This window comes from Notolepis coatsorum (genome assembly GCF_963971535.1).
Source record: "Notolepis coatsorum genome assembly, chromosome: 13".
NCBI classification, from domain to species: domain Eukaryota; kingdom Metazoa; phylum Chordata; class Actinopteri; order Aulopiformes; family Paralepididae; genus Notolepis; species Notolepis coatsorum.
In genome coordinates this window covers 66,354,997-66,499,175 of record NC_140177.1, presented here as the reverse complement: position 1 = coordinate 66,499,175, position 144,179 = coordinate 66,354,997, and the positions used below count along the sequence as shown (strand labels likewise).

Below are 144,179 nucleotides of genomic sequence, written 5' to 3'. Positions count from 1 at the left end.
CTTCTCAGCTCTGGTCCAGCTGAAGACAGAGCAGAGGAACAGATTGGACATTGAGCATGACCTCAGAGTTGCTTTGAGACTCTTGTCAGGACCAAACAACATCCCCAGTTATCCCATTAGTTCCCCCAAACTTACTGTCGGTCTGTTATGTTAAGCTAAGAAGTCTTCAGCTGGCTGGACCAGAGCTGAGAAGCCACTTTCACAAAGATAGGTAGTGCCAAAAAAAAAGAAAAAAAAGAAAAAAAAGAAAATTATAATATATATATTTTTTTAATGACTAATCGACGCAACAATTCCTTGTCAGCGATTTTTTTATAATCGACATCGTCGATTATGTCGACTAATCGTTGCAGCCCTATAGTAAACCAAGAGGTAGAGCATGTGATAGAGTGGTAGCATCTGCCCGAGGAGAGGGGGACAAAGAGGCCTGCGGCTGGATGACTTGATTGAAAACTTTATTAACAGATTGCAGAATGGGTACAATACAGTACAGCTCAATACTAACAGTAACAACTGCTAAGAGGATGAAGACCAGACAAAGACTTTCGTCTTGTTTACATAAGGGTCCTCCATTTTCAATTCATCAAGGCATTTATGACATACAAGACATATACGGTACTGTGTATGAAAAAGATATCATAAAGAAATATACATCCGAAGGGGAAGAAACTGTACATTGGCGGGGGTTGGGGTATGAAAGGTGCTATACAAATAAAGTTATTATTATTAACTGATGGCAGCTAAGGTTAAGTCAAGTCAAGTCAAGTCAGTTTTATTTGTATAGCACATTTACAAATGACTGCAAACCAAAGTGCTTCACATGATAAAAACACATACAAATCAATAAAATACACTAAAATCACAGAAAAAAGGTATAGTACAGTACATATAGGAAAGCAATGGCAAAGTGCAATATAAAAAGAGACAGGAAAATTGGATAAAAAGTCCAGAGTGACAGCGGACATCATATGTAAATGATAGGCTAGCTCTGGTCAAAGGCCAGGGAAAAGAGGTGTGTTTTGAGCAATGATTTAAAAACCTCCAGGCTCTGGGCAGATCTTATGTGGGAGATCTTATTAATAATTTGAATAAACTTGTCAACACGGCTTTTCTTCAGGCTTCTTCCGGTGATCACAGCGCAACCACCTCACCCCTGCCCACTTTGACAACCTAGGATGGCTTAGAGTAGACGACAGAGTACAGCAACTTGCAATGGGCCTGGTCTACAAGATACACTACGCGACCAAGGTACCCATGTACATGTCAAAATACTTCCCAAAGGTCAGTGAATACCACGATCACAACACCAGAGGGAGCTCCACAAATCATGTTAAACCCAGATTCGGCTCAAACAAGGGACTAAACACGTTTCGCAATTATGCCACATCAATGTGGAACGCCCTACCCAAAGCTGTAAAGGAATGTGAATCACTACCCACTTTCAAAAACACTCTGAAAGAACACCTACGGGAGACTGCAATTCAAAACTGGCCCCTACAAATGTCCTAACCCAGTTGTACAGTAAATGACCAAGTATGGCTTTGTCAGTATTCCAATGTACAGTGTACAGTCTGCAATCTGTTAATAAACTTTTCAATCAATTCAATCAATCAATCAATCAATCAATCAATCAATCAATCAATCAGGTGCACCAGGCAGCCAAAGCCGTAAGTAAAGCCGTTTTAAGCAGTGTTGACAAGTTTAAAATTATTTAAAATGTTTATTAGCAACGCCAAGCTTTCAAACCCTAGCGTCTGTCTGTCCGAAACCCTCATGCAACTGTGAGTACCTTTGAAATTTCTGTGCGACACTTGTACGAGGAGCATTTTGTTGCCGAACAGCGCGACAGACTTAATTGTGAGATTTTTACATCATCGTAGAAGAAGGGACTGTTGATTCACAGAGAGCATAGCTCGTCCAACGATGTTGGAGTAATTTACAGTCCCGAAAGGGGCTATGGTTGGAAGAAAATACCATAGGCCAGAAAACAAATGCCTGCCAATTGGGTGCGACTCAATGAACAATTCAATTGTACTTTGTTGCCTTTGTTATTACAGTACACTACCTTGGTCACAGCTATGGCCCGAAGTTGCAATATTTTCAGTCGATCGCTTGAAAAGTGCAATGTTTATAGCACTGTCTAACGTTATATGGCTTTTCCTCAAACGGAGCTACGTAATCTGTGACGTGCTGCATCTGGCCATAGGGGTCGTTGCAGCCTGGCACCATAGATCTCTTCTAGAGCTGGCAGACTAACCCTGATTGTCTTGCGTGCGAGACGCACAATTCTGTTCAGAGATTTCTTCTCCTGATCTGTAATGTTACCAAACCATACAGTACAGGAGGAAGTAAGAACACTCTCAATCACACAGCGATAGAAGTTATGTAGAATCCCCCTGTTATTAGTGAACTCTTTCACAGTTTCCTAAAAAAGTGCTGGTATTGGAGTGCCAGCTCAGGTCATTTGAAATAGTGACACCAAGAAATGTAAAGCTGCTCACCATCTCCACCTCTGAGCCATTTATGGTAATGAAGTAATGAATGTAGTGCAATACCAAGCCAGGCTCTTCTTCCCAGAGGTCGCTGTTTGACGGAATTACAGATTCTACCTTTAACAATATATTGTAACGAACCCACTGTTTAAGTGTTCCGTTATGTAACGTTTCTAGTTTCCAAACGTTATTGACGACTCTCGAGGCAGATGCTATTTCTCAGTCTTTGCTTATTCAACAGTTCTCAGTTACAACCAGCAGTGCACAAGTGACTCATCCCTATAGCTTCCCATGCCTCAAGAGAGCGTACACTGGGTGCCACACCATCTTATACCTTTCCCCAGGTCAGCCCCTGCCCCCTCACCTCTGTTAACCCACGGCTCGCGTCGCCGCCAGCCCCGGGATGGAGGAGTGCAGAGTGACAGCTCGGCTGACCAACCGACCAAAATCCCAGGGTCGCTACAATATATATATATATATACTGTATATTAAGGCTGTCAAAGTTAACGGGATATTAACGCATTAACGCACAATTATTTTAACACCACTATTTTTTTAACGCACGATTAACGCTTAAATATTATTAATAAAAAAATATTACTTTTTTTTTTCACTCTGTTTTAAATTTGATGCAAATTTGCAATGCATGAGGGTCATCCTTTTGTGTTAAATGGCTGCATAAGCAAGCATTTGTTGACTCTCATGTTGATAAGAGTATTAAAACTTGAATAAGATCCATAGGTATATTTAGAACAGATAGAAAATATGCGATTAATTTGCATTTAATTGTGAGTTAACTATGGACAATCATGCGATTAATCAGATTAAATATTTTAATCGATTGACAGCCTTATATATATATATATATATATATATATGTGCATGTGTGTTTCTCGTCAGTTGAATCCTCCTATTTATTGCTAATAATCCCAATGATATTATTACCAAATTGATGCATGTTTCATGAAAATAAGGTCAATTTGAGTAAGCACCAAAAATGTATGTATATTTATGTACACTATATATTTTTTTAATATTCTATATCACTTTTTAAAATATTCAAGTTCAAGTTTCAAGTTTCTTTATTAGTTGTCATACAAAAGTACAGAATCATTTTATATAAAATGCTTCTTTCTGTTTTTCTCCAGAAATTGTGCTAGATAAAAATAGATATGTATAAAATAAGTATAATAAGTATAAAATAGAAGTCAAGTACGTAGACAAAAGTGTTCAATATATACATATATACAATAAACAATGCAGAGTAGAAAAGTAACTGAGTTACAATACAATACAGTATAATGCAGAAATGGGATGAGGTACAATTTAGGTACAATTTACAGTAAGGTGTAATGAGGTATGAGTTGTAGTGCAAATTCTTTACCAATAAATATAAAGTGTGTTAAGTGTCTAAAGTGGGTAAAGTGGGTTCTGCAGTGAGTTGTTTGTTTAAAGTGAGTGTGTGCGTGTGGATGTGTGTGCTGTGAGTGTATTTGATGGTTGTTGCATAGTGTTATTGTCATTTAGCATCCTGATGGCCTGAGGATAGAAGCTTCTTCTGAGTCTCTCTGTGCTTGCCATGAGACTCCGGTATCGCTTGCCTGACCGCAGCAGTTCAAAGAGGCAGTTGTTTGGGTGGCTGGAGTCTTTGATTATTCTCTTAGCCTTACCCATGCACCGCTTGTTGTAAATGTCTTGGAGAGTGGAAAGCCCACCTCCAATTGTGCGTTCGGCTGAACAGGCCACTCTCTGTAGTCTGCTACGGTCTTGTGCGGTGCTATTCCCAAACCAGGAGGTGATATTGCCAGTCAGGATGCTCTCTATTGTGCATGAGTAGAAGTTCTTAAGGATCTTCTGACTCACTTGGAACTTCCTTAGGCGCCTAAGGAAGTAGAAGTGTTGCTGTGCCTTCTTGATAACACTGTCAATGTGTGTGGTCCATGTCAAGTCCTCGGATATGTGGACTCCGAGGTACTTAAAACTGTTCACTCTCTCAACCGGTGCCCCGTCGATGCTGAGGGGGCTGTAGTCCCTGACCCCCGACCTCCTAAAGTCCACAATCATCTCTTTTGTTTTGCTGACGTTCAGGGAGAGGCAGTTCTCCTGACACCACTGCGACAGATTCTTTACCTCTTCCAGGTAGGCCCTCTCATCGTTGGCAGAGATCAGGCCCACCACTACTGTGTCGTCAGCAAATTTGATGATTGTGTTGTTGTTCCACTGTGCCACACAGTCGTGTGTGTACAGCGAGTAGAGGAGGGGACTCAGAACACAGCCCTGGGGGGCCCCTATGTTGAGCGTGATGGATGAGGAGGTGCAGTTTCCTGCTCTCACCACCTGGGGTCTACCCATCAGGAAGTCCAAGACCCACTGGCAGAGGTCATAGTTCAAGCCCAGGTCCCTGAGCTTGGCTATGAGTTTGGAGGGGACTGTGGTATTGAAGAGAGTATGGTATTCAAACCCCAAATTTCCCTAAGGGGATCGATAAAGGAATATCTTATCTTATATTCTATTGGTGGTTATTGGTGTCACTGTTATCACTGACTGGGGTTCGTTATCTACCTTCTATCTATTTCTATCTATTTCATCACTGATTCATTGGCTGCTGGGACATGTTATGAAATGGCCCTTTGTCCTGCGGTTACTGGTCTCTTTGTCTCCTGTATAGGAACTTGTCAAATGTCCTTCTCTCTCTCTCTCTCCCTTCTCTTACTCCCTTGTTCATCACACTCTCTCTCTCTGGAAATATGGATTTATTATTTACCATCCAGCCATGTTATCATAATCTTTTGTTTTTCTGTATCATTTTTTAATAATGATAAAAAGCAAATATTAGGTCAGTTGTCTCACAAAACACAAAACTAAAATTACAGTTATGAGTTTGATACTGTATCATCACACCCTTCATTACCATGTTGTCCGGTATGATGGACATCGATTGGATTGTCTAGTAGTAGTAGTAGTAGTAGTAGTAGTAGTAGTAGTAGTAGTAGTAGTAGTAGTAGTAGTAGTAGTAGTAGTAGTAGTAGTAGTAGTAGTTTATTTGTGTGAATGAATGAATGAAAACTTTATTTAACAGATTGCAGAATGGGTACAATACAGTACGGCTCAATACATACAATTGTTAAGGGGATGCAGACCTGAGAAAGACGTTTGTCTTGTTTCCATCAGGGTCACGTATAAAGTACAGGTACATACAGTGAGATGCTTGGTTTATACACATACAGCTCATTATAGTAATATTCCACAATTATTACATTTGGTAGTAATAATGGCACACATAAATTCCCAACAACATGCGCATTTGTTGATACATGCTGGACTAGTCTTGAGACAGATGTATGTGTATCTATTCTCCGCTGCCATGTTAGGCGCGCTAATGTGATTTTCTATACCTGAGCAGATATTCTGATATATATGTTATTATTTTTTACATCACTCAGCCCTACATGCAGCCCGCCCGGGCTTACAAGGTGAGGGACCCCCCACACAAGATGTTGGATAATACTACTGCCACAGAACCTTCCAACGGAGTCAGTCTCACAAAGAAACAGGTAGCTCGCTCTCTCTCTCTCGCTCTCTCGCTCTCTCTCTCTCTCTCTCTCTCTCTCTCTCTCTCTCTCTCTCTCTCTCTCTCTCTCTCTCTCTCTCTCTCTCTCTCTCTCTCTCTCTCGCTCTCTCTCGCTCTCTCTCTCTCTCTCGCTCTCGCTCTCTCTCTCTCTCTCTCTCTCTCTCTCTCTCTCTCTCTCTCTCTCTCTCTCTCTCTCTCTCTCTCTCTCTCTCTCTCTCTCTCTCTCTCTCTCTCTCTCTCTCTCTCTCTCTCTCTCTCTCTCTCTCTCTCTCTCTCGCTCTATCCCTTCTGACCTCTAGAAGGAACGGCTTACAATAGTGAATGTCTCTAACTGACTTGAAACACAGATACTATATAGCTATAATATGGTATACTATATGCCAGCAACAGCAACCCCTTCCCCTATCCCCACTCAACTCCAACACACACATCAGACCAAAGCAAAAACTGTCGACAAAGTGCAATACCAAACATGGCTCTTTTTCCCAGAGGTCGCTGTTTGACAGAATTACATTCATTCATTTTCAACCAGCATGGATACAGGATATGGTCAGTATCCACCCCCAATTCCTCCCACCAGTTCCCTCCCATCTTTTCCAAGTGTAGGAACCCCATCACATCTCTGGTCCATTGGACATGTGTGGAGAGGCCTCAGATTATACTTTTAAACTATATATATTATTATAATGTGCATGTGTGTTTTTCGTCAGTTGAATCCTCCTATTTATTGCTAATTGACACAGGAGAAGGCGTTGGAGAAGGCTAAAAACTGCAAACTCAGAATCTTGGACCAAACCATCGCTCAACATGGTCCAGGTGAATGAATTCATATCAGTACTTTTACAACACACAGACCATCATTCAACCATTAAAGAGAACATGTCAACATTATGGGAAATGCACTTACCATCTTCTCCAGAGCCAGTCAAGAAGATAGATACCAATTTCCTCTCTGTGCGTTCAGGAGAAAGCTATCCAGCTGCAAGATAGCCTAGCTTAGCACAAATGCATCGAAGCAGATATGACCTAGCTTAAAAACTCCGGAGAGGTGTTTTTGGCCAACAGCTAGGCTAGCTGGTCCGTATCCACTTCCATTCATTTGTGCTAAGCTAGGCTACCTTGCAGCCGGATAGCTTTCTACTGAACACAAAGAGGAAATTGGTATCTATCTTCTTGTCTGGCTCTGGAGAAGACGGTAAAGCACATTTCCTACAATGTTGCCGTGTTCCATTAACCGTTTCCATTTTGTAATTTGTAATCAGATCACGGTTAATCCCTAATTATCCTGATAATGATACATTTGTTACAGATGAGGGATTTACAGAGAGGGGCCAGCAGCTCGGTGCCCGTTTATAAACCCTCTACCAGTAAGGTGAGGTGCTTTCACATTCTTGTTTTCCCAAGTACAAGTTAATTTAACTAAAGTCTCCTGAATTGATGGAGGGGTGGAAAGGAAGGAACTACATTTTCACTTCTATTTAAAGGGAACGTTCCATTGTAACTTTACCCCACATGTGCCGGATGAAAACAAAAGCACAGATTAGATTAGATTAGATTCAAATGTATTGTCATTATACAGCACAAGTACAGTACAACTAAAATACGTTTGGCATCCAACCAGAGTGCAAATGTAACAGTAAAGTACAATAGTAATATACAATGTACAGGTGATTAAACTGGGTATAAAATATATAAATGAGTACTACTAGGTGTAGTGCTAATCAAATGTATGTACAGAGTTGTAATATTATTATGTACAGTGATACAGATAATAAAGACAGTATGGTAGTAGTCATAATGGCCAGCAGTGTAACTAGTAAGAGTAGGTAAGGCATATTGTTTTACGCACCCCAGTAAGGGGACACAACACAAGGCCACAGACAGGGTAGGTGAATGAATGAATGAATGAATGAATGAATGAATGAATGCATGAATGAATGAATGAATGAATGAATGAATGAATGAATGAATGAATGAATGAATGAATGAATGAATGAATGAATGAATGAATGAAAACTTTATTTAACAGATTGCAGAATGGGTACAATACAGTACGGCTCAATACACACAATTGTTAAGGGGATACAGACCAGAGAAAGACGTTTGTCTTGTTTACATCAGGGTGCAGTGACACAACCACAGAAACAATTTGCTAAATAATAGTATTTATTTCACAAAATCAAAACACAGCAACACAGAGAGCAAGGAGGACTTCCTAGTGGCACAAAAGGAAATGAAAACCCACCCTCCCCTTTACAGGTGCTGAACGCCCAAAAGTACAGGTGGTGGTGCTCACTCTAAAGCTGGTGTCTTTAACATCAGGTCACCTACGTGATGCAAAATGTAGACCCAGGGTATCTTCCTGTCCTCAATGTCCCTGTGTGCGAAACAAAAGATTAATACACAAGAAAAGTAGTCACCATAGGCTGGGTGAACAAGGGAACAAATATCAGTTTCACAATAAAGATACAACACTAAAGATATTTCCTAAACTAACAAGAACCAGAGCTTTTACCAGCTCTACCAAATGTACCATGAACCGCTAAAGATATTTCCTATACTAACAAGAACCAGAGCTTTTACCAGCTCTACCAAATGTACAAGAACCAGAGCTTTTACCAGCTCTACCAAATGTACCATGAACCGCTAAAGATATTTCCTATACGAACCAGAACTTTTACCAGCTCTACCAAATGTACCATGAACCGCTAAAGATATTTCCTATACTAACAAGAACCAGAGCTTTTACCAGCTCTACCAAATGATATTTCCTATACTAACAGCGCAAAGTACCAGAGCCTTCACCAGCTCTACCTAAACGTACCCTAAAGAGCCACAGCTCTATATACCTCTAAAGAGCCACGGCTCTATATACCTCTAAAGAGCCACTGCTCTATATACCTCTAAAGAGCCACTGCTCTATACCAATACGACACAAAGAGAATTATCACCAAAGACACAGAGAGACACCCACCACCACAATGAGCCAAAAGAGCTAACTAACACTGCCCACAATGGGGTATATATATATATATATATATATATATATATATATATATATATATATATATATATATATATATATATATATATATATATATATATATATATATATATATATATATATATATATATATATATATGAGGTATATACATAGTATATGGTTGGGGTTAACTGATGCTCAGTCTAGAAGATATTCACATAAAAACATCTTTCTCAACCAATTTAAATTACACTGAGTCACAACCTTTAGGCTGAGGAACAAGAAATTAAAAGCCTCTCCCCTTAGTTTTGATTTACAAATAATACTAATAATACAATTTAAATAAAATAATAATAACAAAATAAATAGAAATGGTCTAAGAGATGAGGCTGATGTGATAAACCAATGTCAGCCTTTTCCCAAAGCTAGATGCTGTGAAAACAAGGAAGACACTGAATCACGCTCTACCAAGGGAGACAAATTGAGCACTGTGTAGGCCTCAAGGGGACTGCCCTAAAATTATTCCAATTGTTGTGAAGGGCCAGATTAAACTGAATATATATATGTATCGTTTGATATACTTTGTATATTATTTATATATATACACGGAATATCCCTTTACCTGCGTACAGACCAGAGTAATATTCGCTCTCCTATTGGACAGCGCCCCCAGGCGCCAACGCGCAAGCCCCCAACGGCAAGTTCAAAGACAACTGCAGGCATGTCAGAACATGCCCAGAGTCAGCGTAGTAATACGAGACAAGGACTGAGGTTGGGACTAGATATTCACTTAAGTATAAATACGGCGCAGGTGTAAACAGCAGTACCTTACCTAAACCTTACCTAAACCTTACCCACCTTCACCACGAGTTAACGTGCAGTGAAGTGAGCAACCTTGCGTCTAAATAGAGCATTGAGAACCGCGTGAGAATAGAATGTTAAAGTGTCAGAGTTTAATGAAGTAACGTTGAGTTCGACTTAATCTAATGTGAAGTCAATAGTCGATAATTTATTGTATATTGTGCGGCCACAGTTCTTCCGTGTGTAGCATTACCCATCGGTTCGTCGTGTCTTTAGCTAGTGCACTTATCCAGGCTGTGTGGCCTAAATACGTCGCCCACACCGAGGAGTCCTAGGCGAGAACCGTTGGACATGTACACAGGAGAATCGGCGCCGGCGATTGCAGAACCATTCCTGGTTGGATTATATTGATTTGGGACGTGACTACCGGAGAAGAGCACCGTTGATTTCCACTATCGTTTGGGATTTAACCTCGTGAGGATTACCACTCGGGCCTGCCTCGTGGACGGGGCTGGCTAGCTGTCGTCAATGCTGTCGAGCATCTTGGATTACAACTATTGCTTTTGTCTGCTGATCAAGGGAGTACAAGCACCGACTCCTGTACCTGGAGTCTCTTTATTCCCCGTTGACTCAGACGGAGTACCCGAACATTCCTCTACCCTCCAGGCCTTACACCCCGGAGGGAACCCATTGTCTCCAGTTGGTACCGGTGTTGCCCTATATAATTGCTACTATACAACAGGTGGCGTCAGCTTAGACCCATCGTAGGATTCCTGCTATTCTTAGTGACTTATGCTCTTGACTGACTTTACGTATATTCTTCGCCATACAAGCGCGACCCTAATTCTCATTCTGTAACCGAACGTTGCCTAATAATAATAAATTACCCTCCAATAGTATTTCTGTGTCAATGCCGTGTTCTTGTGGGTGTTCACCATCTATATTTGATGTACTGTTTGGCCAGTAATTAAAGTACATAACTAGCAGTGGTTTAATCTATCACAATCTTTAATACAGTCAGGGTTTGTAACCCCTCAGTTACAATTGGTCCTTCGAGCCGGAGGGTATCAGTGTAATATTTAATATAATATTAATATTAACCATGGCCAGCGGTGAACACTCCCCAAGCGGCTCCCCTAAGCTAGAACGCCCGCAGCGCAAACGTCAGCCACCTCCATATCTGGAGGAATTCGCTTTCGTTCTACCCCCTAGCTTATCTAAACAGACGTTAAATACGGATAAAGCGGATAGTCAAAGCATGTCCAATCCTATCGACTTGGCGACCCTGCCAGTAGAGACCCCAGTGGGTTCAAACGAAACTGACTCAGCTCACGGGGGGGACCAGGTGGGACATGACATGACTATACCTCCAGACAGCGTCACCGGGATAGACCCCGGAGCGCTCCAGGATAAAGAAAGCGCTCCAGGGATAGAACCCGACACACAACCAAGAGAAGAGAACCGCGCCCAGGAGATAGACCTCGGAGCGCGCCAGGAGAACAGATCTCCAACAAGCCCTGTCAGCACCCGATCACCTCCGTCAGTGTCATCCCCCAGCGAGGCGGACCAGATACTGGCGCAAGCCTTGATCGCCACACTGACAGCCTCCACCGAACGCGACCGGCTTCAAGCAAAGACGCTTAGTGAGCGCGAACACTCCGCCACGGAAAGAGAGCGCCTCCACGCGCAACTCCAAGCGCAAGCCCTTAGTGAGCGCGAACACTCTGCCGTGGAACGAGAGCGCCTCCGGGCGCAACAATTAAGTGAGCGCGAACACTCTGCCAAGGAAAGAGAGCGCCTCCACGCGCAACTCCAAGCGCAAGCCCTTAGTGAGCGCGAACACTCTGCCGTGGAACGAGAGCGCCTCCGGGCGCAACAATTAAGTGAGCGCGAACACTCTGCCATGGAACGAGAGCGCCTCCAGGCTCAACAGATGAGCGAGCGCGAACAACGAGAGCGCCTCCAGGCGCAACAAGTAAGCGAGCGCGAACACTCTGCAGCGGAACGAGAGCGCCTCCAGGCGCAACAATTAAGCGAGCGCGAACACTCTGCAGCGGAACGAGAGCGCCTTCACGCGCAACTCCAAGCGCAAGCCCTTAGTGAGCGTGAACACTCTGCAACTGAACGAGAGCGCTTCCAGGCGCAGCAAAGGAGTGAGGACGACCGCATAAGACTGGAGGAGAGGCGCCTTCAGACGGAAGAGAACATCGAACGAGACCGCGCCAATGCACAGCGCGACGCCGCCAATGCCCAGCGCAAAGCAGAGCGCGACCGGCTGCAGGCGCAGATGATAGAACAATTGATTGCCAGGGCGACACCCCCTCTCTCCGCACGGAGCTCCCGGAGATCATCACGACAAGGGTCTAGGGCACCTTCCCCTACCCGACAAAGCGACCCGGGACCCGGCCAACAGGAGGAACCTGTCTACGTCTCCGACCCCCCTCCCCGACCGGTCCATACGAGACCCAGCCAACGGGAAGAGCCGGCCTACGTCGCAGAGAGACTGACTAGAAGACTCCAGGACCTAGAAGAGGAAGAGGAAGAGGAGGAATGTCAAGCCCACCAGCAGCAACGTACTCTGGACCAGGAGGCCCAGTACAGCCCCGACTTCAGCCCCGAGTCACTGCACTACAAACCCCCGACCCAACTCACGGGTGAGTTTGACGTACAGACAGCACCGAGGAACAGCACCTGGGGACCCGGCCTCTGGTACCCACCAAGTACTAACCCACGACCACACGTACGGGGAGACTCGCCCAGGAGGCCTCTTCCCCTACGCTCACCAATGTGCCAGCCATCCATGGCATCGTACCTTGGCACACCGACGTTCCCAGACTTTACGCGTGAGGACAGAGCACAGTACACGGAATTACGCATGTGTTTGGAGACTCTGATGTCCGACGTCCCCAACGAGTCGTACAAATATGCCATCCTCCTCAAGCATCTCAAGGTGCCCAGAGCGCATAACATAGCGCTGGCATATTCCAACTCAAGCACCCCATACTCCGCGGCTCTAGTGGCCCTCGACCAGCGTTATGGACGCATATGGGATTACGTGATCCAAGAAATACGGGATATCGACCGCCTCCCCCCAGCCAAAGACAATAGAGCACTGGATGACCTCTCTATCAAGGTACAATCCCTAGTAGGGATGCTGGGGTCCCAAAAGGAGAAGGGGAGATATGAACTGTATGCAAATTCTAATGTGGAGCGAATACTGGAGAAGCTCCCTCCAGCCCGCCAAGAGCGTTTTCGGCGGCAGAGAGACCACCGTGATCCCGACGGCCCCGAGCCATCCCTCCTAGACCTGGCCGCTTTCCTCGCAAGGGAAGTTAGCAGCCTACGACTGGACACATTCGTGTGGAGTGGATCTAGCCCAAGAGATGGACCTCGGAGGTCCAATGATAACCGCTGGTCAGTGACCGTTATGCACCAGGCCGAGTCAGTGCCGCAGCACAAGAACCACAGCACCCCCCCGACCAAGGGGAAGTGGAAGATTGTATGCCAGTACTGTGAAAAGGAACATTGGCTGTCTCAATGTGACACTTTCAAGAAGCTGACCGCTGACGAGGTGAGTCAGTGGATCAAAGCCAACCGCCGCTGCTTCCGCTGCGCGCGCAGCCATATGGCAGCTGAGTGCCGTTTAAAGAAGAAATGCAGCAAGTGCGACGGCGCCCACTTGGAGGTCCTACACGACAGTAACAAGAAGAAACCCGTACCCCCAAGCAGCTCGAGAGTGAACGTCATGTACATAGACCCTGCGAAGAGCGGGAGTTCCCGAGTGCTCTTGAAGGTGGTCCGAGTGATATTAAGCTACGAGGACAAGGTCATGGACACTTACGCCGTCCTAGACGATGGGTCAGAAAAGACTCTCCTCCTCGCATCCGCCGCAGCCCGGCTGGGTCTGCGGGGGAGCGAAGAAACAATGACAATCCGTACCATTAGAAGAGACCTGAAGACCATAAAGGGTGAAAATGTCTCCTTCACGATAGCAGCGGTCGGGCAGCCCGAGAAGCAGTATAGCATTACTAACGCCTTCACCAGCCACGACATAGGCCTGTCACAGTACACCTACCCCATCCCAAAGCTGATGGAAAAATACGTGCACCTACGTCAACTACCTATACCGCTCATCGACGACGCCACCCCGACCCTGCTCATAGGATCCGACCACGCACACCTCATCGTCCCAACGGACCGGGTCCACATCGGGCCCAGAGGCTGTCCAGCAGCGGTCGAGACCCGCCTGGGTTGGACACTACAAGGCCCCCTCTCCGGGTCTTCCAACCGACCGACAGCCACTCGCTGCCTCCACTCAAGGATAAACGAAGAAGACACCACCCTCTTACAGCACGTCGAGAGGCTATGGACATTAGACGCGATGCCCTTTAAGAATGAAAAGAAACTCGTTCGCTAAAAGGAAGACACTTATGCCATAACCCTCCTCGAGCAGAGGACAAAGAGAGTCGAGGTCAATGGAGTGATGAGATACGCAACTCCACTCTTGAGGCGAGAGGGTATGCCCACCCTCCACGCCTCAAAAGAAGCGACAGAGCGATATCTACTGAACACCGAGCGGCGTCTAGCCAAAGACCCCACTCAAGCCACTGTGTACCGCGCTGAGATCGACAAGCTGATCACAGCGGGACACATAAAGAAAATTGACATTCAAGAGGCCGACCAGACGATCGAATCATGGTACGTGCCCCACCACAAGGTCCACCACAACGGCAAGGATCGCATTGTATTCAACTGCAGCTACCAGATCGGACTACAGAATCTGAATAAAGAACTCTTTCCCGGCCCAACACTCGGCCCCTCTCTCCTCGGCGTACTACTACGTTTCCGCCAAGACAAGGTGGCCATCAGCGGTGACATCAAAGGGATGTTCCTGCAGGTGCGACTAGTGGAGGAGGACAAGCCCTTGCTGCGGTTCCTATGGAGAGAGAGGATCAAAGATGAGCAACCATCCATCTACCAATGGGAGGTCCTCCCCTTCGGAACCACATGCAGCCCATGCTGTGCTACGTTCGCACTGCAAAAACATGTGACAGAAGACCCTGAAGCTGACGAGGAGGTCAGACAAAGTGTAGAGAGGAGTTTCTACGTGGACAACTGTCTGCAAAGCGTCTCGACGCCAGAAGAAGCCGAAGCCCTCCTACTCAAGCTCCGCGCCTCACTGATCAAAGGCGGCTTTGATCTCCGGCAGTGGGCCAGCAGTGACCCTCAAGTACTTCGCAGCCTCTCCCCAGAGACAAAGGCAGCAAGCAGCGAGACCTGGATGGCGACCATCCCAGGTGAAGCACAGGAAATGACATTGGGCCTAGTCTGGCGCTTCAAAACAGACTCGCTCCATTACAAATACACACCCCTGACCACGGAGCGTGGTCACGAAACAGAACCCAGCAGATGTCATCACACGGGGGATGTCCCTAGATGACCTCACACGTCACAATATCTACAGTGACGGTCCTGAGTTCCTCAAGCTCCCGGAAGAAGAGTGGCCTAACCCCACCCCTCGGGAGGCTAGTCAAGAGGAGGCAGAGATCAAGAAATCTACGTTCTGTGGGTTGACGCACACCCCAGTCCCCACTGACCCTAACATAGACGACTGCCTCACCTTTGAGAGTGCGCAGCTAAAGACATTCCTGTGGCACCACCCTGAGGTTCCCCCACTACCGACATTAACGCAGCTAACTACGAAGAGGCAGAACTCCTTCTGCTACAGCGAGCCCAAAGAGACTCGTTCCCCGACGAGCTAGACTGCCTGCAGGGAACAAAGCCAGTCCCGTCAGACAGCAGACTGCTCCACTTGGCCCCCGAGCGCGACACCCATGGCCTCATCAGGGTGGGTGGTCGTCTGAGACGGGCCCCGGACTTAACGGATGACGTCAAGTTTCCTATAGTCCTCAACAGCCGACACAAGGTCACTGAGCTCATCATAAAGAAATACGACGAGGATGTGCACCACGCTGGGGCAGAGAGAGTCTTCGCTGAGATCCGACGTCGCTATTGGATACTGAACGGAAGAGAAGCAGTACGTCGCTTCCAGCGGACTCGACCAGACTGTCGCCAGTGGCGAGCACAGCCCAGTATACCCAGGATGGCCGACCTGCCTCACCGCCACACCCGACCCGTGGCGAGGCTGATAGAATTGCCGAGGCTCCCTGACTCCCCTGATGACGATCATGACCCACTGACTTTGTAGATTGCCCTACTCCCCACAACAGACATTGAGCAGTTGACTGGACTATTAATCTGTCTTCCTTTTAACTAATTAGGTGCGGACTAATTAGGAGGCGGCTGTTGTGAAGGGCCAGATTAAACTGAATATATATATGTATCGTTTGATATACTTTGTATATTATTTATATATATACACGGAATATCCCTTTACCTGCGTACAGACCAGAGTAATATTCGCTCTCCTATTGGACAGCGCCCCCAGGCGCCAACGCGCAAGCCCCCAACGGCAAGTTCAAAGACAACTGCAGGCATGTCAGAACATGCCCAGAGTCAGCGTAGTAATACGAGACAAGGACTGAGGTTGGGACTAGATATTCACTTAAGTATAAATACGGCGCAGGTGTAAACAGCAGTACCTTACCTAAACCTTACCTAAACCTTACCCACCTTCACCACGAGTTAACGTGCAGTGAAGTGAGCAACCTTGCGTCTAAATAGAGCATTGAGAACCGCGTGCGAATAGAATGTTAAAGTGTCAGAGTTTAATGAAGTAACGTTGAGTTCGACTTAATCTAATGTGAAGTCAATAGTCGATCATTTATTGTATATTGTGCGGCCACAGTTCTTCCGTGTGTAGCATTACCCATCGGTTCGTCGTGTCTTTAGCTAGTGCACTTATCCAGGCTGTGTGGCCTAAATGCGTCGCCCACACCGAGGAGTCCTAGGCGAGAACCGTTGGACATGTACACAGGAGAATCGGCGCCGGCGATTGCAGAACCATTCCTGGTTGGATTATATTGATTTGGGACGTGACTACCGGAGAAGAGCACCGTTGATTTCCACTATCGTTTGGGATTTAACCTCGTGAGGATTACCACTCGGGCCTGCCTCGGGCCTGCCCCGTTGACTCAGACGGAGTACCCGAACATTCCTCTACCCTCCAGGCCTTACACCCCGGAGGGAACCCATTGTCTCCAGTTGGTACCGGTGTTGCCCTATATAATTGCTACTATACAACAGGTGGCGTCAGCTTAGACCCATCGTAGGATTCCTGCTATTCTTTTGTATTTTATTTTTTTATTATTTTTTAAACAAACATATAAACAAACATGACAACACACGATAAGATATACAAGCATTAATTGTCAGGGCACATCCAATGAGATCACATTTTAGTTAGTTGTCTTATATAAGATATACCCCTAATACCTGTTATCTAAAAAAACCTACACACATATGCTCAGCTCGAACCCCCCCCTCCCGGACCCCACCTTGAGAAGTACCTCCACTATCCCTCGCACCTAACCAGACACTACCATTATAAGCTAGCTTTTATTCTCTCCACCACTTCTAACCACATTGACATTTTGGATTCATTGAGACCCAGAATTCTTGCTGTAGATATTTCATGGTAAATTACATCGAGATATGTAAGAAACCAAACTTTACGGCAAATTTTTTCCGGTTGAAACCAGCGTGATGCGATCAGCTTTTTGGCTACTGTGATACCCGATAAAACCAATCTCTTTAGCTGTGGATTCACTGCAAACTCAAAAACATCATTCAATAATAATACCGAGGGGTGTACAGGTATATTCCAAGATACGAGTTTTGATATTTGTTGGGTCACATCTTTCCAGAATGCCTTAACTGGTGAGCAGTCCCAATACATGTGCATAAATGTCCCTTCGTCCCCATTTGCACATTGGGTGCATTTGGAATCTTGTTTAAGCCCCATTCGGCACAGTCTTATAGGAGTCAAGTATGTCCTGTGAATATAGTTAAGATTGATTTGTTGATGATCCGGGTTCCTTGATGTAAGTCGGACATTTGCCCAGGCTCCTTGCCAATCAAAGTCATTTTCCAGGTCTGGTATATCCCTCCTCCAGACAGAGTCAAGTTGGAGGGTTTCATACGAGGACGTTAGTAATTGATGATAAAATTCTGAAACAAAACCTCTCGATGTCTCTCTTGCGTAGAAGAATTTGTGGTATCTGTGGTGTTCAATTGGTCTGTCTAATGGAACACCGTGAGACTTCAAACATAGCTCTAACTGTTTGTGAAAAAGCCATGTGGACTTGGTGAGATTACATTTTTTGCGTATTTCTTTATCACTACAAAAACCCTGTTTGTTAAAAACATCCCCTAATGAGTGTATGCCTTGCTCTTCCCATATAGGGAATCTTATAGGTCGTTTTCCAATTAAGAGTGCATTGTTATTGAATAAGGGAGTATGATTGTGCCATTTTTGTGGGTTAGGATTTTTTTTTTGTGATTCACGCCATATCCGGATCGCATGAGTGAGTAATTATGGGGCCACATTTTCGTTCACAGTGCTTGATTGGTAGTTTAGTGTATGCTATGTCCTTCAGTCTATGTGGGGCTACTATGTTTTCTTCTATTTTTCTCCAGGATGCTAATGCTTGGGAGTCAAACCATGTTGTCAATGGACTTAATGTGTACGCCTTAAAATATAGGAAAAAATCTGGAAATGCCATGCCACCATCTGCTTTATTTCTCTGTGCGGTGGATCTTTTTATACGTGGTGGTTTGTTATTCCAAATAAATTTGTATGTGGAGGAGTGTAATCTTTTCCAGTAACCCTCTGGAGGGGGTAACGGTAGCATTGAACTGAAGAAGTTGATTTTAGGTAGTACATCCATCTTAACTATTGATATCCGTGCTTGTACTGTGTTTTTAAGTTTTGCCCATCTATCAAGGTCGTCTTTGATTTTGTTTTGGATTTTTGTGTAGTTGTGCTTCACCGTTTGTCTTATGGTAGGGAATATTTCCACTCCCAAGCATCTGAAATGTTTTACCATCGGTATCTGTCCTGGGAGGGTTGTATCTTTTTTTGCAGGGGTGTTAAGTGGAAGGAAAGCCGACTTCGGCCAATTTATCTTAAATCCCGATAAATCACCAAAGTCCTCAATCAACTTGAGCAGATGAGGCAATGTGGTGTTGGGGTTTTGCATGAACAATATTACATCGTCCGCATATAAACAAATTTTTTGTTGTGTGCCCTTGATTACGATTGGTTCTATGGATTGGGATTGTCTTATATATTGTGCTAAAGGCTCTAATGATAGATTGAACAGTCCGGGACTAAGAGGACAACCCTGTCTGGCAGAGCGTGATACCGGAAATATTTGGGAGATGATTGTGCCTGTTGTAATCATGGCCGATGGGTCTTTGTATAATACTTTAATCATATCGATGAGGATTCCTGCTATTCTTAGTGACTTATGCTCTTGACTGACTTTACGTATATTCTTCGCCATACAAGCGCGACCCTAATTCTCATTCTGTAACCGAACGTTGCCTAATAATAATAAATTACCCTCCAATAGTATTTCTGTGTCAATGCCGTGTTCTTGTGGGTGTTCACCATCTATATTTGATGTACTGTTTGGCCAGTAATTAAAGTACATAACTAGCAGTGGTTTAATCTATCACAATCTTTAATACAGTCAGGGTTTGTAACCCCTCAGTTACACCAATCATATTTTAAAAATAGGAGTTTCTCAGTCGAACTAGGATAATCCACATCATCTCTGGCCCCCCTCACCTGTGGTGTCCCCCAGGGTTCCATAGTGGGCCCTATCCTATTCTTACTTTACATGTTGCCATTGGGCTCTATTTTCGAAAAGCATATAATATCCCCTTTCACTGTTTTGCAGATGACATCCAAATGTATCTCCCATTAAAGTCTGTCTCCAAGGAATCACTACTGCCCTTATTAGACTGCCTCTCCGACATTAACACCTCGATGCAGCTTAATTTTCTAAACCTAAACCAAAACAAAACAGAGGTGATTATGTTTGGATGCCCAAACACCCTCGTTGACTGTGCTGATGCCCTTGGCTGCTTAGGTTCCCATAACCATCCTGTTGTGAACAATCTTTTTTTTTTTTTTTTAAACTTAAATTTTTATTAACAGTTTTAGACAAACAGCACTTACAAAAAAAAAAGAAACTAACATCACAATAAAAACAAAAAGAAAAAACAGTGCACATAAATATTTACATGGGTATCATGGTTAGTTGTCTGGTTCCCCTACAGTTGTTTTCCAGGTACTTAATACAAAGGCTGATTGTGTATCTCCCTTAAACAGGCATAAACAAGTAATTCCTACTCAAAGATGATAAATACTGACTAAGGCATGTATGTGTGATCTGGGTCCAGAGACCCTCCTTGAGCTTCTTTCTTCCCTTATCCTTCGTCCTTTTTTTTTATTTTTATTTTTTATTAACTTTCACTTTGCCTTTTGATTCACCCATACACAAACCACATCATCCCTGAATATTAATATCACACCGTTAAACAGACATAAATAATAAAGTATAAAAACATACAGCAATTGTAATACCCCAAAAAAATTGAAAATACTAACTAAAGCATAGGTGTGTGACATGGGTTCAGAGACCCTCCTTGAACTTCTTTCCTCCTTTACCCTTCGCCCTCTTGTGTTGCATTTGGTTCTTCCTCTGTGATGTCGTTTTTGTTCCCTTTATAATCCTCCCACTTTCCCCATCTTTCCCCAAATTTCTCTTCCTGTAACCTCAGCATGTGTGTTATCCTCTCCATATCCTGTATTTCTTCCACTATTCCTACCCATTGTGCTATTGTCGGTGGGTCTTCCTTGTACCACAGTCTCGTTATTGCTTTTCTGGCCGCTATCAACATTATCTTTATTAAATATTTGTCCCCCCCCTTGTATTCCCTCGTGTGTCAGGTCTCCTAAGTAAAGCACCAGTCCTGTTTGTGGTAACCCGTATCCTAATATTCTGATCATTGCTTCCCCTATCTCCTCCCAATACCCCTTCAGCTTCTGACATCCCCAGAATATGTGCGTGTGATTTGCCCCCTCCTTCCCACACATCCTCCAGCATGCTCTTTGTGTTGGTGCATATTTTCCCTTCAGCTCTGGGGTTATAAAGAATCTGATTATGTTTTTCCATCCAAATTCTTTCCATATCCTCGATCCTGTTGTTGAATGTTGCACCTCGCATATGTTCCCCCATTCCTTCCCTGTTATTCCTATCTCTAGTTCTCTCTCCCATTTCTCCCTTATATAATCGGTCGTGTGTCCCTTGCTGGTCATTATAGCCCGGTACAGTGCTGATATTACCCTTCCTTTCCCTCCTTCGTATGCCCTTACTATCAACCTAATTATTCCATCTGTTCTTCTTCCTTGTCCCCTCTTATTTCTCTATTATAGTAATCTCTAATCTGTAGATATCTGAAGTGGTCCTTGTTTTCTAGTCCAAATTTCTCCTTTAATTTTTGTAGTGTTTGCATTTCCCCCTTCTCTATCATTTTGCATATCGCTGTTGCCCCCCCCCCTCTCCCACCTTCTGAATCCATGGTCTAACCTCCCTGGTTTGAATCTCTTGTCATGTGCTACCCATCTCAGGACCCCTGACTGCTTCTCCAATTTGTGTGTTTTTACTACTCTGTTCCATATGTTCAAGGTGCATTTGGTGATTGGATCTAATAGTCCCTCTTTCTCTTTAAATAGTTCCCTATCTCCCACCAGAGCTTGTACCTTGTATCCCTCCCCTTCTTTTTCAATGTCTTTCCATCTTGCCTCGTATCTGTCGTTACACCAGCACGTCACTGCTCTCAGTTGTGCTGCATAGTAATAATCTTGTAGGCTGGGTACTGCCATCCCTCCCTCTTCCTTTGGTAGTTGTAGTGTTTTATATCTGACCCGTGGTCTTCTCCCCGCCCATATGAACCTCGATATCAGTCTGTCCCACTCCCTGAATTGATTCTGTGGTATTTGTATCGGTAGTGACTGGAATAGGTACAGTAACCTTGATAGTATGTTCATTTTAATGACCTCTATTCTTGAATTGAAGTCCAAGGGCATTACTGTCCATCTCTCTAAGTCTCTCTTGATGTTCTGATTTATCTGTGTATAGTTCGCCTCAAACAGTTTCTCCACCCCTCTCGTGATGTTCAACCCTAAGTATTTAATCTTGTCCATGTCCCATCTTATCCCGTACTGTTCTCTAATTTCCGTCGTTGGGGTATAGTTCCATGCTAAGGTCTGTGTCTTTGTCACGTTTAGTTTGTATCCTGAGTAGTGGCCATATTCCTTCAGTAGATCCATCAGTGCCGGGAAGCTCTTGTCTGGTTGCCTCATGTATACTATCACGTCGTCTGCAAATAGGCCTAGAAGAGCGTCGGTGAGAGACAACATCCCTGTCTGGTAGCCCTCTCTAATCTGATTCTATCCGTCAAGCTGCCATTCACCTTAACCCTCGCTGTCGGTTCTTGATATAGCGCCTTGATCATCTTCATCGCCCTCCCGTTCAGTCCGAACCTCATCAATGTTTTATATAAAAATGTCCAGCTCACACTGTCGAATGCTTTTTCTGCATCTAGGCTAATCAGTACCGCGCTACCCCCTTGTTTTTGTATCTCCTCTACTATGTGTAATGTCTTTCTCACGTTGTCCTGTGTCTGTCTCCCTTTAATAAATCCAGTTTGATCTTCATCTATAATGTCTGGCATAAACGTCTCAAATCTCTTTGATATTATCGATGTATACATCTTGTAATCCACGTTAAGTATGGACACAGGTCTGAAACTACTACATAATTCCCTATCCTTCCCTTCCTTCGGTATCGTGGTGATTATGGCTTCCTTCCACGAGGGGGGCATTTTACCCTCTTCCATCGTGTGTCTGAACGCCGCCCCTAACATGGGTGCTAATTCAGTTCTAAATGTCTTGTAGAATTCCGATGGGAATCCGTCGCTCCCCGGAGACTTGTTGTTTTTAGCTCTACTAATTGCCTCTTCCAGTTCTTGTTCCGTAATTATTTTATTTAATTCTTCATTCTGTTCTTTCCCTATCGATGGTAACTCTAGCTTCTCCAGATATGTTTCTATTTCCTCTTCTCCCGCTGCTTTTGGCTGTGTGTATAATTTCTCATAGTATTCTCTAAATGTCCTCTCTATTTCAGCTGGGTCCCTCAATATTTCATTAGTCTTTGTATCCCTTATTGTGTGTATCGTGTTCAACTTCTGTTGCGTCCTAATTCTCCTAGCCAACAGTCTGGTCGCTTTTGGTCCCCCTTCATAGTACGTTTGTTTCATGAACCTCGCTTTCTTTTCTATTTCCGTCAATAATTCCCTATTTATCCTGGCCTTTACTTCTTTGATTTCTCTGAGCGTTTCCTGTTCTTTTGATATCTGGTGTCTCCCCTCTAGCTTCTTCAGCTTCCCTATCAGATTGTGATATGTCTCCGTTCTGGCCTTCTTCAGCATTGCTGTTTTTTCCATCAATTTCCCCCTTATCACCACCTTCAGTGTGTCCCATAGAATGTTCGGGTCTACCGCCCCGTTGTCATTTTCTTCCTTATATCTGGCTATCTCCTCCTTGATCTGACTCACCACCCCCTTGTTATTTAATATTCCTACATTTAGTCTCCAAATCGTGTTCCTCCGTCTCCCTTCTAGATCTACTGTCAGATATATGGCACTGTGATCCGATATGTCCGCCACTCCTATACTGCTCTCCCGTGCCCTGTAACTGTCCCCCGTCGTCATCAAAAAGTAGTCTATTCTCGCATATGTCACATGTGGGTGTGAGTAATGTGTGTATTCCCTGTCCATGGCGTGCATCCCCCTCCAAATGTCTGTAATTCCCATTTCCGTCATCTGAATATTCATATATCTACTGATGGGTGCTCGTCCTTTTCTAGTACTCGTGGTGTCTAGGTCGTGATTCAGTACTACGTTAAAATCTCCCGTGCATATCAATATCCCTTCTAGTTCCATCACTATCATATCAAAAATGGTCTCATATAAATCCCTCTCACTCTCTGGGGGTGCATAAACATTCACTAACGTAACCATTTGGCCCTCCATTTTCCCCTTCACCAGAACAAACCTTCCCTCCTTGTCTCTTACTTCCTTGATCAATTCAAATTTGACTGTGTTTTTGATTAACGTGATTACTCCTCTCCTCGGGTTTTGTTTAAAGGAACTATAGTATGCATTTTCATATCCAAATCTCTTCAGTTTCTCATGATCCTGTGCTACCAAATGTGTCTCCTGCAGAAAAATCACTTCCATCTCACTTTTTTTACATTTCAACATCACTTTGTTCCTCTTTATCGCATTATTCATTCCATTAACGTTTAACGACATCATTTTTATACCTTTAACCATTGTCATCTTTCTTCTTCTTTCGTCTGTCAGTCCCCCCCATGTCACACTCATTCCCCCCTCCGGTTGGAGCCTCCGCTCTCTTCACCGAATACATATAATGATTAACATAAATAAAAAACATAAACTTTACATAAAGTGCTCCCAAGGCGTTCGGGGGGTCCCTGTGTCCCCCCCTGTCCCCTGCTGGTGGGTGAGGGGTAATTGCTCTCCTAGCGAGAGGCCCCCTCCTGACGGCTTGGGGGTTTGAAACCCTTACCCCCAATCGCTCGTCATATTTGTCCAGCTTTCTTACTGTTTTTTTTTTTGCTGTCGAGCTCCTGGTCAAAAGCGCTCTGTCCTTCCTTCTGACCAAAGACCCTCTTTTCCTGGTCCCTCTCAATGTGACTCATATGTTTCAATGTCCCTCCTTCCTCCCATACCCGTGTGCGGTGTCTCCTGTGTACCCCTTTTTACTTTCTTTTCCTCCCCTCTATTTTCTATGTGATGTCCATTTATCCCCTTAATCCCTCCCAACTGTGTTACTCACAGCGTGTGTCTATGTATTTGTTTCAGTATGTTCTGTGTCTCGCCTATCAAACCTAGTTATATTTCCATTTATTTCCTCCATCAGCTTGTGTATTATGTGTCCATGTATACGTTATGTTCATTTCTATATCCTGCCTCTACCTGGGAATGTGTGTTTATGCATATGTTATTTCAGTTTCTATATTTTGTCTCTATTTGAATAGTTTTTTCAATCTCTTGTGCGTGTACTCATCCGTTCGCCTCCTCCCGCCTCCTCTCCCCTCCTTCTCCGTCTCTGGCCTCCTCATCCGTCTCCGTCCTCGTTCTGTCACGTTTCACCTCGGCCTTCTCCTCTCTCCTCCCTCCTCTCCCTGGTTTCGGTCTCCTGCTCTGGTCCATCTGCGTGCCCCCTCCAATCTCTGCTGCAGGCTCCGCGTCTGGTCCTCCTGTCTCCTTCCTTCTCCGTCCTCCGTCATCTGCATCCCCCGTCGTCTCATCTCCTGCGCCGCTTCTCGTGCCGTCGCATACGTCACTGCCCCTTCCTCCCAGTGAATCCTTAGCGAGGTCATGGGTGACTGGAATCTCATTCCGTTTTCTTTCAGAGTTTTCTTCAGTCCCGCGTAGGACCTGCGTGTTATTGCTACCGCTGTCGAGTAATCGTGATCAAATGATAGTCTTTTCCCTTCGATTTCAATCTTCTTGGTCCACGCGGTTCTGAGTATCAATTCCTTAATCTCAAATCTCAGAAAGTTAATAATCACCGCTCTCGGAGGTCTGTCCGGTTTCGGTCTCGGAGCCAACGCCCTGTGGGCCCTCTGAATCTCCATTTTTTCCAGTCCCGTCTCCTTCAATTGCTCCTTGATAAGCTTTTCTACATAATGGGTCGCCGATTCCCCTTCGACTCCTTCTTTCAATCCCCATATTCTGATGTTATTTCTCCGTGACCTCCCCTCCATGTCCGACATCTTTGTCTCCATCTGTTCTTGTTTTTGAATCGCACATGTTAATACCTCGTGTATCTCTGTGTTCCATTCCTCCGCTTGTGCCGTCCTAGTCTGTAACTCGGTCACGTTTCTGTCCTGTTCCGCCATCTTCTCCTCCACCCTTTTGAGTTCTGTATTCATTTCACCTCTGAAGTCCTCCTGTTCCTTCCTCAATTCCTCCCGTAGCTTCCCAATATCATTCCTTATCGTGTCCGTGTTCAGTTTTATCGCCGCTGTTATGTTCTCCAGTATCCCGGCCTGCATGACCACGGCCCATCCTGGCATTCCCGTGTCTGCCTCAGCGGGACCTCCCCCTTCTTCCGCCTGTCTTTTCTCGGCTTCGCTTCGGGGACTCTGTTTCTTCAAATTCTCTTCTTCTCGTGTGTTCTCCATTTCTCTTTCCTTCACAATCGTTGTCTCTTCCTTACTTCTCGACCAGGTTTCCATGATGCGAGTTACCCAGGTGGGGTATCTCCCAGGCCTTTCTGTGTGGAGTTTGCATGTTCTCCCCGTGCTCGCAAGGGTTTCCCCCCCGATAAGATAAACCCAATGGAAAAACATGCACAACAATAGATCGCTAACGCTGTGGCGTCCTTGACGAAGACGGACAGGAGCACTTGGATTGGTCCCCTGGCGCGGCTCACGTTGACGCCTGTCTGCTCCCGGCTGCCCTTGGGGGGGAAGGACGACGGGATGGGTTAATCGCAGATACGAATTGCATGCATGCATTGCATGTGTGCCGATTGATGACCTCTGAGCAGGTCCTAAATTATTATAAATTATTATTATTATGAGCTCCATCGCACGTGTGTTACCCGTCTGCTCTCATACCGGAAGTCCGTTGTGAACAATCTTGGTGTGTTCCTTGATAGCTCTTTCAGGCTTGAGCAGGTTAGCTCTGTTGTCAGAACTAGCTTTTACCAGCTCAGGTTGCTGGCAAAAGCTAAACCTTATCTTCCCCCTAAAAGCCTAGAGACATCAATCCACGCCACGCCCCGACTATTGTAACTCCCTCTATGTAGGTTTAGAGCAGTCCACCTTACACCAACTACAAATAGTACAAAACACTGCGGCACGACTCCTGACTGGCACACGGAAGCGAGAACATAACACCTGTCCTATCCGCCCTTCACTGGCTTCCGGTCCAGTGCAGGATCGTCTTTAACCCTTTCACTACCACACAACCAAATGGTTAACCCTTTCACTGTGACAATACAGAAGGTTAACCCTTTAACTGCCACATGACAACGGGTTAACCCTTTCACAACCACACTACAGAACCCTTTCACTACCACACAACCGTCTGTAGTGTGGTAGTGAAAGGGTTAACCTTCTATAGTGTGGTAGTGAAAGGGTTAATGTGAGGTTTGGTCCGCTCCCCACCCACACGCTCCGTTCCTTTAAGGTACTTTGTTGATTAATTGCATTCCCCGCCACACGCTCCGTTCCTGTAAGGTGCCGTGTTGATTGGTGCTCTCCCCACCACACACTTCTGGAGCAATGATCAATTTCATCCTGCAGCTGTCACAGCTTGTCATCAGCGCCCTGTGGCTTTATATAACCTGATCCCCCTAATATCGATGTTGGATCGTTTTGAATATACTCCTGCATTTGCCTGTCTTCCCCGTCGCTGTTCCCTGTCTGTTGCTCCCCAGGACTTTCGTGAAGTAATCCCTGTGGAGAACCTGATTCCCCGTTCGAAGCTGCGCCTCGTTATCTGCCCGCTTTACGCGTTGCGCTCTGGTGAGTTTTTGGAAACAGTTCTTTTTGGATCACCAGTTTTTTGTGTGTTTGTGAAACACAGAAGAGATCCCGTTTTGTTTATACTGTTCTCACCTATTTTTTGTGTTGGATTTACACTTTGGATTACCGTATTGTTTTTTCTCTGGACTCTGCTAACTGTGTGTGTTACACCGAAGATCAAGTCACTTGGATATTTATTTGGATCAGTCACCTCTCTGTTTCTGTTGTGCGCTGGGCTAACTCAGATTTCTCTCTCTCTCCGTTTCCACCTGGAGTGAAAGCTGGGAGGATCTGCAGAGCGGCTTCAGACGTCACAAGCTAATTCCTCACCACCACCTACTGGGAGAATCTGCAGAGCCGCAACAATCTTCACATGCCAGATTCCCCGTTTGTTCTGTTGCTCAACTTAATTCAATCTTGTGACTCTGAGAATAAATACGCCCTTGCTTTGGCTAACTCTGAAACAACTCTCTCTGTGCCGTTGCGCTTGAGGTCGGTTACAAACCCTAACATTACGATCCAACCATGACGACCCCAGCCGACACAGAGAGAGTCAGAACAGCATTGGCAGTCCAGATAGAGTTAACCAAGGGCCACAGCCTACAGCTAGATGCGGCTGCGGCTGCTGTACAGGAACTCCGAGAGCAGGTCCTGCCTATTCAGGGGTCCCTGGGCTCTCTGGCTAGCCAGCAGTCTAGTATTCTCCTCCACTTACAAGCGCTGAGTGAAACCGTTAACACCTTGCTTGTAACCCCACTTCCTTCAGGAGCCTCGGCCGGAGCATCACCCGCAGCCCTGGCAGGCCCCGCGCCTCCCGATCCCGAACCTCGGGAGCCCCGTCTCTCCGAACCACGGTTGTTCGACGGTAACTTCGAGGATTGTGCCACATTCATCATGCAATGTGAGTTGGTTTTTCGTCATCAACCCAGTCGTTTCACTTCAAGGGGAGCCCAAGTGGCTTACATGACTAACTTGCTCTCAGGCCGGGCAGCCCAGTGGGTCACTGCCTCCTGGGCAATGGGGGCAGATTTCTGTTTTTCCTACCCAGACTTCGTGGCTGAGCTCCGCAGGGTTTTCCACCACCCAGCCCATGGCCAGGACCCTGGAGCCCGGTTGGGTACCTTCCGGCAGGGCAGTGGCGGGGTTACCGACTACGTGCTGGAGTTCAGACTGGCGGCTACGGAGAGCGGTTGGAACGATCAAGCACTTCGTCTCACCTTCATGAGGGGGCTCAACGACGCAGTCAGGGACCAGCTCGCGACCCGTGAGGAACCTGAGTCCCTCGAGGACCTGTTCAGCCTCGCCATTCGCATCGACGGACGCCTCCAGGAGAGAAGACGTGAGAGAACCCGACAGGGACCTCCAGAGGTACTCCGGACCCCCCGTACTCGTGACGGTACTGCTGGTCGCCCTGCTCCCAACACGACTGGTAGCTCTTTTCCCTCCCGTTCGGTGCCCGAGGAGGAACCCATGCAGCTGGGACGTTCTCATCTTAGCCAAGCTAAACGGGAGGCGAGGTTCAGGTCCGGCCTTTGCCTCTACTGCGGTCGGGAGGGACACCGTATCGCCAACTGCCCCACCCGGCCAAAAGACCAGGCTCGCCGGGACCCCGGGAGATCCTGGTGAGCCGTTTTTCTCGTTCCCAGAGCCGTGCACCACCTGGCCATCTGATGAGCGTCACCCTGGCCTGGGCGGACCAACGGGCCACGGTGGAGGCACTCATTGACTCGGGGGCTGACGAGAGTTTCCTAGACTTCGAGTTTGCTACCCGGGCCAACATTCCACTTGAGGACCTAGTGAGGCCATTGGAGGTATTCGCATTGGACCAACACCGCCTGGCTGACATCACTCAACGCACCTGCCCTGTCCTGCTCACCATTGCTGGTAACCACGTTGAGAGACTCCAGTTCCTTATCACCAGATCCCCTCTTGTCCCAGTAGTCCTGGGCCGGCCCTGGCTCGCGCTGCACGAGCCCCACATCGCCTGGTCCTCCGGTACCATCAAGGGTTGGAGCTCCTCCTGTCATGTCCAGTGTCTTCAGGCGGCGTCCTGTCCCTCGCCCCGGAGATCCGTTGGTGAGCCGCCTCCGGACCTCTCAACCATACCCCCCGAGTACCACGACCTCATGGAGGTTTTCAGTAAGTCCAGGGCTCAGGCCCTTCCGCCTCACCGGCCTTACGACTGTGCCATCGACCTCCGCTCAGGGGCTCCCCTTCCCGGCAGCCGCCTCTACAGTCTGACCGTCCCGGAGAAGGCAGCGATGGATCAATACATCTCTGAGTCCTTGGAAGCAGGACTCATTTGGCCTTCCTCCTCTCCTGTGGCGGCCGGTTTCTTCTTTGTTGGGAAGAAGGACGGAGACCTTCGACCCTGCATCGACTATCGCCAGCTCAACGAGATCACCATTAAGAACAAGTATCCTCTACCTCTCATGAACTCCACCTTCGAGCCTCTCACCCAGGCTACCGTCTTTACCAAGCTGGACCTCCGGAGTGCCTACCATCTAGTCCGTATCCGAGAGGGCGATGAATGGAAGACCGCCTTCAAGACTCCCAGGGGCCACTACGAGTACCTGGTGATGCCGTTCGGCCTCACCAACGCTCCGGCGGTATTCCAGGCGCTCATGAACGACGTCCTTCGTGACATGCTGGAGGAGTTTGTGGTAGTATACCTAGACGACATCCTCATCTTCTCCAAGACCCTCGAGGAACACATCCAGCATGTCCGCCGTGTGCTGGAGCGCCTCCTCCACAATCGGCTCTTCGTCAAGGCGGAGAAGTGCCGATTCCACTCCGACTCCGTCGATTACCTGGGCTTCATCGTGGAGAGAGGCTTGACCCGAGCTGATCCTCGCAAGATCCAGGCCGTGGAGGAATGGCCGGAACCCACCTCTCGGAAGGAGTTACAGAGCTTCCTCGGGTTCGCCAACTTCTACCGAAGGTTCATCCGGAACTACAGTCAAGTGGCGGAACCGCTTACCAGACTGACCTCTCCCGCCCTGCCGTTCGACTGGTCCCCAGCGGCATGTGCTGCGTTCCGCTCCCTCAAGAAGAGGTTCACTTCCGCCCCGATCTTGCTCCATCCAGACCCCAAGAGACAGTTCATCGTTGAGGTGGACGCCTCGGATACTGGACTGGGAGCTATCTTATCCCAGCGGTCGGCAACAGACCAGAAGGTACATCCGTGCGCCTTCTACTCGCGTCGGTTCCTCCCTGCCGAGAGGAACTATGACATCGGCAATCGGGAGCTGCTGGCGGTTGTGGCTGCCTTGGAGGAGTGCCGTCATTGGCTAGAGGGGGCCGAGGAGCCGTTTACCATTTGGACGGACCACAAGAACCTGACGTACATCCGTGCTTCCAAGCGCCTCAATGGCCGGCAGGCAAGATGGGCCAGCTTCCTCAGTCGGTTCGACTTCTCGCTGACGTTTCGCCCGGGTTCCCGCAACACGAAGGCCGACTCCCTGTCCCGGTTACACTCCAAGGGGGCTCCAACCACTGAGGACCCGACTCCCATCCTCCCAGAGGCCAGGGTGGTAGGAGTCGTCACCTTGGGCATCGAGGGGGTGGTAAGGCGTTGCCTACGCTTCCATCGCGCTCCAGGCAATGTACCGGTTCATCGTCTCTTCGTCCCCGACTCGGTCCGGTCCCGGGTCCTCCAGTGGGGCCATACCAGCCGGTTCGCCTGCCACCCGGGCGTTCATCGCACGTTCTCCTTCCTGGCTCGTCGATTCTGGTGGCCCACCATGAGCAACGACGTCAAGGAGTTCGTACTGGCCTGTGCAGTCTGCGCCCGCAGCAAGGCACCCTCCGGGCTATTACAGCCGCTTCCCATTCCGAGCCGTCCTTGGTCACATGTGGCGCTGGACTTCGTCACGGGTCTTCCCTCCTCCCAGGGGAACACGTGCCTTCTGACCGTGGTGGATCGGTTCAGCAAGGGGGTTCACCTCGTGGCCCTTCCCAAGCTTCCCTCGGCGGCCGAGACGGCGGACCTCCTGACACGCCACGTGTTTCGCCTCCATGGTTTTCCCCAGGACGTCGTCTCGGACCGGGGGCCCCAGTTCACTTCCCAGGTATGGCGGGCTTTTTGCAAGGGATTGGGGGCAACGGTCAGTCTTTCCTCTGGTTATCATCCCCAGACTAACGGACAAACGGAGAGGATGAACCAGAGTGTGGAGTCTGCTCTTCGGTGTGTGGCTGCCGAGAGACCAGCTTCTTGGAGCCGTTTCCTTCCCTGGGTCGAGTACTCCATCAACTCCATGGTCAGTTCCGCCACCGGCCTCTCACCCTTTGAGGTATCCCTGGGCTACCAACCCCCTCTTTTCCCTGCACAGGAGACGAAGGTGGCAGTTCCCTCCGTACAGGACCACCTCGACCGGTGCCGTCGGGTCTGGGAGATCGCCAGGACCGCGCTGCTCCGGTCATCAGAGCGCGCCTGTCGTGGGGCTGACCGGCGCCGGGTTCCTGCGCCGACGTACCACCCTGGGCAGAGGGTGTGGCTTTCCGCGAGGGACCTTCCACTTCGGTCCTCGGCCAAGAAACTTAACCCCCGGTTCGTCGGACCTTTCGAGGTTCTGAAGGTACTCAGTCCGGCGGCGGTGCGTCTTAAGCTTCCTGCGTCCATGCACATTCACCCCGTTTTCCATGTGTCCCGGGTTAAGCCTGTCTCTCTCAGTCCCCTGATGCCTCCTGCTCCAGAACCACCTCCTCCCAAGCTGGTGGACGGTCACCCCCAGTGGCAGGTCCGCCGGTTGATGGGCGTTCGACGGCGGGGTCAGGGGTTCCAGTACCTGGTGGACTGGGAGGGGTACGGTCCGGAGGAACGGAGCTGGGTCTCCCGCCAGCTCATCGTGGATCCCGGCCTGATCACCGACTTCCATCGTGCCCATCCGGGCGAGCCGGGTCGGCCTGGTCGCCGGGTGGCTCCCGTGGAGGGGGGGGTACTGTGAGGTTTGGTCCGCTCCCCACCCACACGCTTCGTTCCTTTAAGGTACTTTGTTGATTAATTGCATTCCCCGCCACACGCTCCGTTCCTGTAAGGTGCCGTGTTGATTGGTGCTCTCCCCACCACACGCTTCTGGAGCAATGATCAATTTCATCCCGCAGCTGTCACAGCTTGTCATCAGCGCCCTGTGGCTTTATATACCCTGATCCCCCTAATATCGATGTTGGATCGTTTTGAATATACTCCTGCATCTTCCCCGTCGCTGTTCCCTGTCTGTTGCTCCCCAGGACTTTCGTGAAGTAATCCCTGTGGAGAACCTGATTCCCCGTTCGAAGCTGCGCCTCGTTATCTGCCCGCTTTACGCGTTGCGCTCTGGTGAGTTTTTGGAAACAGTTCTTTTTGGATCACCAGTTTTTTGTGTGTTTGTGAAACACCGAAGAGATCCCGTTTTGTTTATACTGTTCTCACCTATTTTTTGTGTTGGATTTACACTTTGGATTACCGTATTGTTTTTTCTCTGGACTCTGCTAACTGTGTGTGTTACACCGAAGATCAAGTCACTTGGATATTTATTTGGATCAGTCACCTCTCTGTTTCTGTTGTGCGCTGGGCTAACTCAGATTTCTCTCTCTCTCCGTTTCCACCTGGAGTGAAAGCTGGGAGGATCTGCAGAGCGGCTTCAGACGTCACAAGCTAATTCCTCACCACCACCTACTGGGAGAATCTGCAGAGCCGCAACAATCTTCACATGCCAGATTCCCCGTTTGTTCTGTTACTCAACTTAATTCAATCTTGTGACTCTGAGAATAAATACGCCCTTGCTTTGGCTAACTCTGAAACAACTCTCTCTGTGCCGTTGCGCTTGAGGTCGGTTACAAACCCTAACAGTTAAAGCCCTAAATGGCCTTACCCCTCCCTTCCTCGCAGATTTCCTGCCTTTTCACACCCCGTCCAGAGCTCCGAGGTCCTCTAACCAGATGCTCCTGGCCCCTCCCCAGAGCAAGGCTTAAAACCAGAGGCGATGGAGCCTTTGCTGTGGCTGCCCCCCCCGCGCCTCTGGAACAGTCTACCTGCTAACATTAGGTCTGCCCAGTCACTTGCCACTTTTAAATTGCTGCTTAAAACCCATCTATTCAGCCTGGCCTTCTAAATCCCTTGTGCAGAGCATCCGCTTAGTTTTAATGTGATTTTATTAATGTATATATGTTTTTAATTGTTTGATATGGTTTGAGTATATTATCTTGAATTGAGTGTAAATTGTTCAGCACTTTGTCAACTGCTTTTTTTTTTTTTTTTTTTTTATTTTATTATTTTTTAAACAAACACATAAACAAACATGACAACACACGATAAGATATACAACTGCTGTTGTTTAAAATATGCTATATAAATAAAACTGACTTAACTTGACAAATGTTGTTTTGCAGTGGAGTTTCAAGATGCTTGTTTGTTTGTTTGTTTCTTTGTTTCTTTCTTTCTTTCTTTCTTCCTCTTTCTTCCTGTCTCTTCCTCTCACAGCCTGATCTGAAGGGGATGCAGACCCTGTCTGAGTGTCTCCTGCTCATCAGTGAGCTGGCAGAGGAGGTGCAGGTCATCAGGCAGCAGGTACAGAGCAGAGCTGAGAGGCTCATAACCCAGAACTACCACTTTATTAACATTCAACACCGATATCTCACTCACACACACACTCACACACACACACACACACACACACACACACACACACACACACACACACACACGTTTGTGGTGTAAGCCAATAGCCTAGAGGAGTGGGCGGGACTTGACTAGAGTTCAGAGTGCAATTGTGTATGCTCACGACTTGTTGTATGGATATACACAGGGCTACATTAAAAGCTATAACTACGGTACCTACTGTTTGACTGGCTCATTGAGGTATATAGGAACACATTACACGACATGGTGTCTGAAGTGGACCTACTTTGAGCCGAGTTCGACGGGGGATTTCATAGTGTTTGTTCGAGGCTAACGGGAAGCTAACCAGCTAATGCAAGGAGGAGACGGCGCCGGAGGAGAATAATGGACGGGGAAGCACAAGCAGGAGCAGCGAGAGCTCCATTACCTGCGCAAAATGCGGTAGTTCTTCCGTCCGCAACTTTCACTATAAACCCTCCAGAACCTTTTGACTTTTCTAAACCACAAGAGTGGGAAAAATGGAGCAGGAGGTTTGAACGCTTCAGACTAGCAAGCAACCTGAACAACTCACCCGAAGCTAACCAGGTAAACACGCTGGTTTACTGCATGGGGGATGAGGCAGATGACGTGCTACGCGGTCTCAGCTTGACCGCCCAACAGCGGGAAGAATACAGCGCAGTGAGGGAAGGATTCGATGGCTTCTTTATTCCCAAAAAGAACGTTATCTATGAGAGGGCCAGGTTCAACAAGAGGATGCAGCAAGCATCAGAAACTGTGGACTCATTCATTACAGCACTGTATGCTTTAGGTGAAAACTGTGAGTACGGGGGGCTGCACAATGAACTGTTACGGGACAGATTGGTAGTTGGTCTCAGAGACACAGGGCTATCAGAGAGGATGCAGTTAGACAAAGATTTAACCCTGACAAAAGCTATTAACATGGCGAGGCAGTCTGAGGAGATTAAGAGACAACAGACTGACCTAAGGAGTGAGATGACTAGTAGTAGCAAGATTGAGGTGGATGCAGTGCATGCTAGCAAGGGGAAACCCTGGGCTGTAAACAAAGGACAGCCTCATGCCCAGGCTAAACCAAGGCAATGGCCTCCTAAAGGAGAGGATTATAAATCTTGTTTCAGATGTGGTAAACCTTCTCATCCAATATCACAGTGTGCTGCTAAAAATGTAGTCTGTCACAACTGTGGTAAACTGGGCCATTATGCTAAAGTATGCAAATCAGCCAGTGGTGTGAACGCTGTCACAGAGGACAGTAGTAGCATATTTTTAGGTAGTGTGGAGGCAGGAGATGACCCATGGACTGTAGACATCGGCATCAGAGACTCCAAGGTCAGATTTAAGATCGACACAGGGGCAGATGTTACAGTCATGCCAGAGCAGGTGTATGAAAAGCTAGTTCAGTCAGGCTCAGAGCACAAGCTGATCAGTCCATGTAAGCCACTGTTTGGGCCCGGACGGGTGCCACTAGAGGTGAAGGGAGCTGTGAGGGAAGTGTTGTGCTATGGAGACAGGACTGTAACTGAGGATGTTTACATAGTCAAAAACCTCCATACATCCCTGCTGAGTAGACCAGCCTCTGTCAAGCTTAATCTAGTAGCTAGAGTAGATAGCATAAGCTTAGACACAGTGAAGGAGAGCTACCCAAAGCTCTGGGAGGGGTTGGGTCTGTTGCAAAAGGAATACACAATCAAGCTCAAGCCTGATGCCAAACCGTTCGCACTCAGTGTTCCACGACGAGTGGCGCTCCCATTGATGGGAAAGGTCAGGACGGAGCTTAAACGGATGGAGCAGCTGGGGGTCATCACCAGGATCGAGGAACCTACAGACTGGTGCTGCGGCATGGTCGTAGCCCCGAAGAAGGCGAAGGACGAGGTCCGCATCTGTGTGGACTTAACCCCTCTGAATGAGGCCGTGTGCAGAGAGAAGTTTATCCTCCCCTCAGTTGACCAAACCCTCGGCATGCTAGCAGGAGCACAACTCTTCACTAAACTGGATGCTAATATGGGGTTCTGGCAGATTCCTCTGGCGAAGGAGTCTGCACTCTACACTACATTTATCACCCCATTCGGCCGTTACTACTTCAATCGACTACCATTTGGAATTTCTTCTGCCCCAGAACATTTCCAGAATCGGATGGTGACAGAGGTCACAGAGGGTCTCGAAGGGGTCGCCTGCCATATGGACGACGTCCTCATATGGGGCTCATCTCAAGTGGAGCACGATGCAAGGGTGCATGTTGTCCTGGAGAGGGCGCAAAAGGCTGGAATCACTCTCAACATGGACAAATGTGAGTTTGGCGTGCGAGAGGTGAAGTTCCTTGGACACGTTGTCTCCGCGGAGGGGGTGAGGTCAGACCCGGACAAAACAAGAGCGGTTCAACACATGGACCAGCCAACTGACATGACTAAGCTCAGGAGCTTCCTGGGCATGGTCAACCAGCTCGGGAAGTTCATTCCTAATCTGGCGGAGAAGGACAAGCCGCTGAGAGACTTGCTGTCTAAGAAGAACCTGTGGGTCTGGGGACACGAACAGCAAAAGGCATTCGACAACCTCAAACAAGAGCTCTCATCTACACCTGTTCTCCAGCTGTATGATCCCAATCGTGACCTGAAGATTTCGGCAGATGCCTCGTCATACGGACTGGGAGCGGTCATGCTACAGAGAAACAATGACGTCTGGGCACCTGTAGCGTATGCCTCCAGGTCTCTCACACCCACAGAGCAGCGGTACGCCCAGGTAGAAAAGGAGGCTCTGGCCCTGACCTGGGCGTGTGAGAGGTTCAATGACTTTATCCTGGGTCTGCATTTCGAGTTGGAAACAGACCATAAGCCACTGGTGAGCCTGCTAGGGGGACAGGCGCTCGACGCTCTCCCACCACGGATACAGCGGTTCCGTATGCGTCTCATGAGATACTCCTACTTCGTCACTCACGTTGCGGGGAAGAGTCTGACTACAGCCGACACCCTGTCGCGTGCGCCTCTGGGGGATGGCGGCACCGGACGGGACAAAGAGCTGATGGAGGACACCAATATCTATGTCGACTCCATCATGGATAACCTACCAGCAAGTAGCAGCTACTTACACGATCTCAGGGAACAGCTGGGCAACGACAGTGTGTGCACACAGGTCATGCAATACTGCGTGCAGGGGTGGCCAGACCGCAGCAGACTGGAAGGGCCGGTGAGGCTCTACTGGGCGGAGCGCGCCGTCCTGAGTGTGCATGACGGACTGCTGCTGAGAGGCACGAGATTGGTGATCCCCTCCACAATGAGGAACAGTGTTTTGGAAAGGATACACGAGGGCCACCAGGGGGTGGTCAAGTGCGGAGACCGGGCAAGGCAGGCTGTGTGGTGGCCAGGGTTGAGCGGTCAGATAGAGGAGCTAGTTCTAAACTGTAGAGCGTGCCTCGAAGAGCGGATGAACACGCGGGAGCCACTCATGCCAACTACACTCCCCGACAGGCCCTGGCAGAAGCTGGGGGCAGACCTGTTCTCCCTGAACGGTAGCAACTATCTGCTCGTGGTTGACTACTACTCCAGGTACGTGGAGATAGCCAAACTAGGCCCAACAAGATCATCAGATGTCATAGTTCACTTCAAATCGATGTTCGCTCGGCATGGAATTCCAGAGACTTTGATATCTGATAACGGGCCCCAATTTTCGGGACAGGACATGCAAGCCTTCGCTGCACATTATGACTTTGTGCACACAACCAGCAGTCCGAGATTTCCCCAATCGAACGGCGAGTCGGAACGAGCTGTCAAAACGATTAAGAATCTGCTGAAGAAATCATCAGATCCATATCTAGCCATGCTCGCATACAGGGCGACGTCTTTGAGTAACGGTTTCAGCCCAGCACAGCTGCTCATGGGACGCCGTCTGCGCACAACGGTGCCTACCTTCCCAGCGGTGTTGGAGCCGGCACTTCCCGATCTAAGGAGGCTTCAGCAAAGGGAAAGAGAGAAGAGATGGATGGATTCGAAGCACTTCAACCAGAGACACAGGGTGAAGAATCTCACAACGCTGTCACCAGGGGATCCGGTGTGGGTCACCGATATGAAGTCACCAGGCACAGTGACAGCCGCACATCACACACCACGGTCCTACCTTGTCAGCGGGCCACATGGCACAATCAGACGAAACCGTCATCACCTAGTGCCTATGCCCGAACAGAGACATGAAGCCCGACACAGTCATACACCACAGGAGGACATTCCTGTTGTGCCTGGTTCTCCTCAACCAGTACTGTCTAGTATGGACTCACCTCGGGTCTCCCCTGACACGGTCAGAACAAGGTCAGGCAGAGAGGTAGTCAGACCTCATAGACTAGATCTGTGAGCGGAACATTGTTTGATTTTTTTTGAATGTACACGTAAAGAGTGCATTGTTTGATGTTCTAATGTACACGTAAAAAGTGCATTGTCTAACCAGTTTCATAAACACATTTATTCTTAAGTGAATGTTATGTGAAGATGTTCATGTGAAACGGGAAATGTTAATGTTATTCTAACAGGTCAAAAAGGGAGATGTGGTGTAAGCCAATAGCCTAGAGGAGTGGGCGGGACTTGACTAGAGTTCAGAGTGCAATTGTGTATGCTCACGACTTGTTGTATGGATATACACAGGGCTACATTAAAAGCTATAACTACGGTACCTACTGTTTGACTGGCTCATTGAGGTATATAGGAACACATTACACGACAACGTTCAGCCACACTGATGCCGCATTCACGTTACGTGGGAAGAAGCGGAAGAACCAGATGACATCTCGTTGCTACAACTAGGAAGCCTTCACGCGTTGAACTCGATGAAACGCCCACATCCAAGATGGCGATCGTCAGCGTTATTTTTTGCGCTCCTTATTATTATTATCATAAAATATTTTCAATTAATTAATTGTTGCATATAGTGTCTAGCTAGCTTGCTATGTTAACGTAAGCTACCCAAGTAATACTTTACTACAGCAAGTTACTTTAAAATCAACTGTAAACAAACAGCAGCGAGTAGAGCTCGTTTTTCATATGAAGAGTACAGCAGTATGATTGTATTATTCTGATTATGTGATCAAAGTGATCATTTTCATTTGTATGACATTGTATAACCGACATTGCTGTCAAGCTTGCTGCCATGATTGTTGCTACTTCCGCAATTCGTGACACGAAGTGGGAGATATCGGGGTCTATAAAAAAAAATCCCATATTTCCTAGTAAGAATTACCACTAGGAGGCTGACGTGAATGGTTTTTCCCAGTCGGAAGCTGGTTCTTCCGCTTCTTCCCACGTAAAGTGAACGCAGCATGACTCATACCCCCCTGAACTCGGCAGAATCTGCACCTGGCTCGCTGATAACAAACTATCATTACACCTGGGCAAAACTGAGTCCATTCTCTTTAGATCAAATAACAAACTCAGCAAGGCCGACGGCTTCTCTATTACAGTGGGTGACAATATTGTCACAAGGAAAGATGAAATTACATACCTGTGTTCCATCCTAGAGGCAAATCTTTCCTGTGACAAAATGGCAACCAATGAACAAGATTCTTGTACCAGATCTCCTCTCTGGTAAACAAGAATACCCTGAAGACTCTAACAGGAGCACTCATTCAAGGGTACTACGACTATGCTTGCACCTCATGGTACCAAAGCACCTCAAAGGCACTAAAAACAAGACTACAAACATCACAAAACAAACTGGTCAGACTAGTGCTTGACCTTACTCCCACCTAAAACCAGTGGCGGCTGCTGACCAAATCTTTTGGTGAAGCACAAATTATTATATTATATTATATGTTAAATTATATTTGTAAAACATCCCCCAATGTGTGTGTCAGTGGTGGCTGTGAGTTAAAAATATTGGGGAGGACGGGAGAGATAAAAAAAATTATGTAATAAAGAAGTACAAACACACAGTGTGGTTATGAAGACAGCAGACAGACACTACAGTTAAAGACAACAGGTAAAATACCTTGGAGTAACTCTTGACACACGCCTCACTTACAAACATCACATCAATAGCTTAGTCAAGAAGGCAAATCAAAAACTATTTGTTTACAGCCAGATCATCAGACCATTTCTCACCCTCACTGTTTCAAACACATATCTACATGCAATTTTTATTTCACCATTATCTTACTGTCTCCCAATCTGGTCCCTCACAACAAAGGAAATTATAGGAAATTATATGGGTAGGCGGGGTGGGGGAAACTGTACAAGCAAAACTGTACATTGGAATATCGACGAAAACCATACTTGGTAGAAGAGGGTCTCGTGTATTCTTGGGTTAGGTCATTTACTGTACATTGGAGGGGGTTGGGTTAGGACATTACATTCACATCACTCAGCACTATAGGAAATGAACGACACACACACGCGCGTGACTGCACACACACACACACACACACACACACACACGCACACACAGAGGCCAGGCCACAGCGGACCCACAGCCAATTAATTCATAATCAACACAGGCTCCAACTCAATATCAATAACCACGGCGCGCGTCGCCAACACACACACACACACACACACACACACACACACACACAAGGACGGGATGGGTTAGGCGCAGAATCGCATCGGCGACTGAAGAAAGACAATGCATGTGTGTATCCCGGTGTGTGTGTGCCGCTCCAATTGCATGTCCAGTTCGTTGCATGCCGAATAAAGACCCCCTAAAGAGGTCCTGCATTACACACGCAAGGCCACAGCGGGCCAATTCATTCATAATCAACACAGGCCCGCCCCACACGCCTGTACGTTAATGCCAAGCAAGCAGTGCAAAAATGCTTCCGCATTCGTCACCGCACGCTAGTGCGGTAAAGCGCCCTTCTTTTCAGACAAATGCTACCGTGCGTGCACCGGCGGCGGCGTGCTCGCTCAGGTGCGTGCGTGCGCCGGCGTGCTCGCGCGAGGTGCCCGCGCATGCGACACGAGCGGAGCTCAATATATATAAGTCACCGCCCCTTATTCAGTATCCAACAAATAGCTCAATTGGCAAGGACACATGGCTGTGGATCCTATGGCTTGTTTGCTGGCGAGTTCGAATCCCATCGAAAATATTTTTTAACGTGATTTTTTTTTAACTTGTATTCTTTCGCCGATTAAGGTTAGGCATTGTTTCGGAGTTGGTTAAGGTTAGAACGGTTAAGTTTAGGCGCTGTTAAGGAGCTGGTTAAGGTTAGAGTTTGTCAAAGAGAATGGCAATATAATTTCTATGGTTAAGGTAAGGTTAAGGTTAGGCATTGTTTCGGAGTTGGTTAAGGTTAGAACGGTTAAGTTTAGGCGTTGTTAAGGAGCTGGTTAAGGTTAGAGTTTGTCAAAGAGAATGGCAATAGACAGCCTATTTCCGCGAAAATGAAAGGCGCATTACTGCATGCCACTACGGTAAATTTTTGCACTGCTTGCTTGGCATAAAGCTACACGCGCCCCACACAGCTACTAAATATCAACAAAAAGAAATTCACTCACCATTGACGACTTACTTCTTACGAGGAAATAGTGTCCCTCGTAAATAGACTCCCTCCCATATGATCACTTGTAAATTAAATCCATCCTTCGATATTTTCTGATGAAAAAGGTCTCCATTCGTCTTCCCCAGCCAGCCCACTCAGAGTGAGACTAAGTCGGCCCGTCTGACCTGGTAGTCCGATAACCTTGGCCGTGGGGGTCTATCTGGGGTTGCTTGGTAGGTTTCAATGCAACTCCTGGTTCTCCCTGGCCACAGGTAAACGCATGTTTCGCGAATCCTCCCCCAAACTCCTTATACTACCTCTGATTCCTGTACAAAGAGTCGTGTTGACGCTTCCGCCCTAGCTGGCGCCAATCTCTGATTGGATCTTAACACATTGGCGACCACGGTTTGCAGTGTAATATGGTTCTGGACGACCAGGGTTTGTCAACAAACCGATGTACTTTCTAACAACTATATATATATACTTTATAGTATTGCTATCTGTCCATTCTCATTGTCACTTGAGTGCATAAACCGTGCCTTCATAATGGCTTAAAGAAAATAAAAATCCATCGGTTGGTTGTCATTTTATAGCGTCGTGAATATAAGCTTTATCGCAGTTTTCGTCTCGTCTTTTTTCTGGGAAGCTAGATATGAGGCTAAAGGCTAGTCACGTTATATCAAACGCCATTTCTGTTGTATATATACGAATGAAATAAAACAAACTGCTTAGCATCCGGACTATTACAGAGCATCTATGGATGAAATGGGGGCGGCGGGGGACGCTGATTAATATTATTGATTAGCAATACAGTGTGCGTTCAAGTAGCCACATTCAACTGATCGATCGCTTGCGTGTTACAACAATGTCCAATCCGGCTGTAATTTGGGTGAATAGTATCCTACCGTCAGGCCATGTGATCGCCGGCAGCATTTCGTCATTATTCATCGGAATCTGGTAGATCGATATGTCCATTGGCTGATCATAAATCCCATTATTCCAGGTTGAAATCTGCGTTCGGTAACGTGATCAAAGATGGAGGATGTTCGGCTGGGATCCAGGCTCAAATAAAACGCCCCTAGACAATAAAAAAAAAATCCCATTCGGCCTCAATGATACTGCAGTGGAGCGATGGCGCCCCTAAGAGGATCTGGCCGGTATTGCATGTTTCGGAAATCAAATATGCGGGTAGAACCTGCAAGTCGATCGGGGATGTTAATACCGTTATTAATATGGAATAAAACAATAACAACTTGCCACGAGTTAATTCGTGGCTCTGGTCCTCAACGGGTGGAATCGAAACACGAGTTAACTTGTGGTTGGGCGGCAAAGTGTTAAGCTTGTCAACACAATGTGGCACGGCGTGAACGCCTAACCTCACTACCCGCCTTTTACTCAAATACCCTATTTTGATTGGATAATTATATTCTTAAGCCCAACCCGTGCAATCTTTTTGCAGTGACTGATTCACTGGCATTGTTTTTTTCACAGAGGAAAACATTTCTAATAAAAAAATAATAATAATAATAAAATAAAAACATAATATATGTATATTAATAATCATTTTTTTTTTCTTGTCTGTATATTACTAGTGAAGTACTGCCTCACTAGTTGTCATGCAATAACCTCCACTGCCTAAAACCCACCTTACCCCTGCCCATTTTGACAACCTAGGATGGCTTAAAGTAGACAACAGAGTACAGCAACTTGCAATGGGCCTGGGCCCCGTTCCCCGTACCTGGTTCAACTAAGTCGATCAAGATGTCATTATCCAGATTCAGTTAACCCGATGTTTGAAGCCGGGATTTTCCTGTTCCTCGAAGGTGGATTCAGTCTCGTTAACTCAAGCCAGACTTGAGACCCAGGATAAATGCGCGCGGCCGCTCCAGTTGAAAAGCCAGCACGTATCGAGAGCAGAGATCCTGATTCTCTAGCGGCATTGATTGATTAATTGATTTAAAACTTTATTAACATATTGCAGTACGGCTCAATCGCCTCGCCGACAAGTTAAATGCGTTATCTATAGGTTAATTTTAAGTCCCTCATTACCTCAATCAATCAGATTATATTTCTTTAAACTTGCCTGCTGGATTGAATAATCAAATGAGATCTTGCTAGCGAAAATAATTAGTTAAACTGTTATACAGGATAACGATACGGCTCTCTTCCCATTGATTGATGTATGGTCGATCTTTTACTTATCTCCACTGTGGTGTAACGGGTTCTTCTTTTGACTTTCACGCAGACGACCGGGGTTCGAAACCTAGTCTTCCCCTTCTTTTTGCGATGTAGGAATAATTCAATTTGGTGCACGTTGAGAGCTATATAAAGAATGACATCCTCAATGCATGTAGATTTATAATATTTTAACTTAAAATTAGGCTACTTTGGCGTATAATCATTAATATTATATTCCAAAAAATTATATTGGAAACACGGGGTTTTAAACACCGGTCGCTGGGTTGGCAGGATTGAGCACTACCGCTGCGCCACTGTGCCAGATGGGATAAATTCATTGTTTATACATTAATGAACGAGAGACCCGTGTTTAGAATATCCTTTATTTTGAATGAAGTTTTATCTCTTTATCCTCATTCATTAATGTGACGTCAACGGCTCATTCAATTTCTCAAATCCGTCAAACAGCGCATCTCATCAGACATCTTAATCCCAGTTACAATTAAAATAACCACATAATGTGTACATCGCACCCCGAGCGCCACGGTATATATAACGTGCATTATTTAGGACAAAGTGAATTTAGTATCAGCATTTTGGGTCTATTTTACATTTCAAAAGCCCCCTCTGGAAGAATGGAGCACAAAAACGTAATTCAGAATGGTATAATGCAGATCGTAGACTGTGGGAATAATTTCAGGAAACGGGCTGTCACTTCTTTGCGGGGGCGTGGCAATGGTTGATCCGGCTAACTTGAACTTAAACCCTGCTTTCGACCAGGCTCAAACTTTTGGATCTGTTGTCATGGTGATTTGGACAATCCAGGTACGGGGAACGGGAAAGTCCGGCTTAAGTCAGACTTCACCGAAAGTTATCCGGCTAACTCAATTATCCAGGTACGGGGAACGGGGCCTGGTCTACAAGATTTGATTTGATTTGATTAGGGATCCCCATTAGCTGGTGCCATAGCAACCAGCTAGTCTTCCTGGGGTCCACACACAAAAAAAACATACAAAAACAATCATTATTGCAAAAACAAAACTATCAAAAGTCAGCACACACAATGCATAATGAAACTACTGTAACAATTAAGATAGCTAAAATTACATTACAGTGTAAAACAAAAACAAAAAATTACTTTACAGTAGGGATGCTCGATATTGGCTTTTTTACCGATACCGATATACCGATATTGTCCAACTCTTAATTTCCGATACCGATATCAACCGATATCAACCGATACCGATATATGCAGGGTTACCCCCCCCAAACAATGGAATAATTTCAGGTAATTAACATTACATATCTCTTGTTGTGGAATTAACACAACATTATGCATACTTTTGACAATAAATAAAATCTGAATTTGTTCTTACTTGCTTGCTTGGGTAAATAAAGGTTATAGAAATGTAAAAAAAAAAAGAAGAAATCTTTTTTTGAAAACCGATACCGATATTTTCCGATATCACATTTTAATGCCGATATGTAAGGGATAATGTATGGCTACGAGGTCATTGTCGCAAAATAATTGACCGACACGGAGTTTAAAATACCGAGGCGCCGCGCCGAGGTGTTTTAAACGTAGTGAAGGTCAATTATTTTGCGACAATGACCGAGTAGGCTATACATTATCCCGCTTATTACATGGCTAACTTACTAACAATATACCTAATTCATTTGACAAATCGCAGTTGTTCTGTGGCTCTGTCAGCCCAAATAAAGTGATTATTATTATCGCGGGCAGCCTTCTGGCTCCGCTGTGTTCTGGCTCCGCTCGTCGCTCCGCCCCCTGTCATCGCCGGCAGCAGAACACTGTCTAATTGCACTGAAACAGTGTGTGTCAGTGGGCTTGATTGCCAACAGCTGCGCACTGCGGTCATTATTGAAAAAACAGCGGTCATTATTGAAAAATAATGACCGCAGTCGGGGGGCTATTGACCAATCACAAGCAAGCATTTCGGCGAATGTGAAAACGCCATGTAATAACGGCCGATAATATCGGTAGGCCGATAATATCGGACATCCCTACTTTACAGTGTTAAAAACAATTTAAACACAATTTAAGATTATTTAAAAAAGTGAATCTACTGTAAATGCAGCAGAGGTTTTGAGGCAGGTTATTCCAAAGAGTTAATGCTCTAAAAATAAAAGATCTCCTTAAAGCGTTGGTTTTAGGACCTGGCAATTCAAGCTGCCCACTACTGGAACCTCTAGTGCAGGGGTCAGCAACCTTTTTGACATGGAGTGCCTGTTTGAAATATAGTTGTAACTAGTGTGCCTCAACAATATTCCATGCATCGTAATATTTTCTTCTCATAATCAGGTCTTTTTAATGATTTTTACATTATTACATCATTATTGTTATTGTTATTATTAACAATATTATTATGATGGTTGTATCAACCCTAAATCTGAGTTGGGGGGGGAGAATGCAATGCAGACAAACAGCTGCATACAGTGCGACCATTTCACTCACATTTGCCCATTCATTTTTGGACACATCACACACCATTGGTGTGTGTACTGTACGTGTGCTGTCATAGCTCCACCTACAGGCCTAATGGAGAACACCAGGATGTGAATGGAGGGTGAATGTGAGGTATATCGTGTAAATAAGTTTTGATTGATCGCAAGACTACACTGTAAAAAAATATATAATAAGTTACCAGAACTTAAAAATATTGAGTTCAGTTACTGTGCATTAAGGTTTTCAGTTTTCAATCCATAATAAGTTAACAGAAAAATAAGTACACAACCACATTATTTCAACCTAATAAAACTATGTTTATTGTCATTGTTTTAAGAACACAAGTTGACTTGGTAATACTCACATTTTGAGTAAAAAAAATGGCTTTTAACACTTTGGCTGCCATGGGTTAAATTCATTATCCACCGTAGGTTGCCAGCGCTATTTGTCTATGGAGAAAGTCCCCTTCTTTGCAGGGCTATAACTTTTTAAATTATATTGCTACATTGCCATTATTAGGGCCCATTCAAAGTCCTATATGTATTGTTCATTGTGTAGCAACGTTAAACTTTTTCATTCACATATTCATAGTAAAGTATGGTCTAATGTATAAGTATGTTTTCATCTCTTTCTGCAGCTTTCTCCAGAACGTGATATATAGCCCCAAATGCATTATATTGATGATGAAATACAGTTTGATGGCAATCGGCGCGATATAAAAAATTCCAACTGGACATGGTTCTAGAAGTTACTACACGTCATCTGATGTTGACCGGATGGCCGAGGGGGCATTTATAATTCCGTGGGCAGCGTTATACCATTCATCTAATGTGGGTCATATGTTCATCAGATCAGTTAGTATAGAACACATTGAAAAATAACGCTGAATCTTACCGTATCTTCCTCGCGGCGTTGGGCGATGAGCGTGGAGTATACATTTTCCTATTATGGGATATATTTTTACCCGGTCCATCTCCAGCTTGTATAATGGTATATACGTCCAAATCATGTTGTTTATCGAGTTATTGCCAATCGATCACCGTGTAGCGTGACGAGCCAGAGTCACATGAACTATAGCGAGCGCCCGGAAGTACTACGGCCGTCATGACAACCTCTATTCAACATCCTGTTTGGCGATTGCGCCGATCGGCCACCAGATGGCGCTCCTGAACCGCCAGAGAGCTCAGTGGGTCCTGCTGGTGGATCTCAGGCCAGCGGAGGGGGAAAATGAATCCGATCGCAGATTTTTGAAATATTGATATAAGGACGCTGTACAGCGTCCCCCGGCAACTTTAGCATGGCCAGCAAAGACGTGAAAAGACGTGTCCCGGCACTCAAAGTGTTAACATGTGCAATGTTCAATGAAATAGAAAAATAAATAATACAATTTGTTGATTAATCCCACTGGTCACAATGGTGACCGTAATAATGTTTTTGTTATAAGGCTCTGCAAATGTTACTGAATGATGTAGCAATGTATTTCCAGCTAAATTGAAATAATAAACAAATAAAGGGTCTCAATTAAATATGTGGTAGTAAAAAGAACCTGTGGGAGGATTTCAACAAGATAAATGCGACAACAGTGCAAAATATTTCACTATAATATTTCAAAGCAAAAAAAAAATAATATATATTATATATATATATATTTATATATATTTTTTTTTTATGCTGCCCCCTGTGCCTATGCAAATGCCGCTGCGTGCCTATGCAGGCACGCGTGCCTAGGGTTGCCTACCCCTGCTCTAGTGTAATGCTCGTGCACAGTATTACTAAAAACAATCTGATTATGTATAAAAACAGGAGTTTTACAAGATACACTACACCACTAAGATACCCATGTACCTGTTGAAATACTTCCCAAAGGTCAGTGAATTCCACGACCACAACACCAGAGGGAGTTCCACAAATCATGTTCAACCCAGATTCGGCTCAAAGAAGGGACTAAACACGTTTAGCAATTATGCCACAACAATGTGGAACGCCCTACCCACAGCCGTAAAATAATGTGAATCCGAAATGTGTTTAGTCCCTTGTTTGAGCCGAATCTGGGTTGAACGTTTTGATTGATTGATTGATTGAAAAGTTTATTAACAGATTGCAGAATGGGTACAGTACAGTACAGCTCAATACATACAATTGTTAAGGGGATGCAGACCAGAGAAAGACTTTCGTCTTGTTTACATCAGGGTCCCCCATTTTCAATTCATCATAACATATATGACATACATGACATACAGATAGACAGTACTGCTACATCTATACATTTATGACATATCAGATTTGCAAATACAGTACTGTTTGTGATACAAAAAGTGTCCAGAAAAAGAGTGTATATACATTTGACGTAGAAACTGTACATTGGAGGAGGTTGGGTGGGTGGGGTGGGGTTGGTGGATGGGGGCTGTACATTGGAGGGGGGGGGGGTTGGGGTAGGGGGGGGGCACTGTACACTGTACATTGGAATACTGACAAAGCCATACTTGGTCATTTATTGTACAACTGGGTTAAGACATTTGTAGGGGCCAGTTTCGAATTGCAGTCTCCCGTAGGTGTTCTTTGAGAGTGTTTTTGAAAGTGGGTAGTGATTCACATTCCTTTACAGCTTTGGGTAGGGCGTTCCACATTGATGTGGCATAATTGCGAAACGTGTTTAGTCCCTTGTTTGAGCCGAATCTGGGTTTAACATGATTTGTGGAGCTCCCTCTGGTGTTGACGTAACATGTGCATATGCAATTCTCATACTATCTCCATTGGGCTCTGTTCAACACCTGTGTGACGAGGACACATTTTGTACCAGACCAAAAAGAATAGTGGTCTGCTGGTCGGCAAATTATGATTTCCATCCACGAATACAATCCCTTGCCTGTAATTCACCACAGCCGACACTTGGCCGGAGCAGGGCAGCACCAGTAGAGGGCGCTGCCGAGTCAGGCTGTCTGGACAAGAGCAAGAGTCTCATCCTGCAGTGGGCCAAGGAGCTGGATCAGATCAACATGGTGTGTAACACTCAGGCTAATGGCCATTAACTCTTTCTTGGTATCATATTTTTTTTATTCAGCACAAAATCAAGACAGTACAGATATGCAGATATACTTTACATCACGTTCTCAATTGCATCATGTCTGTACCATATCATTAAGAGACAGCTATGCTTGGGGAAGGGGAAGGGGCGTGGGGGCCACACACAAAAATTGATAATAAAATAAATAAATAAACAGAGGTAAACCAGAATATACTACATGTCAACCTCTCTTCTCTGGGTGTAGTACAGTAGTAGTAGTAGTAAACATTTTCTTATACCAGAGCTTTGGTTGTATCACCATCATTGCATTATAAATCTAACTTTTCATCTTCCATCACTGACTATTCTTAAAAGTATGTAAATGCATGCAGTTAGGATTGCGTCCTTTTTCCCGTTCATATATTTTTTCTATTTAGCACAAAATCAAGACAGTACAGATATGCAGATATATTTTACAACTAGTTATCAATTAACATCCTGTCTGTACCGTGTCATTAAGAGACAGCTATGCTTGGGGAAGGGGCATACAAATAAATACATTAATAAATAAATAAAAAATAAAAAATATTTTAAAATAAAATAAAAAATAAAAAACATGGTGGATCAAACCATAAAAAAAAAAAAAAAAAAAAAAGACAATAAAATGGGGAGTAAGATGAAAATAATAAGATGAAAATAAGTAATACGTTGCCTTTATAGCCCTATTCGCTCTATACAAGCCCACTTTCTATCGAACTGTTCACCTTGCAACCTGATCAGATGAGTCATCCGCTCCATGTCCTGAATTTCTTTAACTTTGTTTAGCCATTGGTTATGTGTTGGGGGACTGGGTTTTAACCAATTAATTGTGATCATTTTCTTGGCAGCAGTTAACAGTATTTGAATAAGATACACACTTGTCCTTCCCTCAATGCCCTCTGGTATGACTCCGAGGATGGCAGTTTTGAAATCTTGTGGGATGTCCATGTCGAGTACTTTTTCTACATCCCTGAATAAATCATCCCAGAAGTGACATAGTTTTGGGCATGTCCAGAAAATGTGTGTATGGTTACCTATTTGTTCACCACATCCCCTCCAGCATTCGCTTGTGGGAGTCATACCTGCTTTAGCAGTCAATAAGGGGGTTTTGAAAAACCTACTAATGACCTTCCATTTATATTCTCTCCAGGAGTTAGAATTAGTCACGATAGTGCTTCAGTACAAACATCGAACCACTCCTCTTGTGAGATCTCAGCCTCTTGTGTTGGAGCTCAGCCTCCCACTTCAACTTAATGTATAGCGAGTCGTTGGGGTTCATTGATATTAGGTTTTGATATAATTTAGAAAGAATTTTTTGTATTGAAGCATCAATTTGGATATTAGCTATAAAGCGTTCTATAGCAGAAGGGTGTCAAATTTTGTCCCAATCTTCCTGGTTTTTCTAAAAAAAATCTTAATTGGAGACATCTGAAAAAGTCAGTACGGAAGGCTAAACTCCACTCTGAGTTGTTCGAAAGATTTAAGCTGGCCGGTGTGAATAAGTTGGTGAACAAATTTCAGACCCTTTGTCCTCCATCCACTGAATCCTGCATCCAAAGTTGATGGTGTAAAGTCCCCAATGAAACCGATTGAGGTCAGGCCCGATGTTGAAGGCAAACTGAACTCTTTCTGGACCTCTCTTCATATTTTTATCGTAAATCTGGACCACACACCTATTGAATCCTCCCTTATCTTATGTCCAGAGAATAATAAGGTAGTAAGTTGTTTCTGTGTAGATAAGTATTTTTCCACTTTTAACCATCTTGATGACAAATCATCTGTAATCCAGGTGTGCAAGGGTCTAAGTTGAGCAGCCCAAAAATAATATTTGAGGTTAGGGGGGGCCAAACCGCCAGCAGTTTTGGCCAGCTGTAATGTTTTTAAACGCACTCTAGGTAATTTCCCCTGCCATATTAAACGTGAGAGTAATCGATTTAGTAAGTTAAAAGTGGGGTTATCAATTGGGATGGGCAGTATTTGAAACGGATACAGTAGTCTAGGGAGTATGTTCATTTTTTATTTTTTTTTATTGGTCTTTTTCCCCCTCCATTTTCCTCCGATTTTCTCCCATCCCAATGTTAGTCGTATGCCAATTCCCAATCCCTTCCTGGTCGCTGCGCACTTACCCCCCACAGTCAGATAATCTGGGAGAGTGGAGGCTACCACGTGCTTCCTCCGACACACGTCCAGCCAATCACCGCTTCTTTTCACCTGGCAGCGCGGATTCTCACTGAGAGGGCGTAGCGTGTGGGAGGACCACACTATCCCCCTCAGGTCCTATCCGCGCTTAGCAGGCGCCCCGACCGAACTGTAGGAGTCGCTGTTTACAACGACCCGGACCCACCCCGCCAGCTTCTCCCACCCTCTAATACAGCCAATTGTATTGGTGCGGACGGCCAGCCAAGCTGGTGACAACCCCGGAGCTGTGAGCTGGATTCGAACAGGATTCGAACAGGCGAATCCAGCTCACAGCTCCGGGGTTGGTGACGAACGCAATCTCCGCTCGGCCACCTAACCGCCAGGGAGTATGTTCATTCTGATTATTTCCACCCTCCCTATCAAGGAAAGAGGCAGAACAGTCCATCTATCCACGTCCTCTCTGATCTTATTGATAAGCCTTGTGTAGTTGGCTTTATACAATTGGTCAAATGTGGGTGTTATGGTAATGCCTAAATATTTAATACCAGTGCTTGGCCATTTAAAAGGGAAGAGGGATCTGGCCTGTTGAGAAATGTTCCCCCCAATAGCCAGTGCCTCTGTTTTGTCTATGTTAATTTTATATCCAGAGTAATAACCAAATGTTTTAATTTTACTCATAAGGCATGGAATCGACCTCACTGGGTCGGATAGGTAGAGGAGGACATCGTCCGCATACAATGAAATCTTATGTTCTTCCCCTCCCACGTTCACTCCCCTGATATTCACCTCTTCCCTTATCAATTGGGCCAGCACTTCTATTGAAATATCGTACAGTAGAGGAGAAAGACTGCAATCCTGCCTAACTCCCCGTTGTAGGCTGAAGGGAGTAGAAATGTTGCCATTCACACGCACAGAGGACTTCAAATCTGAATATAATACTCTAATATAATTAATAAATATTGGGCCAAAACCAAATTTTTCTAAAGTTTGAAATAAAAATTCCCATGAAACCCGGTCAAAAGCCTTTTCGGCATCCAGCCCTAAGACCATTGCTTCGTCCTGACCCTTCTGGGAAAACGCCATCACATTCAAGAGCCTTCGTATATTATTACCAGAATATCTGCCTGTGATGAATCCTGTTTGATCAGGGTGTATAATTTATTTTATAACCGAGTTCATCCTCCGGGCTAAAATAGTGGTGAGCATCTTTAAATCACAGTTGAGCAAACTTATTGGACGGTAGGACCCACATAGTGTTGCGTCTTTCCCTTCTTTGTGTATTACTGTGATAATAGCATCCCCCCATGTCTCAGGGAGTGTTTTTGTCTGGAATAAGTGGTTGTATGCCTTCAGTAACAAGGGGGCTAAAATGTCCACGAATGTCTTATAGAAATCGTTAGAAAAACCATCCGGACCTGCAGGACTTTTATTATTTTTTAGATTTCTAATTACTTCTCTGATTTCAAAATCTGTAATAGGGGCTTCCATTTAGTCTCTTGCCGATTCTGACAGATTTGGGTATAAATATTTTGCAAAAAGGTTTTTATCTCATTCACTTCATTACAGGTACCGGTGTTCTTATAAAGCATTTTATAAAACTCTGCGAAGGCTGAGGATATTTCCTCTGGTTTTGCTATAGGTACGAGGTGTTCCCTTCTTTGGTTGACTTAATTTTGGCTACAGTAGACAGGGCTTGTTGTTTCCTTATGCGGTATGCCAGCAGGCAGCTAGCTCTGTCCCCACTTTCATAAGATGTCTGCTTCATAAACCTTAAATCACGCTCTACCTTTTCAGATGTTAGTTTATTGAGTGCTTGATGCGCCTCTTTAAGTTCCTTCAGTACCTCTGGGAGCTGCTGCATTTTGTGCTGGTATTCCAGCCTTTTAATTTTATTTTCTAAACTAACTCTGTATGTATCATTTATTTTCTTTTTAGCAGATGTGAAAGCTATTATGCGACCCCTCAAATAAGCTTTGGCACACTCCCACAGTGTCACAGGAGAAATTTCAGGTGTCATGTTGAATTCAAGGTATTGTTGCATTTCCTCTTCAACAAATTGGACAAAATTCTTGTCATTTAGCAGCCCTGTGTCGAAGCGCCATCTCCTGGATGAGCGACAGTCTCCTATGTTCCAGACCAGAGCCACTGGCGCATGGTCAGATAATGTAATAGATAAAATGTCACACTTGACCAACCTATGGGCTTCTGATTTGCTGGTAAAGAAATAGTCGATGCGTGAATAAGAATCATTTGGGTTGGAGTAGAATGTAAAGTCTCTTCCTCTCGGGTGTATGTGTCTCCACCAGTGGCGGCTCGCCACTAGGGGCGCTCGGGCGCCGCCCCGCCTGGTTAACCCTGGTTAAAAGAGAGATGAACAAGAAATCTGTTTAAAATGAATAATATTTACTCATTTTAAGTATGTTTGTGTTTCCAATGCACAATATAACGTTAATAATATCAAATATAAATAATCGTTTTCCTGAACAGGAAGTGACTCACGTTCCGTTACCGTAGCCTCATTTCTCCTAGCCTTATTTCTCTCGTCTCGGGCTAGACGCAATAGCGCTCTGAGTGCGCGTGCACGCCGTGCACTGTTTCATCGCTGTATCCGTCGCAGCCAATCAGTGCGTAACGCGCTGTGCGTTGAAACATGATGTATTATGTTGGAAGCCGGGCGCGATTTGAAACGGTCTAAGCCAGCAGCCTTAGCAGCGTCTATAATTTCCGTAGCCGCATTTCGCGGAGACGCTCTCTGATTGGCCGACGTCAGTTTTTTTTTCGTAGCCGCATTTCGCGGAGACGCTCTCTGATTGGCCGACTGTTGTGTAACTTGTGTTGTTGTGATGCAGCTATTTGTCTTAGAGCGTGACGGCAAGTTCTTTCGACGGTTAAGCTTAGGCACTCTTTCAAAGTTGGTTAAGGTTAGAGTTTGTCTTAGAGCATGGCGATAGAACGCCAGGTAGTTTGCAGTCTGTTCGACGCGGAAATGGGCAAAGAAATCATCACAGTACTTGTGTTGTGTGGTGCTAACACTTGGCTAACAAGAAGCTATAATATGGCGGATGCAGTCTGGACAGTGGTCTGGATATACATCAACAGTCTGGGACTGTGGGATAGTGGATTATACACTTTATCAAGCCCTCCTGCCCTGGACGTTTAAACTAAACAGTGAGTCTCTCTCTCTCGCTCTCTCTCTCTCGCTCTCGCTCTCTCAACACAGCGATGCTGTGTTCCTGTGTCTCCGAGAAATGCGGCTACGGAAAGTATTGACCAGTGCTTGCTGAGATGATAATAGCGCTTCAAAACGCGCTGCTGTGTTGTGAACTATAACATTAATTTCGCTGCTGCTGATGCATAATGTATGAATGAATGAATGGTGAGTTGTTTAAAATGACAACATATACATGTGTTAATTAGTTTATTGGATTGATCCGAGAGACAGAGAGAGAGATTGCTCCAGAGCATTTATTAACGTTACATTTTCAACTCGACCTAACGTGAACCCCCTGCGACCACCTAACAGTAGATAGTACGGGCCGCCACTGGTCTCCACACATCTACCATACCGGTTTCAAGACAATTATTTTTAAGCGATCTAGACATCGAGGAGAGAGTTGAGGTCGATGCTGGTTGTTTGTCTAATGAGTTTGATAAAATAGAGTTAATATCTCCTCCCCACAACAAGAGACCCAATGCTTTTTCCAAAATTAACTTAAATATCTTCGTTATAAATTGAGGATTATTATCATTTGGAGCGTATACATTCAGAAGAGAAACCTCCCTGCCCCCTATGGATCCATTGACCAAAATGTATCTGCCTTCTTTATCCTTAAATTGAGATATGAGGGAAAATTTAACCATCCTGTGTATTAAAATTGCAACCCCACATTTCTTGCTCCCCTGGTGGGAGGAGAAGAAGACCTGATTAGCCCAAGACCCGTTTATTTTCTGATGTTCAATATTGGAAAGATGACTTTCTTGAATAAATGCTATTTGGCACTGGAGTTGTTTCAGTTGTGTGAGAATCTTCTTCCTCTTAATTGGGCTGTTCAATCCCTTGACATTATAAGTTTTGACCTTAATGGTGTCCGCCATAGGGATGACTTATGTACATTTTGAACTTCTAGTTTACGGATTAGAAAGCAAGGCTTGCGCAATACAAAATAGTGAGGCACTTGACAAAACAGAAAAAATAAAGAGGGGAGGGGTGTGCTGTCTAAGTGTAGCATTATCAACATTAAACATTGTTGCAAATGCAAACCACATAACTATATACAAAAATAACAGAACCTGGATCTCCACATTGTTTAAACACCAACAAGTAAAGCTCTCTCTATGCAGCCTTTTCTCAAAGCACGCTGCATATGAGAGGAAAGTAAGCGTCCAGACCGACCTATAAGTCGTCCGGGCTTGTTGGTACATTCTAATTAAATTAGAAAGTTAGCAACCAAAAATCTGACCTCCTCAGGGTCCTACCCGCCAGATATAACGCCCTCTAGTATCAGCCCCCGGCCACTTGTGACGCCTCTCATTTACGTAGAATAATTATGCTGCTAAATGAAATGTTTGCTGTATACAACCCTTTTAATTCAGTCAAATTAAACAAGACAGAGAATTACCATAATAATTATAGAAGTCGCGAGTGAGTGTCATCCGTTTCAGACCTTACAAAGTTAGGGTTTATAATTATATTGAGAACGGAGTAGAGTTCTTGTCGGGCCAACACAGAAAAGAAAAATGAGCTGATATTTACTTTGCAGCCTTAAAAGTGTCCATACTCTTCTTCTTTAATAAACATTCTACTGTTATTGATAGTCCCCGTTAAATTCGGACTGTTAAACCGTCTCACCCCGATCATCCAACGTTTTTCTTCAGCAGCTCCTCTGCGTCGCGGAAAACGCTTCTTCTCTCGGCTACACCTCCACCTCGACCGGCTGTCTGCCATCCGATGCATTAACTCTTTCAAGTGTGAGGTTTCATACTACACTGTCTGTATGCCTCAGAGCTGCCTCTGCCTCCTGTACTGCCTGTCCTGGGTTCCATTTCCTCCTCTAGTTGGATTTGGGACCAAATGACTAACTATTGTATCTTTGCTCCCTGATGGCAATAACTCTCACCTTCACACACGTATTCTCCTCTGTTAGACTAGTTACTGGTAGCTGGATAATACCTTTCCCATACAATGCCACACTCACTAATACACCTAGCCATTTCCTAATAGAGAGAATTAACACATTTCTCAAGTCTTTCCACTTTTGATATTGGCTGCCCTTGGGGGGAAGGACGACAGGATGGGTTAAGCGCAGAGACGAATCGCATCGGCGATCCTACAAAGACAATGCATGCATGTGTGTTCCGGTGTGTGTGTGTGTGTGTGTGTGCTAACCGTGTGTGCTAACCGCTAAAACATTGAGGATAATTGCATGCCAATTAAAGACCTCTGAACAGGTCCTGCATTATTATTATTATTATTACTATTATTATTATTATTATTATTATTATTATTATTATTATTATTATTATTATTATTATTATTATTATTATTATTATTATTATTATTATTATTATTATCCATGTAAGCCCTAATAGGTGGGAGGCGCAGCCCGCCCTGCCGTCTCTCCCCACCTACCACCCATTTACTTCCATTGCCATTATGAATGCTAGTGAGGAAATAGTACACCCTGCCATAATGCCTATCTATAGTCTCTGCCATGCTGTTGTAAAATCTATACTACTAAAACACATTCTAATATCTTGGAAGTATTCTTTCACCAAGTTTATAATCACCCCTGGCACCAAATAAAGCTATGCGGTACCAAACCAAACGTATTTGCCAGGTCTAAAAGTACTTTGTGCAAATCTCTTTTCTCTATCTTGGCTGACGGAATCTGGTGCCATATCATACTTGTCTGTTCTATGCATCTGGCAAACCCTGGGATTCCTGCTTTCTGCACTGGCTATTAAATTATTCATTTATAGGTAGTTTGCTAGTCTCTGTGCCACTATACTAAAGGAAATCTTTCCTTCTACATTCAAGAGGGATGTGGTCTGAAAATGTCTTAACACTCTTTCTCCTTGGGAATTAGGATTAGAAGAAGCCTTTGCATGCCTTACTATAGCTTCCACTTCCTTCCAGGAAAGCCCATTTCTCTATTATTTCCTGTATCTGAGTATGTATTGTTTTATATTCATATACCTCTTGCTTTGAAGCTTTGAGTTGCCCTCCCTTTCCTTGGCTGAACATTCATTTAACAAACTTATATGGATCCCTATAAAATGCTGTCCTTCTTCTTTCTCTTCATCCTAATTTGTTCTGCCCTCCTGAGGACTGATAACTGATTTACCTGTCGCTGGACTTTAACCAACTGACTTCACTGACTTCTGTCTGTGGTCAATGATCAATGCGGCCAACCTGCACTCCCTCTACCAAGCACTTCTTCCTTACCTGATGTATTGAGGCCTTTTACTTTCTTCCACAAGGACATATCTGGAGCTTCTCTCCCTCTACCGCTCCACCCCTGCCCTCCATTGATGCTTTCATCTTACTCATAGTGCTGTCTCTATGGTTCTAGTTCTCATCCAACTCATTGTCCGTTCCATGGTCTGTAACTGTGTGATCTGCCTGTGAGTCATCTTCTGCCCCTGCTCTCGCAGACTCTAGGGGTATTTCTCCTGTATTTGTTAGATTTTTGGGTGCAGCGAAACTGAAGTCTGCGCCACCCCTGTAATGGGGTGCTAACCCACAGCTGTAATGGGGTGCTAACCCACAGCTGTAATGGGGTGCTAACCCACAGCTGTAATGGGGTGCTAACCCACAGCTGTAATGTGATGCTAACCCACAGCTGTAATGGGGTGCTAACCCACAGCTGTAATGTGATGCTAACCCACAGCTGTAATGTGATGCTAACCCACAGCTGTAATGCTAACCCACAGCTGTAATGGGGTGCTAACCCACAGCTGTAATGCTAACCCACAGCTGTAATGGGGTGCTAACCCACAGCTGTAATGGGGTGCTAACCAATACCAGCCGCGATGGAGTCTATTCCCTCCTATCAGCTGTCTTTCCTGTCACATGGACTTTCCCTAGTTTTCATTATGATGTATGTATATTATAGCATGAACAGTTGTTACTTGGTAAGAATTAATGTAATAAGGCACAATAGTGTAGTCAACTAGTCATCATAACCAGTTATGTCCTCAAAATGTTTCTGGAATTTCCCTGTGAGGGATCAATAACAGATATCCATTAGATATCCTTAAAACGTCAAAACAGTATTTCGTTGTGGATAGGGAACAAACCGGTATCATCATACATGTAAAGAAAACACAGTTCTAATTAGTGAGGACTGGTATTCTGTTTCATTCCCACAGCTGAAGAAGCCGTCCAGGCCAACAGATGAGAAGATGAAGAGACAGAGGGAACCACAAGGAGGAGGAGGAGGAGGAGGAGGAGGAGGAGGAGGAGGAGGAGGAGGAGGAGGAGGAGGAGGAGGGAAAGAGAGAAACCTGGACAAAGAGAATGAAAGGATTCAGCAGTGGGCAATAGAGCTGAAGAATGTCAAAGAGGTTTGTGTGTGTGTGTGTGTGTGTGTGTGTGTGTGTGTGTGTGTGTGTGTGTGTGTGTGTGTGTGTGTGTGTGTGTGTGTGTGTGTGTGTGTGTGTGTGTGTGTGTGTGTGTGTGTGTGTGTGTGTGTGTGTGTGTGTGTGTGTGTGTGTGTGTGTGTGTGTGTGTGTGTGTGTGTGTGTGTGTGTGTGTGTGTGTGTGTGTGTGTGTGTGTGTGTGTGTGTGTGCGCGTGCGTGCGACCATCTGGGCAAAGAACCCAAATTCTCTGTGAAGCTTAAGCCCTAAAGTTGACTGTGTGTGTGTTGGCAGGCTAATGGTTTGTCTGATGAAGACTTGAAGAGGCTGCTGGGTCCTGGAGGAAGGAAGAAGACACAGCTGGCTGGGATTCTACCACTGCTGGAGTTTGTGGCATGGTCACTACTGTCACATGACACAGAGGTTTGTGTGTGTGTGTGTGTGTGTGTGCGTGTGTGCGTGTGTGCGTGTGTGTGTGTGTGTGTGTGTGTGTGTGTGTGTGTGTGTGTGTGTGTGTGTGTGTGTGTGTGTGTGTGTGTGTGTGTGTGTGTGTGTGTGTGTGTGTGTGCTAGCTTTCCTTCCTGCAGATCATTCTGTCTCTCATTCAATACTTTTTGCAGTTGATGAGGACATATTAATTTTTTAAGCCGGACTGAATCTTTCTCTCTGGTATCCTAATACTTTTTATCGTTGTTGTCTGCGTTGAATGAATCATAATCCAGTCACTGAATCTGTGTCTCGTATTCTGAATGGCTGCTATGTGTATGAGGGAATGTACATCGCAAGGCACAAGTTATTAGTTAAGTGAGCTGTGGTGTTCCACAAGGAAGCATACTAGGACCGCTACTCTTCCTAATTTATGCAAATGACATGTCGTCAGCCTGTGACTGCAACTTGTTCCTGTTTGCGGATGACTCAGCCCTGCTGGTCTCTGACAAGAACAAGTTGCAGGTTGAAAAAACCCTCAGCACGGAACTAGGCAAAATCTGCATATGGCTCGCTGATAACAAACTATCATTACACATGGCCAAAACAGAGTCCATTCTCTTCGGTTCAAATAACAAACTCAGCAAGACCGACGGCTTCTCAGTTACAGTGGGTGACAATATTGTCACAAGGAAAGACGAAATTACCTACCTGGGTTCCATCCTAGAGGCAAATCTTTCCTGTGACAAAATGGCATCCAATGTAATAAAAAAAGTCAACCAACGAACTAGATTCTTGTACCGGATCTCCTCTCTGGTAAACAAGAATACCCTGAAGACTCTGGCAGGAGCACTCATTCAAGGGTACTACGACTATGCTTGCACCTCATGGTACCAAAGCAACTCAAAGGCGCTTAAAACAAAATTACAAACATCACAAAACAAACTGGTCAGACTACTACTTAACCTGAACCCCAGAACCCACCTCACCCCTGCCCACTTTGACAACCTAGGATGGCTTAGAGTAGACGACAGAGTACAGCAACTTGCAATGGGCCTGGTCTACAAGATACACCATACGACCGGGGTACCCATGTACATGTCAAAATACTTCCCAAAGGTCAGTGAATACCACAACCACTACACCAGAGGAAGCTCAACAAATCATGTAAAACCCAGATTCGGCTCAAACAAGGGACTAAACACGTTTCACAATTATGCCACAACAATGTGGAACGCCCTACCCAAAGCTGTAAAGCAATGTGAATCACTACCCACATTCAAAACCGCTCTTAAAGAGCACCTACGGGAGGCTGCAATTCGAAACTGGCCACCGTAAATGCCCAAAACCCCCACCACCTCCTAATAGACAGTCTCCTCCCCACCGCATGTATATATTCCCTCCCCGCCGTATGTATATTTCTCTCCCACCCACCCACCCCCTCCTAATGTACAGTCCCCTCCCCATCATATATACTCTGTCAGGATCTAGGGGTAACAGTACTGTATATTTGAATACCGTTTATGTCACAAATGTATCAGTACTAAATACCTATATGTCCCTATGCCATAAATGTCATGTATGTTGTGTATGTCATAAATGTCTATATGAATTGAAAATGGGGGACCCTGATGGAAACAAGACAAATGTCTTTCTCAGGTCTGCATCCCCTTAACAATTGTATGTATTGAGCCGTACTGTACTGTACCCATTCTGCAATCTGTTAAATAAAGTTTTCATTCATTCATTCATTCAAGGACATAATGCCAGATGCTCCGTCTTCTGTTAAAGTTTACAAACACTCTTGTGTTTCAACTACTATGTTCAACCCGTGTAATACTGAATATGGTGTCAGTATAGACCAGATGTGGTTGTTGATGAGGACAGTAGAGAGGTCACTTTTAGAAGTAGGACGTACTTTTGATTACAGTCTGGAAGAGGAATTTCTTACCAAGGTTTTAAAGTACCAACTGCTTGAGGATGCTATTACACAGCTTGGGTACTAATGTAAATGGCTGGTGTTTATATTTGGAAGCCTAGGTAATGTCCACAGACTAGTTGTGAGGGGACCTACTAATCACCCCTCTAATCATCAAACTACCAGAAAATACCCTAAAGTACCCCAAAATACCCCAAAGTACCCCAAAATACCCCAAAGTATACCTACTAATCACCCCAAAGTACCAGAAAATACCCTAAAGTACCCCAAAATACCCCAAAGTATACCCCAAAATACCCCAAAGTATACCCCAAAATACCCCAAAGTACCCCAAAGTACCCCAAAATACCCCAAAGTACCCCAAAATACCCCAAAGTATACCCCAAAGTACCCCAAAATACCCCAAAGTATACCCCAAAGTACCCTAAAATACCCTAAAGTATACCCCAAAGTACCCTAAAATACCCCCAAAGTACCTCAAAAAAAACCAAAGTACCCTAAAATACCCCAAAGTACCCCAAAGTACCCCAAAGTATACCCCAAAATACCCCAAAGTACCAGAAAATACCCCAAAGTACCCCAAAGTACCCTAAAATACCCCAAAGTACCCCAAAATACCCTAAAGTACCCCAAAGTACCCTAAAGTACCCCAAAGTACCCCAAAATACCCCAAAGTATACCCCAAAATACCCCCAAAGTACCAGAAAATACCCCAAAGTACCCGAAATACCCTAAAGTATACCCCAAAATACCCCAAAGTACCAGAAAATACCCCAAAATACCCCAAAGTACCCCAAAATACCCCAAAATACCCTAAAGTATACCCCAAAATACCCCAAAGTACCCCAAAATACCCCAAAGTATACCCCAAAATACCCCAAATTACCAGAAAATACCCCAAAGTATACCCCAAAATACCCCAAAGTACCCCAAAATACCCTGAAATACCCCAAAATACACCAAAGTACACTAGAATACCCCCAAAGTATCCCACAGTACCCAGAAATACCCCAAAGTACCCGAAAATACCCGAAAATACCCCAAAGTACCCCAAAGTATACCCCAAAATACCCCAAAGTACCAGAAAATACCCCAAAGTACCCCAAAGTACCCTACAATACCCCAAAATACCCCAAAGTATACCGGAAAATACCCCAAAGTACCCCAAAGTACCCCAAAATACCCCAAAGTACCCCAAAGTACCCTAAAATACCCCCAAATACCCCAAAGTACCCAAAAGTACCCCAAAAGGGTCTTACTAATCACCCCAAAGTACCAGAAAATACCCTAAAGTACCCCAAAATACCCCAAAGTACTGTGTACCCCGGGGTATTTTGGGGTATTTCTGGGTATTTTGGGGTACTTTGGTGTATTTTGGGGTACTTTGGGGTATTTTGGGGTACTGTGGGGTATTCTCTGGTATTTTGGGGTATACTTTGGGGTATTTTGGGGTACTTTGGGGTATTTTGGGGTGTTTTGGGGTATTTTCTGGTACTTTGGGGTATTTTGGGGTATACTTTGGGGTATTTTTGGGGTATTTCTGGGTACTTTGGGGTATTTCCGGGTATTTTAGGGTACTTTGGGGTATTTTCTGGTATTTTCGGCTACTTTGGGGTATTTTCTGGTACTTTGGGGTATTTTGGGGTATACTTTGGTATTTTGGGGTACTTTGGGGTACTTTGGGGTACTTTGGGGTATTTTGGGGTACTTTGGGGTATTTTCTGGTACTTTGGGTACTTTGGGGTATATTTTGCGGTTATGGTGATGGACAAACACTGGCATTTAAAGGGTACAAATAAAAAAATGCCTACACCAGAATACAGGAAATTAAGTCTTTGTCACTAAATGTCCTGGTGGGGACCCCCAGACCCCCGCTTAAAAAGTGGCCTGACTGGGGCTATATTTCGCACTATATTTCCTGGCCTGAATGATTTCCCCAGTCCGGCCCTGGTTAAAAGCCTCCAATGCTTATTAGTGTGTGTGCGTTTGAACGTTTGCATGTTTCAACCATACATTTCCATTTTGGGGTACTTTGAGGTATTTTCTGGTACTTTGGGGTACTTTGGGGTATACTTTGGGGTATTTTGGGGTACTTTGGGGTATTTTAGGGTACTTTGGGGTCTTTTGGGGTCTTTTCTGGTACTTTGGGATATTTTGGGGTATACTTTTGGGTATTTTGGGGTACTTTGGGGTATTTTGGGGTATTTTAGGGTACTTTGGGGTATTTTCTGGTACTTTGGGGTATTTTGGGGTATACTTTGGGGTCTTTTGGGGTCTTTTGGGGTACTTTGGGGTATTATGGGGTATTTTAGGGTACTTTGGGGTATTTTGGGGTACTTTGGGGTATACTTTGGGGTATTTTGGGGTATACTTTGGGGTATTTTGGGGTACTTTGTGGTATTTTGGGGTACTTTAGGGTATTTTCTGGTACTTTGGGGTGATTAGTAGGACCTGTTGTGGTCGGCTGCAGATGGCAGGAATGTCCAAGCCAAGAGCTAAGGCATTGGCAAAGTTTTGCTCTATCTATCAGTGATCATTGTCAGTCACCACTGGATACATGTGTTGTTTTACAGGATCTTTGTCTAAATGTGAACACAAATAAAGATATTCAAATGTGTAGTATGTGTGCATGTGGTGTGGGTAGTAGGTGAAAAAATTATCTAGTTGAAAATATATCTTTCCGGTTTTATGGAAGCCAAAGAAAACGATTACGCTCTGTGTATAGTTTCATCAGTGAGATCGAATTTTGAGAACTGGACATTCCTTTGAAAGCTGTAGTGTTCTAGAATTCCAAGATAGAATTCAGAGAAAACATTCCCAGTCCAAACGCACACCTGAAAGGGTTAACGGAGGTGGTGATGCTGTTGTTTTTGACAATTCCTCAACACAAGAAGCTCTCTGAACTTTAACCTCTCCACCACCAGGAGGCTGTATCTAAACTGTGGCTGCCAACTAAACAGAAGGCTTGGAGAACCGGGACTGGGAGCCCCAAATACATCCCCAATTCAGGTGACAATCAATCAATCAATCAATCAATCAATCAATCAATCAAACTCGAGTGAATTTGCTTTTGTTGTTTTTTTATTTATTCATATATTTATATTTTGTCAATGGACTGTAGCCTATTTCTAAGTGCTTTTCGGTGTGTTCAGGGATGCCTCTGTGGAATTGTTTCTTTAACGTGGTTGTTGATATTACTCTATATTAATCTTAGATGTTATTGCCTTTCAGTGTGGCAGTGGGTTCACGACGCCTCAGGTAAATGGTGTCTCTCCCATAATTTCATTATCATTCATTCAAACTCATTTTCAGTTGATTTGGAACTGTAATGCCTCGTCTCCATTAGCCAGGGTTTAGCCATGCTGTGGCATGTGAGTGTCTCCATTGTCTTTATAACCTTTCTCAACCTGGCCTGACCTGGCCAAAACCAGCTGGGACTCTTGTATCATCACGGTTTAGCTTGTGTACCACAGTTGGTTGTGTGAATTTTGACAGGTTGCTCAGTAACCCTTGCTCATTCAAGGGTACTATGACTATGCTTGCACCTCTCCTCATGGTACCAAAGTACCTCAAAGGCACTAAAAACAAGATTACAAACATCACAAAACAAACTGGTCAGACTACTGCTTGACCTTACTCCTAAAACCCACCTCACCCCTGCCCATTTTGACAACCTAGGATGGACAGACACACCCTTTTCTGGTGCGATGCGGCTCTGATTCGACCCCGAATGGTGAGTGGGAAAGCAGAGTAGATGACAGAGTACAGCAACTTGCAATGGGCCTGGTCTACAAGATACACTACACTAGGGCTGTCCCCGACTAAGGATTTGGATAGTCAACTATGATTGGACGAAATTTGCCGTTAGTCGACTATTAGTCAACCATAAAAAAAAGGATAATTTTAAATAAAAAATGTATCATTCCATTTGGGCTGTGGGGGGTGCTTAATGTCTGAAGGAGTCGACTGAAGGCTTCTTGTCCTCTGCAAAAGCATGCAATTGGTCCACTGATGGATACATCTTGATATTTGTCTAGTCTAGTGTGTTCATTAGATGGGTGAAATCCTCTTTCAGTGCCTCTGTGCCTGTTTTCTTAGGCAGTTAGCCTCTGGTATGCGTGCCATTAGCGTTAGCCACGCTTCTAGGCCTCTTTTCTTTTGGAAAGAATGATAAAAAAAATGTATAAATCTATTTTTTTTTTTATTCGACTAAGAGGTTGGCAGTCGACTACGGCTCCTTTCGACAGATTAGTCGACTAATCGACTAATAGGGGTCAGCCCTACACTACACCAATAAGATACCCATGTACATGTCGAAATACTTCCCAAAGGTCAGTGAATACCACGACCACAACACCAGAGGGAGTTCCACAAATCATGTTCAACCCAGATTCGGCATGCACAACAATGTGGTATGCCCTACCCACAGCCGTAAAATAATGTGAATCCCTACCCACCTTCAAAACCACTCTCAAAGAGCACCTACGGGAGGCTGCAATTCGAAACTGGCCCCGGTAAATGTCCAAACGCCCCCCCACCCAACCCCCTCCAATGTAAATTTTCTTCCCCCTCAAATGTATATATTCTCTTTTAGAAACTCTGTATATTTATATATCTTGTATGTCATAAATGTCTGGATGTAACAGTAGTATACCTGTATGTCATGTATGTCATAAATGTTATGATGAATTGAAAATGGGGGACCCTGATGTAAACAAGACGAAAGACTTTCTCTGGTCTGCATCCCCTTAACAATTGTGTGTATTGAGCCGTACTGTATTCTACCCATTCTGCAATCTGTTAATAAAATTTTTTATTTTTTTTATCCACTTTTTCTCTTTATTTTTCAATTTTTCTCCCATCCCAATTTCGTGTTTCCAATTCTTCCCTCCCCTGTCTTGAACGTTGCTAGACTATGCCTCCCACTGGTCGGCTGTAGTGAGGATAGAAGCCTTGCATCACGTGTCCCCTCCGGTACACGAAGAGGCAGCCTGTCGCATCTTTTCACCGCAACAGCTCGAACTCTCAGTGGTGAGGAGTAACGCGTGGGAGGCTCACGCTGCCCCCGATACTTCCTGTTTCCGCTGTACAGGCGTCACCCAACCGACCTGTAGGAGTCGCTGTCCACAACGTCCAATCCCCACCCACCGGCTTTCCCACCCTCTAACACTGCCAATTGTGTTAGTATGACGGCCGGCCAAGCCGGTAGCAACGCAGAGAGCTGGGCTCGATACCAGCATCTCCTGCGTTAGTGGCGAGCGCCTTGCCCACTGCGCCACTCAGCCGCCATCCTGTTAATAAAATGTTCAATCAATCAATCAATCAATAACTGGAGAGTTAAGAAATGCAATGGAGACACAAACCCAACCATACCATACCATGCTACCAGTGGTAGTAGAAGTACACAGTTCCTTTACCAAGATAGAATGAAAAGACTCCCGTAAAGTACAATTAGCTCGAGATTGTACTAAAGTACAGTAGTTCAGTAAAAATACTTTCCACCACTGCATGCTACACACAATGGCTAGCCCCAGTTGGGCTCCACACAGCTAATGGAGACAAGGCATAATTATTTTTTAAAGGGTGACTGTCAATAGAGATTCATATAAAATAAAAATCCGTTTTTCATCTCCATCCCGTGTCCACCTTTCTAAATGTTTCTTCTGCCACAGTGTGTGTTCATCTGGACCCCAGCACCAGTCACCCGTGGCTGGCCATCTCAGCCGACCAGCTGCAGGTCCAGGAGGCCCAGACTAAGATGTTCCACGACACCACAGACAGCCCCAGGCGCTTCCACAGCTGGTCCTGCGTCCTGGGCGACGCCGCCATCTCCACGGGAAGACACTACTGGGAAGTGGAAGTGTCGCACGGCGGCGCCTGGCGGCTGGGTGTCACCTCGATATCGGCTCCCAGGAAACAGAAGTTCCTTATGTCCCCTGTGCTGGGCTATTGGACCCTGTGGAGGACGGAGCAGGACCTGTGGGCCTGTACCGATGATAGCCCCACCAGGCTGCCAGGGGCGGCCCTGCCTCGCGTGGTGGGGGTATACGTGGATGTCGCGGAGGGTCAGGTGTCGTTTTACGATGTGGAGAACCGGGCTCACATCTATACGTTCTCTGATTCCTTCCGACGGAGTCTGGTTCCTGTGTTCTGTTGTATGGATGGAACCACTGTGCTGAGAATCTTACCCCTAGAGATTTAAAGGGGGATACATTAAAATTGGATTAGATTAGATTCAGATGTATTGTCATTATACAGCACAAGTACAGTACAGTACAGTACAGTACTGTATATAAATGAGTACATAAATGAGTACTACTGAGTAGGGGTGTAACAATGCATCGATCCTAACGTCGAATTGCATCGAATCGAATTGTGGTTGTTGACAGAATCCGGCTATATGGCGACAATAATGTGGTCAAGAGGCATGGTTTCTATCTTTAGCCTTTAAGCGGCGTGGTTTATTCATTCACATGGTATGAGCAGCAGCACATGAGTTCTCCTCTCACTGAGAGGCTGGTGGAGAAAGAGGTAGAGGGGGAGGAGACATCTCTATTTATACTCGCCACCTGGTGGTATCTTGAGTGGCTCCGCCTAGAGCGCCCTCTAGTGGAAAGTTATATATGCAGTTAGACAGCTACTAACAATCCTACATAGAACCTCTAACTTCAACAGTGGTCAAAGTAATATTGAATCGTTGCCTGAAGAATCGTAATCGAATCGAATCATTGTGGGGTCAAATATTTACACCCCTATTATTGACCTATAGTCCATTCATGCTGAGTGAATCAGTTCCCCCAGCCATATTTGTGTATTCAAAATTTTGGGGGGAATTAACTGATAGAAAATGTATCTAATCCAATCGCATCGAATCGAATCGTGGTCAAATGAAGAGATTTCATGATGCATTGAATCGTTGCCTGAAGAATCGTAATCGAATCGAATCGTTGTGGGGTCAAATATTTACACCCCTACTACTGAGTAATAATGCTAATCAGATGTATGCACAATGTTAGTAGTATTATTATGTACAGTGATGTGGGTAAGACACTATGGTAGTAAGTCATAGGTCTAACTAGTAAGAGTATGTAAGGGATATATACAGATAGATAGATATAGATATAGTATATACAGGTAATAATATAAAAAATATTATATGCAGGTATATTCAGACACATATGGATAAATATAAATACGGTAAATGTGTGTGTGTGTGTGTGTGTGTGTGTGTGTGTGTGTGTGTATATATATATATATATATATATATATATATATGGTATATACAGCATTATTGTACATGCTATCATACAGAGTTATATGGGTAGTTATATGGTATAGTTATGATTACAGTGTAAGGCTGTAGACAGTGAAGGCAGTAGGTGATTGTGTTGTATCAATTGTGTGAACTTGTGAATATATATATTATCATAGACATGTTGAATTTGAAATATGTAACTGACTTCATGAGATGATAGCACCACATTTTGTAATTTTGTGTCAACACTGTAGTTTATAAATCCTCAGAAATCTTTCAAAATGTTCAGTTGCTATCAGCTCTATCTTTAATCTTTCAAAATGTTCAGTTGCTATTGCATGCACTCATCTGTGTTTCACTACACACTTGAGTGCATGCTTACCAACTGTCAGTCTGGACCACTACTATCACCGACATCTAAGAAGGGAGATCCCCCCTTGAATGGCCCTTCTAAGGTTTCTCTCCTCCACACTGCCTGTGGAGCATTTTTTCCCTATTGTTAGGTTTTAGTGCGTTTTTCCTTACCTTCGCGTGGGGTATGTCTGTGAGTGCTTGCATTCTTTCATTTATTTGCATTTATTTTAAATTTGTTGGACCTTATGGTGTTCTTGTTCTGTTCTTGACTTATTGTTATGTTTCTTCTTGACTTGTTTAAAGAAGACTTGTACGGCCCATGGGGACATTAACGTGTTGTCGGGCCTTATAAATAAATTTGATTTGATTTGATTTGAAAGCTATGTTGTAGCCTACATATCAAATTGGATGATGCACTGACCACCATGACTTATTGCACATTGCTTATTTAACAATAAACAGAAATAGCAACATTTCAGACTCTGGGTTATTTGTTTTATTTGCTCTTTATAAGTGATGAGTTGTAACTTGTAGCAGCAGGTACATTTGTTATAAATGCGGAACGTTTGGGTTAATTTCAGTGGGGGACGGCGATTTGAACGCCAGCTGTCAATAAGCTAACAGGAGGATTGAGGTTGGTCTGTCTGCCGGTGGTTCTCTCCAGGTCTTTCTGTCTTAACTTTTCTTGTTCTGTGTTTTCTATTCCTGTCTGTTTTTCTTCTTCTTCAGCTATTTGATCCTAGTGTTTTTAGGATTTGCCATTTAGTACGTTAACTTGCAGAAGTGTTATGAGGTCAGTGCGTGAGGGTATGGAGGATGAGGGAGGGGGTCGGGGAGCGCAGGGGAGCAAGGGGGGAAAGCGCTCAGCAACCAGTCCTATTCCAGGGGATAGCGGTAAAGTAAGGAAGGTTGGGGAGGGTGAGCTAGCTGTGTTGGTCAAAGTTAGAGGCCAGGGGCCAGGGGATGGAGGTTTTAAAAATCTCCACCCGATTCGGCTCTCATCCGCATTGGAGAATAGGGTAGGAAAGGGCTTCCAGGCTACAGTGAGGTCAGATGGTCAGCTAAAGTTGGTATGCTTTGACCAAAATCAGTTTGATTTAGCCATAAAGATGGTCAAGCTTATGGATGTAAAGGTGGAGGTGTCAAGCATGCATAGGCAGGCTCAGGGGTTAAATGGAATGATATTTGGAGTATATGAGGGCCTTTCTATCCAAGAGATTTTGGAAAATGTGAGGGGTGGGTTGGTGACTGAAGTGGTGCGATTTAAGCCCAGGGAGGGGGGGGGGGGGGTGATTCCCCTGTACTGCTGATTTTTTCTGACAGTGCCCTGCCGGAGAGAGTGTCTATTGGCCACACGTCCTATAGGGTCAGAGAATATATTAGGCCTCCCTTGCGGTGCTATAATTGCCAAAGGTTTGGCCACAGTGCTGGAGCCTGTAGGGGTAAGCGGAGGTGCATGAAGTGTGGGGAGTGTCATGACATCAGGGAGTGCAAAGCGGATGTTCCAAAATGCTGCAATTGTAGCGGGGATCATCCTGCTAGCTTTCGGGGGTGTGTGTTCTCCAGCAAGGCTCGGCAGGTTGAGACGGTGAGGGAGCGGGATGGGACATCCTATGCTGATGCGATTAGAGTAGTTCAGGGGGCTAATATTGTGAGTGCGGCTATGGTGGACGGGGGGAGTCAGCGTGGTTCTCCCCCGGCCGGGCCAGTTATTCCCCCAGATTCTCTGATCTTTAGCAAGGAGTCCTTTCTAGCCTTCGTGGTCGAAGTGCTGGCGGGAGCAAAGGTGAGTGGGTCTCGGTCAGACACAATTAAGATGGTGGTGGAAGCAGCAGAGAAGTATTTGGGGGTCAAGGTCAAGGTCAGAACTAGGCAAAATCTGCATATGGCTCGCTGATAACAAACTATCATTACACATGGGCAAAACAGAGTCCATTCTCTTCGGTTCAAATAACAAACTCAGCAAGACCGACGGCTTCTCAGTTACAGTGGGTGACAATATTGTCACAAGGAAAGAAGATATTACCTACCTGGGTTCCATCCTAGAGGCAAATCTTTCCTGTGACAAAATGGCATCCAATGTAATAAAAAAAAGTCAACCAACGAACTCGTTTCTTGTACCGGATCTCCTCACTGGTAAACAAGAATACCCTGAAGACTCTGGCAGGAGCACTCATTCAAGGGTACTACGACTATGCTTGCACCTCATGGTACCAAAGCACCTCAAAGGCGCTAAAAACAAAATTACAAACATCTCAAAACAAACTGGTCAGACTACTGCTTGACCTTACTCCTAGAACCCACCTCACCCCTGCCCACTTTGACAACCTAGGATGGCTTAGAGTAGACGACAGAGTACAGCAACTTGCAATGGGCCTGGTCTACAAGATACACTACATGACCAAGGTACCCATGTACATGACAAAATACTTCCCAAAGGTCAGTGAATACCACGATCACAACACCAGAGGGAGCTCCACAAATCATGTTAAACCCAGATTCGGCTCAAACAAGGGACTAAACACGTTTCGCAATTATGCCACATCAATGTGGAACGCCCTACCCAAAGCTGTAAAGGAATGTGAATCACTACCCACTTTCAAAAACACTCTCAAAAAACACCTAAGGGAGACTGCAACTCGAAACTGGCCCCTGTAAATGTCCGAACACAACCCCCTCCAATGTACAGTAAATTACCAAGTATGGTCTTGTCAATAATCCAATGTACAGTGTTGTTTGTACAGTTGTACAGTGTCCCCCCCCCCCCCACCCACCCAACCACCTCCAATGTACAGTCCCCCCCCACCCCCACCTACCCAATCCAATGTACAGTTTCTACGCCTAATGTATATACTCTTTTCTTTCTGGACTCTTTTTGTATCACAAACAGTACTGTAATTGCAAATCTGGTATGTCATAAATGGATAGATGTAGCAGTACTGTCTATCTGTATGTCATGTATGTCATATTATATGTTACGATGAATTGAAAATGGGGGACCCTGATGTAAACAAGACGAAAGTCTTTCTCTGGTCTGCATCCCCTTAACAATTGTATGTATTGAGCTGTACTGTACTGTACCCATTCTGCAATCTGTTAATAAAGTTTTCATTCATTCATTCATTCAAGGAGTTGAGTCCAGTAAATCTGCATGATTTGATGGTTGGGAAAAAAAGGGGACCTTCACAGACTCAGCGGCGTGGGAGCAAAGAGGTCTCGGTTGATATGGCGGTGGGGGGTGGGGATTCTGACTAGGTATAATGTTGTACATCCTTCAATGGAATGCTAGGAGTCTAACAGCTAATGGGCAGGAGCTTAAAAGGTGTGTGGCTGCTTTTAGGGATAAACCTGAGCTAATTTGTATTCAGGAAACCTGGCTGAAGCCATGTTTGGATTTTGTCATTCCTGGGTATGACAGCTTGAGGCTGGACAGACCTGGAAGATCAGGAGGGGGGTGTGCAACATTTATAAGGAATGGGATTCAGTATCGGGGCGTGGATGTGGGAACTAGCCTTGAGTGTGTGGTGGCGGAGGTATGGACTGAATCTGGGTCTATAAAAGTGGTAAATTTTTATAATCCTTGCGAGCGTTTGGAAGCAGCAGGGCTGGATGGGATTATGGGGAAGTGTGAGGGTGGGTGTATATGGGTGGGAGACTTTAATGCTCACAACCCTTTATGGGGCAGTGGGAGAAAAGATCTTAATGGAGCTGTGGTGGAGGAATTTCTGGATAGGAATAATCTGGTTGTGATTAATGATGGGAGACCTACCAGGTTCCATATGTTCTCTAATTCTGTTAGTCATATCGATCTGACTTTCTCCTCCCCTAATTTAGCTAGGGTGGGGGAATGGGATGTGATGGACATATATACAATGGGGAGTGATCACTACCCGATATATAGTAGGTTTGGCAGGAGATTGAGAATTGAGATTGACGAGGTAAGAGTAAGGTTCAATTTCTCCCGTGCTAATTGGGAAGAGTTTCAGCAGGTGTGTGTAGAGTTAGTTGGGGAAGTAGACAGTGACGGCTCTGTAGATTCATGGAACTCCTCCCTGGGGGATATGATTCACAGGGCAGCTCTGAAGGCGGTTCCTGTGAAGCAGGGGTCAAAACCTAGAGTGATAGTTCCTTGGTGGAATAATGATTGTGATGGTGCGGTGAGGAACCGTAATCTTGCTTACAGGCGGTTGAGGAAGCACCCTACGGTGGAGAATGCGATAGTTTATAAAAGGCTCAGAGGCATAGCTAGGAGGGTTATTAAGGACACAAAGAGGAGTAGTTGGAGGAAGTTCTGTGGGACTTTGGGGCCGGAAACACCTGTGAGGGACCTGTGGTCGGCGGTGCATAGGATGGGAGGGAGATTTAAAAAGAGGTCTATTCCGGTAATGACCGCAGGGGGGGTGGAGGCGGTGTCCAATTTGGAGAAGGCTAGTATGCTGGTGGAGGCTTTCAGGGCTGTTCATAGTTCTGAGAGTCTCGGGGAGGAGAGGGGTAGGAGGAGGAGGGAGCTCCTGGCAGACAATCAGTGGAAGCTGGAGTGGAGTCTAGATAATGTTAATCCAGTTAATGTCTTTTTTTCTCTAAAGGAACTGAAGGATGCAATTGCAGCAGGAGCAAGAACTACCCCTGGGAAGGATGGTCTGGGCTACGAGCTTTTTCAGCATCTGGAGGAGGGGGCTCTCTTGGAGGTTCTGGCACTGATGGGTAAGGTATGGGAGGAGGGGAGGCTTCCGACTGACTGGAAGCATGCGGTCATAGTGCCGGTGCTGAAGCCAGGGAAAAGGGGATCTGAACCGGCGTCATATCGGCCTATTGCTCTGACGTCGGTGTGTTGTAAAATTATGGAGAGGATGGTGACCAATAGGTTGGTGTACTTTTTAGAGACCAAGGGTCTATTGTCAGAGTTCCAGAATGGGTTTAGGGTGGGGAGGTCCACCATGGAGGCGGTGGCAGTCATGGAGGAGGATATCAAGAAGGCCTTTGTGAACAAGGAAGTGGTGGTGGGGGTGTTCCTTGACATAGAGAAAGCCTATGACTCCCTATGGAAGGAAGGGCTTCTGATTAAGTTGTTCGACCTGGGGGTCAGGGGCAGGATGCTGAACTGGATTCAGGATTTTTTGAGAAGGAGGACTATTCAGGTCAGGGTTGGGGGCGTCTGCTCGGATACTGTGGAGGTGGAGAACGGCACCCCGCAGGGGAGCGTAATTAGCCCGGTTCTTTTTAATGTGATGGTAAATGATATTTTCAGTGGTGTGCAGGGGGGGCTCGGGCAGTCTTTGTTTGCGGATGATGGGGCCTTGTGGAAGAGAGGGAGGAACGTGGAGTATGTGATAAAGCAGGTCCAAAAAGCCTTGGACTCAGTGGAAGCCTGGGGGGAGAAGTGGGGCTTTAGGCTTTCGGCCCCAAAGTCCAAGTATATGATTTTTGGTTTTAAAAGGAAGCTCCCGGAGGGGGGGCTAAGGATTTATGGGGCGCCACTGGCTAGGGTGAAGGAGTTTAAATTCTTGGGTGTCTGGCTAGACGAGGTTGACCTGGTCCTCGCATGTCAGCAAATTAGTGGATAAGGGTGAGAAGGTCGTTAACCCTATGAGGTGCCTGGCAGGGTGTGACTGGGGGGCGGACAGGGGGTCCTTGACCCTAATCTATCAAGCGATGTTAAGATCTTATATGGATTATGGGTGTTTTATTTATGGAGCGGCCTCTGTGACGGTTCTGCATAGGCTGGACGTTCTCCAGGCGAGGGCCCTGAGGCTCTGTTGTGGAGCCTTTAGGTCCTCTCCGGTCCCTGGCCTGCTGGTCGAAATGGGTGAGATGCCCTTGGCATTGAGGCGGGTCAAGTTAGGGCTACAGTACTGGGTGAAGTTGAGCGCCTCCGGCCTGGCCTTCCCTGCTAGGCGGCTGCTTCAGGGGTCATGGGAGTCGGGGGGTAGGGTCAAGCGCAGGCCTTTCTTTGAAGAGGTGAACCAATGGGCTGGTGAATTGGGGCTGGTTCAGGAGGACCCGCCTCCTTGTAGGAGCTGGACTCCGGTGCCGTTCTGGCTGATTCAGGAGCGGGATGTCAACCTGTCCTTTTTAGAGGTGGGTAGGGATGGGATCCAGGTGGATGTGGAATCCTTCCTAAAACTGGAACTGGAGGTGTACCTGGGGGTCTTCACTGATGGGTCCAGGGACCCTGTCTCTGGGAGGGCTGGGTTTGGAGTATATGTGGCCCAGTGGGATCTGCGGGCTGGGCTTCGGATTTCAGATGGGAGCTCAGTCTTTGTGACAGAAGTGCTGGCTATCCTCTGGGCATTATTGTGGGTGGAGGATGTCAAGCCGGAGAAGGTTCTTCTGTGCTCTGACTCAGCGGCGGCTTTGGTGGCCTTGAGAGAGGGCAAGTCAAAGGCTCGGCCTGACCTGATTCAGGAGATTTTGATGGTATTGTTTAGGCTGGAGAAGGTTGGCTGTGAGGTAAAGTTCTGCTGGGTCCCAGGGCACTCAGGAGTTGTAGAGAATGAAATAGTGGATGGCTTAGCCAAAGGCTCATTAGGTAGAATGGCCCCGGATCTGTCTGTACAGTTAGGGGGGGCCGAGCTGAGGGAGAAAATTAGGGAGGGGGTTTTGAGGGAGTGGCAGTGTAGGTGGGATTCGGAGACCAAGGGGAGGCACTTTTATTCTATCCAGCCATCTGTCAGGAGGATGGGGGCCCCTTTTGGGGGGGCTAGAAGAGACTCTGTTGTAATCTGTAGATTACGGTTGGGGCACTGTGGGCTTAATCAGACGTTGGGTACAGTAGGGAAACATCCTTCTGGGTTATGTGAATGTGGGGGGGGTGGAGTCAGTGCAGCATGTCCTGAGGGATTGTATTAAGTATAGAGAACAACGAAGTTCCTTCTTTAGAGTTCTTTCTTCTCAGGGAGTTAATTCTTTCTCTTTGCCTTCATTTCTAGGCCTGGGTGAGAACCACCAAGAGAGAGCTAGTGCTTTTGTGCAGTTCCTGCTTGCCGCGGGGCTGTATAAGGGCCCGCGTCCACTTGGCGCATATTTCTGACCGCACGCATCTGTTTTCAATGTATTCCAATGGGGAGGGAGCGCATGCGGCCGCCTCTAGGAAGTGCGCTGCCCGTCGGCTTCTTTTCTCAGCTTTTTTGTGCGGCCGAAAGTTGAAACTTTCTCAACTTTCAGAACGATGCGCTGGGCTCATTTTCAGACAACCAATCACAGCCATTCATCTACCACTCTGTTTGTAACCTGACACCGGAGCTGCCTGCCTGTCTGGCTGTCTCCCACAGACCATTGAGATTCGAGACAAAACTTGATTGATTGATTGATTGAAAAGTTTATTAACAGATTGCAGAATGGGTACAGTACAGTACATCTCAATACATACAATTGTTAAGGGGATGCAGACCAGAGAAAGACTTTCGTCTTGTTTCCACCAGGGTCCCCCATTTTCAATTCATCATAACATATATGACATACATGACATACAGATAGACAGTACTGCTACATCTATACATTTATGACATATCAGATTTGCAAATACAGTACTGTTTGTGATACAAAAGTGTCCAGAAAAGGAGTGTATATACATTTGGCGTAGAAACTGTACATTGGAGGAGGTTGGTGGGGTGGGGTTGGGTGGGTTGGGTGAGGGCTGTACATTGGAGGTGGGGGGGGGGGGGGTTGGGTAGGGGACACACACACATTTTACACTGTACATTGGAATATTGACAAAGCCTTACTTGGTCATTTACTGTACAACTAGGTTAGGACATTTGTAGGGGCCAGTTTCGAATTGCAGTCTCACGTAGGTGTTTTTTGAGAGTGTTTTTGAAGGTGGGTAGTGATTCACATTCCTTTACAGCTTTAGGCAGGGCGTTCCAATAATAACTACACGAATACACTACTAAAAAGCTAATAAAAAGCAAAGGGCGAACTGTGGTGTCAGGCAATAACTATATATATAATTAATATACAATAAAGTTATTCAAATATGCTACCTATAATATGTGCAAACCCGCGGCATGGCTGTAGATTTCTTTCTGTCATCTACAAGATGCGCTGCATGCCAGCGCTGCCGGCGCGCGTGTAGCTTTATGCCAAGCAAGCAGTGCAAAAATTTAACGTAGTGGCATGCAGTAATGCGCCTTTCATTTTCCGCCGCCCAGCGCCCAGGTCGCGCGGAAATAGGCTGTCTATTGCCATTCTCTTTGACAAACTCTAACCTTAACCAGCTCCTTAACAACGCCTAAACTTAACCGTTCTAACCTTAACCAACTCCGAAACCATGCCTAACCTTAACCATAGAAATTATATTGCCATTCTCTTTGACAAACTCTAACCTTAACCAGCTCCTTAACAGCGCCTAAACTTAACCGTTCTAACCTTAACCAACTCCGAAACAATGCCTAACCTTAACCTTAACCTTAACCATGCCTAACCTTAACCGGCGAAATAACCTTAACCGGCGAAATAATACACGTTAAAAAAAAATCACGTTAAAAAATATTTTCGATGGGATTCGAACTCGCCAGCAAACAAGCCATAGGATCCACAGCCATGTGTCCTTGCCAATTGAGCTATTGGTAGATACTGAATAAGGGGCGGTGACTTATATATATTGAGCTCCGCTCAAGGCGGGATCTCATGCGCATGCGCGGGCACCTCGCGCGAGCACGCCGGCGCACGCACGCACCTGAGCGAGCACGCCGCCGCCGGTGCACGCACGGTAGCATTTGTCTGAAAAGAAGGGCGCTTTACCGCACTAGCGTGCGGTGACGAATGCGGAAGCATTTTTGCACTGCTTGCTTGGCATTAACGTACAGGCTGCCGGCGTACTCCCAGCATGTTTCACGGAGAAATATGCGCTAGGTGGACGCGGGCCCTAACAGAATATAGGGAGGGCTGGAAATCTATAGTGCTCCCTCTGTCCTGTGGAGGGCGGCAATACGCCTAGACGCGTAGCCCGCCGGAAACTTACAAGAAGAAGAAGAAGAATATCAGTGGGGGCATTTTCTGCGTTGCACACTCTGAAACACGTCACATCTCCACAATGGCGGCGGCTGAAACAGTATTAGTAAATGGGTCCTCCTTTATGGATCCTTTAAAGGGACTTTTGTTGACATATTTCATGCCAGAATCATGTTACGACGAGTTTTTCCTCAATTTCAACCTTCTCGATGGTAGGTGACGCATTTTTCACGGAAACGAAAGAGTTTGCCTCGTTTGAAAGCAAAAAAAAATGTCTAGCCTCAATTAGTGGCTGCATGTTAACGTTGACATCGTCTGTTCTGTCTGCTCAAACTAGTGCATTCTCACTGCATATACGATTTTATCTTTGGGATTAGCTGGATATATAATCTGTGTCTGTCAGTAGAGACTGTTTGCCCACAGTTTTCAGTCAGTGGACACCTTCGGTTGAGTTGTAACGTTACTTGTTTGCTAAATAAGTAGCTAAACTGTCCTAACGTCTGTCCTGCAACCTTGAATCAACACGACAGGTGTAGACGCATTCTAGTTCACCAAGGATGCTGGCATGCAAACATTCACGTTTGTCAAATGTATGAACCCCGCGGGGTTTCATTGTTATGAACGCCGCCGGGGGGGCGTGACTAATACACAAGGCACTCTGTGATTGGATGTTGAAGTTCCTTTGCACGTTGGTTTTCAAGTACCAGTAATGAATATTAATTATTTATGTAACCCTTTTCAAGGAGACATAAAACGGTGTTATGTGATAATGTTTTTTTTGTATCCACTTTTTCTCCCATCCCAATTTCGTATCATCCAATTCAACCCTCCCCTGTCTCGAACGCTGTTTCTTGCCTCCCACAAGCCGGCTGCAATGTGGACTAAGTCTCATACATAGCACGAGTCCCCTCCGATACTCGAGGTAACAGCAGTCGCATCTTTTCACCTGCGCTGCGTGATCTTTCAGCGTCAGGGGTCTGCGCTTTGGAGGGGCGCCGCCCCCATCGCTTCCTGATTCTACTGCGCAGGCGCACCAACCGACCTGTAGAAGTCGCTGTCCACAACGCCCGATCCCCACCCATCAGTTTCCCACCCCCTAATACTGCCAATGTGTATTAGTACGGACGACCAGCTAAACTGAAAGCAATGCTGGGATCGAACAGGCGAACCCAGCGTCTCCAGTATTCGTGGTGAGCGCTTTGCCCACTGCACCACGTAGCCGCCCTTATGTGATAAAGTTTGAACTTGAATTAAATTAATTGTTTTCGCCTGCAGTGCCATGTCTGAAGATAGTGCTGAGCAAGGGCCTCGGGATTGGCATCATCCTGGGATCTGTGATGGGTAATAATAATATCTCACTTCCTGTTCCTCTTCCTCCTTTTCCTTCACCCTCTTTTTATTTACCCCATTCCCTCCCCCCTGTCTAAAACTGTCTAAACAGTTTCATAATGGCCTAAATTCCTAATAGCTCTCTCTCTCTCACACACACACAGTGAAGCTACCTCAGATCTTGAAGCTGCTTGGGGCGAAGAGTGCAGAGGGGCTGAGCTTCAACTCTGTGCTGCTGGAACTGCTGGCGATCACAGGGACCATGGCCTACAGCATAGCCAACAACTTCCCCTTCAGGTGGGCATGCGTACACATACACAAAGGTTAATTTGCATAAATACGTGCATTCATGAAGTTTACTTTGTTGATTTATGTGTTCTCATATATACACACACCTGAATGAGAACAGACATTCTCTTTCTCTCTCTCTCTCTCATCGCTCAAATAAGATGCATGCAGCCTCTCTCTCTCTCTCTCTCTCTCTCTCGTCGCTCAAATAAGATGCATGCAGCCAAACATGCCTACAGACGTTGACTGTCTCTCTTTCTCTCTCTCTCTCACACACATGCAAACCAGGGGCGTTTTTAGGGTTAGAAAACATTGGGGGCTTCAACCCCCCCCCTTTTTTTTTTTTTTTTTTTAAGCACAGAAATACGCAATTTTAGAGTAATTAGAGATGAATACTGAATAACTAGAATCATTAGAGGTTCTCAAAGTGATGTCCAGGTCCATGAGAGGGATCTGGGCAGTCCCCATAGAAAATTCAAAGTTAACAGGACCAAATCATCAGTTTCTTATTTATTTAGCCAGATAAAACATTGATCTGGTCCAAGAAGCCCCAACAGGAGTACAAATATACATATATACACATATATATACATATATATATACACCAATAACAAAATAAAAACACAGTTAAGAATCATACACATAAGCAAATAAACAAACAAACAAACATATGCACAGCCTATGTACAAAATAAATAAACAGTTCATCTCTAGTCTTTACAGTTTTCTTCAATTGCATAAACACTCAAATCAAAAGTATTACACAATTATCAAAACCTTACACTCAAGGAGCAAAATATAGGCCCAGATTTGCACCCCTACAATGTCAGCCTCACTTTTTGCAAAACAATACACACAGTGATTTGCAAAACACTAAACACACTTGCATTACATTAGACACAGAATGTCAAATTACCACACATATGAGCCAATTGGTTAAACACAGCCATCAGATGCACAAACACACCATTGCTTAATTGTAGATACACAATCAGGGTTAAGCACTATAAAAATGCAGCAGGTGAGTTCACCTGTCTTCAACCAAAATGGAAAGAGAGTGAAGTACTGTACACAGAGAACGTGAAAATATACAATACATTCACCAAACACTACACAAGACAAACAATGATGCAGACTGATGAAAATATACATTTTCTCCCATTTTCCCAAATCAGTCAACATGTCAACATGGAGAATCACAACAAAAAAATGCTTGCCAGATCCAGCTAGGCAAAGAGATAATGTCTAGTATTTTCTGTTTACATTTTTTCAAAAAGAAAAAATTGTGTTACTGTAATTTTAACCTGTACTGGATACAGTATTTTATGTTTGTCTGATATTTGCTGAGCTTACAGTGTTATGCACATATTAGCATGAAAACTGGGACATGTATTGTTGTGATTCTCCATGTTGAAATGTTGACTGATTTGGTTATATGGAGAGAACATTTATATTTTCATCAGTCTGCATCATTGATTTGGGTATATGGAGAGAAAATGTTATTTTTTTCATCAGTCTGCATCATTGATTTGGGTATATGTAGATACATAAATTATATTTTCATCAGTCTACAGCATTGGTCTTGTGTAGTGTTTGGTGAATTTATTGTATATTTGCACATTCTCTGCGTACTTCACTTATAGTACTCTAATCACTGAGAAGTAGAATAGCTAAATGTGTTTTAGGTTAAGCACAGCAGTGTGTGTAACTGGTTCAAACAGAATTAAGTCATTATGTAACGTGTGTTTCATATGGTAACAAAATTAGTGTATGGTTTTGACAAGTGTTTAATTTAGCAAAGGATCTGAGGTGTTCTGATAATTGTGTGTGTGGTTGTGCTAATTGTGTGTTTTGAAACACCGGGCCCCGTTTTCAAAATCATGCTTAGGCAATCGAAAAAAAAGGGTGTGTTTCATTATATACATAATTATGTTTCAGTCTTCTCATAAAAAAAAGATTCGATTTTTGGGTCTTTTCCTGCCTTTGGTCCGCTTTGCATTCACATCTCAAATGAACCGCAGCAGGGTTCACTTGCAAGAGTGAATGAGCTTTCACACCACCCCAAACCAACCGGACTATCCGAGGTTCGATTAAAGCTTATTATAGGACACTGGACATGGGTATGGATGGCTCCAGGTGCTGCTGCGTTAAAGTGCACATCTTCAATATCTGTACTATTTAAAAGCACAGTGCAGGACACACTCAAAGGTTATCGCACCTCAGAGATGGCAGTGGACATGTATGACAGGACAAAGGCCATATGTAATGGCCTTTGGATTGAGGAACATACTACCAGCCAAAGGAGGAAGCAGAAAAGGATGGACAAGTATGTAGTTGAGTCATTTTGTGGCACAAGCTCAGACCTCAGCTCAGGAGATCAGCTGAGACAGAGACTGTTCTATCCAGTCGTCGACAGAATGCTGCAAGAGCTTGAGAGCAGGTTCTCATGAGTTGGAGAACAACTTATGAGAGGCATACAGGCATGTTATCCAGCCTCAGACCAGTTTCTCTCAGTGGAATTGCTGCAACCCCTCGCCACACATTACAATATCCAACTATTGCCAGAGGAGATCACAGTTGCAAAGTGTTTCCTGGTCAGGACAGGCAGAGATGCAGTCCCTACTATCTAAAGTGTCGTTTCCCTCCTGGATGATAATAATAATAATAATAATAATAATAATAATAATAATAATAATAATAATAATAATAATAATAATAATAATAATAATAATAATAATAATAATAATAATAATAATAATTTTGATTTATTATGGCGCCTTTCAGGACACTAAAATAAAAAGTCCACAAATCGGTGAATGAAAGAATTATAGGATCAAATGAAAACTACTTACTAAAATTTTTTAAAAGTACTAAAAACCAACAAAAAATACCAAACACTAACAAACATTCAGCACAGACAATGGGGATGCTGACATAAAAAAAAAGGTAAAAAAAGTAAAGAAAAAAAAATGTAAATTTTTTTTTTTTTTTTTTTTTTTTTTTTTTAGATCCGGGGCTAGGAGAAAAACATAGCCCCGGAAGCCCAGGGCTAACGACGCCACTGATGCAAACACATTTAGCCACACACACTTGCACGGAAACGGGTACCAAACTAATGTTCTAAGTCTATACTGTTCAGTCAAACTAATGGTTTAAGTCTATACTGTTCAGTCAAACTAATGGTCTCTTCAGTCAAACTAATGGTCTAAGTCTATACTGTTCAGTCAAACTAATGGTCTATACCAGGGGTCGGCAACCTTTTTGACATGGAGTGCCTGTTTGAAATATAGTTGTAACTAGTGTGCCTCAACAATATTCCATGCATCGTAAATATTTTTTCTCATAATTGGGTATTTTTAATAATTTTTACATTATTACATTATTGTTATTATTAACAATATTAATATGATGGTTGTGGTTGTATCAACCCTAAATCTGAGTTGGGGGGGGGGGGTGCAATGCAGACAAACAGCTGCATACAGTGCAACCATTTCACTCACATTTGCCCATCCATTTTTGGACACATAGCTCCACCTACAGGCCTAATGGAGAACACCAGGAGAACACCAGGATGTGAATGGAGGGTGAATTGGACAATAGGGGGTATCTGCAGAGCCGCAGAGCCAGGCTGGACGGGTATAAGTGGTCTGGACAAGTATAAGTGGTCTGGACAAGTAGTTGCGAATGGGGGGGGGGGGGGGGGGGGGGGGGGGTTCGTCTCGTTTACATAGGTACATTATACATAGACAGTAATGTTACATCTAGACATGTAATAATAGAGTAAACTTGTACCCATACAGTGTTACATCTAGACATACCAGATCTAGTAATAATAGAGTAAACTTAACTTTCGTCTCAGTAACAATGTTCATAAAGTGTTGAGTGCTACAGTGTAGGTTAGTTTATTAGGACAATTCCACCATTGTGTGGCAAGGACTAAGAATAGGCGACTTCTCTTTGATGACCCGACTTCTCTTTGATGACCCTCCCGGAGCTTGGATAGGAGTAGGAATAAACTGTACATATACAGCACTGTTTGAACCTGGCACACAACATACTTCACATGTCATTTTTCTTTTTGTTATTCCACCATTGTGGGGCAAGGACTAAGAATAGGCGACTTCTCTTTGATGACCCGACTTCTCTTTGATGACCCTCCCGGAGCTTGGATAGGAGTAGGAATAAACTGTACATATACAGCACTGTTTGAACCTGGCACACAACATACTTCACATGTCATTTTTCTTTTTGTTCCACCATTGTGGGGCAAGGACTAAGAATAGGCGACTTCTCTTTGATGACCCGACTTCTCTTTGATGACCCTCCCGGAGCTTGGATAGGAGTAGGAATAAACTGTACATATACAGCACTGTTTGTAGTTTTACATAGAAAGTAATTATTTGTAGAAATTTGCCTACCAGTTGTTGTTGGACTTCTTTGACGGAGGGATTGCAATTTTAGAAAAAACAGAAAGTGGTACATATTGGGCTACGGCTAGGCTTTGATGATTAAGGCAGTCTCTCTTCTTATCTTCACCAAACCATTTTTCTTGCACCATCCTAGAGAGCGTTTCTTCGGCTAGCACTTCAATGGGAGCGTTGGATGTGCAATAGTCAAGTGACCTCAGATGTATACACTTGAAGGAGTTTAATCCACTCAGCCATGCCAACTTCATATTTTGTTGGCACTCCTGTGACTCACAACCAACATCAATGTTTTCCACCCCAAATTTTTGCACGACATGCAGTGGAGTACTCGCCCCCTGGAATGACTTGAATACTATGAACATTCTATTCTTTGAATCTATGCACTCACTGGTAAGGTGATGCCTTGCTGTTATGTCATGCATTTGATCCGTGTGTTTCCTTTCGATGTGTTTCTTCATATTTCTGGTGTTCATGGTAATCTTACACATCTTACACATCGAATAGGCGACTTCTCTTTGATGACCCGACTTCTCTTTGATGACCCTCCCGGAGCTTGGATAGGAGTAGGAATAAACTGTACATATACAGCACTGTTTGAACCTGGCACACAACATACTTCACATGTCATTTTTCTTTTTGTTATTCCACCATTGTGGGGCAAGGACTAAGAATAGGCGACTTCTCTTTGATGACCCGACTTCTCTTTGATGACCCTCCCGGAGCTTGGATAGGAGTAGGAATAAACTGTACATATACAGCACTGTTTAAACCTGGCACACAACATACTTCACATGTCATTTTTCTTTTTGTTATTCCACCATTGTGGGGCAAGGACTAAGAATAGGCGACTTCTCTTTGATGACCCTCCCGGAGCTTGGATAGGAGTAGGAATAAACTGTACATATACAGCACTGTTTGTAGTTTTACATAGAAAGTAATTATTTGTAGAAATTTGCCTACCAGTTGTTGTTGGACTTCTTTGACGGAGGGATTGCAATTTTAGAAAAAACAGAAAGTGGTACATATTGGGCTACGGCTAGGCTTTGATGATTAAGGCAGTCTCTCTTCTTATCTTCACCAAACCATTTTTCTTGCACCATCCTAGAGAGCGTTTCTTCGGCTAGCACTTCAATGGGAGCGTTGGATGTGCAATAGTCAAGTGACCTCAGATGTATACACTTGAAGGAGTTGAATCCACTCAGCCATGCCAACTTCATATTTTGTTGGCACTCCTGTGACTCACAACCAACATCAATGTTTTCCACCCCAAATTTTTGCACGACATGCAGTGGAGTACTCGCCCCCTGGAATGACTTGAATACTATGAACATTCTATTCTTTGAATCTATGCACTCACTGGTAAGGTGATGCCTTGCTGTTATGTCATGCGTTTGATCCGTGTGTTTCCTTTCGATGTGTTTCTTCATATTTCTGGTGTTCATGGTAATCTTACACATCGGACACTTCTTTTGAATGACTGGCCGCCTTCTGGCCCGACTTGGGGATGTTTCTGCAGCCAGAGGTGGTTGAGGAGATGGCAGAGTCGGTTGAGGAGATGGCAGAGTCGGTTGAGGAGATGGCAGAGTCGGTTGAGGGGAGGGCTGGCTCTTACATGATGATATATGGACCAAAGCCTGTATTTTGGTTACAAATGTTGCCTGGCAGTAGAGGCAGTGGTAATGATAGTCTGGGCTGCCTGGTCTGCAGTCAAATCCACATCTGAGCAGGGGCTTGCATGATAATATATGGTGCGAAGCATTTTTTTTTCTTACAATTGTTGCCTGGCAGTAGGGGCAGTGGTAGTGATAGCCTTGTCTGCAGTCCAATCCACATTTGTGTATAGTGTATTCTGTAACACAAACATGAAAAGTAATAAAAGCATAATGTGACCACCGTATGCGTCGGCTCAGTTATGCTCATTGCCAGAGGCAATGGGAGAAATGTCTAACTTTACCTTGATGGATAACTACTGTTGAAAAATGGATTTGCAAATGGCTCTGCACTTTGCCGAGTCTGGTAGGCTTGAAAAGGGAAGGCGCACAAAACGGGCAGTGATAGTTGCTGCAACAGGATCTGCATTCCACTACTGGTGGAAGTGACTGGCCTCTTCGTATCGTTATGTGGTCCTGGAAAAAAGAGAATATAATTACTTTCAAAATATGAATAAAAGGTTGTGCCTCTAATCACCACATCACTTGCCCACTTGGAGATGGCTTACTACTACACCATGTACTTGCAAGTTTATATTTAGTAAAGATAGCAGAGAGAGAAAGAGAGAGCCAGTTAGCTAATTAAATTCAATTGCACAGGTGGTCTGTGGTGGCCTTGATAAGCAACACACCCAATGTCCAAAATAGGTACTTACATTTTTACATATTTAGTAAAGATAGCAGTCCTATACACACCATGCACTTGCAAGTTTATATTTAGTAAAGATAGCAGTCCTACTACACCATGTACTTGCACGTTTATATTTAGTAAAGATAGCAGAGAGAGCAGAGAGAGAAAGAGAGAGCCAGTTAGCTAATTAAATTCAATTGCACAGGTGGTCTGTGGTGGCCTTGATAAGCAACACACCCAATGTCCAAAATAGGTACTTACATTTTTACATATTTAGTAAAGATAGCAGTCCTATACACACCATGCACTTGCAAGTTTATTTAGTAAAGATAGCAGTCCTACTACACCATGTACTTGCACGTTTATATTTAGTAAAGATAGCAGAGAGAGAAAGAGAGAGCCAGTTAGCTAATTAAATTCGATTGCACAGGTGGTCTGTGGTGGCCTTGATAAGCAAACCTAATGTCCAAAATAGCGAAATAGGTACTTACATTTTTACTGAAAGACATCTTGTTCTGCCTGCGCAGTGCGCGCACACCACACTGTGAAAGAGTTCGTCTTCTTCTTGTTGTGATGTGAGAAAGAGTTCGAAAAAAAATTGACTCTTTATACTCTCACGTGCTCCAGTCCACACGCATGCGCATACACATTGCGCCCCAATCCCACTGGTCACAATGGTGACCATAATAATGTTTTTGTTATAAGGCTCTGCAAATGTTACTGAATGATGTAGCAATGTATTTCCAGCTAAATTGAAATAATAAACGAATAAAGGGTCTCAATTAAATATGTGGTAGTAAAAAGAACCTGTGGGAGGATTTCAACAAGATACATGCGACAACAGTGCAAAATATTTCACTATAATATTTAAAAAAAAAAAAAAATTGCTGCCCCCTGTGCCTATGAAAATGCCCCCGCCTGCCTAGGGTTGCCTACCCCTGGTCTATACTGTTCAGTCAAACTAATGGTTTAAGTCTATAATACTATTCAGTCAAACTAATGGTTTAAGTCTATAATACTGTTCAGTCAAACTAATGGACTAAGTCTATACTGTTCAGTCAAACTATTGGTGGACGATTCTGCATCGATGCAGTGACAACATAATCGATTATTAAAATAAAAATGTTTACTCTCTTTCTAGCTTATGTTCTTTTACAATGTAGTGCTTTGGGATTTGCTCCACAACTATAAAGCGCCCTACAAATCAAATATATTATTAAAGCTAGTGCTCTGGTCATGCATCCACTCAACTCATAGAAAATACAGCATCAGACTATTATTATTTTTTTTATCCACTTTTTCTCCTTATTTTCCCATCCCAATTTCGTGTTTTCCAATTCTCCCCTCCCCTGTCTTGAACGTTGCTCCACTATGCCCCCCACTGGTCAGTTGTAGGGAGGATAGAAGCCTTTCATCACGTGTCCCCTCCGCGTCTATTCGAATCCTAACGCATGTATGCTTCCGCGTTCGTGTTTTGCGCTTTCATTGGCCACTGACGTTTCTGGTTGCGCCAATCGTGTGACGCAAGTTCTTTCGCCGGTTAAGCTTAGGCACTCTTTCGAAGTTGGTTAAGGTTAGAGTTTGTCTTAGAGCAGGGCGATAGAACGCCAGCCCTGATTCCAAACTCTAACCTTAACCAACTTCGAAAGAGTCGCCTAAGCTTAACCAGTGATAAACTAGGCGTTGGGTAGTTTGCTGCTGGTCGAGGCGGAAATGGGCGCGTCACACGATTGGACGTCAGTGGCCAATCAGATCGCACCAGAAACAGCAGTGGCCAATCAAGAGCGCAAAACGCGAACGCGGAAGCATACATGCGTTAGGATTCGAATAGACGCGTCCCCTCCGGTACACGAGGAGGCAGCCTGTCACATCTTTTCACTTGCCAGCGCGGACTCTCAGTGGCGAGGTGTAACGCATGGGAGGCTCACACTACCCCCGCTACTTCCTGTCTCTGCTGTGCAGGCGTCCCCCAATTGACTTGTAGGAGTCGCTGTCCACAACGTCCAAATCCCCACCCATCAACTTCCACCCGCTGGCTCTGCCAATTGAGCCAGTATGATGGCCGGCCCAAGCCGGAGGCAATGCTGACACCCGGATTCGAGACCGAGCGCAATCTCCGCTGCGCCACCCAGCCGCCCAGCATCAGGCTATTCTAAAAGTATTGATACTAATAAAATGGAGTATTGAACCGTTTTTAACAGCTGGGTATCGAGATACCTTTCTAGTATCTGTATCATGCAACACTAGTAAAGACATTTATTTTTACATTCTGATTTAAGAACTTTCTAAATAAAAGTTAATTTATCTGACTGCTTGTATTAATTGATGAAAAAGTTGCCATGTGCAGTAATATAGATTATAAAATTGAGGATGTAATATATTATTGAGTATATTATTGAGCTGCATCGTCGAATCGAATCATGGACAGCTGAATTGTAATCTAATCGTGAGGCCAGTGAAGATTCACAGCTCTAGAACCTTCCCTCCTGCTCTAACCAGTTGCCTTGTTTGTGTTCTTTTCACACAGCCTGTACAATCTAATATATGTAGGCTGCCCATAATATTTGCAGGGGGGGAAATATGTTTATGCTCACGTTTCTCCTACAAACTAAAATGGGCCCATATTCAAGATTTTGTTTCTAAAACTATTATCTAATGAATTCCTCATACATAATAATGATAAATAGATGTAAAATGTGTGATATTTAGCTTAAATTAGGAATGAGGAGTGGTACCGTCTGGTTGAGCAGTTTCCCTGTGTCTGATCGTTAAAGCTATAAAAACTACCTATGGTCATTAATTTAGCAGTGGGAATATCATTTTTGGAACAGTGTGTGTGTCTACAGAGAAAAGTGAGATAGAAAAAAAGCCAATGCGATTTTGTGTTTTTCCTCAATATCTCTGCAATGCCTGCGAGTTACCAGTAACTGTATTTGTCATACCATGTCACGGTGCTAGGACCACTCCTTTTTGCCATCTACATGCTTCCCCTAGGCCTCCTCATCAATAATTTCACCGGCATTAAATACCACTGCTATGCAGACGACATACAACTACTCTGCTCTTTTAAACCCGACAACTTGGAGAAACTCAGCCTTCTCCAGGAGTGCCTGCTCGGCATTGAGAGCTGGATGGGGAGTGACTTCCTCCAGTTAAACGCAAAAAAAACGGAGGTGCTGATCGTAGCAGCTGAAAAGACTGCAGCTAGAGTGGCCACTCACTTGCGGTCCCTTAAAGACAACATACGTCCCCACCTGAGAAACCTGGGTGTTGTCTTCGACCAGGCCATGAACCTAGACAAACATGTCAAAACACTCACACGCACCTGCTTCTTTCACCTCAGAAACATTGCAAAACTACGCACCATCATATCTCACTCTGAACTAGAACTGTCCGTGCATGCTTTTATTTCCTCTAGGCTTGACTACTGCAACGCACTTTTCACCTGTCTCACCAAATCATCCACAGATAAATTACAAATGGTCCAAAATGCTGCAGCCAGGCTACTCACAAGGTCAAAAATATCATGCCACATCACTCCCATTCTGGTATCCCTGCACTGGCTCCCGGTACACTATAGAATTCACTTCAAAGTCCTCACTTTCACTTTCAGAGCACTTCACGGTCAGGCCCCCATCTACATCACTGAACTCATCCATCCCTACACCAACACCCGCTCACTCAGATCTGCCGATCAGCACCTCCTGGTGGTCCCCAGGTCCAGGCTTAAAACAAGGGGTGATCGAGCCTTCCAGGTGACAGCACCAAGGCTCTGGAATGCTCTCCCCCTGGACCTGCGAATTGCCCCCTCTGAGAACTCTTTTAAAAAAACAATTAAAAACGCATTTGTTCAGACAGGCTTTTGGTCATGCATAGGCACTTTTTTTCTTGTCCTCACTGTTTTATAGTTTTTGTTTTAATTAGTGACTCATGATTTTATCCAAATTCTTTTATTCTACTTTTTCTATCTGGTTTCACTGTTTTTAACTGCTGTTTGTTGTTGTTGTCATTTATTTCTGATTTTGTTTTTATTGTGTTTTTATATTGAGCTGTAGTGTAAAGCACCCTGTGCATTCGTGCTGTGAAGGGTGCTATATAAATAAAGGTCATTCATTCATTCACGACAACTTTTAAAACTGATCAATTTATATTTATAAATCGCATTCAGGAAATTGGGCGTCAGTGAAGGCATGCTCTCCGTGGAGGAATGGGAGGAGGGGACAGGGGAGGCGCAGAGCAAACGGCTGTTCACCAACACATTTACACATTCCTGCATCACATACAGTAACTTTGTATTGTTTTATTCACAGAAGATTTGCAAACCTTTTGTTCCAGAGACAAAAGCCACAGAGTGGGCAATCAAGAGACACTGGTTGATTTGACACCATCGGTGCATCAGTCTCTCCCCTGAGCTCTAGGGAGAGGAGAGGTGGGGGGGAGGTAGTTCAAGTTTCTTTATTAGGTGTTATACAAAAATACAGAATACTTTTATATGAAATGCTTTTTTCTGTTCTGCTCCTGAGAGTGGTGTGCTAGATAAAAATAAATAAGTATAATACGTATAAAATAGAAGTCAAAAGTACGTAACGAGTTGTAATGGGAAATATTAAAGGACCTAAACGATGAGCCGGTTACAAATCATTCTGAGTCATTATTAATAATAATAAGAGTTTATTTCACCGTGGCCACAAATGAAAGGACAGTTTATAGTCGGAGACAATATGTTAACACATTAGCGTCTGGCCATAGACTGACCAAGAGTTCTGTTTAGACATGTGTTAAATACACAGTTGTCAGACGTAACATAATATCAGATATGATGATGAAGGTAAACAAAAATGGTTCTCAGTCACTGGAAGCAACAACAATTTCTGTTATGGCTGAGGAGATGTTGGAGTCTTCTTAAAGAGACATACACACATTAACCAGTCAAGCTGGTCACACTGAAAGTCACGCTGTATAACATGATATCTCAACACAGATCTATAAGGACATGATAATATATTCCACGACAAAGTGTAAACAAAAGTGTTCAAGCAAAAGTGTTCAATATACATATATACAATACAGAGTAGGGGGGGGAAATGGGTAACTGAGTTACAATACAATATACAGTACAATGCAGAAATGGGATGCGGTACAATTTAGGGTAAGGTGTAATGAGGTATGAGTTGTAGTGCAAATCTCTTTACCAATAAATATAAAGTGTGTTAAAGTGGGTGCTACACTGAGTTGTTTATTTAAAGTGAGTGTGGGTGTGTGTGTGCTGTGAGTGTATTTGATGGTTTGTTACATAGTGTTATTGTCGTTTAGCATCCTTGATGGCCTGGGGTTAGAAGCTCCTTCTGAGTCTCTGTGCTTGCCATGAGACTCCGGTATCGCTTGCCTGACCGCAGCAGTTCAAAGAGGCAGTTGTTTGGGTGGCTAGAGTCTTTGATTATTCTCTTAGCCTTACCCATGCAACGCTTGTTGTAAATGTCTTGGAGAGTGGGAAGCCCACCTCCAATTGTGCGTTCGGCTGAACGGGCCACTCTCTGTAGTCTGCTACGATCTTGTACGGTGCTATTCCCAAACCAGGAGGTGATATTGCCAGTCAGGATGCTCTCTATTGTGCATGAGTAGAAGTTCTTAACACATTCGGGGCCAACCACGTATATATACGTGTTTCGGCGCCATGCTTAACACTTTCAGTGCCTTTGATTAACGTTGATTTAATCTGCCCGTCGCTTATCAATGACTCGTTTGCAGTCAACATTGTCGAAACTGATTGTTTTTTTATCGGTTCATTTTCGTTTTATAGCATTTTGAAAAGCCCTCGTTTTCAAGGAAAATATAAAGATTCCATGATAAAAGACATTTACTGGAATATTCTAGAATACACAAACGTTGTAATTTTTCGGCCTATTTATGAATCGTTTTCAAATAAACGCTAGATTATCGATAGTATATGTGTACGTATGCACGCTATAGACGTGAGCTGAAAAATCGATTCTCTTATTTCCTCATCAGCGATCACAGCACATCACACATAGGGGACACGCTGTTATCTCAGCGAATACAGCTCCGATTACCCCAAGACTGGTAACATAGACTCCATACCTTAGATCAGATGTTCTTCAAAAAGATTATTCCAATTCCTGATCGCCATTCCAAATATCGATCACGCTTATTGATTGATTTTTGGATGCTGTAAATATATATTCCAGGCCGATTTCCGTCCCGCGATCGGATCCCTCTTGAGCAGACTGCTTGCCAGCACAAGGAGCCAGTTGGCTCCACCCCTACAGATCCCAGGTCTAAGCGACTGACCTGCAGTTACACAGGGATAGACGATAGGGGGCGCTTTTTTCCAATCTGAGCTCCTGTAGGGGCTGGTTTACCAACGGGAGACTCGGTTGATGAAATATGAATTCAGATCGCTAATAAAAAAATAAAACGATATTTGTCGTCGTGGGCACTCAATGGGTAAAACGAGATATGTCGTCCGTGGCACTGAAAGGGTTAAAGGGCCAACCACGTGTATATATATACGTGTTAACTCTTTCAGTGCCACTCACGAGATTTCTCATGTTTTTTTATAGGTGGTTGCTAGCCACTCACGAGATTTCTCGGATTTTTTTTTTTTTTTTTTTTTTGCGATCTGAAAAATTATTGCATCACCCGAGCCTATCCGAGTATAGCCGAGGGGCGCCGACGATCACTGTGGAAAAAAGCGCCCCCTGTCGTCTCCCAGATGACATAAGTGATTTTGGAATGGACTCAATGAAAATGAATGGGGAAAAAAATCCGGTACTCCACATTTTCCAGTTCACTGATCCAGCCGGGGTTACCACAGTTCATTCTGGAGCCTCAGATCCCCGCGGATCATAGAGATCTACTGTGTCGCGTTGGATCCATACACTTATCGATTTTTTCGAATGGTGATCAGGAATTGGAATATACCAGTTGGATACCATCTGATGTCAGGTAAGGACTCTGTGTTATCAGTGGTAGGATAATCGGAGTAAGTTTGATGAAGTTATAAGCTGTTTTGTGAAATGTCTTCTTTCGGTTTCATTGTAAAAGTCCGAGAGGAAATCAACGGGGCGATTATCAGTGCGCGGCCGTAATGTGCGTGCGTGCACGTATAATATTGATCATCTAGCGTTTATTTGAAAACGATTCATAAAAAGGCCGACGAATATCAACGTTGTGGAATATTCCACTAAAAGACGATTTTCATAGAATGCTCCAGAATGAGCTGTTTTTTATATCAAAACGGGGGCTTTTCTAACTGCTCTGAAACGGAAACGACGCGATAAAAAAAGAATCTGCCTTCACAGCACTGACTGGAAAATAGTATTTGATAATGCGATGGGCAGATTAGACACATAGCCATAATTTAAAACATAGATTAGGCGATATTAACGTTAACATTGGCGCGGATGGTGGCATTCAAGCGGTAAAACGGAAAACCAGGCATGGCATTGAAAGAGTTAAGGTTGTTTTGGCTTTTATTCCATTTTAATTTCCTACTCAATGTCACCGAGCGGCACTGCAGATTTACCCTACTCTTGGAATTCGGAAAAGTGCATTACCGGCCAGATCCTCGTAGGGGCACTGTCTCGATAATGCAGTGTTCCCTGTTACAGACCGGTGTTTTTTTTTTTTATCTTGAATGGACTTTTCTGTTAGCCGATCGCCGGCGTTGGGACGCTGAATTCAGTGTGCAGTAAAAGAATTAGGGCTGTCCCCGACTAAGGATTTGGATGGTCGACTATGATTGGCCAAAATTTGCCGCTAGTCGACTATTGGTCGACAAAAAAAAGAGAAAAATAATAATAATAAAAAAGAAATTAAATTGATCATTCCATTTGGGCTGTGGGGGGTGCTTAATGTCTGAAGGAGTCGACTGAAGGCTTCTTGTCCTCTGCAAAAGCATGCAATTGGTCCACTGATGGATACATCTTTATTTGTCTAGTCTAGTGTGTTCATTAGATGGGTGAAATCCTCTTACAGTGCTTCTGTGCCTGTTTTCGTAGGCAGTTAGCCTCTGGTATGCGTGCCAGGCCTCTTTTCTTTTGGAAAGAATGATAAAAAAAATAAATAAAAAAAAGAATTATAAATATATATATATTTTTGTATTCGACTAAGAGGTTGGCTAGTCGACTACGGCTCCTTTAGACCGATTAGTCGGGGTCAGCCCTAAAAGGAATATAGCATCAGCCAATGGACATATGGATCTACCAGATGGCGATCGATAACTGGGAAATCCTTTTTGCAGTCCAACCGGCCACAGGTAAGAGCTTTTTCACAAAAATTACATGCTGATCAGGCCTTGTTATCAAACCCAACCAGCCGATCAGCGAATGTGGCTACTGAAGCTAATGCCGTTATTGGTAATCAATCAGAAACGATGTCCCCCGCCCCCCTCCCTCTTTCATGCATTCATGGTGGACCATGATACCGACAATATGCATTTAGAGTTTTAGCTCTAGCTTGTGTATAGCCGAAACGCCTTCGATTTAACGTCATTAGCTTAGCACCCTATATCTCGCGTTCCAGGAAATACCCCAGAACATTCTGGGATGGGAACGTATTGATGATTTTTTTTTTATTTAAGGCATATTGAAGGGACGGTTTATAGTGTCAATTGAGAATGGACAGATAGCAATAATATAAAGTATAGGTATAGATTTAGCTCTACAAACAGCCTCACGCACAACGAAAGGTTATTATGAAATGCTGGCCGTATAGAGTGGGCCCCGTCTATGGCCCTGAATGTGTTAAGGATCTTCTGACTCACTTTGAACATCCTTAGGCACCTAAGGAAGTAGAGGCATTGCCGTGCCTTCTTGACTACGCTGTCAATGTGTGTGGTCCATGTCAAGTCCTCGGATATGTGGACTCTGAGGTACTTAAAACTGTTCACTCTCTCGACCGGTGCCCCATCGATGCTGAGGGGGCTGTAGTCTCTGACCCCAGACCTCCTAAAGTCCACAATCATCTCTTTTGTTTTGCTGACGTTCAGGGAGAGGCAGTTCTCCTGACACCACCGCGCCAGATTCTCTACCTCTTCCAGGTAGGCCCTCATCGTTTGCAGAGATCAGCCCCACCACTACAGGGCTCTACGCTAACCTTTTTCCCAAGGAGCACATGTGCTCCTAAATGAAAAAATGTAGGAGCACACAAAGAAATTTAGTTTTAAATCTTTTTATTTTTCATGAGGTTTCACATTCAATCGACATATCTACAGAATGTTCAGTGTCACTCTCATGAACAATTTTTAACAATTTTCCTTGTGCTCCCCACTCAATCCATTCTCCCATCTCTCACTCACACTCACACACTGGGACATACACACACGTACACACGCGCATACAGGCATACACACACACACACACATACACACATACACTTGCCCACATACACACAAATAAACAATTAGACAACAACAAAAAATAAATAATAATAATAATAAAAATTAAGTAAAATAAAATAAAGGGACAGTAGGTAAATCATAAGTAAATAAGGAATAAGAAATAAAAGTGCAAATGTCGGTATTGTAAACAGCGACATTTTATAGCACCCAGTTGCTCACACCTGCTTATCGATAGCTACTCCGACAGAGAAGGGTCCGGGCCGCTGCGTGTTCAGCTCCCTTTCCCAGACCCGACCCCATGGGGGCAGGGTTTGACAGCCATGCGCAGGCAACCAGGCATTTACACGCAGACAAAGAGTCAACAGATCAGCTAATCTAATCTGCTAAAACTCCACGTCTGTTATTTAGATATGACACATTTATAGGACTACATTATGAGTTTCCAGTTGAGTATAGAGTGGATTCCAGAGTTCTTGAAATAAGTGACCCTGGTTGTGCTTTTCAAGCGTTATCTTTTCTAAGGGAAGAAACTGAGATATTTGTTCTATGAACATATTGAATGTTGGTGCGATTTCATTTTTCCATAGAAGAAGTATACATTTCTTTGCAAAATATGTTATGTATACCAACAGTCTGCATTTCTTTTGGTCTAAGTGGCAGTTTGTTATATTATTTAATAGATAGACACATGGTGATAACTCAAATTCCAACTCCATGACAGATTTAGTAAATAAGTGGATCTTGTTCCAGAAATGCTTCAATTTGCTACATTGCCAGAACATATGCAGAAATGTTCCTTCTTTAATTTTACATCTTGGGCAATTTGGTGAGTTTTCTTTCGAGATTTTGTGCATTTTTACAGGAGTAAGGTAGAATTTATGAATACATTTGAAATTACTTTCTTTGATCTTATTGCTTGTAAAGGGAAAGAAAGTTCGATCACAGATATCTTGCCAATTGTTTTCTTCAAATTTCGTTGCCAGGTCCGTCTCCCAGCATCTTAATAGAGCTGGGAAGACTGTTTGGCATTCATTAGTTAGAATTTCATATAGTTCACTGATTTTACCTTTAATTGTGGATGAGGTAGTTAGTTTTTCTTCCAATTCTGTCATTTCAAAGCTTAACTTGTTTTCTTTAGTAAGTGAACTTAAAAGTGCTTTGAATTTGCATATATTTTAAGAAGTCTGAGTTAGGAATGTTGTATTCTTCTCTTAGCTCCTGAAATGCTTTTAATTTCCAGTTTTTATGAAAAAGGTCTTTAAGTTGAGTTACCCCCAAGTGTCTACACTTGTTTATATCAGTTGAATGAAAATATTTTTTTAGGTCAGGGTTTTGATGAATAGATGAATAAACAGAGATGCATTTAGTTATGCCAAACTTTTTCGAGCAATCTTTCCATGCAGATAGGGTATTCACAACCGTGAAATATTGCTTTATATTTTCTATTTTGTCAATTCTTTATAAAAAAAAAGAGAGTTTAGAGGTAAAGGATCAACCTGTCCCGCTTCTATCTGTATCCAGTGTGAGTCTGGTCCTCCCAATGACCATGATACTATAGTTCGAAGTTGGGCTGACCAGTAGTAGTGTTGGAGATTGGGAAGACCTAGACCACCCATGGACTCAGGTTTCATAAGAGTCAGTAATTTAATCCTTGGTTTTTTATTGGACCAAATAAATTTTGAGATACGTTTATTCAATATGTTAAAATATGTTATAGGTAGCAGGGTACATTTTGAAAGAGAAAGTTCAATCTCGGAAGGATATTCATCCTGATGACGTTTATCCTTCCTAGAAGGGATAGGGGTAGTTTGTCCCATCTACCTAGATCTGTGTTCATTTCAATTGTAAGAGGAGTGTAATTTTTTTCAAATAAATCATTTAATTGCGGTGTAAAGTGTACTCCCAAGTATTTGAAGCCTCCTGGTGACCATCGAAATGGGTAGGATTTCTGCATTTCTTTTGTTGGTTTCATATGTAGGAGACATGCATTAGATTTATTATAATTTATCTTGTATCCTGAGTACTTTCCAAATTGTTCGATTGTGTTATACAGATGTAATAAGGAGTTTTCTGGTTGCTCAATGTATAGAACAATGTCGTCAGCATATAAAGATATTTTGTGTTCAACCTTATCGATATACACTCCTTTTATGTTAATGTTGTCTCGTACAGATGCAGCCAAAATTTCTATTATTGCGAATAATGAGCTTGACATTGGGCACCCCTGTCTTGTTCCTCTCATTAAGAGAAACTGATCAGATGTATTGCCATTAGTAATAACTGCTGCTTTTGGAGTTTGATAAATTGCTTTAATCCACTGGATAAAATTTGACCCTATATTAAGTTTTTGCAACACGTTAAAAAGAAAGTTCCACTCGACTCTGTCAAAAGCCTTCTCTGCATCCAGAGATAGGAGTAGAGAGGGCCTCTGTTTTAGATTCAAATGATTGGTTATATTTAATAACCGTCTGATGTTATCGGTAGCATATCTTCCCTTAACAAATCCAGCCTGATCTGGGTTTACCAATTTCGGCGTGATGGTTTCAAGTCTTTTCGCTAATGCTTTGGTGATAGTCTTATAATCATGATCTAAAAGACTTATAGGTCTGTATGATGAACAGATGAACAGTCTAGTGGATCCTTACCACTTTTATGCAGTACTGTGATGTTTGCCAAGCTCATTGTTTGAGGAAGTGCCTTGTTGCGTCCAAAGTTGTTAATCATTCCCATAAAAATGGGTTTCAAGTCATTCCAGTACTCCTTATATAGCTGTGCCGGGAAGCCATCTGGTCCTGGACTTTTGTCTATAGGCATTGAATTAATTGTTGCTAGTATTTCTTGTTCGGTAAAGGGTGCATTAAGACTCTCTTGATCTGATTCTGAGAGCTTTGGCATTTTGATACCTTCTAAGAATCTATCCAGTTCCTCCTGTGTGTAATTACTTTGAGATTTGTATAGTATATTGTAATACTCCTGGAATGCCTGATTGATTTCTTTTGGATGATGTGTGATGTTGCCCTTGAACCGAATTGCTTTTATAGTCCTTTCGGCTTGTTCTTTTTTTAGTTGATGGGCTAATAGTTTACTGGGTTTGTTGCCAAATTCATAGTGTTTTTGTCTAACCTGATTCATTTGTTGCATGATTATATTTGTAGTCTTGATATTTAATTTGGCTCTGGCAGTTACTAAATGTTTCCAGTTGTCTTCTGTTGCTGCAACTTTATGGAGGGCTTCGCATCTTTCAATTTCTTTTTCTAGTTCTTTTGTGTGTGCGATTTCTTCCCTTTTACTAAATGATGTGTATGAGATAATATGTCCTCTTAAAGTGGCTTTTGCAGCTTCCCAGATTATGTTTGGGTCCATGCTAGGATCATTGTTTTCATCTATGTAATTTTTAATCCATACCTTCATTTTTGATCTAAATGTTTCATCCCTCAGCAATGAGGTATTGAATCTCCATTGCCTACGAGTGAACTTTTCTCCATCCAGACGAACGGTCAAGTCAATTCTCGCATGGTCTGATAGTGTGATTGGATTGATACAACAGTTTTTTACCATGTGAAGATGTCTTGAGTAGATCAAAAAGTAATCAATCCTAGAATATGAGACATTGGCGTTTGAATAGTAAGTGTAGTCTTTAACCTTTGGATTTAGTTCCCGCCACACATCAACTAGGCCACTTTCTTTGCATAAACCTTTGAGTACTTTTATGGACTTTGGTTTGTTACTTTTAGACTGTGTGGTCTTGTCCATCTTCTGATTCAGTGCACAGTTAAAGTCTCCGCCTATGACCCCAAATCCTTTGCAGTTTTCGTTGAAAAGCAATACCATATCTGACATAAATGCAGGGTCATCTGTGTTAGGAGCGTAGATATTAAGGAAAGTGGTAGATATTCCATTAATAGAACCTGAAATCAAAACATATCGCCCATTTGGGTCAGTGATTTTTTTCTCTAATTTAAATGGCGTGTTTCTATTGATTAGAATAGCAGTTCCCCTACTGTGACTTTTGTATGAAGAAAAATACACTTGTCCCACCCAATCCTTTTGTAGCTTTAAATGTTCAATTTCTGATAAGAATGTTTCTTGCAGGAAGGCTATATGTACCATCTTATCTTTTAGAACAGATAATTTTTTTGCCCTTATAATGGGATTACCCAAGCCTTTGACATTCCATGAGTTTATTATCAAATCCGACATAATGGTTGCAAAATCTTATTAGTATTACTTATGAGTATGTCAAGTTGTTCTAAAGCATATATTGTCACTGTATGCATTGAGATATTTAGAAAAGAAAATAACAAACAATAAAGAAAAAGACAATAACATACAATTAATTATACACCCTTGTTGTGGTTCCCAGACCCACAACATTGTGTTGGCTTCACTTTTAGTAGGCCAGAGAAAGAAAACAGTAGAGAAATAAAAACTAAAGAATACTAACGTTTTCATAAATGGTGTGGTGCCCGGAGCTCCTACCCTCATTTATTTTAACCCCCCCCCCCCCCCCCCCCCCCCCACTTCCATCATAAAAATAGTTCTTCAATTTCATCCATGCTTAATTGTGTAGAATTGAAAGAAGCAGTCATTGCAATAGTATTATAGCTTACAAGTGTTGACGTCTTATCGTGGGGTAAACCCCTTTCAAATGGTACAGTCCTGGTGACGTCACTCTTTGTTGCAGGAAGTATGAGCGCAAACGTGACTGCAGGACGGTGTATACAAAACAGATTCACGTGGATCTTGACTAAACCATCAACACACAAAGAAATTTAGGAGCACACAAAAATATTTAGGAGCACAGTGAAAATATTTCAAGTAACAGTAAAGAGTTTATTTTTTTTTTTCAAAAATAAAATATATTTGTACTGTGCGTGCAAACGGGAACGGGACACACATCTGTCCAATTGCACATACCACCAAAGTCACTGGCCCACTGTGTGCGTGTGTATCTGCGTGTGCAAACGGGAATGGGACACAGACATTTGAACTATTAAGTGATTAATGCCTACTGTGGCAAAGTTGTAGCCAACAACTAGGCCTAATAAAAAAGCCAGTGACATTGAACAAAAAGGAGACACTGGCATTACCACCAGGGCCAACAGTAGAGGGGACTGTAGGGTGCCTTTTCGGTATACTACCAAGTTGCTAAAACTGTGTTCTCTGGGTGGTAACTACTGGAATAGCCTACCAGTTGTGATTAGAGAGTGCCCCACATACTCCATGTTCAAGACTCATCTTAAACTGCATCTTAACACTTTGGCTGCCTAAGGTTAAATTCATGATATACCATAGATTGCCAGCGCTATTTGTCTATGGAGAAAGTCCCCTTCTTTGCAGGGCTATAACTTTTTAAATTCTATTGCTACATTGCCATTATTAGGGCCCATTTCAAAGTCCTATATGTATTGTTCATTGTGTAGCAACGTTAAACTTTTTCATTCACATATTCATAGTAAAGTATGGTCTAATGTATAAGTATGTTTTCATCTCTTTCTGCAGCTTTCTCCAGAACGTGATATATAGCCCCAAATGCATTATATTGATGATGAAATACAGTTTGATGGCAATCAGCGCGATATAAAAAATTCCAACTAGACGTACTTCTAGAAGTTACTACACGTCATCTGATGTTGACCGGATGGGCGAGGGGGCGTTTATAATTCCGTGGGCAGCGTTATACCAATCATCTAATGTGGGTCAAATGTTGATAATAGCAGTTAGTATCGAAGACGGTAACGTTACACGCTGAAACTCACCCCAGTCTCCGCGCGCCGTTGGGCGATCGTCGTAGAGTAGAAATCTTATCATTATGGGATATATTTTTACCCGGTCCATCTCCAGCTTGTATAATGGTATATACGTCCTAATCATGTTGTTTATCGCGTTATTGCCAATCGATCACCGTGTAGCGTGACGAGCCAGAGTCCCATGACCTATAGCGAGCGCCCGGAAGTACTACGGACGTCTAGGACAACCTCTATGCAACATCCTGTTTGGCGATTGCGCCGATCGGCCACCAGATGGCGCTCCTGAACCGCCAGAGAGCTCAGTGGGTCCTGCTGGTGGATCTCAGGCCAGCGGAGGGGACATATGAATCCGATCGCAGATTTTTGAAATATTGATATAAGGACGACGTAACGCGTCCTCCGGCAACTTTAGCATGGCCAGCAAAGACGTCTAAAGACGGTTCCCGGCAGTCAAAGTGTTAAGGCAAACCAGAACTGTGATCATTTTTAATCTGATTTAGTTTATGTAACTTGTTTCTTGTTTTTATTGTTTTTATCATTGATTGTCACAATGCTTTTACCCTAAGCAGGCTATTTATTTATTGAAGAAGTTTGCAGTCTCCTGGTGTAAATTAGCTCTTGCTACAACCCTGCATGTTTACACTTTGTACTTGATGTTCATTAACATGTGCTGTCCCTATCAAATAAACTATCAAATCAAACTACTGCTACAAAAGTAACAGTCACTTAACTTTAGCTTTTGCCCCTTTTATGCATACAATGCCTATGTTTTGGCTAGTGTTGCTCTTCTAGAAAAAGAATCCTTTCAGGGTTGCCTATTGAAATACTGTACACCTTGTTAGATTCTGATCAATCGGCCAGTATCACGTCTTCATCTGTTTGGCTTGTGTAATCATCTCCCATCTGCGTTGTGTTTTATCTCTCCGACGTCTCATACACTGGCTGATACAATCCTTATCTCTCCCTGTTAGTGCGATCCACAAACCATAATAATTCTCCACCTTGTAAGAATTCGACACTTCGACAACGTACTACCTTATGAAGTAGTAAAGGCTTCTGTTCTGGTTCTGATAAGATCAGAACCGGCTTTGATCGTCCTCTGCGTTGTGAATGGTTCCCCTAAAAACCTTTGTACTACCAATAAGACCATTTGGTCTTGTTTCACGACCAGCGGATCAGCAGGAGAAATGGATGAGAAGGTGTATAACAGCAGCTGTTTAATCAAAGTTAAGAGTGTATACAAATTACAATGAAAAATGGATTCTGCAATGATATAAGGGTACTCAAGTACTAAGCCACCGACCCCTTATATCAGACTAATATTAAAGTAGAGTTGATAAATTGTTGATGGGCTTTGTTCTATGGCTGATGAACAAAGCAAAGTCTGTTCTCCCTCCAAAAAGTTCTTTGTCTCGAGTCTCCTCTGCCGCGTCGTCTTGCTGTGTGATAAAGGTGAGATGGTGTCCTTGTGGTTCCGTGTCAGAGTTCTCCCTCCACCGTCACAACACCTCCTCTTATATCAAAAGCCTGGAGTCTTCTGCGTGATGTCATCAAAGTGACATCAGCAGCTGTGTTCCTCCAATCACGGCCTCTCTACGTTTGAATTTGAAATAGGGGGTTGTCCTTAGCAAGCCAACCCTCTATTTTCTTTGTTCTCCAGTCAAAGACCAAACACTGTCTAACTACCATAATACTTTGGTTATTGATCTCACAATATATATATATTCTAAATGCAATTGATTACATAAACACAGAGATATCATAATTGACCACATTCTGTTACCTTTAAGCCTAGTTTCAACCTAAGTGAAACTAGTCTTACAATGCAGGGGATTAATTCTTCAACACAGTCTTTTTGGCTTTCATTGAATAGCTACAAACAGTTTATACTTAGCGTTCATTAATATGTTCCTCCATGATTTACCAAGATCCAGCCTAACAGTCTCACATTGATGGTAAACATCCTACCTCAGTAAACACACATTTAAGTTATTTAACTATAATTCCTATTTGAGACTTTTCATACTAATCAGACCAGTTGACTGTACCTGTGTCCCTAGGCCGCGAGGCAGCCGATAACAACTTCATGTGATCTGATCATCTCATTGTGTTAGCTAGGGCTTATCTGAAATCCTTCCTGTCCCCCACCCTGCAGGAACCAGATGGCTCTTTTGTCCTAGCACCCCCGAAGGGCTTATTCAAACAGTTCTTTATCTTTTACAACCGGCTGTTGAGTGGCCCGACACACAACCTTTTGTGAGGGTTCTTGCGTTGACTGACTAGGACAGCTGTTTTCTGATCAAAGCTTTAATCTTATGACCTTTTCTATTAGGAATAAAAGATTCAATACAGTTTAGGATTTATGTTCTATCAAATAATACTACACTTACAAGGAAAAGCGTTGTTTATTTTCATAAACAGAAGCCTCAGCTCAGATGTTAACAGATTGTATTGTCCTTAAAGTCTATTCTAATGATCCTTCGGTGTGTTCAGTCTATCGTCCTTCTGCTATTCAGTCCAATGGTGGTCAGGCCTGGTCGTTAGCCAAGACCATCCTCGTGTTAGCCGAAGCTAATGATGATGTGTCATTCCCCCCCCCCCCCCTCTCCGTGATGAGAGGAGAGAGTCTCTTCTGGTTTCTTCCCTCTTAGTCTTTGTTGATGTACTGGGGAATTCAAAACATTCTGCCCTGCTCAGTGTGGTGCTCACACTAATACCTTGCTCGCTCTGAACCACCTCTTCTATCACCGTCTGCTAAGGCAAGCACATTTCTGACCTCTCTGACCTGGCCCCTTTTTAGATGCGGTCATCTCCCCCCAATCTATACATCACATACATTGAAAAACCACAGATTTCTATCAACCTCCAGTACAGAAACATTGTTTATGAGTTTGCGTGTCAGGTAGACTATTGATTTGACAGTCGATTCTGCCAATTACGTCACACCGCTTGCACTGCAGCTGGACCCTATTGCCTACCTCTGCTGTTGTGTGCGGCACAACGACATACGCTACTGCACAGGGTACAAAATAGTTACACGCCCAGCGCCACTGGCTTGTAGATTTATTCTTTGGCGATTAGAATTTAAGGTCTGCCCGCCACCTGGCGGCTAACAAAATACACTGCATCTACCGCTTCTCCTCCGCTCCAATCCTCCCTCCAGGCCGCTCACAGTGGTTTAACACTGATGTAATATACATGTAGTACAATGCCAAAGCAACAGATGGCGATGTACAAACATGAAGGCCATTTTGACAAAATGCAACCCTGTTCAGCTACGGGGAATCAGCGCTCTCTCTCTAGACTAGAAAGGTGCACTCAGTAGAGCACAGATGTCCGCCAGGGCGCCTGTAGCTGTTCTGCAACTGTAGCTATTTCCGGGGTAGGCCTGATTGGCCCCGACAGGCACGTGACCGCCGCGGCCACGCCCCGCGGCAGCCCCGCGACAATGAGGCTGCTGTGGTTCACAGGCGCTTTCCGCCTTCAACGCCATCAGTCATAATAATATCATCAGTCATCTCTAATAATATTAATCACTGTTCAATGTACTAATATACAATACGGCTCACTTTTCCCACTTCAATGACAGAGCCGCTGTTTAATAATATTGTCGCGGCGGAGCTCCGTCGCGGCAGCATTATGTAGCAGTAATCCCCCCTTCTTTACCATCGACAAACTAGCTCAATTGGTAACTCTGCTTTGCTGTGGATCCTATGGTCCTAAGTTCGATTCCCTTAAGTTTTTATTTTTATTTTTTTTTAACGTGCATTGCACTATAGCTTGTATGGTACAGTAACGGTCTCTGGAGCGCAACAGTAAGAAGCATTTGCACTGCAACGCATACACCTTACTGTAAATTGTACCATACAATATACAATACGCTATGCACGTTAAAAAAAAACTTAAGGGAATCGAACTTAGGACCATAGGATCCACAGCCAAGCAGAGTTACCAATTGAGCTAGTTTGTTGATGATAAAGAAGGGGGGATTACTGCTACATAATGCTGCCGCGACGGAGCTCCGCCGCGACAATATTATTAAACAGCGGCTCTGTCATTGAAGTGGGAAAAGCGAGCTGTGTTGTATATTAGTACATTGAACAGTGATTAATATTATTAGAGATGACTGATGATATTATTATGACTGATGACAGTGAAAGGCGCCGCGAACTCCTTCTGCTGAAGGCGGAAAGCGCCTGTGAACCACAGCAGCCTCGCTGCCGCGGGGCGTGGCCGCGGCGGTCACGTGCCTGTCGGGGCCAATCAGGCCTACCCCGGAAATAGCTACAGTTCCGGAACAGCTACAGGCCGCCAGGGCGGCAGCCACACATAATAATAATAATAATAATAGATTGGATTTGTAATGCACTTTTTGTTCACTGGGATCCCAAAGTGCTACACTACATGGTTAAAACAGTTAAAAAAAATAGAAATAAAATGTGTCCCGACCCCACTTCTGTTTCAATAAATTATTTGCATTTAAAACTAACAGACTCATTCCTTCAGTCCACTCAAAATTATGCTAATATTCCTTATGTTGTTTATGATATTAATTGAAAATAGCATATGAGAGTATTATATGTAATAATAACACATGGCGATATACTAAAAAGCTATTTATAATTTTTGGCTAGTAAAAAATCTGCCCGGCTGGTACTTTAAAAAGCCATAAGTCAAAAAGTTAAGTTTGTTCCCTGCTACTGCATCAACGTTATGATTAACACTTTGGTCGCCAGGCTTATATTCTTAATATACCATCCTCCGCCAGCTCTATTTGTCTATGGGGATGTTTACCTTCTTTGCAGGGCTATAACTTTTTAAATTGTATTGCTAAATTGACATTACTATGGCCCATTCAACGTCAAGTATCTATTGTTCAGGGTGTAGCAACGTTATACTTTTTCATTCACATATTCATACTAAAATACGGTCTAAAGTATAAGTATGTTTTTATCGTTTTCGGCAGCTTTCTCCAGAACGTGATTTATAGCCCCAAATGCATTATATTGATGATCAAATACAGTTTGATAGGAATCTGCGCGAGATAAAAAATTTCAAATGGACGTGCTTCTAGAAGTTACTACTGATCATCTGATGTTGACCGGATGGGGGGGGGGGGGTCGTTTATAATTCTGTGGCCAACGTTGGATGATTCATCTAGTGTGGGTGATATGATCATTAGAGCAGTTAGTATCGAACACGTTAAAAAATAACGCTGAATCTTACCGTAGCTTCCTCATAGCGTTGGGCGATGAGCGTGGAACAGAAATATTCCTATTATGGGATGTCGAAATATGCGATCCATTTCCAGGTTGTATAATAGTATATACGTCCAAATCATGTTGTTTATCGAGTTATTGGTAACGGATTGCTATCCGTTGTGTCTAGCTCGAGTCCTGGGACTATTACCGAGTGATCGGACCGAATTGGAATGAGCACCAGCTTCCATTTCCTGTTTCCGCTTTGGGCGATCCGCCGATCGGCCACCAGATGGCGCTCTTGAACCGTTGGAGAGTTGAGAGGGGATCAACAGTAGATCTCAAGTCTCCGGGTGAGAAATATGATTTCGATCACAGATTTTTGAAATATTGATATCAAAGACGTGGTACGGCGTCTTTGGCAAAATGAGCATGGCGGGGAATGACGTGGTACGGCGTTTTTGGCGACCATAGTGTTAACAAAGCAACGCATTCGTTTTGTTGCATTAACGTTATATTACTATTGCTATCGCTAAATCTAGGTGTTCTAAAATCTATTGCTATTGGTAAGACTAGAATAAGTTACATGTCTCTGGAAACTCTCGCATATCGCAATGGCGGACTTTCAGGAAGTAAACAAGCTAAATGAGAGCTTCCGATTGGTCATTTGCTTTCTTTCCCATGAAACCAGTCACATCACTCTACTGTGATTGGACCGTTGGCTTGAGTGCAATGTGGGACTTGTAGTTTTTTAACGATTTATCAGCGGAGGGAAAAAAAGGACAACTGAGGCTGTAATCTTCACTCGCACACCGTGCAAGTAATTGATTTTTCCGGTTCGCACACACATATTTCTAAGGGCATATGCGAGCAATATGGTCGCACTGTAGAGCCCTGCACTACTGTGTCATCAGCAAGTTTGATGATTGTGTTGTTGTTCCGCTGTGCCACACAGTCGTGCGTCTACAGCAAGTAGAGGAGGGGACTCAGAACACAGCCCTGGGGGGCCCCTATGTTGAGGGTGATTGATGAGGAGGTGCAGTTGCCTGCTCTCACCACCTGGAAGTCCAAGACCCACTGGCAGTTATGTGACCGAAAACCACAGTGGTTAAAGGAACACGCCAACATTTTGGAAAATTAGCTTACTGTCTTCTCCAGAGAGAGACGAGAAGACCGATACCAGTTTCCTCTATGCGTTCAGTAGAAAGCTATCTGGCTGCATGTTAGCCTAGCTTAGCACAATTAATGGAAGCGGACATGGCCGGTTAGCCTTCGGGAGAGGTGTTAGTTGGCCATGACAGTTTTTTCCCTAGATTATTTTTTTTTTTAAAGCTGGGGTTCTAGGCTTTTAAATGTCATTATACATTCACAACAACAGATTGCACCAAACGAGTGTTCCCCCACCTTCTCTCTCTGTGTCTCCCTCTCTTCACATGCACATGCAGCCTGCAGTGACGGATGCAAAATAAACAACAACATGTGCATACACAGTGACAGGCACCTGGAGAGATGTTGTCGGCAGTGATGAAGTGATATCTGTGCATCACTCTGATACCGATGAGTGGGGAGCTGGGCACACGATGCTAAAAGCTTTGATAAGCTTAGCTTTGAATAAGCTACGATACTGGCTGTAGATATATCACTCATCTCTGCATTTTGTACAAGAAGGTAGAAGAAGTCTTTATTTATCATGCAGTGACACTAGGGTTGGGCACCGAAAACCGGTTCTAATAGGAACCGGTTCCTAACTTCCGGTTCTGGAACCGGAAGTAAAATATTTGAATTTCGATTCTAAATTTCGATTTTTTTCTTTTTTTTTTTTACTTTTTTTTTTTTTACTTTTTTTTTTTTTTTACTTTAATACCCTAGTTACAGTACAGCAACCAAATTAAACTGTATCAAGTCAACTGAAAATGTGAATAGTATGATTTTCTTTTTGAAATAAAAAATAAATAAAAAATCTCCTTCGAAATAAGCTGTGACCTGTTTTGACCTGCACCTCAAAGAATCGGAATCGAGAATCGTTTAGAACAGGAATCGATATGGAGAATCGGAATCGGAACCGGAATCGTTCAAATCCAAACGATGCCCAACCCTAAGTGACACACATGCGATGGGCAGCACACACAGGAACACACGCATGCAATTTCTTTTTGGGTCGCCGATGAAATTGAGTCTCTGTGCTTGACCCATCTCGTCGTCCTTCCCCCCAAGGGCAGCCGGCAGCAGATAGGCGCTGCTGCGTGGGGCCAATCCAAGTGCTCCTGTCCATCTTCATCAGGGAACGCGACAGCGTTAGCGATCTGTTGTGCATGTTTTTCCATTGGGTTTATCTTATTGGGAGGGGAAACCCTTGCGAGCACGGGGAGAACATGCAAACTCCACACAGAAAGGCCCGGGTTGGCTGTCCCTGCCTGCTTGTAGGCTTCATCATTGGTACATCTCCCTCTATAAAGCATTACTTGGACTATTTCCTTTTATATCTTTGTACACACCTTACCGTTGCTTCAAACTCTTCCTACAGCTTGCGTTCTCAGGACTTTCTATCCACCTCAATCCCACGGGTTCGCACTGAGTTTGGGAGGAGGGATTTTGTGTACTCTGCTCCGTTTACCTGCAATGGACTTAAAAAACGTAAACTCCAGGCTTTTATTACTTTGCATAGTTTTTAAACCCTAATTACTGACCTTTTAATGACCGATATGGGAATGTGCAAATGCTTCTCTGCTTAATTCCTACTGGTTACTGTACACGCTGCATTAATGTTATGTTTGATGCTTAGCCTAACTTGACCTTCCCTCTCAGGGGCCTTTCTCACTCACCTATTCGTTTCCATTCCGTTCTAGCCCGTTCCGAGATCTGATGCGAACTTCCCCCCTCCCTCTCCCCCCTCTAGTTTGTGTACACACTTCAGTCTTGGTTCGCTCCGGGTTCTGTTTACGGTTTGCCTTTTGAGCGTTTACGCTTGCCGTAGGCGATGATGTCACGTTCGAAAATGTAAACAGGAAGTGTCTTAACACGACCGCGGAGACTGGATGCTGATATAAAATGAACAAATAACCAATAAATATGAAGTTATATTTGAACCTCTGTTGTCAAGCCTTGTCAATATAACCCACCCCATTTTATCACGAATGGATGGTGTTGTAGAGTTCGCTTTTGAGCGTTTCCCAGGGCTAACGCTAAGCTAACGGCTAACGCTAGTTAGCTTAGCCTAGTCTAGTATAGCCTGTAGCACTTATTTTTCAGCAAAGAATGTGCAATAAACAAAACTGATACATTCACTGTGTGTTCTGCCTCTTTTCTGCCTCTTTTCTCACGAATGGAACTCTGTTGTAGAGTCCGCTTTTGAGCGTTTTGCAGGGTTAACGATAACGCTAAGCTTACGGCTAACGCTAGTTAGCTTAGCCTTTAACTAGTAACATTGCTCGCATCGATTATATTGAATGTCATGTTGCCGGTTGAGAGAGTGAACAGTTTTAAGTACCTCGGAGCCCACATATCCGAGGACTTGACATGGACCACACACATTGACAGTGTTGTGAAGAAGGCACGACAACGCCTCTACTTCCTCAGGCGCCTAAGGAAGTTCCAAGTCAGTCAGAAGATCCTTAAGAACTTCTACTCATGTACAATAGAGAGCATCCTGACTGGCAACATCACCTCCTGGTTTGGGAATAGCACTGCACAAGACCGAAGCAGACTACAAAGAGTGACACGTTCAGCCGAACGCACAATTGGAGGGGGGCTCCCCACCCTCCAGAACATTTACAACAAGCGGTGCAGGGGTAAGGCTAAGAGAATCATCAAGGACAGCCACCCGAACAACTGCCTCTTTGAACTGCTGCGGTCAGGCAAGCGATACCGGAGTCTCAAGGCGAGCACAGAAAGACTCAGAAGAAGCTTCTATCCCCAGGCCATCAGGCTGCTCAACGAACAATAAACACTATACAACAACCATCAAATGCACACAGCACACACATCCACACGCACACACTCACTTAAACAAACAACACACTGCAGCACCCACTCTCCACACTTTAGATCACCTAAACACACTTTATATTTATTGATAAAGGATTTGCACTACAACTCGTACACCTTACTGTAAATTGTACCTAAATTGTACCTCATCCCATTTCTGCTTTGCACTATATAATATTGTATATTAGTACACTGCATAGTATATTGTATATTATATGGTAACTCAGTTACTTCTACTGAACACTGTGACCTCATTTTTTACTTCTAATTTACATGCTATATTTTATTTCACACTTATCTTGTCTAGCACAGTCTCTGGAGCGTAACATTAAGAAGCATTTTGTATAAAAGTATTCTGTACTTCTGTATGACAACTATTAAAGAAACTTGAAACATTGATCTACTGGTCGACCACGGCCGACTGGTTGGGCACCACTGGTCTAATAGAAATAAATGCATTCGAACAAGAAAGTATAGTATACAGCAATGGCTAACGCTAAGCTAACGGCTAATGCGAGCCAGGGAAGTGCTGTTTGTAACGTGGCTTCATGTTTTCATCCACTGAGCTGTGAGGCTTGTTGAAATATGACACGTATATCATGTAAATTAATAGCAGAGACATACTCCCATCATTACACTATACAAAGTCTGTATCCTCCTAAAAGGACGTCTTTCTCCAGAGGACCACTCACAGATTCTTATCAGTGACCTGCTGACCCTTGGTGCATGGTTCCGTCCCTCTCACACACAAGCATACACACACACATACACACAGGACAGATACACACACACCAGATACACACACACTTACACATAGGACAAGCCCACACACACACACACACATCCACACCCCCACACTCTCAAAGCACACACACAAACCTACGCACACATCTTCCCCACACACACACACACACATACATACACCCTCGCTCTCAACGCGCACACAGTGACTCCTTTGGTGAGAGATCCCACCAGACCACCGGATCGAGTAATTCAACTCATTATGACAAAATGCCACAAGCCAACTAATATACGACCAGGTCATCCACTGGTCACATATTCCAGACTCCATTAATCACAGATCTTTATCATAGAGACACACACGCACAAACACGCACGTAAATGTGCGTTCCACGCACTCGTGCACGGCAGACATACAGGCTGACCAATACACACAGACACACAACGTGCACTCAGGACAAAGACTCATACACACTGGACTAGGGGGCCAATAAAACACCCTGACAGAGAAACCACTGGACTTCACTTGTTTTTCTTCTCTGCTTTGACTGGACTGGACGGACGGACTGGACTCCACGGACGAGACTGCTGGACTGACCCACAAAGACTTGACTGTTGCTTCTTTCTTTTATATACTCAACCGGCCGGTTGTAACAATCTAGATTTCAATTGTACCTTGCTATATTCACCTTGTATAAATACTTTGCTTATTCACTTTTATATTACATTGCTTGTTAACTTTTTATAATAAATACCTTCAAAAGTGTTTCATCTCATATCTTTAAGTATCTTTTACAACTTTCACGATTGAGTCTAAAACGTGACAGGCTCCACATGCTTGTTTGGTTGCGGTCTGAACTCTCAAATTGCCCATAAATATCGTTTTTGTGGGTATTGTCCAGTTGTTGGTGTGGTTTTATCTGCCCAAAATTCAAGCAAGCATGAAAAGCATTACAGTAACGACGTTGTGTGTGTCACGCCCCCCGCTCCCACTGGCCCGCATCCGAAACCACCTAATCCAACCGTCCCAGGTTCAGCGGGGGGTAAAACGGATCAGCGCCGGTTCAATCCCAAAATCAATCCCCTGTAACCCCCCCCCCCCCCCCCGGCTGCTGCTTGCTCTTTTTCTCTTTCTCTTTTTGTCCTTTGTCTATGTTCATTTACTGTACTGTATGGTTGTTCTTGACTTTAAGTTTGTTGTTGTTTTTATGTCAGGTGTTGCTCGAAAAAGAGCCCTTTGAGCTCAAGCTTCTGACCTGGTGAACTAAAGGTTAAATAACTGTGTTGTCTCTCCTCAGTGCGTGGGGTGAGGCTCTGTTCCTCATGCTGCAGACGGTAACTGTGTTGTCTCTCCTCAGTGCGTGGGGCGAGGCTCTGTTCCTCATGCTGCAGACGGTAACTGTGTGTTGTCTCTCCTCAGTGCGTGGGGCGAGGCTCTGTTCCTCATGCTGCAGACGGTAACTGTGTGTTTTCTCTCCTCAGTGCGTGGGGCGAGGCTCTGTTCCTCATGCTGCAGACGGTAACTGTGTGTTGTCTCTCCTCAGTGCGTGGGGCGAGGCTCTGTTCCTCATGCTGCAGACGGTAACTGTGTGTTGTCTCTCCTCAGTGCGTGGGGCGAGGCTCTGTTCCTCATGCTGCAGACGGTAACTGTGTGTTGTCTCTCCTCAGTGCGTGGGGCGAGGCTCTGTTCCTCATGCTGCAGACGGTAACTGTGTGTTGTCTCTCCTCAGTGCGTGGGGTGAGGCTCTGTTCCTCATGCTGCAGACGGTAACTGTGTGTTGTCTCTCCTCAGTGCGTGGGGCGAGGCTCTGTTCCTCATGCTTCAGACGGTAACTGTGTGTTGTCTCTCCTCAGTGCGTGGGGTGAGGCTCTGTTCCTCATGCTGCAGACGGTGGCCATCGGGTTCCTCGTCCAGTACTACGCAGGAAGAACTGCCCGAGGTAAGAGACTATAAACATCCCAGAGCAAGAATTGTGACCCCGGAATGTTATTTTAAAAAGATATTCTGCCGAATGGATGTTCTAATCTATTGTCCACCGGTTCCTGTTCATTGGCAGATATTCACTTTAAATAGGAGATGGATAGGTGTCCTGATTGTTGCACTGATTCTCCAGTTTAATTATGTATAGCAAAAAAATCTCTTAATTGTTTGCATCAAATGTGTTCATAGCTGTGAACAGAGTCTTCCTAATTTATTTTAGTTTGAGTTTCCATCCTTTTCAATATTTTTTTTTTCTCTGACAAATTGGTCCAAGTAGATGTGGACAAATTATTTGTAATAGAGAAGCAAAGTCCCTTCCCTTCTACTGGACCACCATGGGAAACTATTTCACAAGAAATATGAGCGGTAATCAACGGCAAGAGACAAATAATGTTAGCTAAGGTTATGTTTTAGCATCAAAAGCTATCATGTTAGCTACGGTTATGTTATAGCATCAAAAGCTATCAATGTTAGCTAAGGTTATGTTATAGCATCAAAATCTATCAATAATGTTAGCTAAGGTTATGTTATAGCATAAAAAGCTATCGATAATGTTAGATAACTTGCGAGTCAATCAACTTTCTTTACTTGCAAAATTGTCTTCTTAACCCATTGAAACCGGGAAACACATTTGTGTGTGTATATGCAGGCTATATAAAGCATTATTAGCAGGCGTTTTAAGTCTAAATGGGTTAAATTGACAAACATCATATGTGTAATTCATGGCACAACAGGATCAAATGATTGTTTGTATCTTACCGTTGACTACCATGCATATTTTGTTCCAGTGGAAGGGGACTCTGGAAGGGGCTCTGTAGCTCAATATTAGCTATGTTGGTCACCAATTACTGTATGGTGTTGTATTCCAACTACTCCTGGTGGTAAGTAGTACATTCTACCACTTTATTAAATATTATCTTTCTGTTCTAACTATGAAGAATATACACTGTATGTTGACTATTGTACAGGCAGATTTCTTTTTGTATCAGCTTAAATTCAATTTGGAGCATCCTTAATTTAAAGGTGCACTATGTAGTGTTGGATGAGGGGAAGGGGGTTTGCAGAGCCTGCAAAAGACATTTACTGTAAATCTTATGTTGTCATAAATTAAAAGAAAATAATTTTTAGGCACTGAACCAAACATGAGCCTAGAATATGTTAACTAAATTGCGGGCCCTGCCTTTTGTAAATGACAACAATGATAGTAACCTCAGGTAGCTTTCTATCTTCAAACAGTGTTCCAGGGAGGACAGTTTATTCAGTTATGAATATATATACCATAGAAATTATTCATTTATCTGACTCTCACAAAAACTACATAGTAGGGTTGCCACAGTTATGTGGAATTTCCCATGACTAATAAACTCATGACACTGCCGGTATTACCGGCGGTGACTCCAGACATTTTACAAAATAACGCTCAATATCTGTAGAGCACTTACTTTGATCTTTAACGTTATGCAGCTACATTGATCTGCTGTGTGTCTGTCCATCTACATCTGTTTTTTAATTAGTTTGCAATGATTAGTATAAATTTGTTGAACTGACAAGAGTTAACGTTATGTTCTAATTTAAAATATAATATCTTCCGGCACTTTTCGATCTGTTCATTGACAGAAGGACCAATGTAGCTGCAGCCTTATTTAGCGCATCGTGCAAACATATTTTTGCTGGTCTGAGCTGGTCCTCTGAGCTCCTCTCCAGTCGCACTTTCGCTGCTTCAGGGTTTAATCCAAATCCTCCACTATCGCTGTGTAACATGTCATGTTGTGTCTTTCTCTCTTTCACGTGAAGTGAAACCTAAAAATAGCATGTTCAGTTTATAATGTCTGATTTACATACACGTATTTCTCTTTAGTGGTTGCCAGATTCCTGTTTTTAAGTTCCAGCATAGAGGTATGAGCTGGAAAACACCACGGTTCTGTAGCCTGAAGTCGTATGTAGTACATGTCCAAATTTTATAAAAATCTGTTCAAAAATAAGTTCTTGAGAAAGGTTTTAGTAAACCGTGGTCCGTGTACCAAACAAAAAAGGCGTGAAAATTCGTAGTTCTCGAGCATATACAGTCAGACGTGGTCATTTGACGTGCGCCCTGTAAAAAGACTCTCGCCTAACATATCGTCATGTAACTTGAGAAGCGAGGCACGGAATTGGTCGAGTGAGGTGGCGTTGGAAAGGCGGCAAATTCATGTTTCGAACGGTCTATTACATGATAAGCGAAAGATTCACCCCCGAGCCGGTAGACGCTCGCAAAGTGCCGCGACGTGCATGCGTCTCGTGCACTGGCATGACGGCAGGCCCATGCACGTTAAGACATACACTGGTGGGGGCGGTGGGCAAGTAATGTACTGTACTTGTTCAGGCTGTGGTGGAGCCTGAACACAGAGTAACACCGGTATCACCGACCACCGCGGCAAGACTACTACATAGTGTACCTTTTTTTTTAAATAAAGAGTATCAAGTTCAAGTTTCAAGTTTGTCTATTAGTTGTCACAATAAAATACATGTACTTTACGGTGAAATGCTTGGTTCTGTATGAGCCCCTGAGCGTGTGCTTCATACAGTAAAAAAAGTAAGTAAAAGAGGAATATACAATACAATATACAATCTAAAGTACAATCTAAGTACAGTGAGTAAAAATTGGTAAACGGTGAGGTACAAATGCAGACAATGAGGTACAAAACTAGTCTAAATGAGGTATGAATGTAGTGCAAATCTCTTTAACACTACATTATATTATTATTATATTATTATTATTATTATTATATCTATTTATTAAAGTGTCTAAAGCAGGGGTCTCAAACTCAATTTACCTGGGGGCCGCTGGAGGTAGAGTCTGGGTGAGGCTGGGCCGCATCAAATATTCCACAAAAAAAGGGTTTCAAGCATTAAAAAAAAAGTACAACTGATCCAATCTTCTCAATCCTTAGCAATAACATTTCAGAACATGAACAGTTCTTCAGAACATGAACAGTTCTTCAGAACATGAACAGTTCTTCAGAACATGAATGGTTCTTCAGAACATAGGCTTCTCAGTGGTGTCAGTGGACTCATCCACAGCTATGGAAATGCACTGTGCATTTTTTTATTTATTCTATCACAAAGCTGTGCCAGCCAGTATTTCAGTTATTCAAATCACCAGCCAGTATTTCAGTTATTCTGGTTGCTGTGCGATCTGAGGGGGCTTTGCTTTTGTTTGCCTTCAAACATGGTCTCCATACATACATTATTTTCAAATTGCCACCCTTCACAAGAGCTACCGTTTCTTGGCATATAGTCACATTGGTTTGGTGCTGGGACTCAGGATGAATGCATATTTTTCAGTCCATTCACCTTTGAATTGCAGTCGACTTTTCTTTTACTGACCATCTTTGAAAATGGCTAGAAACTAGGCTAGTAGCTACATTTATCTCACGGAGATAAAACTGAGAGCGAGTTTACTGTAGATGCGCTGTAAACTGACTCGGACTGAAAGAGAGAGACGACTTGCATTCCGTGAAGACCCGCCCTACTCCCCTACTCTGCATCTGATTCGCAGACTGTGGGTGAGGGGGGGGAACGCTGACGGGATGCTGAATGTGATTGGACCAGACCCGTACACAGACACAGACAGTGGCAGTGCAGCCAGCCGCTTATGCAGAGCACTGCTCGCAGTCAGAGGAGATAGCGAGGATGCATTCGCCTTCCACTTTACTTGATATCACTCCGGAATCACGTTTCAACCAAGTCACTAACATAACGTTGCTGTCATGAGCCTGCGCTATGGTAGCCTACAAGTGATCAAATAAATAAAACGTCCAACTCTCGCGCAACGTCTCGGCAAACAGTAGCGCGCGGGCCGCATTAACACTACACTTTGATGTCAAGTAGGGGGCCGCAAAACATCATCCCTCGGGCCGCAATTGGCCCGCGGGCCGCGAGTTTGAGACCCCTGGTCTAAAGTGAGTGTTAATAAGGTGAGTGTTTGTTTAAAAGTGAGTATGTGGATGTGTGTGCAATGAGTGTAGAGATGATGGGTTGTTACATGATGGCCTGGGGATAGAAGCTTCTTCTGAGTCTCTCTGTGCTTGCCATGAGACTCTGGTAGCGCTTGCCTGACCGCAGCAGTTCAAAGAGGCAGTCTACTCCCTCACTTCATTATGAACACTTGAACCATTCCACGTTGTTTTATCTGAATAGCAACTTTGACCCCCCCCTCTCTCTCTCCCTCCCTCCCAGGCCTGGTGTTCTTGGTGGTGTATTTTGGCCTCCTGTTTGCCGTACTGTCTCCTGTCACTCCTGTGTCAGTGGTCACCACCATGCAGGCCTCAAACATGCCAGCCATTATCATTGGCCGGGTAGGTCCGGTTCACAATGTCTGTGTTTGTCAGTTTGGGACTGTGTGCTAGGGGTGGACGGTATAAACGGTATACGGTATAAACGGTATTAATTTGCTCTACGGTATGGATTTTGACTATACCGTTTAACCGGTAGAGCAGCTCTAAAATAGCAATGACGTCATGTAACCACAGCGCGACTATTTCAATCGCATCGCGCAGTGGGCGTGTCAACACGCAATTGTCATTTCATAATAAACGCATATCACCGCGGCGCACAGCAAGTTTCAATTTCAGTTCCTGGCATTTTTAACCAGTGGAGAAAGGTAAGATATTTCCCTATCGTTTTTCTTATATGAATTATTCTACGTTAATAAAACATACCTGGTGATCAACTACAGTTTGCTGTAAACATTACGATATGTGTGTAGTGTTATGATAACGACGGCAGTAGCGGGAGCCGGGAGGACGGCGTGCAGCAGTGGATTTGCGAATAGCATGCAGCTGCAGAGCCGCAGAGCCAGTGGCTCTTTCAGGTCTGGTCACAGGCCCGTCAAACAGCGCCCCCCCACCCAACGGCTGAATTGCCAATGGCTGAAATGAATTACCTGAAAGAGCCCCTGGCTCTGCGGCTCTGCAGCTACATATGCTTCTAGCAAAATCCAGCCCCGCTGTTTGCAATGGGAGCAGGAGTCTCGACTCAGGACTTATTTTGTATATAATAATATACAAATATAATGACTTTATACGCAAAAGTAGCCTAGTTTTAAGTTAAAATATTATAAATCTACATGCCTTGAGGATGTCATTCTTTATATAGCCTGCCTATCAGGCAAAAAAAATTATTCTAACAGAAACACTGATACCGTGATATATACCGTTACCGTCTATGCTTCAAATTATACCGTGATATAAATTTTAGACCATACCGTCCACCCCTACTGTGTGCGTATGTAATGGTGTCACTCCTTTCTTACGCAAGCTTTTACTGTGCCACATATAATCATGGGCAGAGCGGGAGTCTCTTAACCCTTCTACAGGGTACAATACAAAGTAGGATGGGCCTGTTTTATGCAACTGTAAATTCTCTTAGAAACGGCATCACACACGCACATAAAAGTACTTTACAATACTTTGATAGGCTTTGTTTTCCTCTCTTTTTATGTGTCTTTATTGTTTATAGATGAAAAGTGCATCAACATGACCGGTGATGTCACTAACTCCATCAGTAACTCGCTCGCGGTTAGCCGATCTGCGATGTCACTAACTCCCTCATCAGTAACTCGCTCGCGGTTAGCCGATCTGCGATGTCACTAACTCCCTCATCAGTAACTCGCTCGCGGTTAGCCGATCTGCGATGTCACTAACTCCCTCATCAGTAACTCGCTCGCGGTTAGCCGATCTGCGATGTCACTAACTCCCTCATCAGTAACTCGCTCGTGGTTAGCCGATCTGCGATGTCACTAACTCCCTCATCAGTAACTCGCTCGTGGTTAGCCGATCTGCGATGTCACTAACTCCCTCATCAGTAACTCGCTCGCGGTTAGCCGATCTGCGATGTCACTAACTCCCTCATCAGTAACTCGCTCGTGGTTAGCCGATCTGCGATGTCACTAACTCCCTCATCAGTAACTCGCTCGTGGTTAGCCGATCTGCGATGTCACTAACTCCCTCATCAGTAACTCGCTCGTGGTTAGCCGATCTGCAATGTCACTAACTCCCTCATCAGTAACTCGCTCGTGGTTAGCCGATCTGCGATGTCACTAACTCCCTCATCAGTAACTCGCTCGCGGTTAGCCGATCTGCGATGTCACTAACTCCCTCATCAGTTAGCCGATCTGCGATGTCACTAACTCCCTCATCAGTAACTCACTCGCGGTTAGCCGATCTGCGATGTCACTAACTCCCTCATCAGTAACTCGCTCGCGGTTAGCCGATCTGTGATGTCACTAACTCCCTCATCAGTAACTCGCTCGCGGTTAGCCGATCTGCGATGTCACTAACTCCCTCATCAGTAACTCGCTCGCGGTTAGCCGATCTGCGATGTCACTAACTCCCTCATCAGTAACTTGCTTGCCGTTAGCCCATCTGCCTCATAGCGGCAGCTCACAGGAAATGTTTGTGTAAAAGCGATTCACATCTATGATGCTGTGTGTCCTTGTTATAGTTAGACACGTGCTGTCATAACTCATAACGCCTGACATTCCTGGCTCCACACACCCCAATGTATGTGTTGGATCTCTCCTTATCATTATGTAAAGTCAGGCTGTTCAGCTGAACCTCGCTATACCGCGTCTCGACTCACTCTGTACCGCGTCTCGATTCACTCTTTACACTCTGTACCGCGTCTCGACTCACTCTGTACCGCGTCTCGACTCACTCTGTACCGCGTCTCGACTCACTCTTTACACTCTGTACCGCGTCTCGACTCACTCTGTACCGCGTCTCGACACTCTTTACACTCTGTACCGCGTCTCGACTCACTCTGTACCTCGTCTCGACTCACTCTGTACCGCGTCTCGACTCACTCTGTACCTCGTCTCGACTCACTCTGTACCTCGTCTCGACTCACTCTGTACCGCGTCTCGACTCACTCTTTACACTCTGTACCGCGTCTCGACTCACTCTGTACCGCGTCTCGACTCACTCTGTACCGCGTCTCGACTCACTCTTTACACTCTGTACCGCGTCTCGACTCACTCTGTACCGCGTCTCGACTCACTCTGTACCGCGTCTCGACACTCTTTACACTCTGTACCGCGTCTCGACTCACTCTGTACCGCGTCTCGACTCACTCTGTACCGCGTCTCGACTCACTCTGTACCTCGTCTCGACTCACTCTGTACCTCGTCTCGACTCACTCTGTACCTCGTCTCGACTCACTCTGTACCGCGTCTCGACTCACTCTTTACACTCTGTACCGCGTCTCGACTCACTCTGTACCTCGTCTCGACTCACTCTGTACCGCGTCTCGAAGTGCTTGGATTCCTTTCTCATCAAACTGATATGTTTGTCCCTGTTTTCTCAGTTGATCCAGGCGGCCTCCAACTTCCGTAATGGACACACGGGCCAGCTGTCGGCAATCTCTGTCTTCCTGCTTTTTGCCGGATCCCTCGCTCGCATCTTCACCTCAATACAGGTATGGAGGACTGTGTGTGTGTGTGTGTACGACGTGCTTCAATAACCGTGGTGTAATTTTAAGGGTGTAGACTACCACATGCTGCCCTACTGTCTTTCTGGGGAGGGTGTAGACTACCACATGCTGCCCTACTGTCTTTCTGCGGAGGGTGTAGTCTACCACATGCTGCCCTACTGTCTTTCTGGGGAGGGTGTAGACTACCACATGCTGCCCTACTGTCAGTCTGGGGAGGATGTAAGACTACCACATGCTGTCCTACTGTCTTTCTGGGGAGGGTGTAGACTACCACATGCTGCCCTACTGTCTTTCTGGGGAGGGTGTAGACTACCACATGCTGCCCTACTGTCTTTCTGGGGAGGGTGTAGACTACCACATGCTGCCCTACTGTCTTTCTGGGGAGGGTGTAGACTACCACATGCTGCCCTACTGTCTTTCTGGGGAGGGTGTAGACTACCACATGCTGCCCTACTGTCTTTCTGGGGAGGGTGTAGACTACCACATGCTGCCCTACTGTCTTTCTGGGGAGGGTGTAGACTACCACATGCTGCCCTACTGTCTTTCTGGGGAGGGTGTAGACTACCACATGCTGCCCTACTGTCTTTCTGGGGAGGGTGTAGACTACCACATGCTGCCCTACTGTCAGTCTGGGGAGGATGTAAGACTACCACATGCTGTCCTACTGTCTTTCTGGGGAGGGTGTAGACTACCACATGCTGCCCTACTGTCTTTCTGGGGAGGGTGTAGACTACCACATGCTGCCCTACTGTCTTTCTGGGGAGGGTGTAGACTACCACATGCTGCCCTACTGTCTTTCTGGGGAGGGTGTAGACTACCACATGCTGCCCTACTGTCTTTCTGGGGAGGGTGTAGACTACCACATGCTGCCCTACTGTCTTTCTGGGGAGGGTGTAGACTACCACATGCTGCCCTACTGTCTTTCTGGGGAGGGTGTAGACTACCACATGCTGCCCTACTGTCTTTCTGGGGAGGGTGTAGACTACCACATGCTGCCCTACTGTCTTTCTGGGGAGGGTGTAGACTACCACATGCTGCCCTACTGTCTTTCTGGGGAGGGTGTAGACTACCACATGCTGCCCTACTGTCAGTCTGGGGAGGATGTAAGACTACCACATGCTGTCCTACTGTCTTTCTGGGGAGGGTGTAGACTACCACATGCTGCCCTACTGTCTTTCTGGGGAGGGTGTAGACTACCACATGCTGCCCTTCTGTCTTTCTGGGGAGGGTGTAGACTACCACATGCTGCCCTACTGTCTTTCTGGGGAGGGTGTAGACTACCACATGCTGCCCTACTGTCTTTCTGGGGAGGGTGTAGACTACCACATGCTGCCCTACTGTCTTTCTGGGGAGGGTGTAGACTACCACATGCTGCCCTACTGTCTTTCTGGGGAGGGTGTAGACTACCACATGCTGCCCTACTGTCTTTCTGGGGAGGGTGTACTGTAGACTACCACATGCTGCCCTACTGTCTTTCTGGGGAGGGTGTAGACTACCACATGCTGCCCTACTGTCGGTCTGGGGAGGGTGTAGACTACCACATGCTGCCCTACTGTCGGTCTGGGGAGGGTGTAGACTACCACATGCTGCCCTACTGTCTTTCTGGGGAGGGTGTAGACTACCACATGCTGCCCTACTGTCGGTCTGGGGAGGGTGGAGACTACCACATGCTGCCCTACTGTTGGTCTGGGGAAGGTGTAGACTACCACATGCTGCCCTACTGTCGGTCTGGGGAGGGTGGAGACTACCACATGCTGCCCTACTGTCTTTCTGGGGAGGGTGTAGACTACCACATGCTGCCCTTCTGTCTTTCTGGGGAGGGTGTAGACTACCACATGCTGCCCTACTGTCTTTCTGGGGAGGGTGTAGACTACCACATGCTGCCCTACTGTCTTTCTGGGGAGGGTGTAGACTACCACATGCTGCCCTACTGTCTTTCTGGGGAGGGTGTAGACTACCACATGCTGCCCTACTGTCTTTCTGGGGAGGGTGTAGACTACCACATGCTGCCCTACTGTCTTTCTGGGGAGGGTGTACTGTAGACTACCACATGCTGCCCTACTGTCTTTCTGGGGAGGGTGTAGACTACCACATGCTGCCCTACTGTCGGTCTGGGGAGGGTGTAGACTACCACATGCTGCCCTACTGTCGGTCTGGGGAGGGTGTAGACTACCACATGCTGCCCTACTGTCTTTCTGGGGAGGGTGTAGACTACCACATGCTGCCCTACTGTCGGTCTGGGGAGGGTGGAGACTACCACATGCTGCCCTACTGTTGGTCTGGGGAAGGTGTAGACTACCACATGCTGCCCTACTGTCGGTCTGGGGAGGGTGGAGACTACCACATGCTGCCCTACTGTTGGTCTGGGGAGGGTGGAGACTACCACATGCTGCCCTACTGTCGGTCTGGGGAGGGTGGAGACTACCACATGCTGCCCTACTGTTGGTCTGCCAGCCGCTTCTTTTGACAGCTAGGAGTTTCACTGGGAGAGCACAACGCGCACAGAGGTTCACGCCATCTCCCCCAGATCCCCTCCCTGCTGAACAGTCTCCTTTACCGACCATTAGGAGGCACTCCCCCCGACTGACCAAGCCGAGGTACCGCTGACAACCTGTTGGTGTCCCTGTGGTGGTGGGCGAGTGCTTAGACTTCTACACCACCCAGATAATTTCCCTTCTGTCAATTTTCCAGAAGTCAAGTCTCCGTTATGTTTCTAACTCCATTAAAAGACGGCCTGCGTAGACAGTATAATCTATCATTGCAAAAACAAGGAGTAGGACGAAAATGGCTAATGTTAAGGTTATACCACTGATATTGGGTGGGGACTATGGAGTGGAGGCTGAGTGCCCCACCAAAAACGGTCCCCACTGTAGACCAGCTCAGTCTGATAGTAATGAATCAATGGTAACATTATACTGGTGAGTAGAATTCTATTTTTTTTTTTTAAACATAATGACTCTTATTCTCTTAATCAACAATGTTAGACTCATACAAACATAATTCCTCTGTCATCACTAAAGACCCACTACAGTGTGTTTATGTGCAGAGACTCCTCATCACTAAAGACCCACTACAGTGTGTGGAGGTGTGTTTATGTGCAGAGACTCCTCATCACTAAAGACCCACTACAGTGTGTGGAGGTGTGTTTGTGTGCAGAGACTCCTCATCACTAAAGACCCACTACAGTGTGTGGAGGTGTGTTTATGTGCAGAGACTCCTCATCACTAAAGACCCACTACAGTGTGTGGAGGTGTGTTTATGTGCAGAGACTCCTCATCACTAAAGACCCACTACAGTGTGTGGAGGTGTGTTTATGTGCAGAGACTCCTCATCACTAAAGACCCACTACAGTGTGTGGAGGTGTGTTTGTGTGCAGAGACTCCTCATCACTAAAGACCCACTACAGTGTGTGGAGGTGTGTTTATGTGCAGAGACTCCTCATCACTAAAGACCCACTACAGTGTGTGGAGGTGTGTTTGTGTGCAGAGACTCCTCATCACTAAAGACCCACTACAGTGTGTGGAGGTGTGTTTATGTGCAGAGACTCCTCCCTCTGCCTGGATTGTCTTTCTTTCTATTTTACTGTGCTGTGGACTTTTTTTTTTGCTTTAACCCTTTCACTGCCGCACTACCAAAACGGTTAACCCTTTCACTGCGACAATACACAGAAGATTAACCCTTTCACTGCACACAACAGCCGGTTAACCCTTTCGGCAGCGAGTGCATCTCCTCCCTACTTACCAGTTCCCCACGTGGAACGCACCTGTTTGGATAAACGCGCTGCTAGTGGGCAGTCCGTGGTTCTCTCTTCCCATTTTCAAGAAGAAAATGTCTGTTTGCTCGACATCTTTCTCTTTTTTTCTACCTAAAGTTTAACCTAAAATATGTTTCTGGACAAACATTTTTAGCGGTAAATTTGATATGATATTGCTGGATCTTGAGTCATATTTCACCTGCAATGTCCTAGTTTGATCAGAACAGCGTCAGCTTTCCTATATATTTGTATATAAGCGCCACATTGTTTTGGTGGTGCTCTAGTGACACCTAATGGCTGAAACCGCTTGGTACGCCTTTAAACCTAAAAACAAATGTACTATTAATCATTTTGTGTGTGTGTTGATACTGTTTTTAATAATAATCCCACACTGTAGAATTAATGGCAACCTTCTCTCGTCCTCCACAGGAAACGGGTGACTCCCTGATGGCCCTCACTTATGTAATTTCCTCGTCCTGTAACGCCATCATCACCTTCCAGGTCCTCTACTACTGGAACAGCTCTCCAGAACAGAAGAAGAAGAAAGAGTAGACAGTGCAGAGTCAGGTGGATAGTGGCAAATTGGCAGGTTTTTTTTCTTGGCAAATTAAATTTTCAGGTTTGCTATTTTGCATCCCCCGCAGAGGTAAACTACTAAGGATGCAAAATGACCACAGGGTGTTTTAAAGTGAAACCAAAGCCTTGTGGTAGGAGTAGCCATTTTAGATTTGAACTTATATATATACAAGCAGACAAACGCACACTAATACAAGCACTCGAACCATAACACACCTAGGGTGTGACCCAGAAGGTACTTGTATTCCTAACAGATCTGGGAACAGATCTATTTAGATATTTTTATGGAATCCAATTGAGGTCATTTCGATTTATTCCAAAAAAAATTCAACTTTAGCTCTCGAGGCAGGCAAAAACAAACACTCAACATTATTGAAAATCCTGGAATTAATCATCTCTCAATCAATCTCAATCAGGTTTGATTCCTTGCCATGTAAAACCAAGGACCCTTGTGTCCTGTATTTGGTTGATATATTCTTGGGGGGGGGGGGATACAATTGTAAAGGCACAAAAAAACAATGCTGATTTATTTTGAACATAATCCAAAAACTCACATTAATTTAGTTGGACAGTTATTGAGTAACTGAGTCTGAATATGGCCACCAGTGATGTCATCTGGGACATTGAAATGTTGTGCTGTAGATAAGAAAATAGCAACACCTTTGTCTTATAGGGACCTTATCCTTTCATTGAGCTGTGATTAACACAACACAAGGATTCAATGCCCCTGATGACATCACTGGTGGCAATATTCAGACTCGTTGCTCTCGATAACTGTCAAACTAAATTAATGTTTAGAGTTTATGGATGTGTGAGATTATGTGCTAAATAAATCGGCATTGTTTTCTTTGTGAAATGCCCCTTAAGTAAATGATAAATAAATAATTGTATCGAAGAATAAATTCCCTCAATAATATTAGCCTTATAATTCACACTGACATGCCCTTAGTTTAGTTTTCTTTTTTAAGTTTAAAGTTTTTTTGCTCAGGGAAGGGAAGGTTGTGGGTTCAAACCATTGTCTTCGCTTTAACACTGATTCTGCAATATGCTGTGTTTGTCTGGGGTAAGGCTCTGTCAATTCAATACCAATTAAATCGATTCTTCTGAATTCAGATATTGAAAAACTTTGAGAATATTGCAATTTCCAACCTATTGGAGAAATTATTGTGAATTGAACACCTCACTGTTGCAACAGTGTTTTTACATTTTTGGAATTGATTTAGCAGAGGGAATTAATTGAGCCCCCACCTTGTCTTTTTAATTAGCATTCCCTTTTTTTTTTTATCTAGATTCCATCTGGTACAATGAGTCCCTCGTACACACTAGCAGTTTTGTTGATGTTTTTTTTTTAAACTGGTTTTAACTGGTTGTGTTGATGTTTTTGAAACATGTTATTTAACTGCTTCTAAACCAAGAAGAACCTTTGGAAATTAATGGGGAAAAAAACACTTCAAAAACTATAGCAACTCGCACCTTATGTAACGTGACGTTGCTGGCAATGTTGTTATGATTGTGTTGTCAAGGGCAACTTGATAATTATTCCAGTCATGACCACTCGATGGTTTTCACACTTGTAAAAATATATATATATAGTTGTGAAAACCATGACGCTAAAACGTTTCTAAAGTTTAACCATTTAAAATAAAAACTGCAAGTGTGTACGAAGCACAAAATCTGCTTGGGCACACTTGTGTTGTGAACTTGCCACCATTTTCCCAGTATCCTCTTCCTTGTGATTATCAGAACTTGCAGAATGTGGGTGGGGAAGATGTGATGTCATAGCAGCATATTCCGAGGTGATTGATGTGTGAATGAGGACCACACAGGAGCGTGAACCCATTGGTCCAATTTAATGAGCAGTGTTTGGGAGGGGATGGGAACGGAACAGAGTCGTTCAGAATGTTCTGGAATGAGGACCGGTTCTAGAACACTACCACAGGATGAACTGGCTTCAGTGGTCAAAGCAGCAGTCAGGGTCGTACTGTGAAATTCTTTGTCAGTATGTTTAAGGCGAAGGAAAAACAATTCAGCTTAGAAATGTCTGCTGTCGAGAACTTGTATGGTTGCTTTTCTGATGTAAATGAACAAAAATTGTTATATTTTCCAAAAGTTAGCTCTACCTTTCGACCTTTTCTTGTGTTTGTAAATGCTTGAAATGTAATTTATTGAGTTATATTTCACATATACTGTTATGACAGACGGAAAAGGCACTCAAAATATGAATAGAAACTAAACTGTGACCCTGAAACCTTCACGTGAGAGACATTAAATTGGGTAGAGAAGTATGTGACTTGGTATACTGGGGTACTTGATCTCTAAACATACTGGGGTACTTGAGCTTGTTGAGCTGTAGTTTGCACTCTTCTGAAATGCATGTATGTGATGCAGTTTGCGTGTTTAACTCAAATAAATCATTGGATCGTATCAAAACGGGGTCTGGTTGAATTACCATCTGTGTGATCAATTGAACCCATTGCACTGAAGAACCTCATACTGTAACTCTGTTTAAAAAATAATAATATTTCGACAGCCCATGTATTTGAAATTGTAAAATCAAGCTAAATCACTTGGGATTGTGAATGTGATAAATCACCAGAAAGTACTCAAGCCTCTTACTGTCTTTGAATGAACACCACTCTTAACTCACCATCTTTAGATAATAAAGTACTCAACCTCTACTGTCTTTAACTATGAGTGAACACAACACTCTTAACTTACTATCTTTAGATAATAAAGTACTCAACAATTGATCTCGGATTGTAGTTGAAGTATGATTTTATAAAAAAAAATAACTGATTGAATTAATTGTGAGATCAGCACGACTCCTGGGGAAGTTCTGGGTGAGAACGTTGTTTTATTCTTATGTAAAAATGGGAATAACATTTTTATTTTATTTCTTTTGCTGGAAAATGGCAACCATGGTGTGGGGGGGGGGGGGGGGGGTTCTTCAGTCGTGGAGTGAGTGCGCTTCACACCGGAGACATCTAGATGGAGACAAATGTTCACCCAACATTGTCTTTCTAAAAACACCTACAGGGTTCCCCCTGCATGTGGAAGCATTTGTAGTCACTTCTCCCTACAGCTCCGGGACCAGCGGTGACAGCGTCATTAGTGAAATGGAATGTAAAGAAATGTCAATTCGTTCTTTAAAATATCCTTTTCCTTTCTTTCAGTTATTTTTTTATAATAAAATGAGTTTTTTATTTTTTTTAAATGTTGGTGTCTACTTTTCACTCCTGAGCTGTCATCTGTTTTTCCTGTTTCTTTTTCTCATGCCCTCTTTACCATAACATTATTTTTCACGACGTCTGTCTATCAATCACCCGCTCTCTTTGTCTCTTCTCTTTTCACTCCTTCCTCCCCCTGTTCCTGAATAGATTATTCCCCCTCCCCCCTTCTCTTCCTCTCCCTCTCTCTCTCCTCCTCCCCCCCCCCCTGTTGGTGACAGTAAACTACTCAACCAACCCCCCTCATCCTCTGTTGAGTTCTTGCTTCTGTAGGGCCTTTATTACTGATGCCCACGGCAACCAAAACAACAATACCATTTACAGGGTTCTGACCACAGGAATGAAGCGTTTAGAGGGAAAGTATTAGAAATTAATTTGATAAGTTACAGGTCTTGGAAGTTTTTTGTGTGGAAAAGTTGGGAGGAATTGTTACCAATTGAGCCATACTGTATTGGTCCCATTCTGTAATCTGTTAATACAATTTTCAATCAGTCGGGATGTATACATAATGACCCGCTTTAATGTTGTTTTAAACCCACTGGAGCTCACTTCGCATGCTAGTATCGGCATGTCGAGACAAAAAAAAGGTTTTTAAATTTTTTTTTTACCCACAACAAAATAGCAGCTTGGTTTGAACTAATAGAAGAACTTGGTGAAACTCAGTAGCAGTAAGCACACACTGGTATATATGAATAAAACACTTGGTTTTGATGACGGACCAAGTTAAGGACTCGCTCGCTCTAGTGATGAAAACCCCTCAGAATAATATCTTCCTGGGGGGGCGTACCACGTACAGCACTGCAGTGCAACACGGCCGTCCCGGGTTCGACTTCCGGAACACCGGCGACCTTTGCTGAATGTCTCCCCCCCCCCTCCTCTATCCTCCCATACTTCCTCTATCTCTGTACCGGACTGCCGGAAAAACCAATAAAATATCTACCAAAAACATAATAATAAAAAAAAAAATCTTCCTGCCACCTGTTCCTTCCCCTCTTTCCTCTTTGAACTCAGTGGGGCCAACCAGTTTCCTGTGAGACGGTCAAATATATGTATTAGATGCTGTATCCTCTGATACCTATTATATCTATTAGATGCTGTATCCTCATATATTATGCACTGTATCCTCTGATATATATTAGATACTGTATCTGATATCTATTAGATACTGAGTCCTCTGATATATATTAGGTGATGTATCCTCTGATATCTATTAGTTACTGTATCATCTGATATCTATTAGATACCTCCTTTGATGTCTATTATGTGATGTATCATCTTATATTATGTGATATATCCTTTGATATCTATTAGATACTGTATCCTCTGATATCTATTAGATACTGTATCCTCTGATATATATTAGATACTGTATCTGATATCTATTAGATACTGAGTCCTCTGATATATATTAGGTGATGTATCCTCTAATTTCTATTATATGCTGTATCATCTGATATCTATTAGATACTGTATCCTCTAATATCTATTAGTTACTGTATCCCCTGATATATATTAGTTACTGTATCCTCTGATATCTATTAGTTACTGTATCATCTGATATCTATTAGATACCTCCTTTGATGTCTATTATGTGATGTATCATCTTATATTATGTGATATATCCTTTGATATCTATTAGATACTGTATCCTCTGATATCTATTAGATACTGTATCCTCTGATATCTATTAGATACTGTATCTGATATATAGTATATACTGTATCTGATATCTAGTATATACTGTATCTGGTATCTAGTATATACTGTATCTGATATCTATTAGATACTGTATCTGATATCTAGTATATACTGTATCTGATATCTAGTATATACTGTATCTGATATCAATTAGATACTGTATCCTCTGCCTTCAGGCTTAATTTAACACAGAAAATATTTTTCTTTCCGTATATGAAGGTTCAAGGAACTGAAGGAAAGAGAAAGAAAAAACGAGAGACGGAAGACGACATCCAAGACAGAAAGAGCGTAGAGGTAATTACAGGCACACAAATATATATATATATACAATGCAACCTTTTTCTTGACCATCTTCATGAACTTTTGTCAGACAGGTGGGGGAGAGAGTTTAGAAGAAAAATAAATTATTTTGGGGGCTCTTGTAATGCAGCCATGGAAGAGGTCAGACAGAGAGAGACAGAGAACAGGGCAGTGTGTGTGAGGTAGACCCTGGCTGTGTGACCAACAACAAATTTAGACAAAAGAAAACGGGGGAACTCCTCATTTGACAAGGGGTGGGGGGAGCAGCAGGCAGGCAGGGCAGGCCTGTATCTGATTGTGCAGGGGGGAGATGGCAGAGATTGGTAGCTAGGTTCGTTAGGCCGTATCACCTGCGACTTTTCATCTTGGGAGGTCCTCCCTCCTTCCCTCTCCACCCCCTCCCTCCTTCTCTTCAACCCTGTCGGAGGCCCCCCTTCTCTGACAGCGTTCTCTTAAAGCTCCCGTACGCAACAGGCCAAAGTATCACCTTAGCTATACGGACCACTTGCGATAATTCACTTTAATAAAGACATGAGATGTGGGGACTAGAAAATTCAAATTTGCTTCTGGAATGTCTCTTTTCAGGTCCAAATCCCCAAAATGTCTAAAAATGGCTTACATTACTACATATGTATATACTGAACACTGTGTCTTCTATTTTAACTTCTATTTTTACATGCTATACTATTTTATTTCATACTTATCTCTTGTCTAGCACAGTCTCTGGAGCGTAACAGAAAGAAGCATTTTGTATAAAAGTATTCTGTACTTCTGTATGACAACTATTAAAGAAACTTGAAACTAAATCATCACACTATGTCGATGGTGTGTTTGGGTAACCCTGGACAAGCCAATCCAGAAAGTCTAAGTAAAGTTATGTAATTATGTTATTCATTCATTCAGTCAGTCAAACCTTTATTAACGTCTTGATTATGATTCTTGATGATACCCTCATTTACAGGGAAGTCGAGAAGGCAAAACAAGTTTTCATACTTTATTATCTAAAGATGGTAAGTTAGTGTTGTGTTCACTCATAGTTAAAGACAGTAGAGGTTGAGTACTTTATTATCCAAAGATGTTACGTTAGAGTGTTGTGTTCACTCATAGTTAAAGACAGTAGAGGTTGGGTATTATCTTGTGATATATCACATTTGCACTGATTTAGATTAACTTCACAAATGCAACTACAGGTGCTGTCAGAAAAAAATTCAAAACGGACTTAAATGGTTCTTCAGTGCAAGCACTGAAACAGAGTTTGTGATCGTGGTTCTAAACTGTCCACAGTATCGATCATTAGGGTGTGTTGGGGATCGTTCAGTGTTTGGAGCGTGACAAGTTTCAAGTTTCTTTAATAGTTGTCATACAGAAGTACAGAATACTTTCATACAAAATGCTTCTTACTGTTACGCTCCAGAGACTGTGCTAGACAAGATAGTATCAAACATAGTATACGTGTAATTTAGAAGAAGAAAAAGAGGTCACAGTGTTCGGTATAGACATATGTACAATGTTCTGAGTTACCATATAATATACAATACTATGCAGTGTACTAATGTACAGTACTATCTAGTGCAAAGCAGAAATGGGATGAGGTACAATTTAGGTACAATTTACAGTAAGGTGTACGAGTTGTAGTGCAATCCTTCATCAATAAATATAAAGTGTGGGGAGTGGGTGCTACAGTGTGTTTGTTTAAAGTGGGTGTGTGCTATAAAGTGTGTGGAGTGGGTGCTACAGTGTGTTTGTTTAAGTGAGTGTGTGCGTGTGGATGTGTGTGCTATGTGCGTTTGGTGGTTGTTGTTGTGTAGTGTTCATTCATTGTTCGTTTAGCAGCCTGATGGCCTGGGGATAGAAGCTTCTTCTGAGTCTTTCTGTGCTCGCCTTGAGACTCCGGTATCGCTTGCCTGACCGCAGCAGTTCAAAGAGGCAGTTGTTCGGGTGACTGGAGTCTTTAATGATTCTCTTAGCCTTGCCCTTGCAACGCTTGTTGTAAATGTTCTGGAGGGTGGGGAGCCCCCCTCCAATTGTGCGTTCCGCTGAACGTGTCACTCTTTGTAGTCTGCTTCGGTCTTGTGCAGTGCTATTCCCAAACCAGGAGGTGATGTTGCCGGTCAAGATGCTCTCTATTGTACATGAGTAGAAGTTCTTAAGGATCTTCTGACTGACTTGGAACTTCCTTAGGCGCCTGAGGAAGTAGAGGCGTTGTCGTGCCTTCTTCACAACACTGTCAATGTGTGTGGTCCATGTCAAGTCCTCGGATATGTAGGCTCCGAGGTACTTAAAGCTGTTGACTCTCTCAACCGGTGCCCCGTCGATGCTGAGGGGGCTGTAGTCCTTGACCCCCGACCTCCTGAAGTCCACAATCATCTCCTTTGTTTTGCTGACGTTCAGGGAGAGGCTGTTTTCCTGGCACCATCCCGCCAGGACCTTGACCTCTTCCAGGTAGGCCCTCTCGTCGTTGGCAGAGATCAGGCCCACCACCACTGTGTCGTCAGCAAATTTGATGATTGTATTGCTACTCCGCTGAGCCACACAGTCGTGTGTGTACAGGGAGTAGAGGAGGGGACTCAGAACACAGCCCTGGGGGGCCCCTATGTTGAGGGTGATGGATGAGGAGGTGCAGTTGCCTGCTCTCACCACCTGGGGTCTGCCAGTCAGGAAGTCCAAGACCCACTGGCAGAGGTCATAGTTCAAGCCCAGGTCCCTGAGCTTGGCTATGAGTATGGAGGGGGACTATGGTATTGAATGCCGAGCTGTAGTCGATGAATAGCATTCTCACATAGTTCCCCTGCCTCTTGTCCAGGTGTGATGCTGCTGTGTGCAGCACATGGGCTATGGCGTCCTCCGTGGACCTGTTGGGGCGGTATGCAAATTGCAGGGACGGACTGCGGATTACGGCTTTAGATCCGCCATCGCGCCTTGCGATCTAGTCTAAATGTGTGGCCCACAGCTCTTATCGGTGCAATCGACAACCTGCATTTCCTCATCTCCTCTGCCTATCTAAAAAAATAATAAAATTTAAAAAAAAACACGTGGAACGGCCCAGCTGGTGTGTGTGGGTGTTTTGGTGTACAGTATACCTGGCCTGCTGATAAAGACCATGAAGGCAAACCGGCATCCCTTTCATCTTCCTGTTCAATTGGTTCATGTTGGAAAACTTTTTTCCCCTCCCCCTACCCAGTTTTATCGAGGCATCTAGAAATGTAGCGTGTTGTTTGCTGTGCTTTTTTCTTCATGGCGGAGGGAGCCTCTGTCTGTGCATTCCCAAGAACACACACACCTGTAGGCCCATACTTCTCCCTCCTTAGGCACACAAACACAGAGAACAAATATAGACCTCACCAGGCAGAGGCCCGGTGTGCCCGGCACACACACACACACACTAATCTTTCGTTCAACGTTTCACAAACTCGCTGATTTTCTCTCCCCCCACCCCCCCTCCCAGACCAGGGTGTGTCTCTCTCTCTCTCTCTCTCTCTCTCTCTCTCTCTCTCTCTCTCTCTCTCTCTCTCTCTCTCTCTCTCTCTCTCTCTCTCTCTCTCTCTCTCTCTCTCTCTCTCTCTCTCTCTCTCTCTCTCTCTCTCTCGCTCTCTCTCTCTCACCTTACCCCTCCCCTCCAGGTCTAGGTGTGTCTCTTAATCCCCCCCCCCCCCCCCACTCTCTCCTCACCTCATTAGGCCTACCTGTCAGTCAGTCTCTCACAGCTTAGCAAACACTTCCCTCTATTAGTGGCATTAGCCCTTTATCTGTTGACTGCCGGGCTGTCAGGAGAGACGAGCCCAGCTGGGCCGCTGAGGTGGTCCACCTGACTCATAGCGAGGAGGAGGTAGGCAACACCGGGTGGGAACTTCACCCCAGACACCAGCCTCTGTGCTGTGGTAGGTTGTGTGGCTTGCTGTAAAGCCAGGCTGCTGATGTTTTGGCAGGTTAACCAATCAGTGGTGTGTCTTTTTTCTCCTTAAAGCCCCCAATAACTGATTTCTGGAACGCAAAACAATAAACAACGAGCCAGAATGTCAACACAGGTGTTTTGATACAAACGGTGTCGTCCCGCCCCCATACTAAGTTTAAAGGGGCACGCCAAAACATTATGGGAAATGCGCTTACCGTCTTCTCCAGAGTCAGACAAGAAGATAGATACTAATTTCCTGTCTGTGTGTTCAGTAGAAAGCTATCCGGAAAATGTATGGAAGCGGATATGGACCTTCTGTAGTGTGGTTGTGAAAGGGTTAACCCGTTGTTGTGTGACAGTGAAAGGGTTAACCTTCTGTATTGTCGCAGTGAAAGGTTTAACCCTTTCACTACCACACTACCAAAGGGTTAACCCTTTCATTACCACACTACAGGCGGCTTCTGTAGTGTGGTAGTGAAAGGGTTAAAACTCTGGGAGAGGTGTTTTTGGCCAACAGCTGGGCTAGCTGTACCTATACCTGCTTGGAATGGTCAGTGTATCGGTGCACATCTACTGAAAGTGTATTTTGTTGATAAAAGATTGCGAACATGACGAGTAAATCCTGGAATCCATTAGCCACGTGTTGAGTCTCTGTGGCCGGTGGACAAACCAGTTGTTATCTGACCTGTAGGCTGCCTGGGAAAACAACTCCACTCTGTTCTGCATCATTTGGGAAAGAGCCCTTAACTTCAGGGGCCCGACATCGAATCAAATCAATTCATTGTGTGTATTTCATGCAAAAGAAGCAACACACACACACACACACACACACACATGATTAATGCAGTTTTGCATAATGGTTAATGTTACTGTTAATGTTACAATATGCAAGCTGTTATAGCATTAGTATCGACAGGGAGCCTATACAGGTGTATACAGTATATACAGGTGTTTATATATACAGTATGTATATATATATAAGGACTATAATAGGAGAGTAGATCCAAATAGAAAAGTGATGAGAGAAAGAAGGATATGATTATAGATTATAGTCTTAGTTGTACAACGTGTTTGAAGTTCAATTTACTGCAGTCTGACTTTAAAGGGGAACTATCTTACTATTTATTTCACTATTTGAGCAATTTTACACAATTCCTGTGAGTCTATGGAACACATCTGTAAGGTTTTTTTCAAAAAAAAAGTCATTGTTTTGTACTTCTAATCAAGTACTGTAGAGCAGCACTTTCTACCCTTCAAGATTCCAAGCTGTTTTTGGCTGGGCTCCGCCCATACTCGCAATGCGCTTTGAGTGACAGACTGTCACCCACCTGCACTGGCAGATACCTTTCTTTGGGGGAGAGAGAGAGAGAGATAGAAAGGGATTTATTAATTTCACTGCGGAGGGGCATAATCCCACGGGACAATGCATTGGTAACTTGTTTCAAATGACAATATATACCCCCGTGAATATTATTGCATGGATCGGAATACGTGTGGGAGCATGCGCTATAATATTTTGCAACAGGTTGACGTGACACAGCAGTGCTGATACGAGAGGGAGCGAGAGAGAGAACAAGCGAGCGAGAGAGAGAGAGACAGAGAGAGCGAGAGCCTCCTCCCAATCCCATTACCTCCGAGTCCCACCCGTTTTATATAGTTCTCTGGTTGATTCACGGTGTGTGTGTGTGTGTGTGTGTGTGTGTGTGTGTGTGTGTGTGTGTGTGTGTGTGTGTGTGTGTGTGTGTGTGTGTGTGTGTGTGTGTGTGTGTGTGTGTGTGTGTGTGTGTGTGTGTGTGTGTGTGTGTGTGTGTGTGTGTGTGTGTGTGTGTGTGTGTGTGTGAGAGAGAACAGCTGAAGGTCTCTGCTAAATAATCGCTTCCACATTATTTCCACTCGCTGCTTATATAAACGTATCACAGTTGATTGTGGGCGGGCGGTGGCAGATCAGAATTCTTACACGTCAGAGGTACGTGAAAATTCGAATGGCTTGGTTCAGAGGGGGAGGATCTGGTCTCATCTGAACTGGAGGAATGGGCAAAAATGAGCATTTGAGACATAGACAGTGTTGGTACAACCCCACATTGCTAGAAAACAATGCAAACCCCTGGAAAAGGCCATTTATAAGATAGTTCCCCTTTAATATTACGCAAATACCCCCCCCCCCCCCCAAAAGAAGAAACCCAAACACTATTTGTTTGTTTTTATACATTTGTTTTTAGTAAAATATATAGCTTTTAATCTCATCCTTAATTCCCCAACTGGGGTGTCTCTGGCTGGCTTGGTCATCTAACTTTGGATTGGAATCATATACGTAAGTCCGACACTTGGTACATGTGAGTCGGAAGGGGCGCAGTGTCTTGTAGTAAAATACCTTCCAGGATTCCATTGTCATCACTGGCAGTACTGTGACGGGGACAGTCGGGGGGGTTGCCATTGTGACCGTATGAGAAAGTAGCTTGAATCCTATTTTGAGCATCAGTTATTCAACAGTCCTGACACACATTCCTATGTTGGCGTCAGAGATGACATCCACAGAGGGAATCACCGTCAACAATCATCCTCCGGGTGCTTTTCCATGTAACCTGAATACCAACCGTATTGACAAGTCTGATGGATAAATAGACTAAATAGTATATTTAAAGTAATATAAATGTGTCCCATTTATGGATATGGAACTTATTTAACAGCATTTTCTCAAATAATTTAGTTGATCCAAATGTTCTTTACTGTCAGTTTACTTTTATACATTTTTCTTAAATACTGTTTTACACATTACTTTGACCTTCTGTACAGTTGAGAATGCTATGTTTTAGCCCAGGCTCCGCTTAATTTGCTTACTAACAATATACAAGCATATACAGCATAGACTCAACATGACAGTTACATCAATGCATCTATTGTATGAAAGCAGAAGTTGTGATCTCCTTTTCCAAGTAGCTCAACTCCTAAAATAAATGGTTGTGAAACATGTTTCATTTCTGTCATCAGGTGATTCAGCAACAGGTGACAGATAAATACTTTGTCAAATGACAAATCATAAATCATCAGCCTGTATTGTTATCTCCATAGGTGGATGTAATCAGTTGCATGTGTGAGTCTGTTTGTCTGTCTTTCTCTCCGCAGCTATTCTCACAAACTAGAGGGCCAATTTGGACGAGATATTGCTCATAGGCTGACAGCAGGCCAGCAAACCCACCAGAGAGATAGCAAAAACATTAGGTGTCACCAAATCAACTGTTTGGTACATTCCTAAAAAGAAAGAACACTGGTGAGCTCAGCAACACCAAAAGACCTGGAAGACCATGGAAAACAACTGTGGTGGATGACAAAAGAAGTATTTCCCCGGTGAAGAAAACCCACTTCACAACTGTTGGCCAGATCAAGAATACTCTCCGGGAGGCATATCTGTGTCAAAGTCAACAATCAAGAGAAGACTTCACCAGAGTGAATACAGAGGGGTCCCCACAAGATGTAAACCATTGGTGAGCCTCAAAACAGGAAGACCAGAATAGAGTTTGCCAAGAACATCTAAGGGCTGTCTTATCTAGTTCTATTATACGGCTGTCCCATAGAATTTTATTATAGGGCTGTCCTATAGAGTTATATTATAGGGCTGTCCCATAGAGTTCTATTATAGGGCTATCCCATAGAGTTCTATTATAGGATTGTCCCATAGAGTTCTATTATAGGGCTGTCCTATAGAGTTATATTATAGGGCTGTCCCATAGAGTTATATTATAGGGCTGTCCCATAGAGTTATATTATAATGCTGTCCCATAGAGTTCTATTATAGGATTGTCCCATAGAGTTCTATTATAGGGCTGTCCTATAGAGTTATATTATAGGGCTGTCCCATAGAGTTATATTATAGTGCTGTCCCATAGAGTTCTATTATAGGGCTAAATACATTGTCTTCCGACAACTTAATGCGGTCACTTTATTTTCCCGGCCCACTTTCACTGTTGTCTTTTTAGGTTGCTGGAACTTCACAGCAAAAGATACCGGACACAAGTAACCAGAGAGTCCTCTGTTCAAAGATATATTTCCAAACCGAATAAATTATGCACCTAAGCAAAACTGCTTTAATTAAACCTCTGTGTGCTCATGGGGAAATGAATCCTCTGCATTTGACCCAGCCTAACCGCCTAAGGAGCAGTGAGCAACCACGGGCGCCGCAGGGCCCAACTCCAGGGTATAGCGCTATTACACCAGTACCTTGGGTCAAGCGTAATGGCAGGAGTGTACCTAGCATGTATGTGTTTTGGTTGTGGGAGGAAACGCCACGCAAACATGGGGAGAACATGAAAATGCAGCACAGAAAGGAACCCAGGACCTTCTCACTACGAGGCAACAGTGGTGCTGACCACACCCCGCCACAGCGCCGCCCTGTTCAAACCCAGGACCTTCCCCTGGTGCTGAATACCTTTACACCCGTTGCCAGCTCACTTTCCTTCTAAAAAATATATACGATATATAAAGACAAATGAACAAGGGTCCAGGCATTTTATTTTACTCAAAATCGATTGACCTCGAAGGCTAACATTATCCTTTCCTAGATACAGTGTCAGAACCTCTCATCAGAGGGAAAAACAAAAACAACGAAAAGACGAAAGGTTCAAGAGCTTGAGCAAGGTTGGAAAAAACGTCCCATCACTTGTCTTCAAGCGTTCAGCAGGTGATGGACACTCGAGACACTTGAGACACTTTTGACAAATGATAAAGCACCAACATGTTTTCATCGTAGCCGGTGTCACGTTACCGGGACGTTGGTTGGTCGACTGCCATCCTGGCTACATTTCGACAGAGTATCGTGTATCAAGGACGCCACTGTAGTGTGAACGGCAATGATTAATATGTGGGCGCCTACCGGTATAATCAACCCCGACCTAATTCCAACCTGCTGCACGGAGTCACACACGCGTGTGTGTGTGTGTCTGTGCATGTGTGTGTGTGTGTGTGAGTGTATGTGGTGTGAGTGTATGTGAATACATTTGGGAAATAATAGTGTGTGTGTGTGTGTGTGTGTGTGTGTGTGTGTGTGTGTGTGTGTGTGTGTGTGTGTGTGTGTGTGTCAGGCGTGCGTTCCTGAAATCAACAGGGCCCATGGCGCCACGTGCACGCGCGCTCCCGGCGCGTGCTCCCCCGAATGCGCATAAATGTCCCCTCGCTTGAGAAAAGCTGCTACCTGGCTGTGTGTCTGAAGGGCGACTGTCGACTCCTATTTTACGGGGTGTCAAACGGCACCCTCTCACTACAGGAAGGTGGCTCACAGTTATATGCAAACTAGTTTCAAGTTCAAGTTTGTTTGTTAAATATTACAATAAAATACACATACTTTACGGTGAAATGCTTGGTTCTGTATGAGCCCCTGAGAGTGTGCTTCATACAGTCAAAAAAGTAAGAAAGTAAGTAAAAAGTAAGTTAAAAAAAAAGTAAGTAAAGAGGAATATACAGTACAATATACAATCTAAAGTAGTAAAAATGTGTAAACAGTGAGGTGAATGGAAATATCGAATAAAAGAAATAACGATGAAAACCCGACTTTTCTCGGGTTTGGCGCTCAAGCGTCTGCGAGTTAACCCGACTTATCTGGGGTCTGGCGTCCAATGAGATAAATATAATGTAGTGTTAAAGTGTCTAAAGTGAGTGTTAAAGGAACACTCCAACATTTTGGGAAATTAGCTTATTTGCCATCTACCCTGGAGTTAGACAAGAAGATACATACCTTTTTCTTCTCTGTGCATGCAGTAGGAGTAGGAAGACGCGCACCATTAGCCTAGTCAGTCACTGGAAGTAGGTTCCTCCATTAGCCTAGTTCCCAACGTCTTCCTACTCCTACTGCATGCACAGAGAAGAAAAATGTCCCTATGTTTTAATTCGACATTATACTATGTCCTTTGACCCAGTGCAGCGCGTCCCTATGTTTTCCATATTTGGTCTCTGACTCTGTCCACCGCCAGGCCCCTGATGAGGCCCCTGGCCCTGACTACAGGTGAATGGAAAAACGTGTTCTCTCTCTCTCTGTACTGACGGTTGAGTCTGTCTGCAGTGTGGGAGGCCAGCTCCCTCTCATCTCTCAACAGTAGCTGTCAGAGCAGCCACCCTCCACTGGCAGTCCTGATCTATGCTGATAATACACGCATGTTTGCCACTGTGTGCGTGCATGTGTGTGCATGTGTGTGCGCACGTGTGTGTAAAGTGCGATGGAGCCAAGTTAAAAGTGGACCACATTCTACATCCAGGACTAATGTATATGTATCTCTATATAATGTGTATATATATATATGAAACAGCAAGCTCACCTGTAGTGTTATCTATAACAATGCAACAGACGCAGACAACAGAAGGCGGTGATCGATATTTCAGATACTACAGAATTTTTACTAGTACTGTCCAAAGGTCTTTCCTACACACCTACCCACAATACAAACATCTTTTCAGACGACATTAAGATCTTTACAGGTTTTTATCGTAATCTACATTTGAAGGCCGTGCCACTGCAGTAGCCACACCTCCTGTTGACTATGTGAATGAAATCCATTTATTTGACTGATCAACAACAACGCTGGCTTAACCCTTTCTCTACCACACTACCAAATGGACCCTTTCACTGTGACAATACAGAAGGTTAACCCTTTCACTGCCATGTGACAAAGGGTTAACCCTTTCACTACCACACTACAGACGGTTAACCATGTGGTAGTGAAAGGTTAACCTTCTGTAGTGTGGTAGTGAAAGGGTTAAATGCCTGAATCGTGATGTGGAGAATGACTTACCCCAGGAGGGAGACGTGCTACACAGTGGCTAAGGGGGCTTTCTCATTAGGAGCGGGTGCTCCGCTCCGTCCTCGCTCCGTCCTTGGGTTCGAACTTCCCCCCTCCCTCTCCCCCTCTAGTTTGCGTACACACTGCAGTCTTGGTGCGCTCCGGGTTTTGTTTACGGTTTGCATTTTGAGCGTGTAAGCTGCCGTAGGCGATGATGTCACACTCGAATGTCAACAACACAGGAAGAGTTTAACACACGTGATGGAAACACCCTATTTTGGTGCGATCGTGCTCTGATTCGACCCCGAATGGCTAGTGTGAAAGCCCCCTAAGAGACGACGAGGACCTGGTGGCGAGGGGGGGGGGGGGGGGGGGGGGCAAGAGACGATAACTATAGTGATGAGGCTCTCAGACAACTTAGCAACATTATTAGTAGTGGATGCAAAGCTGTTAGCTTACTTACTGAGTCCCGTGGTTGGAAACGGGGTCACAAAACCAAAAGGTTTTAATCCACACCTCAACATAAGGCAAAACAGTTACTCGTTTCCAACACAAAACCACTTCCTCCTGCATTTGTGCTTCTATCACTTGGCACTATTTGGTTTCTTGGAAAAAAAGACAGTGTATTACTCTGCGCTGGGGTAGGTTCACAGGTAACACTTATGATTGATTGACTCATTGAAAATTGTATTAACTTGACAGACTGTGTTCTCATAGTGATTCCTTCATGTCAACGCTACAGGCCTCATTGGAATTAATTACTTAATCATAATTAAAATAAATATGACAATATTTGTACGATAAGAAATTACGCATTTGATGTCGGAAAAATAAATAATATGGATTCATCTGATCAGGGCAGCTGGATTAACCATATCTGATTAACCATATCTGAACCAGCTATTTTGGACAAATGTATAATTACTTTAATTACTCAGATATTCAAACACAATTATGCAATTATTGTGAAATGATTGAAAATTATTATTATTTAATGCCTTCTGTGGAATTTGTATTTCTTATTTGTTACATATCTGTTTTAATGATTAATTATACATTTGAAAGAAGGCAGGTCAACATGCAATATATCCCATTGATTGGTATACAATGGGACAGACCTTTGTTTGATATAGCTGTAAACCTGCATTCCTTCAAATATATCATTAATCAATTAAACTTATATTGAAATACACTATATAGCCTAGACACCAACACTGAAATGACAGTGGATAAATAAATAAGAACTAAAGCTAATCGCGTGTAAATAGACTGCATTAATATTCCATAAGTCTTGTGTGCGCCAGTATAGCCTACGTGTCTAATGAATGAACAGTATATAGGCTTATATTATTCTAATGACTTGTTTCATTAGGATTTAGTAGATACTATATGCTCTGCCCTACCTACGTACAGTAAGTACAGTATACACATAAGGCCACCAGAGTCGGGCGTACCAGCGGACTGCACTACGTCTACGGGGTGCGGGCGGGCCATACTTTTTTTTTTTTTTTTGGAAAATCAATCGAGTGGGGTGTCTAAAATATGTGTTTTTCTGTGGGGAATTCAAATATGGGATTATTTTTCTAATCGGATAACTCCTACCTACATTGTTTTGGATTTCAAAATGGCCGATTTGACCATTTTTCACCCCTTGGCCATACATGGATGCCAACATGAATATGAAGGAAATCCTAACATGCAAGGTGTCTAAATTATGTGTTTCTTAATGGGGAATTCAAATATGAGGTCATTTTTGGGATAGGATAAATATAACCTGCATAATTTTGGATTTCAAAATGGCTGATTTTACCATTTGAACCCATTTGGTATTGTATTACAAAATTGCAAAGATAAAAAATATATGGGAAATCATTTATAATGACAAAGCCATCAAATTTATTAACAAGTGAACTGTATATAACTGGATACAACTCCAAAGATCAATAATAATAATAATACTAACAATAATAAATTGTATTTGTAATGCACACAAACACCTAAGTGCTAAATCTCGATCTCCTGACTTCTTGAACTTTGCCAGGTTCCAATATCTTGATTGGACTCATTCTTGGATGGCAAGATCTCCTACTGTACTGCTTTAGCCACCAACCTACAAACACAAACTTAAAGTCAACATCAGCCATAAATAGGTGAGCTCTTTCCAGAACTACTCAGCAGAAACCTCTGTAACCATTTTAACAAACGTCTCAATGTATTGAGAAAATCCATGGGGCTTCATCAATCCTCTATCCAGATTGAACTCTGCCATTGGAAAGGGGATTTGGCCGCTCCAAAGATGTGTGACTTGGCCATAATAAGGTCATTTATAGGCCTGATATTCTATATTATATTCTATAATCATATTTCAAATTGCATGTGTCCGGATGGCAGAATTCAGTACTGTATCTACAAAACCTTCTGTTTAATAATCTGCCCTTTATTCATTTGCTTAGATTTTTTGTACATGTGATCTCAAGAAGGTGTTGAATGAGCTCAGTGGCTATTCTTCATGTCTGGTAATTATTTGCATGGTGTTATTCACTGTCAAAGATGAAAAAAGAAGAAAGAAAAGGAAAATTGATATTCTCCTTTGGTTTATCACAATTTACTCAAGCCTAGTAACAGACACAATAGCTCTGACACTGGGAATACATTCCCTGATCCATAGATGTCCCTAGATACCAAGAACATGCTAATGAACCTTGTAGAAGTGAAGCAATCTTCCATTTACTTAGGTATGTAGTTTTAGGCGGATTTTCTGAAAATAGAATAGGCGGGGCAAAGATAAACCAATGAAAGCAGATCTCCCCGCATTATTCTTATTACACTATGACACTATTATACACTATGACACTATTACACTAGCACACTATGACACTTACAAACCATTACACTATTACACATTATTACAGTATTACACTTGTACACACTATTTACACTATTGGGTGGAATAAACATTTAAATCTATTTGGGTGGAATAAACCTTTAAAACTATTTGGGCGGAATAAACCATTACACACATAAGCATGGGGGGAGTGTGGTTAACCTATGACCAATGAAAGTAGTCTGTACTGAGTTCATTGACAGGCTCTCTTACTTACTTACTTACTTACTTACTTACTTACTTACTTACTTACTTACTTACTTACTTACTTACTTACTTACTTACTTACTTAGGCCCATCGCTCCCAATGGAGCATAGGCCATCTACGACTTTTCTCCATCCAACACGGCTTTGGGCTGTCCTTTCTGC

General features: G+C 44.1%; 1 protein-coding gene across 1 annotated transcript; it reads left to right on the top strand.

Annotated features, from left to right (window-relative positions):
* Positions 1 to 77,914: 77,914 nt before the first annotated feature.
* Positions 77,915 to 127,823, top strand: mpdu1b (mannose-P-dolichol utilization defect 1b). The gene is made up of 7 exons (XM_084326795.1): positions 77,915 to 78,059; positions 79,123 to 79,188; positions 79,341 to 79,473; positions 113,119 to 113,204; positions 117,464 to 117,582; positions 120,590 to 120,700; positions 124,899 to 127,823. The coding sequence occupies exons 1-7, from the start codon at positions 77,930 to 77,932 to the stop codon at positions 125,019 to 125,021; spliced, it is 768 nt and encodes a 255-aa protein (XP_084182921.1). The 5' UTR covers positions 77,915 to 77,929; the 3' UTR covers positions 125,022 to 127,823.
* Positions 127,824 to 144,179: the final 16,356 nt, after the last annotated feature.

What these genes read in the sequence shown, in the direction of transcription:
- mpdu1b (XM_084326795.1), top strand. Translation starts at nt 77,930, where the DNA reads ATGGCGGCGGCTGAAACAGTATTAGTAAATGGGTCCTCCTTTATGGAT. An exon ending in CATCCTGGGATCTGTGATGG is followed by an intron (nt 79,189 to 79,340) that starts GTAATAATAATA and finishes ACACACACACAG; the next exon opens with TGAAGCTACCTCAGATCTTG. An exon ending in CGCAGGAAGAACTGCCCGAG is followed by an intron (nt 113,205 to 117,463) that starts GTAAGAGACTAT and finishes CCTCCCTCCCAG; the next exon opens with GCCTGGTGTTCTTGGTGGTG.